General features: G+C 41.7%; 4 protein-coding genes and 2 long non-coding RNA genes across 20 annotated transcripts; 2 read left to right on the top strand and 4 right to left on the bottom strand.

The window, feature by feature from the left end:
- Positions 1-20,093: 20,093 nt before the first annotated feature.
- On the top strand, positions 20,094-21,441 carry LOC120443207. Of its 2 annotated transcripts, none has more exons than XR_005615232.1 (3): positions 20,094-20,103; positions 20,828-20,856; positions 21,288-21,441. It is a non-coding gene; the product is annotated as an uncharacterized LOC120443207 (long non-coding RNA). The 2 variants fall into 2 exon arrangements; XR_005615231.1 differs by lacking the exon at positions 20,094-20,103 and adding an exon at positions 20,433-20,659.
- A 9,473-nt stretch (positions 21,442-30,914) lies between these two features.
- On the top strand, positions 30,915-31,640 carry LOC120443242. Its single transcript, XR_005615268.1, has 4 exons — positions 30,915-30,996; positions 31,166-31,282; positions 31,398-31,501; positions 31,598-31,640. It is a non-coding gene; the product is annotated as an uncharacterized LOC120443242 (long non-coding RNA).
- Positions 31,641-38,607: 6,967 nt separating this feature from the next.
- Positions 38,608-39,638, bottom strand: LOC116329600 (zinc finger protein 771-like). The gene is made up of 2 exons (XM_031751643.2): positions 39,516-39,638; positions 38,608-39,432 (listed from the first exon to the last, which is right to left on the bottom strand). The coding sequence occupies exons 1-2, from the start codon at positions 39,589-39,591 to the stop codon at positions 38,690-38,692; spliced, it is 819 nt and encodes a 272-aa protein (XP_031607503.2). The 5' UTR covers positions 39,592-39,638; the 3' UTR covers positions 38,608-38,689.
- A 19,268-nt stretch (positions 39,639-58,906) lies between these two features.
- acss1 (acyl-CoA synthetase short chain family member 1) lies at positions 58,907-88,859 on the bottom strand. The gene is made up of 14 exons (XM_031751644.2): positions 88,362-88,859; positions 83,766-83,862; positions 80,355-80,554; positions 75,760-75,935; positions 75,531-75,683; positions 74,263-74,410; positions 64,748-64,885; positions 64,445-64,537; positions 63,187-63,299; positions 60,563-60,689; positions 60,357-60,484; positions 60,052-60,115; positions 59,665-59,786; positions 58,907-59,375 (listed from the first exon to the last, which is right to left on the bottom strand). Exons 1-14 carry the CDS (start codon positions 88,663-88,665, stop codon positions 59,190-59,192), a joined length of 2,049 nt encoding a protein of 682 aa, XP_031607504.1. The 5' UTR covers positions 88,666-88,859; the 3' UTR covers positions 58,907-59,189.
- A 2,075-nt stretch (positions 88,860-90,934) lies between these two features.
- LOC116329598 (zinc finger protein 45-like) lies at positions 90,935-128,811 on the bottom strand. 13 transcript variants are annotated; one of them, XM_039621357.1, is made up of 11 exons: positions 100,850-100,905; positions 99,151-99,183; positions 98,027-98,133; positions 97,497-97,547; positions 96,819-96,876; positions 96,668-96,739; positions 96,481-96,545; positions 93,466-93,610; positions 93,284-93,345; positions 93,154-93,208; positions 90,935-92,867 (listed from the first exon to the last, which is right to left on the bottom strand). In XM_039621357.1, the coding sequence occupies exons 4-11, from the start codon at positions 97,545-97,547 to the stop codon at positions 91,612-91,614; spliced, it is 1,764 nt and encodes a 587-aa protein (XP_039477291.1). In that variant the 5' UTR covers positions 98,027-98,133; positions 99,151-99,183; positions 100,850-100,905; the 3' UTR covers positions 90,935-91,611. The 13 variants fall into 13 exon arrangements, with proteins under 13 accessions (XP_039477291.1, XP_039477289.1, XP_039477292.1 ...); XM_039621355.1 differs by lacking the exon at positions 98,027-98,133 and having other exon boundaries at positions 100,850-100,917; XM_039621358.1 differs by lacking the exon at positions 98,027-98,133 and having other exon boundaries at positions 96,819-96,873; positions 100,850-100,917.
- Positions 128,812-130,020: 1,209 nt separating this feature from the next.
- Positions 130,021-133,788, bottom strand: vsx1 (visual system homeobox 1 homolog, chx10-like). Of its 2 annotated transcripts, none has more exons than XM_031730277.2 (5): positions 133,269-133,788; positions 132,961-133,036; positions 132,090-132,213; positions 131,492-131,687; positions 130,021-131,298 (listed from the first exon to the last, which is right to left on the bottom strand). In XM_031730277.2, exons 1-5 carry the CDS (start codon positions 133,672-133,674, stop codon positions 131,006-131,008), a joined length of 1,095 nt encoding a protein of 364 aa, XP_031586137.1. In that variant the 5' UTR covers positions 133,675-133,788; the 3' UTR covers positions 130,021-131,005. The 2 variants fall into 2 exon arrangements, with proteins under 2 accessions (XP_031586137.1, XP_039477955.1); XM_039622021.1 differs by having other exon boundaries at positions 131,507-131,687.
- Positions 133,789-144,179: the final 10,391 nt, after the last annotated feature.

Here is a 144,179-nt window from a genome sequence, read left to right as displayed (position 1 = left end):
TTTCAGTATTTGTGCTAAATACAGCATTTCTGCTAAATCATACTATGTCTGCTATTTTATGAGATTTGTGCTAAATACAGCATTTCTGCTAAATCATACTCTTTCTGCTATTTCATAAGATTTGTGCTAAATATAGTGTTTCTGCTATTTCTGCCAAATTTAGTATTTTTGATGAATTAGGGTTTTTCTACCAAATCATAGTACAGTTTTACTGCTTTTTATAGGATTTTTAGAGGATATTTATATTGCTTAATATAGTATTTCTGCTTTTTATACGATTTGTGCTAAAACATAGTATTTCTACTAAATGTAGTATTTATGCTTAATCATACTATTTGTATATATTTCTGCCAGGTCCCCAGGCAGCTAATCCTCTGTGAGGACTGATACATATAAAATTTACATATCAGGCAGTGTTGCCAACTTAGCGACTTTGTCGCTATATTTAGCGAGTTTTCAGACCCCCTAGCGACTTTTTTTCTATAAAAAGTCGCTAAAAAAAGACGTGAAAGTGCATATCGCTTTTACTCTCAACAAGCAGCGGGTGCTGTAACGCAGTCAGTTCTTCTTTTACTCTTTTACTCTTATGCTGTTTTGTGGATCACAAGGTTTAAAACTACTTATAAACACACACACACAAAGTAACGCCACCAGAGTGCCAATTTCGGGTCACTTTTGCCAGTCCAAGCCCGGGTGAAGGAGCAGGGTTGGAATTGTGACATTAAAAAAACAATAATTGCTAAAAGAAATTTAATTTGTAGTTCTAAATAAACTCTAAATGCACTTAGGACGTTTTTTACTCACTTTATGTCTCTTCCACGATGTTATTTCTCTCTACAACAACAATTACATTAGCGTGACCAATTATGCAAATTAGGTGATGACGTCATTTAGCGACTTCTAGCGACTTTTAGGACAGCCAATAGCGATTTTCCTTACTGAGGAGTTGGCAACACTGATATCAGGGCCTGCACGGCTTCCCAGCCAGCCAATCATATCTGGGGTCTGCCCTTTCTTCTCTCGTCATATCTCAGCGACAGATGTACAAAGAGCAATGCAAATCACAGTCAAAGTACACGAAAGTACGCTGATTCACCCAGTACAAAAATTATGCTTCTAGTCCACCTAGTTTTTGAGTTACACGACGTTTTGTAACTCCTAAAACGGCGTTTTTCGCCTCACCGCAATCTGATTCTGACTGCTCATCACCCTGTTTTCCAGGCGCCGCTCTCTTTCCCAGTGGCGCAGTTGGTAATGACACAGGTCTGCAACCCAAAGGTCATGGGTTCAATTACACCTTGGGCAACATGTGTTTTTTCCCTACAAATTAATACACTATCACAGACCACTAATTCATATTCATCATTTATTACAATTCTGCAACCTTTATGATTTTAGCAGCTTTTCTAATATGGACCTCAGATTCTTGTTAACACTCCATGGCACAAATACTGTTCCCTTTAGGGTGTGTGTGTGTGTGTGTGTGTGTGTGTGTGTGTGTGTGTGTGAGAGAGAGAGAGAGAGAGAGAGAGAGAGCCTTTTGATGGGAGCATCTTATTGTATGATTTAAATTCAATATATTTAGACTGGTTGACTGAATTTGGTCCTGTGTGTGTCTCTGTGCATGTGTGTTTCCATATGTGCCCATATTTGTGATTGTGTGACTGTTATACTTTTTTTTGCTGATTTTTTTTTTTTTTCAATTAACAATTAGATTTGAGGGACCCTTAGCATGTTCAGGATTTTTCCAGCTGTCCATTTTGCTTTTCCAATTTTTGTATAAGTTATTACTGTTGTGCTAAGTCATAGCATTTCTGCTGCTTTTCAGTATTTGTGCTAAATACAGCATTTCTGCTAAATCATACTATTTCTGCTATTTCATAAGATTTGTACTAAATATAGTGTTTTTGCCAAATATAGTATTTCTGCTTAATTATAGTATTTCTGCCATTTTATAGTATTTGTGCTAAAACATAGTATTTCTACTAAATGTAGTATTTATGCTTAATCATACTATTTGTATATATTTCTGCCAGGTCCCCAGGCAGCTAATCTTCTGTGAGGACTGATACATATAAAATTTACATATCAGGGCCTGCACGGCTTCCCAGCCAGCCAATCATATCTGAGGTCTGCCCTTTCTTCTCTCGTCATATCTCAGCGACAGATGTACAAAGAGCAATGCAAATCACAGTCAAAGTACACGAAAAGTACGCTGATTCACCGAGTACAAGAATTATGCTTCTAGTCCACCTAGTTTTTGAGTTACACGACGTTTTGTAACTCCAAAAACGGCGCTTATCGCCTCACACCGCAATCTAATTCTGACTGCTCATCACCCTGTTTTCCAGGCGCCGCTCTCTTTCCCAGTGGCGCAGTTGGTAATGACACAGGTCTGCAACCCAAAGGTCGTGGGTTCAATTACACCTTGGGCAACATGTTTTTTTTTTCCCTACAAATTAATACATTATCACAGACCACTAATTCATATTCATCATTTATTACAATTCTGCAAACTTTTATGATTTTAGCAGCTTTTCTAATATGGACCTCAGATTCTTGTTAACACTCCATGGCACAAATACTGTTCCCTTTAGGCTCTGTGTATGTGTGTGTGTATCAATATTTCTCCCATTTTAAAGTATTACTCCTCCATAATTGTATTTCTGTTAAATCAAAGTACTTTTACTACATCTTGGTACTTCTGCTCAATCATAGTATTTCTGCTAAATCATAGTATTTTGCCAAATTATGGTTTTTGTGCCAAATCATAACATTTGTTTTATGTTATAGGATTACTACTAAGTGGAGGAATTTCTGTCATGTTACAGTATATGTGCTGATTACAGTATTTCTGCTAAATCATAGTATTTCTACTATATTATATGTTTCTTTCTAAATATAGCATTTCTGCTATATAATTGTATTACTGCTATGTTATAATATTTGTGCTAAACCAGAGTATTTCTGCTGAAACATAGTATTTCTGCCGAATGATAGTATTTCTGTCAAATTACAGTATTTGTGCTAAAACATAGTATTTTTAAAAAAATTTCAATATTAATAGTAAATTACAGTGTCTCTGGTAAATCGCAGCATTTCTGCTATGTTGTACTGTTTTTCTAAATCATAGTATTTCTGTAATGTTTAAGAATGTTTGGCTAAATATATTCTTTCTGTTATCTTATACTATTTCTCCTAAATTCTTGTATTTTTGAGAAGTTATCGTGTTTCTGGTAAGTTACAATATTTCTGCTAAGTTCGGCTATGCTATTGTATTTCTGCCAAGTATTATGTTTCCTCTAAGATATTGCAATTCTGCTAAGTTACTACATTTTAGCAAAGTTCCTTTGCTTCTGCAAAGTTTTTACAAATTCTGCAACTTTTCAGCTTTTTCTGCTAGTTTCAGCAGACAGCTTCAGCATTAAAGCATCCACACTGCATTTTCGCAGGAAATGCAAATTTTTCTAGTTATTATTATTAGTGTGAATGCTTGTAAAAGCATTCACAGTATTGTTCTTCTAATTAGTATGAATGCTTGTAAAAGCATTCACAGTATTGTTCTTCTAATCTTTCTTATTAGTGTGAATGCTTGTAAAAGTATTCACAGTATTGTTCTTCTAATCTTTATTATTAGTGTGAATGCTTGTAAAAGCATTCACAGTATTGTTCTTCTAATCTTTATTATTATTATTATTATTATATTTTATTATATATTCCGTACGTTTTTTGTAGTCTATCTCCTTCAAAACCGTTCAACTTAGAAAAACCATTCAAACACCGTTAGATTCCTCTTCTTTTGGACATGACTGCGTCTATTTTTCTCATTTTTAACATTTATATTTTTAATTTTATTTAACTTTTTCAACAAAAATTCCCATGTATTTCAATGGGGAGACTCTTCAAATCCTCATTCAACTTACTCATTTTTTAAACTGTATCTACTTCCACATACGTTGACATAGAGCCACCATTCAAACTTTAAAACGAAGACAAAACATTCAACTATTCAATTTGTATTTATCTTTTCAATATCTATTATACTTTTCTTCAGTTCCAGTTTAGGTTTCATGATGTTTTTCACCCATTTCAGAGTTTATAATGGGTGTGTATGGGACGGATTGTTGGGGCTAGAGTGAGACAGCTCAACTGCTAGAGTGAGAGGAGCAAAAAATTAATCTTAAAATATTTTTTAAAACTGCTGCTGTGTCCACGGTGTTTGGTCTACAGGTATGATTTTACCCTCAAAACGTAGCCATCGCTGTCCTCTTTCATCCAATGTGTTTACTATTGTCCTAGGTGTTATGGTTCTTTCATAAATGTCACCAAAGCACAGCCTCCTCCTCCAACTCCTCCATAGACTCTAATGTTAAAATGGCTCAGAAGGTTCGTTTGAAAATCAGAAGAGCATGGTGTTTTTACACTGTCACCACCTCCATATAATAAACTCCTCAGGCATGAAAACTGAGAATTAGGTAGACTGGACATTGCTGCCGCTCACGGTGAAAGAATTTCGTCAATAGGACCTGTACTTTTCATTTGGGAAGGATTTGTTTGGGCCTGACTTTTCTGTTCATTTTAAGCAGCAAAAGTGAGGTGCATGTCTGTGCGTGTGTATGGAGCCATTGGGTGCAGTCACTATAGCAACCAGGCTCACACCTGCCTGCCTAATGAGCTCTCTCTCTCACTGTGCCAAGATTCATCTTAAACACTTCTCTTTCAACTGCTGCTGTGTCCACAGTGTTTGCTCTACAGCCATCATTTTACCCTCAAAACGTCGCCATCGTTCTTCTCTTTCCAACACTGTGTCTTTCAAAGCTCAGAGATGTAAAGCTTTAAAACTGTGTGGATCCAAGTGGAGGGATCACATTTTAGTCATTCAGTCATTCAAAGAATATGAACTTTTAATATTCATTCAGATGTTTTCTGACTCGAAATTTTCTTTTCTCATTACTTAGGTTTTTCTAATTTACATTTAAAACATTTTTAGCTATTTTCCAACTTCTTCTCTGTGCTTGTCAGCTTTTAGCAGTTCAGCACTTTTGTTTTCAGGTGAAAATTTCTGTATTTTTCATCTCATTCAACATTTTTAACTTAAAATTCAGCAATTAATTCTTTTCAGTGCATATATTCAGATTCAGGCATTCACACTGCAGTTTCTTCAGAAAATGCACTTTCTAGTTATTAGTGTGAATGCTTGTAAAAGCATTCACAGTATTGTTCTTCTAATCTTTATTATTAGTGTGAATGCTTGTAAAAGCATTCACAGTATTGTTCTTCTAATCTTTATTATTAGTGTGAATGCTTGTAAAAGCATTCACAGTATTGTTCTTCTAATCTTTATTATTAGTGTGAATGCTTGTAAAAGCATTCACAGTATTGTTCTTCTAATCTTTATTATTATTATTAGTGTGAATGCTTGTAAAAGCATTCACAGTATTGTTCTTCTAATCTTTATTATTATATATTCCATACGTTTTTTGGCATCTAACTCCTTCAAAACCGTTCAACTTAGAAAAACCATTCAAACACCGTTAGATTCCTCTTCTTTTGGACATGACTGCTTCTACTTTTCTCATTTTTAACATTTATATTTTTAATTTTATTCAACTTTTTTCAACAAAAATTTCCCATGTATTTCAATGGGGAGACCCTTCAAATCCTCATTCAACTTAGTCATTTTTAAACTGTATCTACTTCCACATACGTTAACATAGAACCACCATTCAAACTTTAAAACGAAGACAAGACATTCAATTATTCAACTTGTATTTATCTTTTCAATATCTGTTATACTTTTTCTTCAGTTCCAGTTTAAGTTTCATGATGTTTTTTCAGCCATTTCAGAGTTTATAATGGGTGTGTATGGGACGGAATGTTGGGGCTAGAGTGAGACAGCTGAACTGCTAGAGTGAGAGGAGCAAAAAATTAATCTTAAAATTTTTTTTTAAAACTGCTGCTGTGTCAGCGGTGTTTGATCTACAGGTATAATTTTACCCTCAAAACGTAGCCATCGCTGTCCTCTTTCATCCAATGTGTTTACTATTGTCCTAGGTGTTATGGTTCTTTCATAAATGTCACCAACGCACAGCCTCCCCTCCAACTCTTCCATAGACTCTAATGTTAAAATGTCTCAGAAGGTTCGTTTGAAAATCAGAAGAGCATGGTGTCTTTCAACTGTCACCACGTCCATATAATAAACTCCACAGGCATGAAAACTGAGAATTAGGTAGACTGGACATTGCTGCCGCTCACGGTGAAAGAATTTCATCAATAGGACCTGTACTGTTCATTTGGGAAGGATTTGTTTGGGCCTGACTTTTCTGTTCATTTTAAGCAGCAAAAGTGAGGTGCATGTCTGTGCGTGTGTATGGAGCCATTGGGTGCAGTCACTATAGCAACCAGGCTCACACCTGCCTGCCTAATGAGCTCTCTCTCTCTCACTGTGCCAAGATTCATCTTAAACACTTCTCTTTCAACTGCTGCTGTGTCCACAGTGTTTGCTCTACAGCCATCATTTTACCCTCAAAATGTTGCCATCGTTCTTCTCTTTCCAACACTGTGTCTTTCAAAGCTCAGAGATGTAAAGCTTTAAAACTGTGTGGATCCAAGTGGAGGGATCACATTTTAGTCATTCAGGGATTCAAAGAATATGAACTTTTAATATTCATTCAGATGTTTTCTGACTCTAAATTTTCTTTTCTCATTTCTTAGGTTTTTCTAATTTACATTTAAAACACTTTCAGCTATTTTCCAACTTCTTCTCTGTGGATGTCAGCTTTTAGCAGTTCAGCTTTTTGTTTTCAGGTGCAAATTTCTGTATTTTTCATCTCATTCAACATTTTACTAACTTAAAATTCAGCAATTAATTCATTTCAGTGCATACATTCAGATTCAAGCATTCACACTGCAGTTTCTTCAGAAAATGCACTTTCTAGTTATTATTATATTTTATTATATATTCCGTGACGTTTTTTGTACTGTATCTCCTTCAAAACCGTTCAACTTAGAAAACCATTCAAACACCGTTAGATTCCTCTTCTTTTGGACATGACTGCTTCTATTTTTCTCATTTTTAACATTTATATTTTTAATTTTATTCAACTTTTTCAACAAAAATTTCCCATGTATTTCAATGGGGAGACCCTTCAAATCCTCATTCAACTTACTCATTTTCAAACTGTATCTACTTCAACATAGGTTGACATAGAGCCACCATTCAAACTTTAAAACGAAGCCAAGACATTCAACTATTCAACTTGTATTTATCTTTTCAATATCTGTTATACTTTTCTTCAGTTCCAGTTTAAGTTTCATGATGTTTTTTCAGCCGTTTCAGAGTTTATAATGGGTGTGTATGGGACGAATGTTGGGGCTAGAGTGAGAAGGCTCAACTGCTAGAGTGAGAGGAGCAAAAAATTAATCTGAAAATATTTTTAAAACTGCTGCTGTGTCCACGGTGTTTGGTCTACAGGTATGATTTTACCCTCAAAACGTAGCCATCGCTGTCCTCTTTCATCCAATGTGTTTACTATTGTCCTAGGTGTTATGGTTCTTTCATAAATGTCACCAAAGCACAGCCTCCTCCCTCCAACTCCTCCATAGACTCTAATGTTAAAATGGCTCAGAAGGTTCGTTTGAAAATCAGAAGAGCATGGTGTTTTTACACTGTCACCACGTCCATATAATAAACTCCACAGGCATGAAAACTGAGAATTAGGTAGACTGGACATTGCTGCAGCTCACGGTGAAGGAATTTCGTCAATAGGACCTGTACTTTTCATTTGGGAGCGATTTGTTTCGGCCTGACTTTTCTGTTCATTTTAAGCAGCAAAAGTGAGGTGCATGTCTGTGTGCGTGTGTGTGTATGGAGCCCTGGCTCAGTCACTATAGCAACCAGGCTCACACCTGCCTGCCTAACGAGCTCTCTCTCTCACTCTGCCAAGATTAATCTTGAACACTTCTCTTTCAACAGCTGCTGTGTCCACAGTATTTGCCCTACAGCCATCATTTTACCCTCAAAATGAAGCCATCGTTCTTCTCTTTCCAACAGCGTGTCTTTCAAAGCTCAGAGATGTAAACCTTTAAAACTGTGTGGATCCAAGTGGAGTGATCATATTTTAGTCATTCAGTGATTCAAAGAATATGAACTTTTAATATTCATTCAGATGTTTTCTGACTCTAAATAGTCTTTTCTCATTACTTAGGTTTTTCTAATTTACATTTAAAACATTTTCAGCTCTTTTCCAACTTCTGTGTGGATTTCAGCTTTTAGCAGTTCAGCACTTTTGTTTTCAGGTGAAAATTTCTGTATTTTTCATCTCATTCAACATTTTTAACTTAAAATTCAGCAATTAATTCTTTTCAGTGCATATATTCAGATTCAAGCATTCACACTGCAGTTTCTTCAGAAAATGCACTTTCTAGTTATTATTATTATTATATTTTATTATATATTCCGTACGTTTTTTGTAGTCTATCTCCTTCAAAACCGTTCAACTTAGAAAAACCATTCAAACACCGTTAGATTCCTCTTCTTTTGGACATGACTGCTTCTATTTTTCTCATTTTTAACATTTATATTTTTAATTTTATTCAACTTTTTTCAACAAAAATTTCCCATGTATTTCAATGGGGAGACCCTTCAAATCCTCATTCAACTTACTCATTTTCAAACTGTATCTACTTCAACATAGGTTGACATAGAGCCACCATTCAAACTTTAAAACAAAGACAAGACATTCAACTATTCAACTTGTATTTATCTTTTCAATATCTGTTATACTTTTTCTTCAGTTCCAGTTTAAGTTTCATGATGTTTTTCAGCCGTTTCAGAGTTTATAATGGGTGTGTATGGGACGGAATGTTGGGGCTAGAGTGAGACAGCTCAACTGCTAGAGTGAGAGGAGCAAAAAAATTAATCTTAAAATCTTTTTTAAAACTGCTGCTGTGTCCGCAGCGTTTGCTCTACAGGTATGATTTTACCCTCAAAACGTAGCCATCGCTGTCCTCTTTCATCCAATGTGTTTACTATTGTCCTAGGTGTTATGGTTCTTTCATAAATGTCACCAAAGCACAGACTCCTCCTCCAAGTCCTCCATAGACTCCAATGTTAAAATGGCTCAGAAAGTTCCTTTGAAAATCAGAAGAGCAGGCTGTCTTTACACTGTCACCACGTCCATATAATAAACTCCACAGGCATGAAAACTGAGAATTAGGTAGACTAGATTGCTGCTGTCGCTCACGGTGAAAGAATTTTGTCAATACGACATGTACTTTTCATTTGGGAAGGATTTGTTTGGGGCTGACTTTTCTGTTCATTTTAAGCAGCAAAAGTGAGGTGCATGTCTGTGTGCGTGTGTATGGAGCCCCTGGCTCAGTCACTATAGCAACCAGGCTCATACCTGCCTGCCTAACGAGCTCTCTCTCTCACTCTGCCAAGATTCATCTTGAACACTTCTCTTTCAACTGCTGCTGTGTCCACAGTGTTTGCTCTACAGCCATCATTTTACCCTCAAAACGAAGCCATCGTTCTTCTCTTTCCAACAGCGTGTCTTTCAAAGCTCAGAAATGTAAACCTTTTAAACTGTGTGGATCCAAGTGGAGGGATCATATTTTAGTCATTCAGTGATTCAAAGAATATGAACTTTTAATATTCATTCAGATGTTTTCTGACTCTAAATAGTCTTTTCTCATTACTCAGGTTTTTCTAATTTACATTTAAAACATTTTCAGCTATTTTCCAACTTCTTCTCTGTGCTTGTCAGCTTTAAGCAGTTCAGCACTTTTGTTTTCAGGTGCAAATTTCTGTATTTTTCATCTCATTCAAATTTTTTAACTAAAATTCAGCAATTAATACATTTCAGTGCATACATTGAGATTCAAGCATTCACACTGCAGTTTCTTCAGAAAATGCACTTTCTAGTTATTATTATTATTATATTTTATTATATATTCCGTGACGCTTTTTGTAGTCTATCTCCTTCAAAACCGTTCAACTTAGAAAAACCATTCAAACACCGTTAGATTCCTCTTCTTTTGGACATGACTGCTTCTATTTTTCTCATTTTTAACATTTATATTTTTAATTTTATTCAACTTTTTTCAACAAAAATTTCCCATGTATTTCAATGGGGAGACCCTTCAAATTCTCCTTCAACTTACTCATTTTCAAACTGTATCTGCTTCCATATACGTTGACATAGAGCCACCATTCAAACTTTAAAACGAAGACAAAACATTCAACTATTCAATTTGTATTTATCTTTTCAATATCTGTTATACTTTTTCTTCAGTTCCAGTTTAAGTTTCATGATGTTTTTTCACCCATTTCAGAGTTTATAATGGGTGTGTATGGGACGGAATGTTGGGGCTAGAGTGAGACAGCTCAACTGCTAGAGTGAGAGGAGCAAAAAATTAATCTGAAAATATTTTTAAAACTGCTGCTGTGTCCACGGTGTTTGGTCTACAGGTATGATTTTACGCTCAAAACGTAGCCATCGCTGTCCTCTTTCATCCAATGTGTTTACTATTGTACTAGGTGTTATGGTTCTTTCATAAATGTCACCAAAGCACAGCCTCCTCCTCCAACTCCTCCATAGACTCTAATGTTAAAATGGCTCAGAAGGTTCGTTTGAAAATCAGAAGAGCATGGTGTTTTTACACTGTCACCACGTCCATATAATAAACTCCACAGGCATGAAAACTGAGAATTAGGTAGACTGGACATTGCTGCCGCTCACGGTGAAAGAATTTCGTCAATAGGACCTGTACTTTTCATTTGGGAAGGATTTGTTTGGGCCTGACTTTTCTGTTCATTTTAAGCAGCAAAAGTGAGGTGCATGTCTGTGCGTGTGTATGGAGCCCTGGCTCAGTCACTATAGCAACCAGGCTCACACCTGCCTGCCTAATGAGCTCTCTCTCTCTCACTGTGCCAAGATTCATCTTAAACACTTCTCTTTCAACTACTGCTGTGTCCACAGTGTTTGCTCTACAGACATCATTTTACCCTCAAAACGTCGCCATCGTTCTTCTCTTTCCAACACTGTGTCTTTCAAAGCTCAGAGATGTAAAGCTTTAAAACTGTGTGGATCCAAGTGGAGGGATCACATTTTAGTCATTCAGTCATTCAAAGAATATGAACTTTTAATATTCATTCAGATGTTTTCTGACTCTAAATTTTCTTTTCTCATTACTTAGGTTTTTCTAATTTACATTTAAAACATTTTCAGCTCTTTTCCAACTTCTTCCCTGTGCTTGTCAGCTTTTAGCAGTTCAGCACTTTTGTTTTCAGGTGCAAATTTCTGTATTTTTCATCTCATTCAACATTTTTAACTTAAAAAAATTCAGCAATTAATTCTTTTCAGTGCATATATTCAGATTCAAGCATTCACACTGCAGTTTCTTCAGAAAATGCACTTTCTAGTTATTATTATTATTATATTTTATTATATATTCCGTGACGTTTTTTGTACTGTATCTCCTTCAAAACCGTTCAACTTAGAAAACCATTCAAACACCGTTAGATTCCTCTTCTTTTGGACATGACTGCTTCTACTTTTCTCATTTATAACATTTATATTTTTAAAATTATTCAACTTTTTTCAACAAAATTTCCCATGTATTTCAATGGAGAGACCCTTCAAATCCTCATTGAACTTACTCATTTTCAAACTGTATCTACTTCAACATACGTTGACATAGAGCCACCATTCAAACTTTAAAACGAAGACAAGACATTCAACTATTCAACTTGTATTTATCTTTTCAATATCTATTATACTTTTCTTCAGTTCCAGTTTAAGTTTCATGATGTTTTTCAGCCGTTTCAGAGTTTATAATGGGTGTGTATGGGACGGAATGTTGGGGCTAGAGTGAGACAGCTCAACTGCTAGAGTGAGAGGAGCGAAAAAAATTAATCTTAAAATCTTTTTAAAACTGCTGCTGTGTCCGCAGCGTTTGCTCTACAGGTATGATTTTACCCTCAAAACGTAGCCATCGCTGTCCTCTTTGATCCAATGTGTTTACTATTGTCCTAGGTGTTATGGTTCTTTCATAAATGTCACCAAAGCACAGACTCCTCCTCCAACTCCTCCATAGACTCCAATGTTAAAATGGCTCAGAAGGTTCGTTTGAAAATCAGAAGAGCATGGTGTTTTTACACTGTCACCACGTCCATATAATAAACTCCTCAGGCATGAAAACTGAGAATTAGGTAGACTGGACATTGCTGCCGCTCACGGTGAAAGAATTTCGTCAATAGGACCTGTACTTTTCATTTGGGAAGGATTTGTTTGGGCCTGACTTTTCAGTTCATTTTAAGCAGCAAAAGTGAGGTGCATGTCTGTGCGTGTGTGTATGGAGCCCTGGCTCAGTCACTATAGCAACCAGGCTCACACCTGCCTGCCTAATGAGCTCTCTCTCTCTCTCTCTCACTGTGCCAAGATTCATCTTAAACACTTCTCTTTCAACTACTGCTGTGTCCACAGTGTTTGCTCTACAGCCATCATTTTACCCTCAAAACGTCGCCATCGTTCTTCTCTTTCCAACAGCATGTCTTTCAAAGCTCAGAGATGTAAAGCTTTAAAACTGTGTGGATCCAAGTGGAGGGATCACATTTTAGTCATTCAGTCATTCAAAGAATATGAACTTTTAATATTCATTCAGATGTTTTCTGACTCTAAATTTTCTTTTCTCATTACTTAGGTTTTTCTAATTTACATTTAAAACATTTTCAGGTATTTTCCAACTTCTTCTCTGTGCTTGTCAGCTTTTAGCAGTTCAGCACTTTACTTTTCATTTGGGAGCAATTTGTTTCGACCTGACTTTTCTGTTCATTTTAAGCAGCAAAAGTGAGGTGCATGTCTGTGTGCGTGTGTGGAGCCCCTGGCTCAGTCACTATAGCAACCAGGCTCACACCTGCCTGCCTAACGAGCTCTCTCTCTCTCACTGTGCCAAGATTCATCTTGAACACTTCTCTTTCAACAGCTGCTGTGTCCACAGTGTTTGCTCTACAGCCATCATTTTACCCTCAAAACGAAGCCATCGTTCTTCTCTTTCCAACAGCGTGTCTTTCAAAGCTCAGAGATGTAAACCTTTAAAACTGTGTGGATCCAAGTGGAGGGATCATATTTTAGTCATTCAGTGATTCAAAGAATATGAACTTTTAATATTCATTCAGATGTTTTCTGACTCTAAATAGTCTTTTCTCATTACTCAGGTTTTTCTAATTTACATTTAAAACATTTTCAGCTCTTTTCCAACTTCTTCTGTGTGGATGTTAGCTTTTAGCAGTTCAGCACTTTTGCTTTCAGGTGAAAATTTCTGTATTTTTCATATCATTCAACATTTTTAACTTAAAATTCAGCAATTAATTCATGTCAGTGCATACATTCAGAGTCAAGCATTCACACTGCAGTTTCTTCAGAAAATGCACTTTCTAGTTATTATTATTATATTTTATTATATATTCCGTACGTTTTTTGTAGTCTATCTCCTTCAAAACCGTTCAACTTAGAAAAACCATTCAAACACCGTTAGATTCCTCTTCTTTTGGACATGACTGCTTCTATTTTTCTCATTTTTAACATTTATATTTTTAATTTTATTCAACTTTTTTCAACAAAAATTTCCCATGTATTTCAATGGGGAGACCCTTCAAATCCTCATTCAACTTACTCATTTTCAAACTGTATCTACTTCAACATAGGTTGACATAGAGCCACCATTCAAACTTTAAAACAAAGACAAGACATTCAACTATTCAACTTGTATTTATCTTTTCAATATCTGTTATACTTTTTCTTCAGTTCCAGTTTAAGTTTCATGATGTTTTTCAGCCGTTTCAGAGTTTATAATGGGTGTGTATGGGACGGAATGTTGGGGCTAGAGTGAGACAGCTCAACTGCTAGAGTGAGAGGAGCAAAAAATTAATCTTAAAATCTTTTTAAAACTGCTGCTGTGTCCGCAGCGTTTGCTCTACAGGTATGATTTTACCCTCAAAACGTAGCCATCGCTGTCCTCTTTCATCCAATGTGTTTACTATTGTCCTAGGTGTTATGGTTCTTTCATAAATGTCACCAAAGCACAGACTCCTCCCTCCAAGTCCTCCATAGACTCCAATGTTAAAATGGCTCAGAAAGTTCCTTTGAAAATCAGAAGAGCAGGCTGTCTTTACACTGTCACCACGTCCATATAATAAACTCCACAGGCATGAAAACTGAGAATTAGGTAGACTAGACATTGCTGTCGCTCACGGTGAAAGAATTTTGTCAATACGACATGTACTTTTCATTTGGGAAGGATTTGTTTGGGGCTGACTTTTCTGTTCATTTTAAGCAGCAAAAGTGAGGTGCATGTCTGTGTGCGTGTGTATGGAGCCCCTGGCTCAGTCACTATAGCAACCAGGCTCATACCTGCCTGCCTAACGAGCTCTCTCTCTCTCTGCCAAGATTCATCTTGAACACTTCTCTTTCAACTGCTGCTGTGTCCACAGTGTTTGCTCTACAGCCATCATTTTACCCTCAAAACGAAGCCATCGTTCTTCTCTTTCCAACAGCGTGTCTTTCAAAGCTCAGAAATGTAAACCTTTTAAACTGTGTGGATCCAAGTGGAGGGATCATATTTTAGTCATTCAGTGATTCAAAGAATATGAACTTTTAATATTCATTCAGATGTTTTCTGACTCTAAATAGTCTTTTCTCATTACTCAGGTTTTTCTAATTTACATTTAAAACATTTTCAGCTATTTTCCAACTTCTTCTCTGTGCTTGTCAGCTTTAAGCAGTTCAGCACTTTTGTTTTCAGGTGCAAATTTCTGTATTTTTCATCTCATTCAAATTTTTAACTAAAAATTCAGCAATTAATACATTTCAGTGCATACATTGAGATTCAAGCATTCACACTGCAGTTTCTTCAGAAAATGCACTTTCTAGTTATTATTATTATTATATTTTATTATATATTCCGTGCGTTTTTGTAGTCTATCTCCTTCAAAACCGTTCAACTTAGAAAAACCATTCAAACACCGTTAGATTCCTCTTCTTTTGGACATGACTGCTTCTATTTTTCTCATTTTTAACATTTATATTTTTAATTTTATTCAACTTTTTTCAACAAAAATTTCCCATGTATTTCAATGGGGAGACCCTTCAAATTCTCCTTCAACTTACTCATTTTCAAACTGTATCTGCTTCCATATACGTTGACATAGAGCCACCATTCAAACTTTAAAACGAAGACAAAACATTCAACTATTCAATTTGTATTTATCTTTTCAATATCTGTTATACTTTTTCTTCAGTTCCAGTTTAAGTTTCATGATGTTTTTTCACCCATTTCAGAGTTTATAATGGGTGTGTATGGGACGGAATGTTGGGGCTAGAGTGAGACAGCTCAACTGCTAGAGTGAGAGGAGCAAAAAAATTAATCTGAAAATATTTTTTAAAACTGCTGCTGTGTCCACGGTGTTTGGTCTACAGGTATGATTTTACGCTCAAAACGTAGCCATCGCTGTCCTCTTTCATCCAATGTGTTTACTATTGTACTAGGTGTTATGGTTCTTTCATAAATGTCACCAAAGCACAGCCTCCTCCCTCCAACTCCTCCATAGACTCTAATGTTAAAATGGCTCAGAAGGTTCGTTTGAAAATCAGAAGAGCATGGTGTTTTTACACTGTCACCACGTCCATATAATAAACTCCACAGGCATGAAAACTGAGAATTAGGTAGACTGGACATTGCTGCCGCTCACGGTGAAAGAATTTCGTCAATAGGACCTGTACTTTTCATTTGGGAAGGATTTGTTTGGGCCTGACTTTTCTGTTCATTTTAAGCAGCAAAAGTGAGGTGCATGTCTGTGCGTGTGTGTATGGAGCCCTGGCTCAGTCACTATAGCAACCAGGCTCACACCTGCCTGCCTAATGAGCTCTCTCTCTCTCACTGTGCCAAGATTCATCTTAAACACTTCTCTTTCAACTACTGCTGTGTCCACAGTGTTTGCTCTACAGACATCATTTTACCCTCAAAACGTCGCCATCGTTCTTCTCTTTCCAACACTGTGTCTTTCAAAGCTCAGAGATGTAAAGCTTTAAAACTGTGTGGATCCAAGTGGAGGGATCACATTTTAGTCATTCAGTCATTCAAAGAATATGAACTTTTAATATTCATTCAGATGTTTTCTGACTCTAAATTTTCTTTTCTCATTACTTAGGTTTTTCTAATTTACATTTAAAACATTTTCAGCTCTTTTCCAACTTCTTCCCTGTGCTTGTCAGCTTTTAGCAGTTCAGCACTTTTGTTTTCAGGTGCAAATTTCTGTATTTTTCATCTCATTCAACATTTTTAACTTAAAATTCAGCAATTAATTCTTTTCAGTGCATATATTCAGATTCAAGCATTCACACTGCAGTTTCTTCAGAAAATGCACTTTCTAGTTATTATTATTATTATATTTTATTATATATTCCGTACGTTTTTTGTACTGTATCTCCTTCAAAACCGTTCAACTTAGAAAAACCATTCAAACACCGTTAGATTCCTCTTCTTTTGGACATGACTGCTTCTACTTTTCTCATTTATAACATTTATATTTTTAAAATTATTCAACTTTTTTCAACAAAAATTTCCCATGTATTTCAATGGAGAGACCCTTCAAATCCTCATTGAACTTACTCATTTTCAAACTGTATCTACTTCAACATACGTTGACATAGAGCCACCATTCAAACTTTAAAACGAAGACAAGACATTCAACTATTCAACTTGTATTTATCTTTTCAATATCTATTATACTTTTTCTTCAGTTCCAGTTTAAGTTTCATGATGTTTTTTCAGCCGTTTCAGAGTTTATAATGGGTGTGTATGGGACGGAATGTTGGGGCTAGAGTGAGACAGCTCAACTGCTAGAGTGAGAGGAGCGAAAAAATTAATCTTAAAATCTTTTTTAAAACTGCTGCTGTGTCCGCAGCGTTTGCTCTACAGGTATGATTTTACCCTCAAAACGTAGCCATCGCTGTCCTCTTTGATCCAATGTGTTTACTATTGTCCTAGGTGTTATGGTTCTTTCATAAATGTCACCAAAGCACAGACTCCTCCCTCCAACTCCTCCATAGACTCCAATGTTAAAATGGCTCAGAAGGTTCGTTTGAAAATCAGAAGAGCATGGTGTTTTTACACTGTCACCACGTCCATATAATAAACTCCTCAGGCATGAAAACTGAGAATTAGGTAGACTGGACATTGCTGCCGCTCACGGTGAAAGAATTTCGTCAATAGGACCTGTACTTTTCATTTGGGAAGGATTTGTTTGGGCCTGACTTTTCAGTTCATTTTAAGCAGCAAAAGTGAGGTGCATGTCTGTGCGTGTGTGTGGAGCCCTGGCTCAGTCACTATAGCAACCAGGCTCACACCTGCCTGCCTAATGAGCTCTCTCTCTCTCTCTCTCACTGTGCCAAGATTCATCTTAAACACTTCTCTTTCAACTACTGCTGTGTCCACAGTGTTTGCTCTACAGCCATCATTTTACCCTCAAAACGTCGCCATCGTTCTTCTCTTTCCAACAGCATGTCTTTCAAAGCTCAGAGATGTAAAGCTTTAAAACTGTGTGGATCCAAGTGGAGGGATCACATTTTAGTCATTCAGTCATTCAAAGAATATGAACTTTTAATATTCATTCAGATGTTTTCTGACTCTAAATTTTCTTTTCTCATTACTTAGGTTTTTCTAATTTACATTTAAAACATTTTCAGGTATTTTCCAACTTCTTCTCTGTGCTTGTCAGCTTTTAGCAGTTCAGCACTTTACTTTTCATTTGGGAGCAATTTGTTTCGACCTGACTTTTCTGTTCATTTTAAGCAGCAAAAGTGAGGTGCATGTCTGTGTGCGTGTGTATGGAGCCCTGGCTCAGTCACTATAGCAACCAGGCTCACACCTGCCTGCCTAACGAGCTCTCTCTCTCTCACTGTGCCAAGATTCATCTTGAACACTTCTCTTTCAACAGCTGCTGTGTCCACAGTGTTTGCTCTACAGCCATCATTTTACCCTCAAAACGAAGCCATCGTTCTTCTCTTTCCAACAGCGTGTCTTTCAAAGCTCAGAGATGTAAACCTTTAAAACTGTGTGGATCCAAGTGGAGGGATCATATTTTAGTCATTCAGTGATTCAAAGAATATGAACTTTTAATATTCATTCAGATGTTTTCTGACTCTAAATAGTCTTTTCTCATTACTCAGGTTTTTCTAATTTACATTTAAAACATTTTCAGCTCTTTTCCAACTTCTTCTGTGTGGATGTTAGCTTTTAGCAGTTCAGCACTTTTGCTTTCAGGGTGAAAATTTCTGTATTTTTCATATCATTCAACATTTTTAACTTAAAATTCAGCAATTAATTCATGTCAGTGCATACATTCAGAGTCAAGCATTCACACTGCAGTTTCTTCAGAAAATGCACTTTCTAGTTATTATTATTATATTTTATTATATATTCCGTGACGCTTTTTGTAGTCTATCTCCTTCAAAACCGTTCAACTTAGAAAAACCATTCAAACACCGTTAGATTCCTCTTCTTTTGGACATGACTGCTTCTATTTTTCTCATTTTTAACATTTATATTTTTAATTTTATTCAACTTTTTTCAACAAAAATTTCCCATGTATTTCAATGGGGAGACCCTTCAAATCCTCATTCAACTTACTCATTTTCAAACTGTATCTACTTCAACATAGGTTGACATAGAGCCACCATTCAAACTTTAAAACGAAGACAAGACATTCAACTATTCAACTTGTATTTATCTTTTCAATATCTGTTATACTTTTTCTTCAGTTCCAGTTTAAGTTTCATGATGTTTTTTCAGCCGTTTCAGAGTTTATAATGGGTGTGTATGGGACGGAATGTTGGGGCTAGAGTGAGACAGCTCAACTGCTAGAGTGAGAGGAGCAAAAAAATTAATCTTAAAATTTTTTTTAAAACTGCTGCTGTGTCCGCAGCGTTTGCTCTACAGCCATCATTTTACCCTCAAAACGTAGCCATCGCTGTCCTCTTTCATCCAATGTGTTTACTATTGTACTAGGTGTTATGGTTCTTTCATAAATGTCACCAATGCACAGCCTCGTCCCCTCCAACTCTTCCATAGACTCTAATGTTAAAATGGCTCAGAAGGTTCGTTTGAAAATCAGAAGAGCATGGTGTCTTTCCATTGTCACCACGTCCATATAATAAACTCCACAGGCATGAAAACTGAGAATTCAGTAGACTAGACATTGCTGGCGCTCACGGTGAAAGAATTTCGTCAATACGACGTGTACTTTTCATTTGGGAGCGATTTGTTTCAGACTGACTTTTCTGTTCATTTTAAGCAGCAAAAGTGAGGTGCATGTCTGTGTGCGTGCCATTGGTGCAGTCACTATAGCAACCAGGCTCACACCTGCCTGCTTAACGAGCTCTCTCTCACTCTGCCAAGGTTAAACCTAAAAATGTCTGCTGCATCTAAGCAGTTGTAGTAAGATTAACTTTTTCAATAGGTACAATAAGACAGTTTTGACAGGGGTCAGTAGTTAGTATATGCCAACTAAGTAGAGCATTGTGATTGGCACATAGGTTTTTCAGATCTGGGCAGTTGGAGTCAGTTGATGACTTTAAAATCATCCTTTCTGACTGGATAATTAAAGCTTACAGCATCTACCTGTCTGTAGTTGATTTTCCCACATTTTAACTAACGCTTAACTAATCTAATCTCCTTTATTGTCTGTGTTTATAGTCTGTATAGTTTATCTCCCCACTAACAAACTTAAAGTAGTCTTAAAATAAAACCCACAAAACAGTTCAAATGAAATACTTTTTATTTGCTCATGTAATGCCAGTTGCCATATTTTTCTGTATGTCACTCATTCGCTTATACAAAAAAAGTACCAATTTGTACACTAGTCTAGTGGATTTTTTCCTCTATCTCTATGTCTCTTACACACAGAGACTAACACAGACATGTATATGCTCATTATTGCTGTTCAAACTGATGTTCAAATTTCCAAGCACCACCTGAACGCCTCATTTATTTTTAACCCATCACTGGACCAACTGTCATCATTCCGCTTTGCTCTCTGTTGTGGTAAGTACAGTACACTCAGTACTGCACTGTTTTATTTTTATGATGATAAAAATACATGTTTGACATTTAAACTCACATATCAAGTCCAACAGAGTTCAAAGAATAAAAAAAGAAAGAAAAAGAATAACCTTCGCTATCATTTATATTTGTTTATGACGCTTTTGCTGTTAGCAGCAGTGCTAACGCTAGCTTCAATGCTAATGCTAGCAACGATGCTAATGCTGCTAGCAACAATGCTAACGCTAGCTATAGTGCTAACACTAGCACTAGCAGTTGTTAACTGACAAAAAGAATATTCCTGTGATATTCCTGTGATATTTCTTGGCGGTCAGTGAGACAAAAGTAACAAATGAGCTTTATTATTGCCATTGTGGCTCAGTTTTAACAGTAAGAGTGCTAGCGCTAGCAGCATTGCTAATGCTAGCTGCAATGCTAACGCTAGCTGCAGTGCTAACACTAACTGAAGTGCTAATGCTAGCCGGAATGCTAGCGCTAGCAGCAATGCTAAGGCTAGTAACAGTCGAACAGTAGCCTTACATAAGTGGAAATACTTCAGGTAATTAGTTTGAATTATAAAATGGTTGCTGTGTCTGTTGGTGTGCTATATTATTCCATAACCTGCTGACTATAAGTTCAGTGTATCATGTCATGTGGGCTTTGTATTTCTGTTAGTCTAATAATACTGTACAGACAACTAACATTATTTCTCGCCTTACACTTTCAGGAACTTGACTGACATCTGTGCTTTGCCTGGTAGGTGTGCACATACTGTAAGAGAAGTATACCAAAATAAAAAAATAATCTGACTTTTATAAGCTGTAAAGTGATGGGTTCAATCTTTCATTCAAACTAGACCTTTTAAACACAATTTTATAATAAATACACATAAGTGCAGCTTAACAATTGGGCTAAAATATTTTTTTCAGACATTTTTGTAGTCACACTACATGTGATTAGTTAATGATTCACTCAATCATATTTGTATTAAAAATATTATTGCTGAATTTAAATAAATATTCTTTTTTTAAAAGTGCCCAATTATGCAACTTTTTGCACATGGCAGCCAACAACAGTTTAGCTTCAATATTTGTTTTGTCCTTTTCAGTAGTCACAATTAGTTCATACAATTACCATGTGATATAATTTTAATAAAATTATTATTTTTTTTCTTTTTTTGTTCACAGTGTGCAGAAGAACAAGGACCAGATCTCCAGTCTTCTCTGTCACATCCCAACCCCCATCCCCTCTATCCTCTGTCCTGCTCCACCTGTTGTCTCTGCCTTCTTTCCATCTGTATTTCACCCTGTGGTTTGTGAGAAATTTTGCCAAACCAAGAATCTTATTATGCGGTTTGATTTCAAAACCGTGTCTCTCCTGCTCTGTCTGTTCTCTCTGCTAAATTTTCTCTCTACCTGTTTTTCACTCTTTGGCTTGCTGCTGAGAAATGCACAAGCCAATAAAGCAATAAAGAGTGCATATTTTGCCTCAACCTTTGAACAAACTGAACAAACAAAGAAAACTCTACGGTTTGATTTCAAAACCGTGTCTTTCCTGCTCTCTCTGTTCTCTCTGCTAAATTTTCTCTCTACCTGTTTTTTCACTCTTTGGCTTGCTGCTGAGAAATGCACAAGCCAATAAAGCAATAAAGAGTGCATATTTTGCCTCAACCTTTGAACAAACTGAACAAAGAAAACTCTGCGGTTTGATTTCCAAGCCGTGTCTCTCCTGCTCTGCCTGTTCTCTCTGCTAAATTTTCTCTCTACCTGTTTTTCACTCTTGGCTTGCTGCTGAAAAATGCCAAGCCATTAAAGCAATAAAGAGTGCATATTGCCTCTACCTGAGAACAAACTGAACAAATAAAGAAAACTCTAATTCACGGTTTGATTGTCATTTCCCAGCCGTGTCTCTCCTGCTCTGTCTATTCTCTCTTCTAAATTTTCTCTCTACCTGTTTTTCATTCTGGGCTTGCTGCTAAGTTGTGCCAAGCCAATAAAGAGAGTACATAATATTCTCTCGACTGACAAACTGTCAAACAAACAAAGACATTGTTTCTGAGAAATAAAAACTGAAATATAAAGACAAAGAAAACATCTCCTGCTGTGTGCCACTCTTGTTTTTTGAATACATTTTCTAAAGACTAACAGAAACACTTAAAGGTGTGTAAAATGCCAAAAAGCAGAAAAAGTCACAAGCTGCAAAACAACGCTGGAAGAAGTTCCATGAGTTTCACAAAGTACCAACATGTGAACAAACTGAGTGTGATTCTCCTCAGAGCTCTGCAGAAGACCGTGTGTCTGCAAAGACCAATGCTGATGGTGTCAAACAGGCAGGTCGACATGTTCCTGCACATGTAAAACAGGTATCCTATGCAGATGCTGTAAAGACTGGATTGCAGCATGCATTTAATGAACATCAGGTAAACCATAGAGACCAACCTGAGGTGTCAAGTGCCCCGCAGGTGGGTTATGCTGATATTGTGAAAAGAGGCCATCACAGTGATGTGGCAGGGCCATCTCATGCAGAAAGAGTGAACCTTGAAAACCAGCCCTCTGTAACACATGTCTGTGCATCTCACAGTCAGGCTCATCCCAAATATGGAGACTCCAGAAACAGTCAGTGCACATGTAACTCACTCACATTTCTTGCTTTCCTTCATGAGAATGAAAACATAACTACAGCTGACCTTAATCTGGTCTTGGATAAAGGTGATGTGATGTACAAAGAGGCCAAGAAAAGATTCCCCAAGAGTATTCATTTGGCAACCGATGAGCTGCCAGACAAAGTTGATGCTCGCAGGTCTATGTATCATGTCGACATGACACAGCCTTCCCGGTATGGGACATTTGAAGAACCTCCAGAGGAGGCAGTAGATACCTTTCTCAGCTTAGAAGCAGGACTGAGCTGCCTGTTGTCAGATGTGCAGTATGCCTTACTGATTATGAGTGGATTGTGTATCGCAGTGTTCAGATCCACATCAGGCAAATATGGTTTCTTTGATCCACACTCCAGAACAGCCAGTGGTCTTCCTCTACCACTACAGTCACGTAATCGTGGTACAGCTGTGATGCTGAAATTTACACCCTCAGTGACATGATTAAGAGGCTCCAGGATTCTTATGAAGGGATGGAGATATCACCCTCTTGTACCTATGAACTGAAGCCTGTGCAGTTCTACAGTATGAGCACAGTCAACCTGAGTGATACTATCACAGACACAGTCTGCAGATCAACAGCTGCCACTGCTGTGGCACCTACTCACTCTGATACAACTGTTGATGAAGCAAACTCCTCTACTCCAAGGAGAAACACAACCACTGGTCTGACTGAGAACATCTTTTGTCAAATGTCCATTTGTACGCCACTGGTGAAACAAAAAGAAGTCCACATGACTAATTTCACATCATATGAAGATCAGAATGAACCTCCTAATATACCAACTGAAGAACTATGCAGTGAATTAAATTTCTTTCCATCAAATGATGCTTTTTCATGTCAATCAAATGCTGCAATAACAAATGTTGCTGCCTGTGATCTTTCTGATATAGTTTTACAAAAACTGAAAAAGGTTAATAAACAACAAAGGCACAAAATGAAAAGAAGATTAATGGCATCAGAGAAACCCAGAAATCAGAGAAAAGAAAACCAAAAAAGGAAAGAACGACAAAAATATGCTTCAAATAAAGATTACAAAGAAAAGAAAAATCTTGCACAAGCGAGGCATATAAAAACAATCCTGAAGTCAGACAGAAACATCAACAGTATATTAAAAGACGTTATTTTGAGAATGATGAATTCAGACAGAAACAACAGCAATATATTACAAGATGTTACTGTGAAAATGATGAATTCAGAAACAAACAAAAAAACAATATGTTAAAAGACGTTTTTCTGAGAATGCTACAGTTAGAAAGAAACAACAACAATATATTAAAAGACGCTACTGTGAGAACGATGAATTCAGAAAGAAACAACAACAATATATTAAAAGGCGCTACTGTGAGAACGATGAATTCAGAAAGAAACAACAACAATATATTAAAAGGCGCTACTGTGAGAACAATGAATTTAGAAAGAAACAACAACAATATATTAAAAGGCGCTACTGTGAGAACAATGAATTTAGAAAGAAACAACAACAATATATTAAAAGACGCTACTGTGACAATGCTGAATTTAGACAAAAGCAAAAAAGCTATATCACTAAAAGGTATCAAGAGAGCCCAGAATTCAGAGAGAGACAGAGATCTCGAGTGACTCAGCGTTATGCACGTGACAACGCATTCAGAGTAAGACACAGACAACTAATGAAACAACTAATGCGAGACAGGTATCAAAGTAATCTTGCATTCAGGATTATGCACAATATGAGATGTGCCATGAAAATAAAAAGGAAATACAGATGGGTGAACATACAAACCCAAGAGAGCGACAACAGTGTGATCAACGAGGCCATATCTGTGTTCAAATCACAAATCAAAGCTGGACCATCTTACCCATGTACTGTCTGTTTCAAGGCTTCATTTCCAAACCAAGTGCGACCCTGCACAAGGTCAAATTATGTGAAAAATCCACATGTGGTTGCAACATGTTTGACAGGAAGGTTTGTTCATCTTTGTGATGAAAACTGCAGAAATGAGCAGTGCAATGTGCCTGATGAGAGAAAGAGAGTGGATTTGTCACACCTGCCACAGTCATCTTAAAAATGGATCCATGCCAGTACTTGCTGTTGCCAATAAACTGGATCTTGCTGATATTCCACCTGAACTGTCTGATCTCAACATACTGGAGAGACATCTCATAGCCAAGTGCATACCATTTGCCAAGATTATTCCTCTTCCCAAAGGCAGACAAAGAGCAATTAGAGGAAATGTGGTCTGTGTCCCATCAGAGGTACAGGAAACTGTTGAAGCATTGCCTCGATTAAGAATTAATTCTCAAGTCATGAGAGTTAAACTGAAGAGACGCTTGTCTTATAAAGGTCATCAGCTGTTTCAGACTGTAAGCTGGTCTAAACTTGTGCAAGCACTGCATAAACTCAAGCAGATTCATCCACAGTATAAGGATGTGAGCATCAGAGATGATGCTGAGCTGTGTGATCCAACACTTCCTGATGAAGATGAGGAGGACGATGATGATGATGATGAAAACATGAATGAGGACGATTACGATGAGGCTGATTTAATGGAAATTGACAGCTGTGAGAAAAATGCACTGAGTGAAGCACAAAAATAAAATGAACAGAATATCGACATGTTACCCTGTGATGGTGAACAACCATGTGAACAGATGAGAGATGATTCAGAGCAAGCAGATGGACTGACTAATGGTGGTTTTGCACTCGAGTCCTGTTTGCAGCCCCCTGATGTGGCTGAGGAGATATTATGTTTCAGTGAAGGAATCTACTCTGTTGCTCCTGCAGAGAGAAACAATCCAATAAGTTTTTTCAAAACACCTAAACTGGAGGCCATGGCCTTCCCTGTGCAGTTTCCTACAGGCCAAAACACACTTGATGAAAGAAGGCTGATCAAAGTATCCCCCAGTGGGTATTTCAAATCAAGACTTTTCTGCATTGATGACCGTTTTGCCAAAGACACAAACTATTTGTTCTTTGCACAGTTTGTGACTGAAATACACTTGGCTACTTCCAGCATGACGATACAGTTAAGGAAGGCAAAGCCTTTGACCAGAGATGGGAGAAAAATAACCTCAGGCATGTTACAAGATAAACATGAGGTGGAGAAACTGGTGAGAAATAAAGACGCAGTGAGATTCATGCAGCCTCTGAGAGGAACCCCAGCCTATTGGGAGAAAACAACAAGAGATCTTTTGCCATGATCAGACAGTTGGGAACTCCCACGTTCTTTTGCACATTCTCAGCTGCTGAAATGCGCTGGCCTGAAGTGATTGAAGCAATAACAAGGCAGCAAGGTGAACAAGTGAGTTTTGAAGGACTTGACTGGTCAGCAAAGTGTGACATCCTGAGAAGCAATCCTGTCACAACAATGCGCATGTTTGACAAGAGAGTTGAAGCATTATTCAGAGATTTACTCTTATCTCCTGCAGAGCCACTTGGCAAAGTCATTGACTACTTTTACAGAGTGGAGTTTCAGCACAGAGGAAGCCCACACATACACTGCCTCCTGTGGGTAGAAGGTGCTCCTGTGTTTGAGGATGATGATGATCAAACTGTTGTTGATTTTATAAACAAATACATCACAGCTCAGCTGCCTGATCCACATAAACAACCTGAACTGTACAAGAAAGTAACAGAAGTGCAAAACACAGTAAGAACCACACAAAGACGTGCTTTTAGGAGTTTAAGCTCTGGGTGCCGCTTTTGGTTTTCCCAAACCACCCTGCAATGAGACGATGATCACAAGACCCAGTGAGGATGATGAACTGGAGGTAGAAACTGCAAAGAACAAGCTCAGACCACTGAACCAGCTGCTGAATGAGCCTGAAACTGCTTCCATGAGTTTAGAGCAGCTCTTGGCAAGATGCAAGTTGACACATGCAGAATATGAGAGATACCTGAATAAAATGAACACAAGGAGTACGATCATACTAAAGCGTGATCCAAAAGACTCTTGGATAAACAGCTATAATCCACATCTGCTTGAAGCCTGGAACAGTAATATCGACATAAGCTTTGTTTTAGATGCTTTCGGCGCTGCAAATTATTTAATGAAATATATATCAAAAAAAGAGGGCGGGCTTTCTGAGTACCTGAAAACTGTCATTGAGAACTCCCATAAAGACAGTGTAAATGAGTGTGATGAAATGAGAGCCGTCATGCAGGCATATTCAAAGAAGCGAGAGATCAGTGCCCAGGAGTGTGTTGCTCGTGCATGTGGTCTTCACATGAAGCAATGTTCACGTGCTGTAATATTCATTCCAACTGATGATAATCCTGTGAAAATGAGTCGTCCCCTGTCAGTTCTGGACAACACAACACCTGAGTCTTCCAATGTTTGGATGACATCTTTGAATGACAAATACAAAGCCAGACCTGAAACACCAGAGTATGAGGAGATGTGCATGGCAGACTTTGCTGCTACTTGCAGGATTGTCTATGGCCAACAGACAAAAGGTAAAGATGTTTTGCCCCTTCTCAATGAGATGGGATTTGTGCAAAGGCGCAAAAACGATAAGCCTGCTATCATCAGATTTCACCGATGCTCACAAGAAAAAAATCCAGAGCAATATTATGGAAGACTGCTTAAACTGTACCTTCCTCATCGTTCAGACAACGAACTGAAAACGCCATCGTTGCCAACCTATCAGGCTTTCTATGGTGCTGGCTGTGTACACCTACCAGGTACTGACCGTCTTGAGTACGTGCAACACATTGTCAAAAGAAACAGAGAAAAATATGAGAAAAACAGTGAGGAGATCGAGAGCGCTGTTGAGGAATATGAGCAGAACAGAGGTGTGATTGACGAATGGTGTAATCTGGCACCTGAATCAGATCTTGTAAGGTTGCCACTTGTTGAACAAGAAAGAGAGCGAGACAATGAAAATGAACAGGAAGATGTGCCCGACTACAGCCGTCAGGCTGATGCTTCAACAGAAGTCAGAGCCATCAGGGAACCCCCTGCTATTGATCCCACATTGTTACGTCAGATGTTTCAGAATCTGAATAAGAAGCAAGCCTGCATATTTTATGCAGTTAGAGACTGGTGCATTAAAAGGGTCTGTTCTCTAAATCCAGAGCAGTTTTTCTTTTATATTAATGGTGGTGCTGGAACAGGAAAATCACATCTTATCAAATGCATCTACTCAGAAGCATCTAAGATACTGAGCAAAGTGCCCAGATATGCAGACGACGTTGACATATCAAAACCCACTGTCCTGTTAACTGCTTTCACTGGGACTGCAGCATTTAACATTTCTGGAACAACACTGCATTCTCTTCTCAAGCTCCCTAGAAGCTTAAAACCTCCCATTCAGGGACTTGGCAATCAGCTGGATGAAGTCAGATCAGAACTTTTGAATGCTGAAATAATCGTCATTGACGAAGTGTCTATGGTGTCAAGACATCTCTTTGCATATGTAGATGCAAGACTCAAACAGATCAAAGGGACTCGGAGACCCTTTGGAGGCATGTCAGTCATTGCTGTTGGAGACTTCTATCAGCTACCCCAGTGCGACAGTCAAAACCTCTCTGTGTGCACGACCCGTCCGAGATCGACCTGTGGCGGGAGCATTTTCAGATGATCACTCTGACTGAGATTATGCGTCAGAAAGATGATGTTGTCTTTGCTGAGATGCTGAACAGAACTGTGTGAAAGGAAAGTTGGATGTGCTTTGCGAAGCAGATAGAAATTTGTTGTCACAGGCCATAACTGAACCAGCCCTTTGTCCGACTGATGCGTTGCACATTTTTGCAACTAATAAAGAAGTGGATGCGCACAACTCTGCAACACTGGCTCTGCTCCATACTCATATCATTGACATCCATGCAGATGATTATAGAAAAGATCCTAGAACTGGCAGAATGGCACTACAAGACAGACCATTGAAAGGAGGTAAAACGAGTTACCAGATACACTGAAAGTTGCAGAAGGAGCTCGTGTCATGCTCACCAGAAACATTGACATACAAAATGGTTTGGTTAATGGAGCTTTTGGAAAACTACTTAGAGTAGTTTACTCTGAAAATGACCAACACATCATCAAGCTTGGACTTAAAATGGATAATGAGACATCTGAAAGAATAACCCAACACCAGCAGACGACATGGTGTACATTGAGAGAGCAGAAGAGAATCTAAAGCAGAAAGGAGTGGTACGAAGACAGTTCCCAGTGAAGCTGGCCTTTGCATGTACAATACATAAGGTACAGGGAATGACAACCACATCAGCTGTTGTCTCTCTTAAGAGCATTTTTGAGCCCGGCATGGCCTACGTAGCTGTCAGTAGAGTGACGCCTCTCAGTGGACTGTATCTTCTTGATATGGAGGAGAAAAAAATATTCACCAATCCAGAAATCACTGCAGCGCTTGAGAACATGAGACAAGCCAACCTTGATGACATGATGCCTCTTCTACACGTGATACAAACACTGAGCAGGTCAGAGGTTTTCACCATTGTTCATCATAATACAGAGGGACTGCCAGCTCACATTAATGACATCAAGAATCACCATGAATTGTGTCTAGCAGATGTTTTGTGCCTAACAGAAACACACCTGCGGGGCTCTTTTGTCGCAGAGAGTCTCCACTTGAAAATTACAATTTGTTCAAACGCAACAGACACCTGTCCTACACAAACTTTCCCCAGATGGCAAACAGAAGTGGTGGTGGAGTTGCTGTTTATGTGAAAAGTGACTTTCAAGTGCATGAAAAACAGTACATCCATAATGTAACTGACCTTGAATTTCTGGCTTTAAAGGTTGAAGCACCAGTCAGTGCTCTGATTGCAGTTGTGTACAGACCTCCAGACTACACTCTGAGGCCATTCCTGAAAAACCTGGTAAGCCTATTAGACTCATTAGAGATCATGGACTGTCATCCCATCATAGTGTGTGTGATTTTAATGAGAATGTTTTATCCAGTGCAAACAAACCAATCCTGGAGCTGTTTGAATCTAGGGATATACGCACAGGTCATCACTGCCCCTACCACAGAGAAGAACACACTGCTTGACCTAATTTTCATTTCTCAGCCAGAGCGATGTCTCCATTCTGGAGTCATGAAGACCTACCATAGTTACCATGACCCTGTATACTGTGTATTGTCCTGTGATGATTCATGAACTATATCTTTGAATACAGTAAGTAATTTCTATATTTTTGAATGACTTAAGAAAGTAGAGCGATATTTAAAAGTTGACTTAAGAAAAATGCCCTGCATTGCAGTATAATGTTTGAATTTTTTACATAAAATACAATTACATGAATTAAGTAATGATATCAGTAAAATATGACAATTATATTTATTACAGAAAATCTAAAAATCAGTAATCTATGAATGTCAGAAAAATCAAATATAGCAGTTTAAAACGAACCGTGCAGGCATATCCTCTCTTCAGCCAGGCTTCAAAATCCTGCCAGGCTGCCCCAGTCTCACTGTGGCTGGGAGGGAGGGAGGGTGGACCAGAGGATTGCCCACACAACACATAAATGTTCAACAGCTTCTTCATTGTTTCTGAATAAACAACAATGACTAAAGGTTGCTTTTTAAAAAAAAAAAAAAAAAAGAATAAGAAAAAAAAAAAAAGAAAACCTAATTACAGCAATAATGACAGTTAAGCCAGTTTATCTGTGCCTCTATTTTGAAATAATATTTACAAAATGTTATTGATTTCAGTTTATTATAATCTTTAAACTTTTTCAAAAGTATATGATTATATTTTTGGACAAATCTTTCGATGAAACATACATTTTATGAGCTTTTATCATGTTTCAGCCAGTGCATTTATCAGGGTGGGTCTGGGTCTGGGATGATAAATGCACTGGCTGATAACTGCACATTTCTGGCCAGAAATGTTTCAGCAGTGTTACATATGTACTACATATGTTTCACTTGCTTTTTGTTACCAGCTGATACCCTACATTTGTATAGACATTGGATGGTGTGAGGCTGGGGAGTTGAGTGGAGTGAGTAGGCGGGAGTTGAATGTGGGGGGGTACGTGTGGGAGGTTGTTAGGTTTCTTTTCTTCTTTTTTTTTTTTTGTTAAGAGAGACACAGTCCTCCTGTGTCTTCTCTCAAGCTTCACATGTAAAATCCAACAGTGTGAAGCACATAGCAGCCAGAAACTGTAATGCCACAGATCAGAGAGGCTTCATCATCACCATCTTCATCGCCAGACGATCAGAGCGTGAGACTTCACATCTGGAGCACAGGAGAGATTCTGTGATAAGTCCTCCTTCTAGCTTGTCCCACTAGCAGTCGGTGAGATTTACTCACAACAAAAAGGGGTTAATGACATTATTTTCATGGAAACATGTATTAATTCTTTGTAAAGTGTTTAAATTGTGTTTTCACTTGACCTTATGAGTGCTATTTTGAGTGTATTTTAATATCTGTACTTAGGTGTTTCCTCTGTGATCCATCCCTTCAGAGCTGAGACACTCAGGACTGAACAGACTGCACAGCTTCTGTGACTGAGCCTACAAAACACCTTCTTTGAAACCACACATGATAGAAGGGCTTTACGTTTGCAGCAGCACTACTAAAGGTATTCAGTTTATTACAGGATGTGTTTGTTTCTTAGGACCAGCTCTAAGTGCACACTACCTAACATATACACCTTTCTGTTTATTGCAAACCAACTACTTGGATCATATGGCCAGTCGGCAGGAATGTTGCTGCAGGAAAACATCCCTGCAGATCACCATCATTGTCAGACTGACTGTGCCTCCTTTGTGCAGTGTCAAGATCCTCCCTAAATGAGTGTGTAAGTTCATTATTTTATTCCCTTTGACAAGACAAGTATCACTGATATTTACATTTACAACTACATATGTTCCTGTTTTCTGCTCTTCTTTTAAAGTCCTCAGCTATCCTGCTTCTGTGCTGCTTGCCACACATCAAACACTGGCCGGATGACAGGGAGGATCCACTCTGAAGTCACTGGACATGATGAGGATCATATGGGACTTTATAGTTTCACAGAAATGTTGTGCTCTTTGATTACAGGTTTTAAATGGACATAATGACTGCCTCTCTCTGATCAACAGGCTAAAGGATTGTTTTCATTGTTAGTGCTCTGTACAATGTATGCTTATTTAACATTTCATCACAGAGCAAACCTTTATTTATTTAACATATTTTTATTTTGTTTTAATGTTGAATTAACTGTGGGGATTTTTTTAAGTGGGCACTCAGGATGTCATATGACCAGAAATGTGGTAACTGGAATTCAACAGTATGTAAAGAAAGAATCTGCTAAGAACAAAACACACACAAAAACCCCCCAAGAGAACTCAAATTCATTCCATGTAATCCAGTCTAAAACATTTTAAACTGCTGAACAGCAACACAAACAGTGTTAAAGAAACAGTGTTAACAGAATAATTATGATGAGTTTGTACCAAAGTTTCAGGTCACATGGCACACCTAGTGTGTAGTGTGGGGTATCAGCTGGTAAGTATAGGTTTTTTCATATTTGTGTCCTTAGAGTTCAGATAGATTAAGCCTTGTGTATAATAATTAGTCATAACCACAACTCAAAGTCAGGGACTAACTAAATTTGTGACTTTGTGTCTGAGCCCAGGTTAAAACACTGTGTAAAAAAGCATTTAGTGGCATGGCTGAACAATGCTGTAAACTAATGATACTTATTTATCCACAAAAAGGACTAATGTGTTTATTTGATTATTTGTATGTGTTAAACTGTGTCACCACCTTAGGCTTTCGTTTGAGTTCACTCAAAAATCTCTATACAGTTCTCTTTTACCACTGTGTGGACACTGTTTACAATAAAACATAAAAAAGAATGAGTAATAAAAAGATGTGTAGACAGATCAGTAGACCGATAGAAACAGCTGTTCAGCCATGTTCTAAGAAACCAACACAATTTAAAGGTTCAGGATTGTGGTTTTAAAAGTTGAATTTTCATGTATTTCATATGTTGCTTATTATTTTTATTTGCTTATTTAATTTTGTTATTTTTATTTATTCTCCTGTGAAGTGTTTAACAAAAAAAGCTACTTTAATTTCAATTTTATTTGTTTATTATTTGGTAATTTGTTCTTTAAGAATCGAGTCTGTGCCAAAAACTAAAGTTGAACAGACACATGACAGGATCAGATTATTAACACCTTAAAACATTGCAAACGTCTCTTTTTAAAATGATTTTTATTGTATTTCGAAAAAAACATTTGTTGAATTAATTTAAGTTCTTTTCAGAAAGAAGCTGTACAATATGACTTAAGATTTTTATGTTATTTTCTATGACATACAAAACAAATTGATGTATGTAATACCATTAAACATGATATACACATGTGTATATGCCTGAAAAACATTATCCTGGATATTAAAGCTTGTATTTTCTCCAGAATGTTTGTTCATCTTTTCAGTTCAATTCAACAAATTTGTTTTTACAATTATTTTTATTATTTTTTTATGAATTAGAGATTTATAATACATAATTCCACTCTTTAAGTGATTAGAAGAATATGAACTTTTGTTTTTCATTCAGAGGTTTTCTGACTAAATTTTCTTTTGTCATTACTCATCTTTTTCTAATTTATATTTTAAACATGTTCAGCTATTTTCCAACTTCTTCTGTGTGAAAATCAGCTTTCAAAAGTTCTGCACTTTTGTTTTCAGGTTACAAATTCTGTATTTTCCAGCTAATTCAGCATTTTTAGCTTAATATTCAGTATTTAATTCATTTCAGTGCATACATTCAGATTCAAGCATTCACACTGCAGTTTCTTCAGAAAATGCACTTTCTAGTTATTATTATTAGTGTGAATGCTTGTAAAAGCATTCACAGTATTGTTCTTCTAATCTTTATTATTATTATTATTATTATATTTTATTATATATTCCGTACGCTTTTTGTACTGTATCTCCTTCAAAACCGTTCAACTTAGAAAACCATTCAAACACCGTTAGATTCCTCTTCTTTTGGACATGACTGCTTCTACTTTTCTCATTTATAACATTTATATTTTTAAAATTATTCAACTTTTTTCAACAAAATTTCCCATGTATTTCAATGGAGAGACCCTTCAAATCCTCATTGAACTTACTCATTTTCAAACTGTATCTACTTCAACATACGTTGACATAGAGCTACCATTCAAACTTTAAAACGAAGACAAGACATTCAACTATTCAACTTGTATTTATCTTTGCAATATCTGTTATACTTTTTCTTCAGTTCCAGTTTAAGTTTCATGATGTTTTTTCAGCCGTTTCAGAGTTTATAATGGGTGTGTATGGGACGGAATGTTGGGGCTAGAGTGAGACAGCTGAACTGCTAGAGTGAGAGGAGCGAAAAAAATTAATCTTAAAATCTTTTTAAAACTGCTGCTGTGTCCACAGCGTTTGATCTACAGGTATGATTTTACCCTCAAAACGTAGCCATCGCTGTCCTCTTTCATCCAATGTGTTTACTATTGTACTAGGTGTTATGGTTCTTTCATAAATGTCACCAAAGCACAGCCTCCTCCCTCCAACTCCTCCATAGACTCCAATGTTAAAGTGGCTCAGAAAGTTCCTTTGAAAATCAGAAGAGCAGGCTGTCTTTACACTGTCACCACGTCCATATAATAAACTCCACAGGCATGAAAACTGAGAATTAGGTAGACTAGACATTGCTGCCGCTCACGGTGAAAGAATTTTGTCAATACGACATGTACTTTTCATTTGGGAAGGATTTGTTTGGGGCTGACTTTTCTGTTCATTTTAAGCAGCAAAAGTGAGGTGCATGTCTGTGTGCGTGTGTATGGAGCCCTGGCTCAGTCACTATAGCAACCAGGCTCACACCTGCCTGCCTAACGAGCTCTCTCTCACACTGCCAAGATTCATCTTGAACACTTCTCTTTCAACAGCTGCTGTGTCCACAGTGTTTGCTCTACAGCCATCATTTTACCCTCAAAATGAAGCCATCGTTCTTCTCTTTCCAACAGCGTGTCTTTCAAAGCTCAGAGATGTAAACCTTTAAAACTGTGTGGATCCAAGTGAAGGGACCGTATTTTAGTCATTCAGTGATTCAAAGAATATGAACTTTTAATATTCATTCAGATGTTTTCTGACTCTAAATAGTCTTTTCTCATATTTTTAGGTTTTTCTAATTTACATTTAAAACATTTTCAGCTGTTTTCTAACTTCTTCTCTGTGGATGGCAGCTTTTAGCAGTTCAGCTTTTTGTTTTCAGGTGAAAATTTCTGTATTTTCATCTCATTCAACATTTTTAACTTAAAATTCAGCAATTAATTCATTTCAGCGCATATATTCAGATTCAAGCATTCACACTGCAGTTTCTTCAGAAAATGCACTTTCTAGTTATATTTTATTATATATTCCGTACGTTTTTTGTAGTCTATCTCCTTCAAAACCGTTCAACTTAGAAAAACCATTCAAACACCGTTAGATTCCTCTTCATTAGGACATGACTGCTTCTACTTTTCTCATTTTTAACATTTATATTTTTAATTTTATTCAACTTTTTTCAACAAAAATTTCCCATGTATTTCAATGGGGAGACCCTTCAAATCCTCATTCAACTTACTCATTTTCAAACTGTATCTACTTCAACATACGTTGACATAGAGCCACCATTCAAACTTTAAAACGAAGACAAGACATTCAACTATTCAACTTGTATTTATCTTTTCAATATCTATTATACTTTTTCTTCAGTTCCAGTTTAAGTTTCATGATGTTTTTTCAGCCGTTTCAGAGTTTATAATGGGTGTGTATGGGACGGAATGTTGGGGCTAGAGTGAGACAGCTCAACTGCTAGAGTGAGAGGAGCAAAAAATTAATCTTAAAATATTTTTAAAACTGCTGCTGTGTCCACGGTGTTTGGTCTACAGGTATGATTTTACCCTCAAAACGTAGCCATCGCTGTCCTCTTTCATCCAATGTGTTTACTATTGTACTAGGTGTTATGGTTCTTTCATAAATGTCACCAATGCACAGCCTCCTCCTCCAACTCCTCCATAGACTCTAATGTTAAAATGGCTCAGAAGGTTCGTTTGAAAACCAGAAGTACAGGCTGTCTTTACACTGTCACCATGTCCATATAATAAACTCCACAAGCATGAAAACTGAGAATTAGGTAGACTGGACATTGCTGTCGCTCACGGTGAAAGAATTTTGTCAATAGGACCTGTACTTTTCATTTGGGAGCGATTTGTTTTGACCTGACTTTTCTGTTCATTTTAAGCAGCAAAAGTGAGGTGCATGTCTGTGCGCGTGTGTATGGAGCCAGTGGGTGCAGTCACTATAGCAACCAGGCTCACACCTGCCTGCCTGCCTAACGAGCTCTCTCTCTCACTCTGCCAATATTCATCTTAAACACTTCTCTTTCAACTGCTGCTGTGTCCACAGTGTTTGCTCTACAGCCATCATTTTACCCTCAAAACGAAGCCATCGTTGTTCTCTTTCCAACAGCATGTCTTTCAAAGCTCAGAGATGTAAACCTTTAAAAGTGTGTGGATCCAAGTGGAGGGATTACACTTTAGTCATTCAGTGATTCAAAGAATATGAACTTTTAATATTCATTCAGATGTTTTCTGACTCTAAATTTTCTGTTCTCATTTCTTAGGTTTTCCAAATTTTAATTTAAAACTTTTTCAGCTATTTTCCAACTTCTTTTGTGAACATCAGCTTTCAAAAGTTCTGCACTTTTGTTTTCAGGTTAAAAACTCTGTATTTTCCAGCTCATTCAACATTTTTATTTTTAACTTAAAATTCTGCAATTAATTCATTTCAGTGCATACATTCAGATTCAAGCATTCACACTGCAGTTTCTTCAGAAAATGCACTTTCTAGTTACTATATCATCATATTCGTGACGTTTTTGTGCATCTATCTCCTTCAAAACCGTTCAACTTAGAAAACCATTCAAACACCGTTAGATTCCTCTTCTTTTGGACATGACTGCTTGTATTTTTCTCATTTATAACATTTATATTTTTAAAATTATTCAACTTTTTTCAACAAAAATTTCCCATGTATTTCAATGGGGAGACCCTTCAAATTCTCCTTCAACTTACTCCTCTTTAAACTGTATCTACTTCCACATACGTTGACATAGAGCCACCATTCAAACTTTAAAACGAAGACAAGACATTCAGCTGTTCAACTTGTATTTATCTTTTCAATATCTATTATACTTTTTCTTCAGTTCCAGTTTAAGTTTCATGATGTTTTTTCACCCATTTCAGAGTTTATAATGGGTGTGTATGGGACGGAATGTTGGGGCTAGAGTGAGACAGCTCAACTGCTAGAGTGAGAGGAGCGCGAAAAAATTAATCTTAAAATATTTTTAAAACTGCTGCTGTGTCCGCAGCGTTTGCTCTACAGGTCTGATTTTACCCTCAAAACGTAGCCATCGCTGTCCTCTTTCATCCAATGTGTTTACTATTGTACTAGGTGTTATGGTTCTTTCATAAATGTCACCAAAGCACAGCCTCCTCCCTCCAACTCCTCCATAGACTCTAATGTTAAAATGGCTCAGAAGGTTCGTTTGAAAATCAGAAGAGCATGGTGTTTTACACTGTCACCACGTCCATATAATAAACTCCTCAGGCATGAAAACTGAGAATTAGGTAGACTGGACATTGCTGCAGCTCACGGTGAAAGAATTTCGTCAATAGGACCTGTACTTTTCATTTGGGAAGGATTTGTTTGGGCCTGACTTTTCTGTTCATTTTAAGCAGCAAAAGTGAGGTGCATGTCTGTGTGCGTGTGTATGGAGCCATTGGGTGCAGTCACTATAGCAACCAGGCTCACACCTGCCTGCCTAACGAGCTCTGTCTCTCACTGTGCCAAGATTCATCTTAAACACTTCTCTTTCAACTGCTGCTGTGTCCACAGTGTTTGCTCTACAGCGATCATTTTACCCTCAAAACGAAGCCATCGTTGTTCTCTTTACAACACAGTGTCTTTCAAAGCTCAGAGATGTAAACTTTTTAAACTGTTTTTGGTGAAGTGGAGGGATCACATTCTAGTCATTCAGTGATTCAAAGAATATGAACTTTTAATATTCATTTGGATATTTTCTGACTCTAATTTTCTTTTCTCATTACTTAGGTTTTTCTAATTTACATTTAAAACATTTTCAGCTATTTTCCAACTTCTTCTGTGTGAACATAAGCTTTCAAAAGTTCTGCACTTTTGTTTTCAGGTTAAAAACTCTGTATTTTTCAGCTCATTCAACATTTTTGGCTTAATATTCAGCAATTAATTCATTTCAGTGCATACATTCAGATTCAAGCATTCACACTGCAGTTTCTTCAGAAAATGCACTTTCTAGTTCACACTGAATTTTGTTGTTCTGGTAAAAACAAATATAAAGTTTGAATTTCTTTCATTTCCTCTGTACACACGTCCTCTGAGGTGTGACGTTAACTGAGCGTGTGCGAGGTCTTGGTCAGCTGACACACCTGTGCTCGCGGAGGCTCCTCATGGTGGTGAAGCAGCGGCCGCAGGCTGAGCAACTGAAAGGTTTCCTTCCTGTGTGGACGAGCTCGTGGCTCTTCAGGTTTCCCTTCTGGCTGAACTTTTTCAGGCACACGGCGCACTCGAACGGCTTCTCGCCGCTGTGGACGCGTTTGTGCCTGACGAGGTTCTGGGACACGCTGAAGCTCCGCCCACAAAACTCACAGATGAATGGCTTCTCGCCACTATGCATGCGCAGATGCAGAATGACGCCTGCCTGAGTGGCGAAGGTTTTCCCACACTGCGAGCAGCTGAACGGTTTCCCCTCCGAGTGGCTGCGGCGGTGGGTCTTCAGGTGAGCAGCCTGTGTGAAGCTGCGGCCACACACACCGCAGCTGAACGGACGGCGGCCCGAGTGTATGAGGCAGTGGCGCCGTAGGTTGGCCGACACGCTGAAGCTCCTCCCGCAGATGTCGCAGGTGAAGGCCTTCTCGCCGGTGTGCACGCGATGGTGCACCTACAGTCCGCTGCTGCTGGAGAAGTGGCGGCCACACCACTCACAGACGTGAGGCCGCTCGCCGCTGTGTGTCCGCTGCTGGGCCGTTAGGCCGCTCTGCTGGCTGAATGCCTTCCCGCACACTCTGCAGCTGAATGGCTTCAGACCAGCGTGGACAGTGAGCAGGTGCACGCGCACGCTGCGGGGTGCTGTGAAGCCTTTGCCGCAGGTGGGACAGGTGAAGGGTTTGTGCTGCAGGTGCACGCGGCGGTGAGCGGACAGGTCAGCGCGTCTGGAGAACGTTTGGCCGGCGCTCTGACACGTCAGTCTGTGCTTCTTCAGGCCGCACACCGTCGCGAGCATCTCTCTGCAGGCTGAGCACATGAGCGGCCACCGCCCCGCCGCCTGGTGTACCCTGAGGTGGCCGCGCGTGCCGAAAGCCTTCCCGCAGTGACTGCAGGCGTATGGGCGCTGGTGCCCGTGGACAGTGAGATGGTGGATGCGTTTGCTGCTGTGGGCGGAGAAACAGCGGCCGCACACGGAACAGCTGAATGGGCGCTCCCCACTGTGCACGCGCACGTGAGCACGCAGGTTGGAGCGTTTGGAGAAGTCTCTGCTACAGACATTGCAGCTGAAGCTCCGCCCACTGCCTGCTCCTGGAGCCTGCTCTGATCGGTCACTTGTAATAACATCTGATTGGCTGCTCAGCTTCTGCTGGACCCCAACCTCTGAGGCTGGATGGGCGGAGTCTGGCTGAGGGTTAACTGCAAAGAGAGAAAGAAAAGGAAGGGTCAAAAGATGAAGCTGAAGGTCACATGACCTTATTGCTGTTGTTCCTCCGCCTCACCGGGCTCTTTCAACTCCGCCTCCTCCTCCAGCAGCCTCCCCAGCTCCTCCAGCAGACGCTCGCAGAGGGTTGTCATGACAGTGAGAAGCTCTGGTCTGGAGGCCTGGAGCCTGGGGCTCGCTCGGGCCACTTCGGAGGCGGGGTGTCCTCGGCCTCTCGGCCCGGGGCTCGGTCACTCAGGCACAGCTGGCTGCCGGCGGAGCTCACGGGCACGCCACTGCAACCCCCGGCTTCTGCTCCGCTGGCTGCTGAGTGACCCCTCATCTGGGACTCTCCTCAGCTCTTTCTGGGATAGTGACGCTGCTGCCCTCTGTTGGTCTTCCTTGGTCTCTGTGTTCTGGGGGCCTCTGGATGTCTGGAGTTTTGATCTCCTCCATACCTGCTTCATGCCCTGGAGGACGGGGCAGTGGCCCCCACACCCTCTAGCAGATCATTACATGAAGGAACCTTTTAAAAACAAGCGCGTTCATGCTCACAGGTGTACACACAGGTGATCACACACAAACTACACCCTTTTGGCTCTTACCTCAAAGCACACTGTGCGCTGTCGATCTTACGTGCTGCACAATAATGTCTAACATTTAGTATTTACTGTCATATTCCCATAGATCATTGTGATGTTGTTTATTACTCTCATTTTCTTCTGCTTGCTTTCTCTTTCTTTCTCAACAGGTGAACCAGATGATCGATATATGTATTTTTTGTCTGCTTATTTTGTTGGTTTTGGTTTTTGCCCTTTTCCCCGTCCCTCTTCCCCGCTGTTTTTCTTTTCCTCTTTCTTTCTCCCCTTTCTTTCCCCAGTTAAGTCTGTCCCGTATTCAGCAAGTGAAAATAAAATAAACAATAAAGGTGAATCAAATGGACCATTACGGCAAGGCTGGGATGGTCAATTTAGTAAAAGTAAATCATTTGGGCATCTTTCTTCGCCTTTAGACAATAATTCTGATGGCAAAAGAACCAAACGGGACAGGTTAAAAAAAAGAAAAAAAAAAAAAGAAAAAAAAAAAAAAAGACAGTGAGAAGCTCCGCCTACAATGCAAACACAAACAAAACGATCGACTGACGATGACATCAGCAGAGATTTTAAAAAGCTTTACAAAAACAGAATCGTGAATTAAAACAAATAAATAAAACAAATTAAAATATCACAATCAATAAGTATAACTGTAACATCAGAGCGCCTCCTGCTGGTCACTGCTACATCTGCACGGTGGTTCTATACTGAACCCTGCTGTGTGAATAAAATACTTTTTAAAATAAATGTTGTGAAAGAACAAAAATACTAAATGTAATTCATTTTGTTTATTTAATATTTTAATATATTTTAATATTATTTGTTAAGATTAAAAAATGAATATAAAAAATTATATTCAATAACATTTGTCGCTGTTTTTTTGTGTGCCTCTTCTGTGACTCCGCCCCTGTGCATGTCCTCCTTCATCCACGACGCTCCTCTGAGCTCCTCCTCTGAGCTCCTCCTGCCTTCCAAAGGGATTTGGGCTGTAGCTCATTTTATGGATGAGAATGAGGTTTTCTTAAAACATGAGACGCTCTGTGAGAAGTTTGAGGTAAGATGCTGCTGACAGTCTGTCAATGGAAAATTGTACTTAGTAGTCAGTATAAGCTTTTAATGATATAAGTTTGCATATGATAGAATACTGTATGTTGACCTTTTGATGACTTAGACTGTTGTCCACTAAAATAGAGCTCGTCTAAGGACTGGCAGCTCCCCCGCAGGGGGTAGAAAACTGGGCTCGCCCGAAGGGGCTGGTAGCATTTTAAACTAAAATAGAGCTCGCTCACGGACTGGCAGCTCCCCGTGAGGGGGTAAAGGTAGTGCGCATAAATGTACTGTACTGTTTTGTTTATGTTGGTGGAATAAGTTGATTTTTTTTTTACAGCACAATAAGGAGGCTGAACTATTCCACTAATTTGTTTACTGTTGGTCGCTGAAGTACTGGTGAACTGAGAGGAAGGTCGTGTTTCATCACGTAAAGGTGACACCGCTTTCAAGAATAGCTTGAAAGTAGAAGGGCGTGTCAGCTACCTCTCTCTGTTCTCGTGCCAGTGAAAGCGCCGCAGGTGTGTGTGTGTGTGTTACTAAGCGCTAAAAGAAGCATAAACTAATAATGGGTAATAAGGCAACAAAACTCACTGCTGACGAGCAGTGGCTAGAAAAGAAATGTCCAGGTGCCGGACAAATTAGTGCATATAGATAGAGAAATCCAAAGAAAACTAAATGTCCCACGTGGGAGGAAAATGCATTAACTAAATTATAAGAAACCCTCCAAGCAGAAATAAATACTGAAAAGGATGCTAAAAAGAAATCAAAGCATACACAAGAGTTGTAATATTTTAAAGCATGGAAAGAGGAATGAAGTGGAATAAACAAAAGGTTAAATTAAGGTTAACTTAAATTAAAGCAATGAAACAAAATTGGGAAGACAACCAAGCTGAATGAATAGAATGCGTGAAATCAGATAATTCACACAAAATATATCAAATAAAAAAGAGAGATGCATAAGGCATATTAAGGCTGTGTCATTGTTCAGCCAAGGAAAATGTCTCCAGCTTGGGAAGGTGTGAAGCTGCAGGTTCACACAGACCCGTGATGGATACATAATAAAATATAAACTAATATACTATTGTATATTAGTAGTAAAGTAGTGTATTGTAATATACTGTTGCTGTTATAAAAAGGAAAAACAATACAATGATAACATTAATAATGACATACTATTAATAAGAAGAGGCACCTCAGTCAGTTATGATGTGAGGTGAATGATTGTTAAAAGTAGTCTGAGTCAAGCTCAAGGTTTGCTCAAACTCAGTACAATGATATAGGAGATGAAGAAAATAAGGAAATAACTACACTAATCAGGTGCATAGAGACACTTGACCTGCTTGTAAACCTGTCATCTTAGATGAGACTTTGTTAAGATGAAGAGCAAACCTATACTAACAACTAATGAGCCAAACCCTGTATACAACAGCTAAAGCTACAAGATTGAGAAGCTGAATTAAATATGTGGACACTACCAAGCTAATGAGGAGCGGTGACGCATGGAGATGCTGGTTTTGCTCACTACAATTGTATAAATAGAGTTTGAATTCATTACTGTGGATGTACAGTGAGTGACCTCTATATATCTTGAAAAGCATGTCTGAAATACTCGTATGAAAGCATATTTTGAGTGATTTTAACTGTGTGAATGCTGTGAGTAGTAGGTTTTGAGTGATTGGGTGTGATTTGTACAAAAATAATAAAACATAAGTAATAATAACACTACACAGGTTCATAGTAGAGTGTGTGAACAAGTGGAAGTTTGAGAGAAAAGGCAGTGTGTGTGATGATTCCTGATGTCTGAAAGAGCTCAATTTAAAAGTGTGTGTGAAATAAAGGTGTATCGTTTTTAGATCAAGGGATTTAGATTGTTTTTAGTAGAATTAAAGAGGGTTTTTAGACTATAAATACAATGAAAGACAGAGTCTGCAGAAACAGGAAATGTGTGCCTGTCGGTGACAGGAAACCGTGTGTGTGTGAGGAGATAGGTTGAATTTAGAACTCTGTGATAAGATGCATGAATTAAACCGTATTGTAATAAATACTTGCAATGAAGAAAGCAGCTTACACTCAATTAATATGAACGCAAAGCCTTGATGATGCCATAGGCAATTTGTTTTTTGTTTTTGTTTGTTTGTTTTGTTGGGTTGAAAAATAAATAAATTTGTGATCATACTTGTGGATCACAGTGGCACATAATGATTAGGCATATGATTTACTAATGCAGATGTAATAACTTTATTCTAAAATTCAAGGAGAACAAACAAGAACAACACCTTCAGTTGTGTCTTGTTGTTGTTCTGTCATGGCTGTGTGCAGGCAGGCACGGGGAAAGGACCCAAAATGCAGGACTCAGAGGTAGATGTGAACTCAAAAACACACAGCTTTATTGCTGGGCAGAAAAAGGTGCATGAACTTAACTAAACTGAGAATACAGAAATAAACTACGCAGGCAGGCAGGCTAGCAGACGGAACACACAGATAACTAGAGGGCAGGAGACGTTAACGACATGACAGAGAACAAAGGAAACACAGGGCTAATATACACACGGCAGTAATCAAGGGATGAGAGACAGGAGGGGAACACACCTGGGAGAAATCACAGCTGACAAGACAGGGGAAACGTAAACTGAGCACACTCACATAAGACACAGACCTCCACAATAAAACAGGAAACTCAGACACAGGGAACCAGACAAGACGCTGAACTAAACAGGCTGACTAACAAACAGACAGTGTGACACCATAGACAGACAGAACACAGAAGTGGGACCAGGGCAAGCAAAGAACAGAAACCTAACAAATGGCAAATCATAACAGGATATATACTCAGAATAAACAAAAGCATAAGGAAACACAAAACGCTGAGTCGGCAGACTCAGGATCATGACATGTTCTCTGTGTAGTGTGCTGAGTTTTGTTTTTTGTTCCTTTTTTAAATGTTGCTTGAGTGATGAGCACTGTAACTTCTGAAGTAGCTCTCACCATGTGTCCTTGATGATGATAAGTCCAGAGCCAGCTGAGAGCTGGGTTGTCTGTTTTGTTTTATGTGACAAGGCTGAAAAATTAAAACTTAGTTTCTTGTTTTGAAAAAAAAAGAGAGGTTTTGTGTTTCTCAGCCAAGAACAACTACAATTTCATTTTCTGTTTTGAGACAGGATAATAATAATAATAATAATAATAATAATAATAATAATAAAACAAAGAGTGATGTTTTGCTTAAGTGTTGAAGCAGGCTAATACTGCAACATATCGTCTAGTGCATGATCTGCGAGCAATATATGAAATCATCTTATTTATCTTTAAATAACCTCCAATTATGGAGACCTGAAGTCACATGCTTGGGGCACACCCTCAGGTGAAGGCAGAAAGCTCTGACTCTTTGTGAGCCTGAGTTGCGACCTTGGCTCCCTGTTTTTCTGCTTCCACCAAAGGTGGGGGTGACGCCCCGTGGCATGTGCTCTGTTCTTTTACTATCACAAAGAAAAAAAAAGAGAGAGAGCCCTGCTCTCTGAATACAATATTCTTTTCATAACTCGGCAGTATGAAATGTCATGAAACAGTGTAACTCACTCACAGTAAATCAGCAGTATAGCACAACAAACCTATCTAATAAATCTAATGATTTTCACATTCTTTTAACTCAGAAGTATGATGTGGCCTACAGCAGTATCATGATTCACTCATTTTGATTATAGGTATAATGTAATATATAACAGCATAATAATCTCACAACTGCTACAAGCACATTTGCCTTTCTTAACACACGCGAAAGAAAGGCAACTGTTGAGAAAATGCTCTTTGGGTGAGACAGTCCCAGAGGCCTTGCATGCAAGCTACTAATACACATACATGCAATGAAGAACAGCTTACACTACAGCACACACTATACATGCGCCTATATCCCTCATTAGTGTTAAAACAGGGAAAACTTAATAGTTTTGTTATCAAATGCTGAAGTTTATCCACTACTAACAAATAAACTCTCTGGGTTGCAGGACAACAACTTCAAAAAGAACGACACTGGTATGACCAACCAGTGATGAAACAACAAATTTAGTGGTTAAGAGTCAAATTGTGAGATGTTTTCTGCTGATTGAATCATACAAGTGATTACTGAAGGAAGGAAAATTCCTTTTTTGTGCTTTTAAACATGATCTTACGAATTTTACCATGTACCTGTGTTGTCCTGTCAACTTGGTGGGTTATGAGTTGATTATATGGTGAGAAAAAACACAAAAAAAGGGGGGAGAGAAGGCTGACACAGGGCCTGGCCCGGTGTTTCTCCCCTCTCTGAATAACACAGCCAAAACAACATCATTTTCCTGTTCCACTGTTTTTGTTTTGTTTTTGTTTTTTCTCTTTATGTTTAATTACAGGCTGCTTTGCCGGTCCTGAAAGCCAAAGCTGACCTGGACTCCTGCTCTCCCCTCTACCATCTCTGACCTTGACCCTGACCAAATGCTGCAGCAGCTGGACCCATAACAACAATCTAAAAATGTCAACAGTGCTACAGGAAAGCGATCTCATGCAGCAGAGACGGAGAGCGTTAAATCCAAGGCTCGTTTCACTACACGGAGGAGATTTCCAGACAGCTTCAGCTGACAGAGCTGTGACGAGACGCCCATTAAGCCCGAATGAAAAGTAAGGCCGAGCAAAAGAATGCTGACCTTGATAACTCTGCATTAACACTGTACAGGACAGTGATGGACCAACACGGATGATCGGGCAGCAGAAGAAAGGGCGTGCCAGAGACAGGAGGAGCAACTGAGGTCAAAAGGCACCTCAGAATGGACAAAACACAGAAGAAGATGCAGGTTTCACCTGCGGTGAGCATGGACACTGGAGAAAGGACTGCCCCAATTGGGGCCAGGACCAGGACAGACTGAACTATGAGCAGCAGCAGCAATGGTCGCAACCGGACTGAAAAGGAGGAGGACAGGACCCCAGGGCACGCTTCAGGCCGTGGTTTACCCAAAACACCAGAACAGGAAAGTGATAAACACGCCAACATACACAAACATACACATCTACACACACTGACTCAGAATGAAGAGAAACACACACCTGAACAGACGTGCACTTGTTGATTGAGTGAGAAATGACACACACACACACATCAGACAATGTACACTCATCAAACATGACTGATGCCCTGAACGCCTTGAGACAGATCCAGCAGGCCCAAACTCAGGACTATGTAAATAATACAAGTGACTGCTAAAAAGACTACTACTGCCTTTTCACTGTGCAATACTTTTTGTTAAAAACCAACGGTGCAATAGACTTCAATACTTGAAATACTTGAAATACTTGCAATTCCTTTGTGTTCTTATTCTTATTTATTCTATTTATCCCTTTTTGTATTTTCACTTTTATTTTGTGTTTTGTAACATGTATCCTGCCATGTCTAAAACTCATGATTAACCGTATAATTGTTTCCACTGTTGCTGCATACATAGCCGTGACAAATGATGATGATGATGACTCTGACCTGTTGGAACATGAAAACTTTGTGTGATTAATGATGGTGTGATAGAAACTGTACAACAAGATGTTACATACTGATATCTCACTTGAAAGTTATACTGACAACAGGAGGGAATGTCAATGGAAAATTGTACTTAGTAGTCAGTATAAGCTTTTAATGATATAAGTTTGCATATGATAGAATACTGTGTGTTGACCTTTTGATGACTTAGACTGTTGTCCACTACAAGACTGTTTTATAAATTCTTTCTCACAGCAATAATAGCTGAACAAGCAGGAAGAGGAGAGCTGGACACTTTTATCTGCGCTCTCTAACAAGAAGAAGGGCTGCGTCCTTCTGAATCTCACAACACACACACATACACCTCAACCACTCTTATCTTCACTCCCTACGCACTAACATTCCGGAACGGAACGTTCCAGTAAGATAGCCACATACTGTTGTATAGTCATTTTTCTTAGAAGAGCGAAAATACGCCGCCCTGTTGTGTGGGCACCAGTGACTATAAATGCACGAATAAAGAAGTACACTGTGTGACTCTCTTCTGAGACGCTCACCCATGTACATGTGATTTATTACGCTGTCTCATTGTGTTTCTGTTTATATTTGCAGTTTGCCATTTGGGATTTTCCCTTAACACAGTCATAAACCACTAACCAAAGCCGGCCCCGCCCCTCTGAGGCCACTGATTAAAGAACACACTGTGCACTCTAACATCCCTCCTGGACTGAGACAGCTCTGCAGAGTCAGAGTTCACTTTGGTGACAACAGGTTTACAAACAAGGACATCAGAAATACTGTGATAAATCCTAACCAGGTTAAAGACTGGCCATGGAGGATAAGGCCGTACAAACAAAGTATATTTCACTTTCCCCTAACGTAAAGAGGTTAACTTTAAAGTCATAAATGAGATTTACCCAACCAACGAATTCCTCAGACTGAGATTTAACCCAGATGTGAACACCTGTGGAGTCTGTGAAAATGACACAGAGAGTTTGTTTCACTTGTTTTTCTGTTGTGGATCAGTGCACTCCTCCTGGACTGACGTGTGGACCGGCCAACAGTCGTGTTCAGTTACCACGTCTGACGCTGACTGTAGTTAAATCTGAGATGCTCGCTGAGAGCCCAGATTTAGACTTTAGGACTGTCTGTTTTATTCACACATGCAGACACTTTAGAGGTAAACATGTAGAAACACATGGCTGAATGATCTTAAACTCCTGAGTAAGTCTCAGAAACATGTCAATGACAAGAAAGCCATAAACTATAGTTCTATTCAACAAGTTCAGTTTATGATGAGAAGAAGCCTCCTCGCTATCCGACATCTGTGTCATATATATCAACCAACCTTTCTTGCGCCACGGACCGCTTTATGTCCAGCAATACTGGACTGGCCTTTAAGGTGTCGTGGGTGAATACAACAAAATGAAACCAGTAGGCCTACCGTTACCCCAAAAAAGATTTATTCATAACACACGGGAAAAGACCCAGGGAAACAGAGTTAACGATAAAAACGATTAAAAAAAAAATAACGATGAAAACCGATAAAAACCCTGAAAACCATACATTTCACACCCGAGCCTCAAATCTCGCGGCCCGGTACCAAACGACTCACGGACTGGTACCGGTCCATGGCCCGGGGGTTGGGGACCGCTGATATATATGTATGTACTGGACGACTAAAGGTACCTTATTTGTTTATACTGTTGTTGATAAATAAAGCTCAGTTATAAACAAATCCTCGTGCCTGCAGCTCCATCTTCACCCTCCCTCCTCTGCACATGCTCAGATCACCTCGGCCTGAGTGTGTGTGTGTGTGTGTGTGTGTGTGTGTGTGTGTGTGTGTGTGTGTGTGAGTGAGTGTGGTCTGAGCTGTGAAGTTGTGATTGTAACTCTGTGTTTTGATAACTGTTATAAATAAAGTTATTATTCTGTCACACGACTCTTCTTCGGTGGTTTTTAAAGGGTTAAACTCTTCCTGACCTCCATGTGTCGGAGCTCGGGGTCAGAGGTCACCTTCAGCCGGCCGCACAGCTCTGTCACCGCGGTCTCTTTGAAGCGCTGCAGCGCGGAGCTCACGCGCTGATGCGCGCGCATCTTCTTTGACTTTTTATTAAGAGTCCGAAAAGCAGCAGAACCGGAAACAGAACGTCTTCATCCCGCACACGCGGGACCGGATCAGGCCGTGTCACTACCCCCAAAGGTCGCTACCCAATTTATTGACTCTGTAAACAATGTTGAAATGATTAAAAGTGCTGATAGGCTTTTTTGTGATAGTCCAATTACTGAAAAAGAGATATTGACATCTATTGAATTTCTTAAAAACAACAAATCTCCAGGCACAGATGGGCTGGTGGCTGAATTCTATAAATCATTTTCTTCTCAGCTTGCCCCTTTTTGTTGCAGGTTTATAATGAAAGTATTGAAAGGGGCACTCTTCCTCCCAGCCTTACTCAAGGACTTATTACTTTAATTCCCAAACCTAAGAAGGACCTACTTTTTATAGACAACTGGAGACCAATAAGCCTCCTAAATAATGATTATAAAATATTAGCTCTATTGCTAGCTAGAAGAATTAAATATATTTTGGACGATATTGTAGACGAGACACAGTCTGGTTTTATGACAAACAGGCACATCTCCAATAATATTAGACTCGTCTTGGATATTCTGGACTACTCAGCATTAATATCCGATGACTCATTTATCCTTCTCCTGGACTTCTATAAAGCCTTTGACTCAATTGAGCATGAATTTATATTTCTTACACTTCAGAAATTTGGTTTTGGTGATATCTTCTGCAGAGCTATAAAACCTCTGTATTCCAATGCTAATAGTTCTATTAGAATGAAAAATGGCACCACTTCTCGTTTTAGTCTTAATCGAGGGGTACGCCAGGGTTGCCTGATTAGCCCTTATCTTTTTTTACTTTGCACCCAAATTCTTGCCTCTCATATTTCGAATAGCCCTGTGAAAGGTATAAACATAGCAGACAGAGAGATTGTCATCAGTCAATTGGCAGATGATACCACAATTTTTCTTAAAAATGCCAGCCAAGTGCCAATTGCTTTACATGTAATAGAGGATTTCTCAAAAGGGTCTGGATTGGTCCTAAACTTAAATAAATGTCAATTATTACCTGTCAAAGAGTGTAATGTTCAGAGTATTTGTAATATAACAGTTAAAAATGAAGCAACATATTTAGGTCTGATTATCTGAAAAGATCCAAAAGACAGAATTTTACTAAATTTTCCCCCAATTATTAAAAAAATCTCAAACCAAATTAAATCAATGGTTGCAGAGAGATTTAAGTTTAAGAGGAAGGGTATTGCTCTCGAAAGCAGAAGGTCTGTCTCGACTGACTTATGCAGCAATTTCTCTGCATGTGGACGGCAAAACTTGTAAGGATATTGACCGAATGCTCTTCAACTTCCTCTGGAAAAACGGGACGCATTACATCAGAAAAAGTGTATTGATGAATGACTATGAACACGGTGGTCTCAATGTTTTGGATTTTACTACTCTAAACAATACATTTAAGATTAATTGGGCTAAACATTTTCTTAAAAATCCAGTATCCATTTGGAATTTTATTCCTCACTACATTTTCTCTAAGTTTGGTGGTCTAAGTTTTATCTTAGGTTGTGATTATAATATAGATAAGCTTCCAGAAAACCTTTCGATGTTTCACAAACAAGTTCTATTAGCTTGGTCCCTTATATATAAACACAACTTTACACCCCATACGTATTCAATTTGGAATAATAGGAACATAGTGTATAAAAATAAATCTTTATTTTTTTCTAGGTGGGTTGAGAAACGGATTGTTTTAGTAAATCAGCTGTTTAATCCTAATGGGCAGCTTATGTCCTATTCTGTCATGAAACGCTATGTGGCAGGCAGGAATTGGACCCAAAATGCAGGCTCGTAGACACAAGGGATGAACTCAAAACCACAGCTTTATTCACAGGCTGGGAAAGCATACAAAGTAAACTAAACTGGGGAATAACACACTAAACTTACAGGGAGACACCAGGAGATCCACACAGCATGAGGGACGACGCGACACTGACTCAGAGAAACACAGGGTTTAAATACACTGGGAAGTAACGAGGGAATGAGACACAGAAGGAGAGCACAGCTGGGAGAAATCAGGACTGACGAGACAAGGGAGCAAAGCAGGACACATTTACATAAGACACGGACCTTCAAAGTAAAACAGGAAGTATGACACAGAGACATGAACTTGGCACAGTGGAGACAGCAACTAAGAAACACAGAGACATAAACCATAAGACAGAGGACTCTAAGAACCGAAAGACACAGAGGGAAACTCAACATGCAGACAGACTACACAGAACAGAGGGGACACAGAGAAACACGAAGGGCAACGGATCGAAACTAGAAACGATACAACTCACAAGCACAATACTACAAAATCATAAAGAATTAAACATGCTGGGTCAGGGGACCCAGGACCCTGACAGTACCCCTCTTAAGGGCTGGCACCAGACAGCCCAAACAGAAAACAAAACCAAACAGAAAACAACCCAGGGCGGGCGGCGGGGGTCCAGGACGGAGGGCACGGAACAGAAAACAAAAGCAGGGCACAGGAAACACCGGAGCCCAAGCAAGCAGTCCAAACACAGGTCAGTTCAGGGGCCGCCACGTGAGAAGTGGCGGCAGAACGGGTCCGGAGGCCGGCCGCGGGGGAAGGCGGCGGCGGCGGCAGAACGGGTCTGGAGGCCGGCCGCGTGGAAGACGGCGGCGGCTCTCAAGCGTTGGGCGTACTGGTCGAGGCTTGGTGGGCGTAGGACTAGACGAGGCAGGACCAGACGGTGGCGTGGCAGCCACAGGACCAGGCAACGTTGAAGCCGAAGCAGAGGCCGGACCAGGCGTGGCGGCGGTCAAGCAGAGGCTGGACCAGGCGAAGATGAGGCCGAGGCAGAGGCTGGACCAGGCGAAGATGAGGCTGAAGGCTCAAGGCTGGACCAGATGAGAATGGCGCTGCAGGCGGCGGCGAGGAAGCCGGAGACGGTGGCGCTGCCGGAGACGGCGTGGGTGAAACAGCTGCAGGCGCCGGGCGTGGGTGATGCAGCTGATGAGGAGGCTGCTGTAGGCGACGCTGAGGCCCGAGCTGGACCAGGCGACGCTGAAGACTCGGAGGCTGCAGCTGGCGAGGATGGAGACGGAGCGGAGGCTGGACCAGACGAGGTGGAGGCTGAGGCCGAAGCTGGACCAGGCGAAGCTGATGACGCTGAAGAGGCTGCAGCTGGTGTGGTAGCCGGAGGCGGCGGTGCTGCAGGCCGGAGCGGTCCCTCGGACCCTCCAGCGGAGACGGGTTGCTGAACGGGCCCCTCGGACCTCCAGCGGAGACATGAGACGGCGCCGGAGCGGTCCTCGGACCCTCCAGCGGAGACGGGTTGCTGAACGGGCCCCTCGGACCCTCCAGCGGAGACGGGTTGCTGAACGGGCCCCTCGGACCCTCCAGCGGAGACATGAGACGAAACGCCGAGCGGTCCTCGGACCCTCCAGCGGAGACGGGTTGCTGAACGGGCCCCTCGGACCCTCCAGCGGAGACATGAGACGGCGGGCGGAGCGGTCCCTCGGACCCTCCAGCGGAGACGGGTTGCTGAACGGGCCCCTCGGACCCTCCAGCGGAGACGGGTTGCTGAACGGGCCCCTCGGACCCTCCAGCGGAGACATGAGACGGCGCCGGAGCGGTCCTCGGACCTCCAGCGGAGACATGAGACGGCGGCCGGAGCGGTCCCTCGGACCCTCCAGCGGAGACATGAGACGGCAAGGCGGAGCGGTCCTCGGACCTCCAGCGGAGACGGGTTGCTGAACGGGCCCCTCGGACCCTCCAGCGGAGACGGGTTGCTGAACGGGCCCTCGGACCCTCCAGCGGAGACGGGTTGCTGAACGGGCCCCGGACCCTCCAGCGGAGACATGAGACGAAGGCCGGAGCGGTCCTCGGACCCTCCAGCGGAGACATGAGACGAAGGCCGGAGCGGTCCTCGGACCCTCCAGCGGAGACAGGTGGCTGAACGGGCCCCGGACCCTCCAGCGGAGAAGGCAGGTGGCGGCGTGGGAGCCGCGGGAGTGCTGGATGAACTCATCTGAGCTTCCAGCAAGTGTTGCTGTAGAGCCAGAGGGTATAGGGACCCCTGGCTGAATGTGTAGAGGACCAGGTGAGCTAATGTGTCGCTGACTAGGGACTGAGCGGCTAATGGTTCAGGTGGGAGCTTGGCTGCTAACGGTGGTGAAGTAGGTGACTGCACTGGGAAGGCCGAACCGCAGGAGACTGCACTGGGAAGGCCGAACCGCAGGAGACTGCACTGGGAAGGCCCGAACCGCAGGAGACTGCACTGGGAAGGCCGAACCGCAGGAGACTGCACTGGGAAGGCCGAACCGCAGGAGACTGCACTGGGAAGGCCGAACCGCAGGAGACTGCACTGGGAAGGCCGAACCGCAGGAGACTGCACTGGGAAGGCCGAACCGCAGGAGACTGCACTGGGAAGGCCGAACCGCAGGAGACTGCACTGGGAAGGCCGAACCGCAGGAGACTGCACTGGGAAGGCCGAACCGCAGGAGACTGCACTGGGAAGGCCGAACCGCAGGAGACTGCACTGGGAAGGCCGAACCGCAGGAGACTGCACTGGGAAGGCCGAACCGCAGGAGACTGCACTGGGAAGGCCGAACCGCAGGAGACTGCACTGGGAAGGCCGAACCGCAGGTGACTGCACTGGGAAGGCCGAACCGCAGGTGACTGCACTGGGAAGGCCGAACTGCAGGTGATGGTTGTGGTGGAGGTGTAACGGTGGAGAAGTGGCGGAATCGGCTGCGGGCCGGGCGGCTAATGGCTCAGCTACAGAGTGCCTTAATGGGAGGGCAATAGGTTGAATGATTGACTGAGTAGCAGCCTGAATGGCTGAGTGTAGTAATGGTTGAGGTGGAAGAGAAACAGGTGGTAGTGTGGATAATGGCGCTAAGGGCAGCTGAGTGGCAGACCGAACTGATGACTGAAGCGATGGTAGGGGTGAAAATGGAGCTTCTGGAGGCTGGGCAGCTAAGTGAGCTTCTGGAGGCTGGGCAGCTAAGTGAGCTTCTGGAGGCTGGGCAGCTAAGTGAGCTTCTGGAGGCTGGGCAGCTAAGTGAGCTTCTGGAGGCTGGGCAGCTAAGTGAGCTTCTGGAGGCTGGGCAGCTAAGTGAGCTTCTGGAGGCTGGGCAGCTAAGTGAGCTTCTGGAGGCTGGGCAGCTAAGTGAGCTTCAGGAGGCTGGAGTGATAGCTGAGGTGAGAATGTAGCCAGCAGGGACACAGGAGACGGAGCTTCTGGCTGGGCAGCTTTTGAAAAACAGTCTCAGAATTAATCATCTCTGACTTAACATCCTCTGAGCTAGCAGACACGGAGTTAATTAGTCCAGGCTCAAACGAACAGAATTACCACAGTTCTTTGCATGTGTATGGCTAGGGGGGGCAGCATGAGGAGAACAGTCTTTTAGGTTACCCAAATGGGAAATCTTTGTTTCAAGGAAGCAGTCTTTTTCTTCTCAGCCATAACATAATCAGACCTTGGGCCTTCAGACCCAGTAAACTGTTCAGTAGCACTTACACTCACCAAAGGCGTTTGCAATGGCGAGGTCCTGGGTTCTGGCGGTGGCACCTTTCGCTGCCTGTGCAGCCGCTTCCCCCTGGAAATGGGAGCGGAGATATTGGCGGTTGTCGGTAATGACGGAGAGGTCGAATCTGACTCCTCCTCCTCTGCCCACATCGCTGCGAGGAAAGAGGCAGGCGAGCAGTAGTCAGAGCTGGACGTGGAGAGTGAAGAATTCCGCGGCCGTGGCGTGGAAACCCCCCTCCGCTTTAATGGCCGCTGCTGCGTTGCAGAGAGCTCCATCTGATGCTGCAGCGGTGGTGGCTTCGGCACTGAATACAGGGAGCGGGCGAAAATGCCTATCTCCCGGGCTTGCAGTACCTCCCGGGCCTCACGTATCATGTTTAGTGAGTCCATAAATCCTCTGAGTTGACCAAAGTGGGGGTTATTCTCGAGGATGGCTTCAATGGCTTTGATTCCCACAGTCATGGCCCGAACATCATCGGTGTGGGAAATCCGGTCCACCAGACCTTGGATGCGAGCAAAATCAACTTCCCGGGCGGAGCCTGCTGAGTCCATGTTTGGTCGCGTCGTTCTGTCATGAAACGCTATGTGGCAGGCAGGAATTGGACCCAAAATGCAGGCTCGTGACACAAGGGATGAACTCAAAACCACAGCTTTATTCACAGGCTGGGAAAGCATACAAAGTAAACTAAACTGGGGAATAACACACTAAACTTACAGGGAGACACCAGGAGATCCACACAGCATGAGGGACGACGCGACACTGACTCAGAGAAACACAGGGTTTAAATACACTGGGAAGTAACGAGGGGAATGAGACACAGAAGGAGAGCACAGCTGGGAGAAATCAGGACTGACGAGACAAGGGAGCAAAGCAGGACACATTTACATAAGACACGGACCTTCAAAGTAAAACAGGAAGTATGACACAGAGACATGAACTTGGCACAGTGGAGACAGCAACTAAGAAACACAGAGACATAAACCATAAGACAGAGGACTCTAAGAACCGAAAGACACAGAGGGAAACTCAACATGCAGACAGACTACACAGAACAGAGGGGACACAGAGAAACACGAAGGGCAACGGATCGAAACTAGAAACGATACAACTCACAAGCACAATACTACAAAAATCATAAAGAATTAAACATGCTGGGTCAGGGGACCCAGGACCCTGACATATTCAGAATTCTTAAACACCTATAAATTTCCAGCCACACCCAAAGAATATGCCATATTATTTGGTGCAATACCTACGGGTATTATAATGCTTTTTAAAGGTATTCAACCTTGCATATCATCTGTTTCTCTCCCCAACCCTTTAGATTCACACATAGGAAGAATCTGTCTAACAAACCATAGTAAAAGTAATAAGAATATTCGTGCTTTGTTCCAGACAGAATCTCTAACTATTCCACATGTGGTCTCTTATTGGAATTTCTTTGTCAGTGACATTAACTGGAAAAGAGTATGGACAATTCCTAACAAGTATCTGGTAACGAATAAAGTGAAGGAAGTCTCATTCAAAATACTGCATAAATTTTATCCTGCTAATCATTATATGACAAAGTTCAAAAGGGACATAAATGTGAACTGTGGATTTTGTGGAAGCCATCCTGAGACTGTACAACACCTCTTCTGGATCTGTTCATACGCTAGAACATTTTGGAAAGACTTCAGTAGATTCATTGCTGGACATCTCTACAAAGACTTTACTGTGAAATGGGAAAATGTTGTATTTTGTTTCTTTCGAAGGCAAAAAAAAGAAGATGTTTACTTTATAATAAACTTGTTAGTTATCTTAGCTAAATTTTATTTTCACAAATGCAAATACAGTAACAAAAAGCCTCATTTTAAACATTACTATAATGATGTTTTATGTTACATAAAATTGATTAGTGGGTCACTTAACAAAAAGGCTATGAAAACTATTACTATTTGTAGTAATTACAAATTATTTGAATGTTTGTAATTCTTTGTATACCACCCCCTGGCATATGTTAATTTTGTTCTGGTTGTATACATGTTCTGTATACTGTTTCTTAATAAAATTTAATATTTAAAAAAAAAAAAAAAAAAAAAAAAAAAAAAAGCGTGTCACTACCCAATCCGTACCGGAAACCCGATCGGTACCCCGCATGCGCGAAAAGTGTCTACTTCCGGTCGTAGCGTTTTACGATAGTTACGGGTCAGAGTATCTGTTAAGATGTTAAGAATAATAAGTATCTCTTAAAATGTTTCCAATGATGAAGCATTTCAGTACAATGTAGACAAAAACGAAAAATAAAAAGATAGTTACGGATCAGGACTCCCCGATCCCTACTGCGCATGTGCAAAGTCAGACCATGGGCGTTTATCAATATGCGTACTTGTGCGTACTTGCGTTCTCGTGTACTCGTGATACGTCATCAGTCGGAGACCAAGTACTGTTCCAATTTGAAGTACGCATCACGCCGAGAACGCGAAAAAGTCCCGGATGTGTTCTCGATCCGCCCATTTTATCGAGCATGCATCGGTGTAGACTTGGGACAGCTATATATCCCAGAATGCATTTCGTCCAAAACTCAACAGCGGACTCCCGGCACATCGCCCCCCGCTCATGGTCTTCTCACTACTCAGGTTAAAGAAACCCCAGCAGCTGTCTATAGTATTGAGTGTCCACTAGAATAGAAATAAAAGCGTTCTAACATCTCACCTGCTTGTTTTATTAAGGTATGTACACGTATGTACATGTACACTATTTTTATTAATAGAGGTTTCACTACTGAGGTTAAAAATGATATATAAGTCACTTAGATCACTTCTAAATGTTAATGTTTGGTTTATTTCAGTGTTTTATTTGTTCCTGAGTAAACCGGTTTGGCTGTGATTACAGTTAAGCTTCATAACATGTTACTCACAGTTAAATTAGGAGGGGACGGCAGTAAAACTCCGGACCTGTGACATCATCACGCACGCTGGTGTTCCGACTGTACAAATCATGAGTCCGTGCTCGCGTGCTTGAGAATTGAGAAACGGCCCACGAGTCCGTGTCGCGTTCTCGGTGGGTACGTACTCCCGTGCGTTCTCGGCGAGTACGTACTCACCGAGCACGTGAGTACGTACTCGCGTACTTGGGCATTGATAAACGGCCCATGTGTCCCAGAACGTCGGCTGCATCCTTCCGAGGACCCGGCCTTCGCGGTCTACGTGGGCCGGGTCCTTCGAAGACCAAGAAGGCCGGAAGTGCGAGGCTGTGAAATGGGACGGTCTAGCCTTCAGATTTGCGTCACCGCTGTCTCGGTGGAGTTTAATAAACTCGGCTGTTTGCTCCTTGCTATCTAAAATATAACAGGACACTGGCGTAAATTCTCGACCGTCTCACACTTCTGTTTAATCAGTTTTCTGTTTGACGTTTATTCAGCTGTGTGAAAATCCCGGAGAAACCCACCCGATGGATTAATAAAGTTTTATTTAATCTAATAATCTAATAACTTTGATCTCAGCCAACCCGATTTACTCCAGAACAAATAAAACACCGAAAAAAGCCAAACAATTACATTTTTAGTTATCCGAGTGACTTGTATATCATGTTTAACCTGAGTAGCGAAAGAGCGGGGTCTGAAAACGATGAAGCCGGGAGTCCGCTGCTCTCGCCGGGCTGGAGTGACCATTGAACCCCGGCTTGCTATCGAGCTGGTGGGTAACAGACGTCTCCAGCGTCGCCGGCGCGCACTTTTGCAAATATGCGATGTCTTGATAAACCAAGCAGATATTTGTAATTTACACACCTACTTTCTCGCTTGAAAATATGTTAGAAGTTTATTTTGTGACCCAGAAAGATTAATAAAACTAATTTTAAAACTTAGTAGCGGCCGCCATTGTTGGCAGCTGAAATTTGGCTGGGCCGCGCTATGAATTCTGGGATATGGTGGGCCACAAAGGACACACCGACCCATCCTTCAAATTCGGGAAATGAAGGACGATTTGTCGGCCGCATTTGAAGGAGTCGACGAATTGGGACAGCCTTCGTCGCCTGGCTGTGACGTAATCGGCCTTCAAATGCGGCCTCCGGAGGATGCAGCCGACGTTTTGGGACACAGCTACAGGCAAACAGAGGAAGTGACGTAAGATTTGCGCATGCGGGGTACCGATCGGGTTTCCGGTACGGATCGGGTAGCGACAGGCCGTGTTGTTGTTCCTGAAGGCAGGGGTCAGTGAAACGGGCCGGAGGCTGACTGCGCCCCCTGCTGAGCGGAGGCCGCCAGCACAGCAACAAAGAGCCGGAAATTATGTCAAAGAAATTAAATGACAGCAAATAAAAACAACGTTAACTAACAGTCTGTTAAATACCTTTTTTTTTTAAAAACGACAAATTATGTTACATATTTTTGCATTTCTTATTGCATTATATTGCATTTTGAAATGCAAAGATGTATATCTAAAATCTTGTAACTAATAATAATAAAACAATGTTGTTAATGTTGGATTTTCATTTCACATGATTTTTTAAGCTTTATTTATTTCTAAAAAAGACAAGAAAAATCTTCCCCTTACCCCCTCAGAAAGCTGAGAATTCTTATTTTTGATCACATATTTCGACTTTATAGATATTTTTATTTACAAAGTCAAATTTACAGAATCTGAAACAGATTTAAGATCTTTACTGTTTCATGGTTAAAACTAATTTGATGTTGTTCCAGCCTAAAATAAATAAAAGCACATAGATGGTTTGTGACTGTTTACTGTTTATTTCTGATGATGTTTGTTTACATCATCATTGCTTAATTGCACAGTTTGATGATTTCAGACTACAAATGTGATGAATTTAAGATCACATGAAGAAGAAATAAAATCATTTAAAAGTTGGATCCATTGGTAACGAGAGAAAACCGCCCTCAGTGTCTCGGCATCTTTCTTCCTCCAATCAGCAGCGGCACTGACTGCCGCACTGCTCCTGTTTGGAGCAGAGCCTTCACCTGTACGTCACGCCCCGCCCACCTCCCCTCCTAATTCTTCTACTTCTTCTTCTCCTCCTCTCTCTGCTTCCTGTACTCTTCGTGGGCCTCTATGATCTCCTTGACAACGGACGGGTCATCCAAAGTCGACACGTCGCCCAGATCCTCAGTTGTTTCCATGGCAACCTTCCTCAGGATCCGCCTCATGATCTTACCTGAGCGGGTCTTCGGCAGCCGCGTCACCACCTGACAGACAAGAGTGGCACACTGAGCTCTGATTGGACGACACAGCCGAACGCCAGCAAATAATATGATCAATAATATGATCAACTGACAAATTACAAATGAAGAAGAAGAAAAACGTTTTGGTTTTGTAAAACGGACCGAAGCAGGAAACAATCAGAATATATGAATGTAAATATTCCAGATCACAGGTAAATATTTATGTAAATCTTCCTGTTTCTGTTTGTTGTTGTTTCTGGTACTTCCTGTTTCCTGCTGAGGGGTGTGGAGGCGAGTTCAGACACACACTGACCAGGAAGTGCTCGGGGACGGCGTATTTGGCGATCTTGGTGGCGACGAGGTCTCTGAGCTGCTGCAGGACAGCGGGAGCGTCATCACTGAGGTCCTCCTTCAAAACCACGAAAGCAAAAGGCACTGAGGGCACACACACACACACACACACACACACTGTCAGTGTAAGCTCCGACAAACATCTGGAATCTAAATCTTCTGATTGGACAGTTGGACTGCCCGTCAGCACTCTGCCTTGTTTCTTTACACGTTTCTGACTCTGCCTGCAGCCTGCAAACAGCCCAGCAGGGGGCAGCAGAGTCTCATGAGCTTGATGTCATCATCACTAACAAAACCAATCAGACTTTTTCATCTCTCCCCTTCTTTTCTTCCTTCATTGTGTCCTTACCTTCTCCCTTGATGTCATGTGGGATTCCTATGACAGCTGTTTCTGGAACAGCTGGATGTTCGTCCTGCAGGGAAGAGCACATGTGTGTCAGCCGCTCGAAATCACAAATATTGAAGACGCACCTGTGGTATCCATTTAAATCTCCTACGTCGCCTCGTTCTCGACTGAGGGCTTTCACGCGATTTTCAGAAAACTTGACCTGTGACCTTGACCTCGGGGTCAGATCCTTCAAAATCCTTCAAACGTGCTCAAATGTTTAAAGAGAATAATACTCGGCACGTTTCTGAGGCCTGTGTGCGTCTCACCAGAGCGTCCTCAATCTCAGCCGTGCCGAGGCGGTGACCGCTCACGTTGATGACATCATCCATGCGGCCCGTTATCTGGTAGAAACCGTCCTCTGAGCGGTAGGCTCCATCGCCGCTAAAGTAAAAACCTGAAAGAAAAACACACGACTTTTAGACGGCGACTCTACAAAACTACAGACTGTCAGGGTTTACGCTGTAACACTGACCAGGATACGGTTTGAAATACGCATCGACGAATCTCTGGTGGTCGCCGTAGATGCTCCGAGCAATCCCCGGCCATGGCTGACTGATGCACAGAGCTCCGGTGATGTCGTTACCTGACAGTGGCTCGCCCTGGTCAACAACAACACAACAGCAGGACACACAAACTGATCACAGAGGCCAGTTTATAAGCTTAGCAGCTGATAACATGTGCTTCTATGCAGTTTTATTTCTCACAGCCAAAGAAGAAGAAAGTAAAGTAAAATTTTATTTGTATAGGACCTTTCAAGACAAAAATCACAAAGTGCTTCACAGAAAAGCTAAAGCATAAAAACAGAAATCAACCAGAAGCAAGTTTAAAAAGATGGGTTTTTAGCTGTTTTTTCAATGAAACCACTGAGTCCACAGATCTCAGGCTCAAAGGAAGGGAATTCCAGAGTCTGGGGGCCACAGTTACAAACGCTCTATCGCCTTTCGTTTTCAGCCTCGTATGTTGGACGACCAGCAAGCCCTGATCCCATGACCTGGGATCCCATGACTTTGGGAGTCAAATCTCAGCTCACCCTCAAAACTGAAAGGATCCACACTTAAAAAAACTAAAAACAACAAACATGTCATCACAACAAGCAGCTTGGTCATTCTACAAGCTCTTGACATCGTTCAAAGGAGGTTAACAGACCGAAGACCACCACTCAAGTTATTTTTATTTGAATTATTTCCATTCATCAACCTCGTAAACCTGCAGTTTCTCTAACATCCAGCAGAGGCAGGAGTGAGTGAGTCCCCACAGACTCCCATGGTTACAGCCTGATACAAAAACTGTTTCATAAACTTGTTTTTACTGTATGAAGGACTAAAGCTTGGATTATTAGGGGCGTGGCCTCTCTGACTGACAGGTGGATGCAGCTGCTAGCTCCACCTGAACTGGACCTGTGGACCGTGTTTGTGCTGCTGGAGCCTTTTTAATGACATCATCTGAAAATATTATGGCTGCTATGATGTCACTGTACTAAAAGACCCTCTGCAAGGCTGAGCTCCAGGTTTAGGATTTTGATTGGATGTCACTGATCAGCAGATATCTGAGTCTGTGTGATGCAGACGGACGACACCTGAGCGCTCCACCCTGAGAATAAATCCAGAATCCAGTGTGACATGCTCGCTGTGGGTGCAGGTACCCGATAAAGAGACTCGAAGGCATCGTGACAGCAGCTGTCGCTGAAGCTGTTTCCTGTGAGCTCGCCTTCATTCATTATTTTGTTTGAATAAAGATCTCGTTTCTGGACTTACTGAGGCAATGTGGGCGCTCAAAGGCTGCATGATGCATAAAGTTTGCATTAAATGAAAGCGTGCTGTCAGAGACTCCCGCAGCAGGAGTACTTTTACTCATATACAGTTCTTTTGCTTCTGAAGTCTGAAACTTTTTCTGAATATTTGAAAGAGCACAGTTATTGAACAAAACTATTTCCAGTAAACAGCTCAGAGACTCAGAAAATAGGAAACAGGTCCCCTCCAGTTCATTCTGCTCTCTAACGTCTCACGTCTCCACCCTGACAGCGACGCCACTGTAAGTGGTCCGAGTTCAATCAGCGGCTAAATTGCGTTAACCCTGAGAGGATTGGAGTGAAAGTGACCTCGAGCTCCTCCCAGGATGAGGAGCTGAAGGAGGTCTAATCTAATTGAGTCCTCTCTGATGAAAAACCCTCAACGCCCGCAGATTACGCTTCTTTAACGAGCGGATAATTAATTTGGGGATGTGGTGATCGGAGTCCGAAAGTCTGTTAATCAAAGCAAACAGATGCTGCGGCGCCGTCTTAATGGAGAGATTAAAGAGAGGGTGTCACTGGGAGGCTCGTCCATCTGAAGGTCTGAGCGCGGTTAATGAGACGCAGGATTGATGTGAGGCTGCAAACAGCTTCATCAGCAGGTCCGTCTCTGAACAGCTGCTTCATTCAGTACGTAATGATGCTTGCTGCTCCTCTCTGACTCTGACGGGACCATTAGCTCCAACATGGACTTCCTGTTTCATCATTAAAACGTTTGCTGAGGTCAGAGGTCACTCACAGGATGCTCACAGATGACCAGACCTGCAGAGCTGCCCCCTGCTGCTCATTAGAAACAGTTTTATCGTCACGCTTCATCAAAATCGATTCTGTTCTTTGTATGATGCTTCGTGTTCTGAAGGTCAAACCAGGGTCACAGGTCACAGGTTCATGGGGCTGACGATGAGCCCACCTTAACTTCTTTATACCTTCAGGTATTTAACCTTTAGTGATGTCACCTCAGAGGTGGTCCTGAGACCCCCTCCCAGGTGACTGAGCCCCGACTCACACCTGGACCCATATGACCCTAACAGCTCCTCCTAGGCTTCAGCTCGACTTAAAACTAGAACGACTGAAGTGTTTGTGGTTTATTTATCTGCCACGTGACCCTTCAGCAGGTCACGCATGCTCGTCTGATCACAGCCACGCTGATCGTTTCATTATAAGTGAGAGTTTCATGATAATCACCTGTTTGAACTGTATTAGGCTGAATGTTAGCATGACTGGGGGTGTGGCCTCTTTGACTGACAGGTGCATGGTAAGGTTAAGTCAACACAGGTTCAATATAAAGAGCAGAGGTGGCAGCTCACCTTCTCTCCCATCAGGACCGGCTGGATGCCAAAAAACGGCCTCATGGCCATCGCTGGAACGATGGGCGCTCCTTCATCGGCCGGGCGCGGGGCGATGCAGACTCCGCCGGTCTCTGCGGGGGACAGAAACATCACGCCGCTGTGAGGTTATCAGAGAGGACGGTGCTGAGGCATTCCATGCTTTCTACCCCCCGCCACCACGAGAGGGCCTCAGAGGTCGCCTCTGACTGCAGCTTTAATTTCCTTTAATTTCTTAATTTATTGGGATTTTCCTCCTTTTAAGAGTCGGAAGCAGCTGGCAGAGAGTTTAAAGTCCGATTTAAAAACACACTCTTGGTGTCGTGATTGTCGAGGAATTAGGTCACACGCCCTGCTGTCGGTGATCCTGCACCGTCTCGTCCTGGGGGGCTTTCTGTGAGGCTGCAGGGGGGTCGGGGCGTAAGAGTGTGCAGGATTTGATCTTAATTCATTTTCTGCAGAGCTGCAGATGTTCTGCTGCTAATCGTTCAAATTAGGGTAAAGGCTTCACTAAAGAGAGAATCAGATGGACTTAGAGTTGGATCAACGCCACAAACAAAGAGACCAGAAAACTTCCAGGAATTAAACCCGACCGCCGACTCCACAGCAAACACTCAGGCACGGTGTTTTTAATTGAATTTGGTAACGTTTCAGTGAAATCAGCGGTTGTGGAGCCGTCAGTGAAACGGTCAGCGAACTTCGTCCTCGTAAACCGAGCTGAAGGAATCAGGTTCAGACGCTCTACAAATGACTTTCTGAGTTTTTGGAAATTAAACTTAATAATAAAACTATTACATGTTTTTTAAATGTGTGAGCAACGATGCAATCAAGAATATTTCCAGTGTTTGTTGTCATAACTTCAGGACCTGCAGACGCCGCTCACACCTGCAAATCGAAACTGTAAATAAACAACATGCTGTTTCCCTCCAAACCCTCGTGCAGCGAACGCCTCGGCTGTGACCAGGAACGCCCACTCGGCACACCTGTGTGTGTGACCTGGCCAGTCAGTCAGACTTTGGCCCTGCCTCTGGGCCGTGAAGAGACACACCTGAGCAACCCATCGTTCTGCTGCTTCTCACAGCTGAGCTTAGGTAAGACTGAAGACTTTATTTTTGCTACTGATCATTTTTATGAACCAACCAAAGGCCTGGAAACCCCGGCGCTATCGTTCATCAATGATTAGAAATCATACAAAAGTCAGGTGAGCACTCCCTGATAACAGTGTGTGGCTGAGTCTCACCTGTCTGCCACCAGGTGTCCACTAAAGGGCACCGCCCCTCTCCCACCACACTGTGAAACCAGTGCCAGGCCTCGTGGTTAATGGGCTCTCCCACTGTAAACACACACACACATACACACACACACACACACACACACACGTTATTTTAATGTAATTCAATTAATTTGAACTTATTTTATTTTGTAAGTTTAATGATCAAACTCAGGTTATATAACTAACTTTGTTGACATGTAGTGTGTACATATTTCTCCCCAGAACACTCAGATCTGATATTTTGGCTGAAATCTGATAAAACTGTCCAACCTGATCCGAGCGTCCTCAGAGACGAGCGGTCATACTTCTTCACCCAGCTCTCGCCGTACTTTAGCAGCAGTCGCAGAGCTGTCGGAGCGCCGTAAAACTGGCTGATTCTCAGACGCTCGACGGTCTCCCAGTACCTGCCTGAAGGAGCCGCAAAGAAACAAACATGTGGAAATATGAATGAAATAAAATACACGACATGTTTTCAGCTCAGTCACATGACATGTTTCAGTCACATCACTGAGCTGAAAACAAGTCGAGTACGAAAACTTTTTGAAACTGTTTGAAACAGAGACACCAAACACCTGCAGTCAAAACCCAGCGGTAAAAAATCCACAGTAGTCTAACATCCATCACTCCATTATCATCCATCCATCCATCCATCATCGTCCATCATCAGTGAGACCCACCACATGTCTTTTAGATCCAATCCCCTCTCCACTTTTTAAAACACTTTATGGATTTTTTGAAGCGGAGCTTTTATACATGATGAATTGCTCTCTTCAGTCGGTGTCTTCCCTGCTGCCTTTAAAACGGCGGTGGTGAGGCCCCTTCTGAAGAAGAGCAATTTGGATTGCAATGATTTTAATAACTACAGACCTGTATCCAACTTACCATTTTTAAGTAAAATTTTAGAAAAACTTGTTTTTACTCAGATTAATGATTTTCTGAATGATAAACAGATCCTAGAAATATTTCAGTCTGGATTTCGGTGAACCACAGCACAGAGACCGCTCTCCCTAAAGGTTTTAAATGATCTTAGATGTAACTGGGACTCCCAAAAGCTCTCAGTCCTGGTGCTACTGGATCTAAGCGCAGCCTTTGATACAGTAGACCACGCTATTCTTTTAAACAGACTGAAACACATGGTGGGCCTCTCTGGTGCTGTACACAACTGGTTCACTTCCTATCTCTCAGACAGAACTTTTATGGTGTGTATGGATACATGCTCCTCTAAGATCCATAAAATGACATGTGGTGTGCCCCAAGGGTCGGTTTTAGGCCCTGTACTTTTTAATTTTTTATATGCTCCCTCTTGGCGGTGTCATCAGGAGGCATGGAGTGAACTTCCACAGTTACGCTGATGACACTCAGCTGTACATCTCCGTGTCTCCTGATGACACCAGACCAATGGATGCCCTTTTTAACTGTATTCTAGATATAAAATCTTGGATGGCAGAAAACTTTTTACAGCTTAACCAGGACAAAACTGAAGTTTTAATCATCGGTCCTGAGGCTCAGAGAGAGAAACTCTTGTCTAAATTACAGGCATTTTCACTATGTCCTTCACTACAAGTGAAAAACTTGGGTGTTATTTTTGACTCTGAGCTTGGTTTTATCCCACATATTAAACATGTAACCAAAATTGGATTTTATCATCTAAAAAATATAGCCAGAGTCCGCCCTATTCTCTCTCGGGCCAACACGGAGATGCTGATGCATGCTTTTATTACCAGTCGCATTGATTACTGTAATGCCCTGCTCTCTGGTCTCCCCAAAAAGAATATCTCACCTTTGCAACTTTTGCAAAACTCTGCAGCTCGTGTGCTGACGAAGACCAGAGGGCGGGCCCACATTACACCGGTTTTACAATCGCTGCATTGGCTCCCCGTGTGTTTCAGGATCGAGTTTAAAGTTCTTTATTGGTTTTAAATGTCTTAATGGTCTTGGGCCTTCTTATCTTTCAGATCTGCTTTTACCATATGAACCCTGGCGGACCCTGAGGTCCCTCTGGTACTGGCCTTTTGATTGTCCCTAAAGTCAGGACACATACTCACGGAGAGGCAGCTTTTCAGTGGTATGGTCCTCGACTGTGGAACAGCCTGCCGGAGGAGCTCAGGGCCGCAGAGAACGCTCATGTTTTTTTAAGAACAGGCTCAAGACCCACCTTTTTAATTTAGCTTTTAACTAACGTTTATTTATTTTATGCTTATTTATTCTAACCTGTTATTCTATTTATATTATTAATTTAGTTTTACCTAATATTTATTGATTTTATTCTTATTCATTTTTTATCTTCTTACTCTGTTTATACTTATATTTATATTGTATCCCACTCTTATTTATTTTATCTCTTTATCCTGTTTATATTCTTATTAGGTTATATCTGAGAGTGTGGGGAATGAGTGGGAGGGTGGGGTGGGGTGGGCTGCTTTTAACCATGTAAAGCACTTTGTGCTACAGTTTTTTTTGTATGAAAAGTGCTTTATAAATAAAGATTGATTGATTGATTGATTGATTGATCATCCGTCCACCCATCCACCATCCATCCATCCATTCATCCATCCACCCGTCAACCATCCATCCACAATCCATCCATCTGCCCATCATCCATCAATCCATCCATTCATCATCATCCATCCATGCATCCATCCACCCATCTACCATCCATTCATCCATCCACCCATCAACCATCCATCCACAATCCATCCATCCTCCTTCCATCCATCCACCCACCAACTACCCACCATCCATCCATCCATCCATCCATCCATCCATCCATCCATCCACATCATCATCCATCCATCCATCCATGGGCCCGTCATCCATAGATCATCCACCATCCAACCATGGTCGTCCATAATCCATCCATCTGCCCGTCATCCATCAATCCATCCATTCATCATCATCCATCCATGCATCCATCCACCCATCTACCATCCATCCATCCATTCATCCATCCACCCATCAACATCCATCTGCAATCCATCCATCCATACATCCTCCTTCCATCCATCCACCCACCAACTACCCACCATCCATCCATCCATCCATCCATCCACATCATCATCCATCCATCCATCCATGGGCCCGTCATCCATAGATCATCCACCAACCAACCATGGTCGTCCATAATCCATCCATCTGCCCGTCATCCATCAAGCCATCCATCCATCATCATCCATCCATCCATCCATCCACATCATCATCCATCCATCGATGGGGGATCGCTCATCCATCCATCATCCACCATCCAACCATGGTCGGTCCCATAATCCATCCATCTGCCCGTCTTCCATCAATCCATCCATCCATCATCATCATCCATCCATCCATCCATCCATCCATCCATCCATCCATCCATCCATCCACCATCCAACCATGGTCATCCATAATCCATCCATCTGCCCGTCATCCATCAGTCCATCCATCCATCATGATCCATCCATCCATCATCTATCCATCCATGCATCCATCCACCCATCAACATCCATCTGCAATCCATCCATCCATACATCCTCCTTCCATCCATCCACCCACCAACTACCCACCATCCATCCATCCATCCATCCATCCACATCATCATCCATCCATCCATCCATGGGCCCGTCATCCATAGATCATCCACCAACCAACCATGGTCGTCCATAATCCATCCATCTGCCCGTCATCCATCAAGCCATCCATCCATCATCATCCATCCATCCATCCATCCACATCATCATCCATCCATCGATGGGCCCGTCATCCATCCATCATCCACCATCCAACCATGGTCGTCCATAATCCATCCATCTGCCCGTCTTCCATCAATCCATCCATCCATCATCATCATCATCCATCCATCCATCCATCCATCCATCCATCCATCCATCCATCCATCCACCATCCAACCATGGTCGTCCATAATCCATCCATCTGCCCGTCATCCATCAGTCCATCCATCCATCATGATCCATCCATCCATCATCTATCCATCCATGCATCCATCCACCCGTCAACATCCATCCACAATCCATACATACATACATCCTCCTTCCATCCATCCATTCACCCACCAACTACCCACCATCCATCCATCCATCATCCACCATCCAACCATGGTCGTCCATAATCCATCCATCTGCCTGTCATCCATCAATCCATCCATTCATCATGATCCATCCATCCATCATCCATCCATCCATCCATCCATCTGCCCGTCATCCATCCATCATCCACCATCCATTCATCCAACCACCCATCATCCATCCATCCATCCATCCATCCATCCACCCACTAACTATCCATGGTCGTCCATCATCCATCCTTCTGCCCGTCATCCATCAATCCATCCATTCATCATGATCCATCCACCCGTCATCCATCCATCCATCCATCCATCCATACATCAACTATCCATGCATGTATCCATCCATCCATCCATCCATGCATACATCCATATTCCAAATGTTCTTCTCCCCAGAAGCTCCTCCTCAGAGATCCTGTTGTGTTCCCGGGCCAGATGAGAGCTAAAATCTTCAGGTAGTTCTGTCTTGGTGTGTCCTTCACACTGAATGTGTAAATTATCTGGTGAGGGCCGATGCCTGAACCACCTCAGCTGACAACCAAAGAGACCAGTACAGAGGAGTAGTGGTTCTACTCCAAGGCTCTCCCTGTTCATCATCTGACCAGGACGCCTCCTCGCTGATTTCCAATGGCAGTTTTCTGGGCATCCCCAACAGGAATTAAAACTACAGGAATACCCTGAAAGATTACGTATCTCACCTGGAAATTGGAGCACCTCAGGGTCTTTACCTTACAACATGAAACACCTTCAGGTGACTGTTGTGATTTTATGCTATATAAATTAAATAAAATGTATTTAAAATAATCCAGAGGAATATAAACCGCAGTTGGGGATTAAATGTCTGGAGTACGTACTAACACTCACACTGACTGTGAACTAGAGCTGGGCGATATGACCCAAAATTCATATCTCGATATTTTTTAGCTGGATGGCGATATAAGATATATATCTCGATATTTTTTTTTTAGCCATAAAGTAAGAACAAAAAGAGAGTTCTTAGTCAAAGCTGTGTCCCAGATGTCACACAGGCACTTTTATTAACATACAGCATAGATGTACATGAAAAAAACTACTCAAAAATAAATTATGAGCATTTATTAAATAATGATGCTCTATAAATAAAATAAAACTATGTTGTTTTGTGCATAACAAAGAGCTCACAATTGTGCAGTCAAAATGTAAACTAACAGACGCTGAGCATAATAACAAAGACAGATTTCACAGCTGCTCTGTTCCCAACTTCTACTGCGTGACTGACAGCCTGGAGTTTGAAATCCGCTTCGTAACCATGTGTCAGGGGTTTGTGTCGTGGAGGCGTGGATGAGAGGAGGAGGACCCAAACGCTGGACTCAGGTAGGTAGGTGAAGGTGGGTGTTTATTGTCGATGGAGTGAACAAACAGAATAGAAGTAGGAAACGGCTGGCTGGACGACTGACTGAATGAACGAATGAAGGACTGACTGACTGAAGGACTGAATGGCTGGCTGGCTGAATGCAGGCGGAACCGACAACATAACATCACAATAACATCAATGACACGACAGAGAAGTGGTAAAACTGAGGAACTTAAATACACAGACTGGATGATGACAATAATTGGACACAGGCGAATACACAGCTGAACATAATGAAACAGGAAATGGTAGGAGTGGTGAAAACAGAACATGAACTGAAAACGCAGGGTCAACGACCCAGGAATCCTGACACCATGTCTCTGAACAGGAGCCATTTATGGTCCTTATACACACACAATACGGTAATATTACGTTGAAGCACAGTACGTATCACTCCGCGAGGCTCCTCGGTAGCCGTAATGCTCCGATAATCCATCAAGCGGTGCAGCTCCGTAGCTTAGCAAAGTCGAACTAAAACATTTATTGACAGATTGCTGAGCGCTGTGTATCACATAAAATCGGTTCGTGGTCATCAAGCACAACCAGAATTCACACAAAAGGCGCGCAGTCAACTTTTGAGAAAATGAAAGGATTTCAGGCTGTGCATGGCGTTAGCGTGGCTAGCTCGTTAGCGTGGCTAGCTCGTTAGCGTGGCTAGCTCGTTAACACGTTGATGCCGTCCAGCCCCACGCACGGGGCGATGCGCAGTAACTCATTAACGGAGATTTGCCGTGTCCATCTTGTCGCTGCCTGCAGGTGAAGCGATGGGGGAGGAGGGGGAGTTGTGTTCAGTGAAGGAGAGGCGAGGTCGAGTAACGTTGCGTAAAGACTAGAGATGGACCGATCCGATATTACGTATCGGTATCGGTCCGATACTGACCTAAATTACTGGATCGGATATCGGCGAAAAATAAAAAATGTAATCCGATCCATTAAGTATCAAAAAAAGCATCTCACAAAACTTGCAACACGGCGTAACTCGGCTCATAACCGTAGCACGTCGGAGCAGTGTGCTCACGTGATAGAGCGGCTGTGTGTATTTGTAGCCGCTACCAAACCAGCATTTCATCTCCGAGGAAGTTATCCCAGAGAGAAGTAAAGCAAGTGTGTAAGTTCATCTCTGAATGTTTGTAAAGCGCCCCGTGTTAAGCTTAACAACCGATATATGGAGCGACTGCTTCTCTCTCTCACCTTCCTGCCGCTACTTCAATCGTGAAACTGCTTAACGATCAGCTGATCGGCTTTTCTGTCGCGAGTCCGTCTCTCTTCTTTGTTTTGGCCCACTTTGCACCAGAAAGAGGAAACCAGCGGTGAACAACAGCAGCACCTTTAAGCTTGATAAGCTGTTGTTAGAATTTATTTAATATTACTTTCTACACCAGGATCCTTTTCTACGTAGCTGACGGCTGGTAACTGTGCAGGGGCGGATCTAGCAAAGTGCAGCCAGGGGGCCGATAGGGCATGAACCAGGGAAAAGGGGCACAAAGACATACTTTTCTTTCTTATTCTCATTTAAAATATGTAGCTTTTAATAAATAATTATCTGAATCTTACACCCAAAGTTTTAATCTGATGTAAAATGTATAGAAGTCCATTACTATATATAGTAACTCGTAAGTCTATATACCCTAGTAAGCTATAGTACTTTTTCCTTTGGGAAGGTACCGTCTGTGAATTCTGCAATTCTGTTGAAGAAAGATGTTGAATCTATTTAATTATTCTTGAAAAATAATTTGTTTCTGTGCATTTTTTTCCACCCTGCATCAAATTAAAGTTGATTACGCCGATTAAGCATCATGAGGTGGAGGGTGGGTGGTTCCTCTTTTTTTTTTTTTTTTTTGTTGGGAGTTTGCAACCCTATTAGTTAGGTTGCTTAATATTTCTGCTAAGTACTCTTTAAAATACCAGAATAGGGAGGATGGAGTAGGTTTAAGTTAGGTTTTAAGTTAGGTAAGGTTTATTAGATTGATCAGTGTTGCTGAACTATGAAATATTTTGGGTGCAGTGTATTTTTACACACAGGTATAACAGAATAGCTTTAGTGTTGTTGTTTATTTAAACTTGAGTATGAACTTATACAAAATGCAGCAAGATATTAAAAAAACAGTTTTATTGATTAAAAACACAATATCGGATTCATATCGGTATCGGCAGATTTCCAAATTTATGATATCGGTATCGGTATCGGACATAAAAAAGTGGTATCGTGCCATCTCTAGTAAAGACAAAAGTGGACGAAAGAGAGGCAAACTTGCGGCTCCGCAACTATAATTATAACATAACATAGACTACAGGGAGTGCAGAATTATTAGGCAAGTTGTATTTTTGAGGAATAATTTTATTATTGAACAACAACCATGTTCTCAATGAACCCAAAAAACTCATTAATATCAAAGCTGAATGTTTTTGGAAGTAGTTTTTAGTTTGTTTTTAGTTTTAGCTATTTTAGGGGGATATCTGTGTGTGCAGGTGACTATTACTGTGCATAATTATTAGGCAACTTAACAACAAACAAATATATACCCATTTCAATTATTTATTTTTACCAGTGAAACCAATATAACATCTCCACATTCACAAATATACATTTCTGACATTCAAAAACAAAACAAAAACAAATCAGCGACCAATATAGCCACCTTTCTTTGCAAGGACACTCAAAAGCCTGCCATCCATGGATTCTGTCAGTGTTTTGATCTGTTCACCATCAACATTGCGTGCAGCAGCAACCACAGCCTCCCAGACACTGTTCAGAGAGGTGTACTGTTTTCCTCCTTGTAAATCTCACATTTGATGATGGACCACAGGTTCTCAATGGGGTTCAGATCAGGTGAACAATGAGGCCATGTCATTAGTTTTTCTTCTTTTATACCCTTTCTTGCCAGCCACGCTGTGGAGTACTTGGACGCGTGTGATGGAGCATTGTCCTGCATGAAAATCATGTTTTTCTTGAAGGATGCAGACTTCTTCCTGTACCACTGCTTGAAGAAGGTGTCTTCCAGAAACTGGCAGTAGGACTGGGAGTTCAGCTTGACTCCATCCTCAACCCGAAAAGGCCCCACAAGCTCATCTTTGATGATACCAGCCCAAACCAGTACTCCACCTCCACCTTGCTGGCGTCTGAGTGGGACTGGAGCTCTCTGCCCTTTACCAATCCAGCCACGGGCCCATCCATCTGGCCCATCAAGACTCACTCTCATTTCATCAGTCCATAAAACCTTAGGAAAATCAGTCTTGAGATATTTCTTGGCCCAGTCTTGACATTTCAGCTTGTGTGTCTTGTTCAGTGGTGGTCGCCTTTCAGCCTTTCTTACCTTGGCCATGTCTCTGAGTATTGCACACCTTGTGCTTTTGGGCACTCCAGTGATGTTGCAGCTCTGAAATATGGCCAAACTGGTGGCAAGTGGCATCTTGGCAGCTGCACGCTTGACTTTTCTCAGTTCATGGGCAGTTATTTTGCGCCTTGGTTTTTCCACACGCTTCTTGCGACCCTGTTGACTATTTTGAATGAAACGCTTGATTGTTCGATGATCACGCTTCAGAAGCTTTGCAATTTTAAGACTGCTGCATCCCTCTGCAAGATATCTCACTATTTTTGACTTTTCTGAGCCTGTCAAGTCCTTCTTTTGACCCATTTTGCCAAAGGAAAGGAAGTTGCCTAATATTTATGCACACCTGATATAGGGTGTTGATGTCATTAGACCACACCCCTTCTCATTACAGAGATGCACATCACCTAATATGCTTAATTGGTAGTAGGCTTTCGAGCCTATACAGCTTGGAGTAAGACAACATGCATGAAGAGGATGATGTGGACAAAATACTCATTTGCCTAATAATTCTGCACTCTCTGTATATCGATATAAAGGATATTGTCACATCTTATATCTCGTATAAAAATATATCGATATTTTTAAAAAACTCGATATATCGCCCAGCTCTACTGTGAACCCCTTAATCTGATTTCAGGTGTTTCTACAGCTGACCTCGTGACCCTGTAAAAGTCCAGAGAATCACAGCGTAACTGTTCATAACTGGAAACATTATAGAAACTTTTATTTTTACAGTTACTTCCTGTTTACTTCTGCACCTATCAAACAAGACCACAACATGACTATAAAATCACATTCACCTTGTTGCGCCTCTTTGAGGTCACAGCTGTTTGAGAAAACAGAGGAAGTACGATAATAAAACAATGGAGGTGTGATAAGCTGCCTGTGTAGGTAATAAAACACCTTTAATGAGTCACTAAAACCTAGAACACCTGGTTCTACTTCCTTGAGGTCACCTGTGAGGAGAGGGCGGAGCTTCATGAGCTTCAGGTGTTACTCTTACCTGGGTTCGGATAAACAGGTGTGCTCTCAAACAGGACGGTGGTGGCGCCGTTGCACAGCGGACCATACACCACGTAGCTGTGTCCCGTAATCCAGCCGACGTCTGCCACGCAGCCGAACACGTCGCCATCCCGGTAATCAAACACGTACTGTAACAACGACATCAGTGTGGGGTCACAGTTGCTACTGTACTCTGTAAAAGTAATCTATTACTGCAGGAGAGGCCCTGAACACAGAAACACCCTCGAGATATGCTACAAATAAGAATAAAGAAAAAAGGATAATAGACACATTGTTCTGTCATTTATGAATAAATTTGGCACTTTTGGTGCTCCACATATAAACTGAGTGTGACACATTAAAGGAAAAGTCACAGCGGGCTGAAGTAAAGTGGACCGAACCCGGACTTCCTCTCAGGATCATCAGGTGTTTGTAGCTGAGCGGCTGAAGCAGCTGATCTGAAGCGTTTCAACCACAAACACTCCCCCCACACACACATACACAGACACGCACAGTAGTGCTCATCGCTCTTTTTTCACATAAATCAGCTTTTGTTCTGTTTCACATCCAAACAACCAGCGAGCCAAAAACTCTGAGCCGCTAAGCAGCTTTAGAAATTAGCACTGATAAATATTTGGCAGACATGGTGGTGGTGGTGGTGGTGGGGGGGGGGGGGTGGGGGTTGTTATGTTTTGATTCAATTATGAACAACAACATCAGGTCATCATGTGACACATGCAGAGGAAGCAGATGTCTCGATAAAGGCTAATTTAAAGCTTTCAGAGGCAGCATCTCCTCGCTCTTCATCATCACCCTCCTCTTCCTCCTCGCTCTGAGGACGGCGGCGGTGAGGTCATTGTTGTGCGGCCTGTTATGTAATTGCTCTGCTTTGTCTTCACGGACACAAACAGCCCATTCAAAAACACGAAACTTTATCAAACGTCATGCCAGAGGAGGGTGAGGGAGGAGGTGATGGAGGGAGGAGGTGGTGGAGGGAGGAGGACCCCCCCTGCCTCCCCCACTGAGAACAGCGTCTCAGTTATTCACAACTCTGCAAGCATCGTTAGAACAGGTTTCAGGTCGCTGACATAGAAATCATGCCTGCAGCCAATCAAAAGTCAGCACCTGACGCCAGAGAGGAGAACCTGCACTGACCTCTGCACCTGAACTCTGCCCTAAAGATTTCTGCCCTGGAAACATCAAATATCGTTCTCCTGCTGACGTTCCGCAGAAGCTCCACACAGAAAGTTTTAGGAAGAGGACGAGTACCTGGTGTGTCAGGGATGCGTACAGCAGGTATCCAGCCTGTGTGTGGACAACGCCCTTCGGTTTGCCCGTGCTGCCTGACGTGTAGAGCAGGAAGAGGAGGTCCTCGCTGTCCAGAGGCTCGGGGGCACAGACGGCCGGCTGAGACGACATCGCCTGCAACACGACACGGAGCTCAAACGCTGATCAACGATTCAATATTCAGATTGTATCAATAAACTATCGATCTCACTTCCTCCAGCCGGACGTCCCTCTCTCCCATCACCGCCGGCGTCTCAGTCCTCTGACAGACGAAGACGTGCTGAACGGAGGGACAGGTCTTCACCGCGGCGTCTACCATGGCTTTGAGCTGGATGACCCGGCCTCCTCTCACACCTTCATTAAAGGTGATCACGGCTTTACAACCAGCTGGAGAGCAGCAGAGGGACAGTTTGTCATGATTTAATGATGAAGTGGAGTTCCTCAGGGCTCAACCCTGGGTCCTCTTTCATTTCACTTTATTGCTTCTTTATAAAAGTTTCCCCTGCGGTCACACTCAGGAGAATCAGTAAAGTCAGAGATCACGCCCAGGTGTTTGACATGTGACATCACCTGATCTGTTACCTGAGGAGCACACACTGAGCACTTCTTCTTCTCTTGTATGACTTTACAACTCAGTCTTTACTCGTCGAACGCCGTTACTTATTAACAGACGTTCCTCTGAGAGGTTATTACAGTTAATCTGCTTTATGAATGGACAGTGAGTGTGTGTGTCACAGACACTGTTTGTGTGTCTGATGTTGTGAGCTGCCTCATTTTGTTTTTTTGTTGTGGAATTTGATCTCATTTGAAAGTTCTACAGTTGAATCCGAGTCCTGAGCGGCATCACAGATGTTGGTTTTAAAGAAAGTTTGATCCTGTCAGCTTTAAAATATTAATTATTGTCATGATTACTAATATCATAATTCTCTGAATGTGTACATTTAAATGTGTTTTTGTGTCTGACAGTGAAAATCTGTCAACAGGAAGTCAAACTGTGGCTGAAAACAGATCCAGAGTCAACCTTTGAACTGGATAGAAATTTAAGAGTCTGGTGATAAAACGTCGCTGCGTCTGTGCCAGAGGTCAGAGGTCAGTGTCAGGGTTGGCTCTGACTAAAGCGAGTGTGTGTCTGCTGCTGGTTTTGGTTCATGTGAAGAAATTGTTGAACTTCAGACAAACTTCAGCTCCCAGCTCATAATCTGCAGATAATCCCAGATTTAATGCAAATAAGCATCAAATATGCAATAACACAAAGGTGCACTGCCCTGTATGTGCTTTTTCAGCCATCAGCCACAGAGGACGCTGGAAGGAGGCAGGGATTGGCTGAAAAAATATGTTTTGGTAAATTTATCATCAGCATGAGTCTGATGAGGATTTGCTTCTTAAATCTGCACCAAGAAAAAAGAAAAAAACTGAGAAATAACTGCAGAAACTCAGAGAAACCCTAAAAAGATTCAGAGGACAGAAGAATCGCTGGTTTCCTCGTTTCCTGCTGCTGTTGGTTCAAACGACCGCTGGGTATTTATTGCTGCTCCTGAAATGCCGCGCTTCACTGATTTGTTTCCAAAACACAGAAACGTCCCCGAACGGTGAGGCTGACCTCCACGGACCTGAACCCTCCCCCTGCTGTCAGACCAGACGTACCAAAAGCTAAAAATGACTCTGTGTGATTCTGCGGAAATCGAACAGTCAGAGCTTTAAATGTTCAGTCTTTGTGAGAGATTAGACCGCACAGAGAGCGTGGGGGACTGACATGCAGGAAATGGTCCGGCGCGGACAGCAAACAGGTCACCTGTTCAGCCAGGTGAGGTGCAGCAGCAGCCCACAGGGTAAATGTTTAACATGTCACAGACTCCATGTGTGAAATACAGCAGTGGATCCAGGATGCCCTCGGGAGCTTTGAATTAGTGTCTCACACTGTTTAAAAGCATAAATATTAATACTCTTTTGATTAAAATACTAATTTCATAATGGTAATAAATATTGATAAAAAGAAGTTAAATATAATAAATACTGATAAAAAGCATGTAAACATAAGTTTAATTAATATGTATGTATGTATATGTAATATATAAATGGTGTGGGGGCAGGACTTTGTCCTTTAGAGTGTGTTTGTTAGATCCACTGGGCAACCAATCATTGGCTGGTCTGACCCTCCCCCAGTTTGTGTGCGCTGCTCAGACACCTGTGTGTGCCTACTGCCTTCGTGTGCCAGGCAGTGTTGCCAACTTAGCGACTTTGTCGCTATATTTAGCGAGTTTTCAGACCCCCTAGCGACTTTTTTTCTTAAAAAAGTCGCTAAAAAAAGACGTGAAAGCACGTATCGCTTTTACTCTCAACAAGCAGCGGGTGCTGTAACACAGTCAGTTCTTCTTTTACTCTTTTACTCTTATGCTGTTTTGTGGATCACAAGGTTTAAAACTACTTATAAACACACACACACAAAGTAACTCCACCAGAGTGCCTATTTCGGGTCACTTTTGCCGGTCCAAGCCCGGGTAAAGGAGCAGGGTTGGAATTGTGACATTAAAAAAAAATAATAATTGCTAAAAGAAATTTAATTTGTAGTTCTAAATAAACTCTAAATGCATTTAGGACGTTTTTACTCACTTTATGTCTCTTCCACGATGTTATTTCTCTCTCCAACAACATAGGTTACAATTATATTAGCATGACCAATTATGCAAATTAGGTGATGACGTCATTTAGCGACTTCTAGCGACTTTTAGGACAACCAATAGCGATTTTCCTTACTGAGGAGTTGGCAACACTGGTGCCAGGCAGATATGCCAGAGACACAGACGGTGAAAGATCCGTTTACCCGTGCGGTGAAGAAGCTAGCTGGATAGTAAAAGTCCTTTTTTCGGTGAAAATAATAAGAGTGATACTGTATTCCAGAGGCCGTGAGCCAGCGTGAGCACTGTGAAGCCCCGTGTAGCATTTGTTGCTTCACATGTTACGTCCCAGGCAGTGCGTGTGCGCTAGCATAGCATGCTACTTGCCGCTAGCTCCGATGCTAACTTCCGCTAGCCATTTTGCAATGAAAGTGCCATTTCCGAGGCTAAAGCAATTAGCACTGAGTCTGCACTTTATACGAAATGTTCTTTAAAGGTTCATGTCACATTACTGTGGTATTGATGTATAATGTATGGTTTTGTGTGAGGTTATGTTAGCACATGTTCACTTTTCTCATGGTGCTAATTATAGTTCTGCAACGTGAAATTAAGTGCCTTCACCTGCACTTTACTTAGCTGAAACTTGATAAGTCTCAAGCCAATGTGTGTTTTAATGCACTGCTGAGCTATTTTGTATTATTTTAAATGTGTGTTTCCTATGCACCTTTTCCCTTTGAAATTGGAATAAATTGTTGTACAACATAGAATATTTTGAAAGAAATTTAGAAACACTACAAGCAACTAGTAGTAATAATAAGTTACAGACATCATAGCTTAAATGTTGAACTACTGTGTTCTGGCCTGGTCCCCAGGTCAGGTTTTTTCCCTTTGCTTATTTGGATTGGTTTTGAGGACCTGAGAAGAATCGAGGATCCCTTTTCCAGTAACGGATGGCGAGCCCAGCCCAAAGAGCCGGATGAACTGGTAGATTGTAACCCGACTGGTTACGAACACACTGAGTGACTATTGAACATTGACAGACTGAAATTGACTTTAAAAAGGACACAAAAGACTATATATCCTTGGGTCGACCATTTGTGGGGTTTATTTGATTTTATTTTGTTTTCAAGAAGCGCGCTCTACTTTTGTTAAATGTGCACAAGCTGCTAAACTTTAATAATTGCTAATAAATGCAATTTTGTTTTCTACACCTACTGTGTACAAGTCAAATGGTAAATGGACTGATTCTTATATAGCGCTTTTCTACTCTCCCGGAGTACTCAAAGCGCTCTATACAACATGTCTCATTCACCCATTCACACCCATTCATACTCCGATGAACGCATCGGAGGGCAACTTGGGGTTAGTATCTCACCCAAGGATATTTGGCATGCAGACTGGAGAAGCCAAGGATCGAACCACCAACCTTCTCATCAGTAGCTGATCTGCTCTACCACCTGAGCCACAGCCACCCCACAGTCCTCTGTTGTCATACACCCTTGGCTCCTACGAATCTAGAACCTGTCTGATCTGGCCCATATTTCCCTTCTGTCCTCGCACTGTGGTTAAAGGTAACTATACTGCCTGTACTACATACAAAGAAGGCAAGAAGTAGCACTAACAGGTCTTACATGCCCACTACTAGTATTGCAGCACCAGTGTTACACATACATGACTCGTTTCTAATAATGAGGCATTTGAGATTTTCCTCGAGTGGCTGAGGAATGGTCACGATCCGGCCATTCAAGCTGTGCTCCACATGTGTGCAGGTCAGTGTCATCTATCAGGTTTCCTCTGGTCTGTAGAACAGGTAAGGACTGCTGAATCTGTAAGTTTGCTCACAGTAATTGTGCAGTGTGTTTTTGGTTCATGTTGTGTCTCTCTCCATTAAAATTAAACTACCATGAAAATGGATCAAATCATTACTCCCTCAGTGTGTCAGCGTTCCTAGCATGAATGAATGAAGCACCTTTACATGTGTGTTTGTTGGTGATCTGCACCTGCTGAAACAACTTTAACATCAATTCTCACCGCACCTCTCACAGCTCATCTTTCCTTAGAGACCCAAAGAATTCATCATAATGAAAATAACAACAATCACTTCTGTGTGTTTCATCTCTTTGGTGGGAATGAATTTTATGAGGGGCTGACATCAGAGGGATGATGATGATGATGAGAGAGGTGTACTCACCGTCTTGGATCCTTCCTGCTAGAGCATCAGAGCTGAATCCGGCGAACACTACGGTGTGCACCGCGCCGATACGGGCACACGCCAACATGGCTGCCACCGCCAGCGGAGACACGGACATATAAATGGCAACTCGGTCACCTTTGTTGATCCCGTGGCTCTTCAGGGCGTTGGCGAGGCGGCAAGTTGTCTCCAGCAACTCCCTGTGGGTCAGACAGAGTGAGGATGATCAAGGTGGCTGATCATTTCCAGCTTTGAGTATTCATTCTCAAAGGGAAGAGCAGCTTTGCATGACTCGTAGTTTGAAATAATCCTTCTTTATCTGAGTTCATCATCCATCTAAAACCAGCTGCTTTAGCTCCTCCCCTTAAAGAAAACAGGACTGATCAGACAGCAGGACATGGGAGGAAACGATTAACAGCTGGTCAGAACCATCACCTGACGAGAGCTGAACCTGCATCGCGGTTGATGGCGCCGCTCCGTACATACCTGTGCTTGGTGTGGCTGTGTCAATGTCACCACCGAAACACTAGTTGGCAGTGGAGTTCCTGTCTTCAGAAAGGATATCAGAAGGAGAGGCTGGAAACGGGAGATAACTAATGTGGAGGCACCTAACCAAAGGCCAATCATAGTCACCGCAGGCTATTACATTTGCAGACAGGTGTAGGTAGGTTAGGGTGGTGCAGGTTCAGGTGTGGCTACGACATAACACAGGAGTATGACTCCCACCGTGACCCTTCTGAAAGCTGAACCTGTAAGTTCGAGTGCAGCACCCTAAAAATATCCGGTCTTTAAGTGATGACGTATGAACCCTGGGCCCAAACTGCTCTGTTTATTAAGGCTGTTGTGTTTTTAACATGTTTTCTATCTTGTTACATTTAATCTGAACAAGCCCCTAAAAACAGTCAGTGATCACTGTCGTCCTCTCTCGGTTTTTATCACCACTGTTCATTTTAAAGCTCAGTTTTTAAACCTTCCGATGTAACTACAGCCCAGCCCATGCAGCAGTATATTAATGACTAACCTGGTATTGTGGATGGATTATCTCAGTTGTTCTCCTGACTGAAGTTTGGTCCGTTTACAGCATCCTGCCATGCGATTGCATTTGTCCCTAACCATCGGGAACCCTCACGTTAACTTTTATCCAGTGGGAAAAAGTTAGCGTTCATCCTCCAGCTTCACTGTGTGTATGCTATGCTAACATAGCTGTGTCACTAGCGATCACGTAGCACATCATTATATACCAGCTAGCCCAACTTCAGTAACCCTACAAACGTCACTGCTGTTTAGGATGTTAAACTTAATTGTTGTACCTGGTAAAGCAGCAACGCTGATCATTTTATTAAAGATGAAAGAATTTAAATAGTTTGTAAATCTCAGTGATGTCGCAGTGTTCATTTGACTTTGGGACCTCAAGCGGAGTTTGGACCCGGAAACAGCTGATGACGTCAGACTTAAAGACCGGATAACTACACCTCCAGTTCTGCACCATCATTTCCTCCCTATGCATTTTCAGGCTCCTTCCTCTTCGCCACAGTTTTCTCTAAGAGAGAAACTCAGACACACCTCACAGCTAGCGTGCTGGGACTGCATTGGGCATTTACTGCATTGAAGATCACAGCTGCTTCTTCACAGAGGATCTCCTCCCTGATCTGCCCGGTGCTGGACCTTGTGGAGGTCACGGAGACTGGCTGGCTCTAGTGACCATTGACCTTCTGGTCAGCTATCGAGCTGGTGGGTAACAGACGTCTCTGAAAACGTCAGAGCGCTTTTGCAAATATGTGATGTCTTGATAAACCAAGCAGATATTTGAAGTTTACACAGCTACATTCTCGCCTGAAAATATGTTAAAAGTTTATTTTGTGTCACAGAAAGAGGAATAAGAGTAATATTTAAACTAAGTAGCGGCCGCCATTGTTGAAAACTGGAATTGGCTGGGCCACGCTATGAATTTTGGGATATGGTGGGCCACGAAGGATACACTCGACCCATCCTTCAAATCTGGGGAAAAGGAGGACGCATTTGTCGGCCGGATTCGGAGGAGTCTACAAATTTGGACAGCCTTCGTCGCGTTGCTGTGACGTAATTGGTCTACAAATGCGGCCTCAGGAGGATGCAGCCTACATTTTGGGACACAGCTCTAGTGTCACGATCCTGGGTCTTTTGACCCGGCGTTTTGAGTTTTAGTTTATTTTGATGTTTATGGTATGTTTAAGTTCTTTAGGTTATCTAAGTTCATTTGCTTATTAGTTTCCCCTTGTGTTTTCAACCCCTGTTAAGTCTCCCTTGCCCTTCATGTGTTTCATGTCTGCGTCTTATGTTTCTTGTTTTATTTTGAAGAGGTCTTGTGTTTCTATGTTCACTATATTTAGTTTTACTCTTTCCCTGCGAGTTCATTATGTTCATGTGGGTTGTGCTGTTTTGATCTTTATAGTTATCATTTCCCTAGGTTTCAGTTATGGTTATCATGGGTTTAGTTCTTAGGTTTTGTAATATGGCTTCACTGTGTTCCATGTTGTGTCTACTGTGCCTTTCTGTACCATGTTTCAGGTTCCTATGTTCTGTCTCCCCAGTTGCTGTTAAGTTTACATGTCTAGAGTTCAGTCAGTGTGTTTCCCGTTTTACTTTGAAGGTCCGTGTCTCATGTCAGTGTTTCTAGTTTTGCTTCCCTTGTCTCGTCCAGCCTGATTACTCCCAGCTGTGCTCTCCTTCTGTGTCTCATTCCCTCGTTATCCCTCTGTGTATTTAAGCCCTGTGTTTCTCTTTGTCAGTGTCGTAGTCTCCCTCATGGCTGTGTTTCCCTGTGTGTCGGTTTATCCATGTCCCAGTTTAGTTTAGTTATATTTTTCGTGCCATCCTGCAATAAAGCAGCTTTTTTTTTAGTTTAATTCCTACGTGGTGAGTTGTGCGTTTGGGTCCTTGTTCCTGCCTACACACAGCTGAAACATGATATCTAGAGTCATTTGTGGTTACGTCCTGTTTTACTTTGAAGGTTAATCTTCTGTTGTGTGTCCTTCTAGTTCTACATCCTGCCTGGTGTTTCTTGCTGTGTAATCTTTGTTTGTTCTCTTCGAGATGATGTTGTTCCAGTTGGACTTTGCTGTGTTTGGATTTGGTTATCTCCTCCTAAGCTTTCATACTGTTGGCAGAGAGACTCTCAGCTGAATATATCAATCAGACCATCACAGCTGTAACTGAAACCGTGCAAAGTGAAGCTGCTAACAGCTGAAGTTTCTGGAGCCAGGTGAAGATGCACAGCACATCTGAAACACCTGCTCCACATTTACGTTGCTCTAACAACTTTGTGGCTTAGCTGTGTGCTGATAGGATAAAGAGCGGTGTCATCTGCATAGAGGGAGATCATGGCTGGATTTCTACCAGTAGAGCTGATTAGATGATAACAGGTGTTCTTACCTGTAGGTGACCTTCACCTCAGTGCCGGGTTCATCTCGCTCCCAGATCAGAGCCACTCGGTCCGGATGTTTTTCCACGTGGACGTCCAGGCAGTTCACTGACAGACAGACAGACGGCGACTCAAACTGAAGCTTCAACAAACTAAACTTTATATCAAACAATAAAAACCAGATTCAGATCGCACAGTGCTCACTCACACAGATTTAGACAGATTTGTGAACGATATCTGAGAGTCATGGGTCTTTGTGTTTGTAGAACATGTTTCAGAGCTTGCTCAAAGGGGGTCATATGATTGTTGGGTTTTTCCTCCGTATCTGCTGTACAATAGAAAGGGCCTTCAGGTGACTGCTGTTGTGATTTGGCGCTATATAAATAAAATTGAATTGAAAAAAATTGAATCTTTGAGTTCAGCTCATGAAAAATGGGAGCAAAAACAAAAGTGTTGAGTTTTTGTTCAGTGTAATATCAGTTTGTTTTCCTACACAGCAGCACCAGGAGAATAAGCTTTAAACATTTCATGAACTGTCCCAGTATCTCCCATCATTTCCAGGATCCTTGGCATCTTTTAGCAGACTGGTGACTCCAAACGTGAGCAGAAACAGCACAAAGTGAACCTTTTAAAGCCAAAAATACAAATGTGTCACAGACAAGGCAGCTGCATAAACTCGAGGCAGGACACAAACGAGGACGGCAAACAGACACAACGGCACGGGCAGACTGAGCCTATTTATACAAAGTGACCCAAACACAAAACAGGACGGCACTGACCAGAGACCAAAAACCCCCACAAGGGAAGGCTGGGAACTACAGGGAATAAACCCTGACCACAACACGACTGGAAATACGCGGAGCTAAAGAGCACTGACGAATGTGGAAATCAAACTAAACTAAAACCAGAGCAGAACGCAAGTTCACAACCTCAGAAATCTGTACGCTCTACAACCTGAGGCACCTGTTAGTCAAAGAGGCCACACCCCTAATAATGCTTTAAGCCTCAGTCCTACATGCTACACCTGTAGAAGTGTTATGGGGGTAAATTATCTACAGACACCAGAAATGTTTGTGTATCAGGCTGTCAATATGTTGACTCACTGCTGCCTCTGCTGGACACGAGAGAAACTGCAGGTTTGAGGCTTTCTTTTTCAGCCCTGGATGGCTTAATGCAGCTTGTTAACTTCCTCAGAGCTGCACAGATGGTCTCCCCCTGAATGAGATCCTGCTGCATCATCTGAGGCTGTTTAATCAGGACATCCAGACTTTTCAAAAAGCAGAATCCAGAATTCCTCCTCACGGCTGCTGAGTCCTGTCAGCAGCTACAGGAACGTCTGGTGGAGGTCTGAAAGTTATGCACTGATAGATTCACAGACCGGCCTGACTCTGAGTGCTCGCAGAGTCTCAGTGATGGTGTTTGTGGTGAAAATCACACCGCCAATATTTCACTTTACTCACTTTGCTTCTGGATTTTCAGCCTCGGAGGTGGATTTCATGCAGAAACTCTGACTGACTAAAACATGATCAGTTCTACTAAGCAAACCTTTGAAGCTGAGGAAACAAATGTTTCTCTTCATTGTTTAATAATCTTTGAGAAGACATGATTCAAGCCAGTGTGACAAACATCATCACACTCCTATACTTACTCGTTTTATCTCATCAGGTTTCAGTTCATCGTGAAACCTTAAAGACCTGCAGCTGCAGCTGTGTCCTCTATCTCTCGTGTTTTGTGGCGTCAGCATCTCTCAGATCCTCTAATGATTAATTCTGTATCTGATGCAAAGTGCTGCAAACACATCGTGTGATGCAGAGCATCTTCATTTATGTTCTGATTGAACATTAATCTAAAAATGGGCTTAAATCTGCAGATCCTGTCACGCAGCAGCTTTACAAAGTCATTTATGTAACAAAGAGCAGGAACAGAAAAGAAAAGCATCCAATCAGATTGGAGAGAAATCCTCCAGCCGGCGTGATTGGAATATTATTGGAATATTATTGGATTATTATTGGATTATCATGTGAGAGAGAAAAACAACAGAGGAGGATAAAGAGAGAAACGCAGTCAGGTCACACCCTGCAGAGAGGCAGATACTCAGTAAACCATTAGTAGTATTATTACTCATAGCACTGTCTACACAGTAACATGCACACAGTATGCTAATATATGAAACTTCCAGTCTGATCACTGACTCTTATTTAACCCAATAAACAATCAGTCCGCTGACTTTAATTCTTGATTTCTATCAAATCACATCAATAAAGATCAACGAGCACAGCAGCGGCAGCAACAATAACCTCTGCTGCAAACACTGAAGCAGAAACATTCAACTTCAGCACACAGATCAGAACGTCACATAAAAATGTCCCAACAGGACGCCAGCTCCTCCCCTGTCTCAGGTAAAGAGCTGCAGGTGTATGTTACTGATCAGGTGAAGTGGCTTTATTGTCATTTCGACCGTGTGCAGTGGTTCAATACACAGTAAACTGAGACAGCGTTCCTCCAACACCCTGCTGCAGACAATCAGCACAAAAACACAACAAAAACAGTGCAACATTAGACACAACTGTGCAATAGAAATGTGCAAAAGACTGAGCAAAATGTAACTGGTCAGTCCAGTCACCGAGTGTTCAGGAGTCTGACGGTTTGGGGGAAGAAGCTGTTCCTCAGTCGGGACGGGACGTCTTTCCAGAAGGCAGCAGGGTGAAGAGTGTGTGTGGGGTCCTCCACGATGCTGGTGGCTTTGCAGATGGAGCGGGTGAGATAGGTGTCTATGATGGAGGGAAGAGAGGCTCCAATGATCTTCTCAGCTGCTCTCACTATCAGTTGTAGGGTCTTGCAATCCGATACAGTGCAGTTACCGTACCAGACAGTGATGCAGCTGCTCAGGACGCTCTCGATAGTCCCTCTGTAGAAGGTGGTGAGAATGGATGGAGGGAGATGGCCCAGCTTCCACAGGAAGCAGAAACGCTGCTGGGCCTTCGTAGTTATGGAACTATTGTTGAGGGACCAGGAGAGGTTCTCCACCAGGTGGACACCAAGGAACCTGGTGCTCTTGACAACCTCCACAGAGGATCCATCGATGTTCAGTGGACAGTGATCTCTCCGTGCTCTCCTGAAGTCAACAATCAGGAGAAGTCTATCAAACATGTGTTGATAGACTTCAGTGCTGAAGTCTATCAACAGCATTCATCAGGTGTCTTATTGACAGGTGTGTTACTGACATGTGGGCTTGAGCTGAGCTTCAGGGGTCACCAGTTTCTGCAGTCATGGTCTGAAACATAATCATGTGACAGTAAAGGTGACCTTTGACCTGTTGGATATAAAACAGTATAAAATGGTTTGGATGAAGTCCAGGTGAGTGTGTGCAGAATCAGAGGCCGAACTGAGAGCTCTCACCCTGTTATCAGCCGAGCACATTCCTCCAGAGCACGCCTCCTCCTTGTGCCAACAGCTCATTATCAGCTCAGTCAGCAGCGGTGGCTCCGCCCAGCAACATGAAAGTAACGGGTGTGGTAAAAAACGGAAACAAACGACCACACAGGGAGCTGTGCGTATTCATAAAAAGGTGATGAGAGAAGCCTGCGGCACAGGACTGAACTTTACCTTCATTTTATGATCATTATATGTACTCACATGCATTAACACAGAAACAGACACGCCCACATGATCGATAACATGCGTTTGTTTAAAAGGATTCATTCATGTGCAAAAACACATGACTGTCTGCATGAATAAAGCTTGGTCTGAAAGCAGAACCATTATTAACCTTTACATGTGCTTCAGTCCGAGCCACAGAACAAACTGTGAAACAAACACATTTCTGACGTCTGGTGAGTCGTCCTTTTTCTGCCCTCATTAGGAGCCGCCATACAAACACTCAGACGGGCCAGAGCTTCAAACTGTGACTGATCAGCAACAAAAGAACACCCCCACCACTATTACACCAGCAGCTCTGACTGTAAGCAGGTTTTAAACTGAGCTCAGGCCTCAATGATCAAACTGTGTGACAACAACACCTTCATTTAGCCTCTTCATCAGAGCTGCAGACCCAGAGAGTCCCTTACACTTCCTACAGGCTTTATTTTTTCATTAAACACGCATTAAAGCATCAAACACACTCCAGAGAAAATCAAGGTACAAAACTACTTAATCAGATAAAACACATCAGTAAGTGTAATTAAAGTAGGGCTGCTAGCTGCAGCAGCACTGTTGTTACTGATTGATGGGAGATTAGATTAGTGTGGAAACAGCTGACGAAGTGAAAATGAAGTGAAAATCTGACTGAAGTCTGGCTCCGTTCGGCTTTTTATCAACTTTTTCTGCATTACAAACTTTGACTGAAGCGCACAAACAGCCGCACACACAGGCGAGTAAAATCAGGCACATTTTGAATGAAGTCTGGTGCAGACACTGGCTCCCCGCACAGAGGAGTTCAGGGCTCCTGCGGTCAGTATCGATCACTGATTAATAACAGAGTTATTAGCGTGTTATTGATTGGCTCGCGCAGGAAACGTGACCGACTCTCCGACACCGGGAAGATTGACTGAGCACGACGGAGGAACTCGGATTAAATCGGTCAGGTTATTGATCGGCGGAAAACTCACCGGACACGTTGAGCTTTCCTCCCAGGAACCAGCCGATCCTCCCGCTGCTCAGGTCGCAGTCCCGGACCCGGTGGAACGGTTCCGCCCAGCGGAGCCTGTCGGCGGCGGCAGACCCCCAGAACCGATCTGGGTCCGTAACGGAGAGCCGGTACAGGTCCCCGTGGGAGAGCCGGGACAGCTCGGTGCTCCAGGTCCCGGGGGCAGGAGGGTGAGGCTGGTAGGACAGGCACCTGCCGGGTCCCGGAGCCCTGCGGCGGCTCAGCACGGCCCAGAAGAGCCCGGGCCACCTGCTGCGCGCGGCCATGTCGATCCTGAGCGGTCAGCTGTGAGACTGGAACACCTCCGCTCCTCAGAGCCAGTCCCTCGGCCCTCCCACCCCTCAGGTGTGTCCAGGTGCAGCAGGTATGGAGGAACAGTAGTGCCGAGTTTCTGTGCTCCTGCATCCTCAGCATTATGAACAGAATTAGACCTGAAGTCTGAGTTTTGGATTGAAGAGTTAAAATGAAATTCTGAACTTTATTTATGAAATAAACTCTTTTTTTTGTAAAATAATAATAATAATAATAATTAAAAAACAATGAATTCACTCACTACTACTGATTATTTTCGAGAATTTATTTCATATTTATTCAGAAACATGTAATAAAAACATGTTTACATTTTTAATCCCATAATGATGTTTTTTATATTACATTTAAATTAAAGTCAGAATGTCAACTTTTATCTGCTCATGTTCACTTTTTATTGTCACATTTATTCATTAGAACTACACACAATTTCCTTTCTCGTCTTCTTATTGGTGGAAACCTGTTACATCACTTCCTTTGTAAACATAAAGAAACCATTTAAATTTGAACTAAGGTGTCCCAGGCTGAGCGTCCTCATGAAGCCGCCCGCTCACATTAAAACCTGCAGATATTTAAAAGTGATGGCACACCTGTGCGAGCAGTTTGGGTGTTTTGCATTTCTAAAGGAGGCTCTGTTAGCCGAGTGTCCACAGATGTGGAAAAACCTGCGGCACAGAAACAAGCAAAGCGTGCGAAACACGAGTTCCTCTCTGCGTGTTTTATTAAAATGTCAGCGCGAGGTCTGAAGATCGCACACAAGACCAAACGAGTCAAACAGGAAGGCCGTTTGTCATCGAGTGCGTGAGGTCGTACTTCAGACTCAGTTTTAGCTAAAACAAGGAGGTGATTTGTCTTCCAGCCAGCGATGAGCACGAGGACGCTGAAGAGAAGCTGCTGGATTTGTACAAAATGAAATGTATGCAGTGGACAGATATCCATGGTTACAGCCTCGACCAATAAAGAGGACGGATGCCCAAACTACTGTAATCTGCACATTTCCACTTTTTTTATTCTCAGAATTTTCTTTATGTCTTTATGTTTATAAAGAGACGAGCTGAAATACGAGGCTTTCAAAGATTAGAGACAGGAAGTTACCGCCGAGTGTTTCCTGTGTGGATAACAACAGTAAAACATGACAAAAGACACGATTAATCTGACATAAACAGCTGATCCCCGCTGTCAGCAACGCTTCAGCTTTAACCCTGTGAGAGTTTGACCACCTCGCCGACGTCCACGTCAAATCTGCAGCTCCTCGCATGCCTGCCAGCCAATAAGCTGTCACAATTATTAGCCCTCATCGAAACTGGGATTAACAGCTGCAGCTCTGACACAGGGACATGGAAAACATGGCGGACTTAACAGGTAAACAGAGGTCGTGTCCAAATTCATGGGCTGCATCCTCCTGAGGCCGCATTTGTAGACCGATTACGTCACAGCGACGCGCCGAAGGCTGTCCAAATTCGTGGACTCCTCCGAATGCAGCCGACAAATGCGTCCTCCTTTTCCCCGAATTTGAAGGATGGGTCGGGTGTGTCCTTTGTGGCCCACCATATCCCAGAATTCATAGCGCAGCCCAGCCAAACTCCAGTTTCCAACAATGGCGGCCGCTACTAAGTTTTAAAATTACTCTTATTAATCTTTCTGGGTCACAAAATACACTTTTAACATATTTTCAGGCGAGAAAGTAGCTGTGTAAACATCAAATATCTGCTCGGTTTATCAAGACATCGCATATTTGCAAAAATGCTTCAACGTTTTCGGAGACGTCTGTTACCCACCAGCTCGATAGCTAGCTGGGAGCTCGAGGGCCACTGAAGCCGCCGAGAACGGCACAACTCCAGGCACATCATTTTCAGATCACCGCGGACTTTCGCTACTCTGGTTAAACGTAATATATAAGTCACTTAGACAACCTAAAAAGGATATTGTTTGGCTTTTTTCAGTGTTTTATTTGTTCGTGAGTAAATCGGTTTGGCTGAGATTAAAGATATTAGATTAGATTAGATAAAATAAAACTTTATTAATCCCCCGGGTGGGTTCCTCCTTGGTTTTCACACAGCTGACTAAACATCAAACAGAAAACTGATTAAACAGAAGTATGAGACGGTCGAGAATTTACGCCAGTGTCCTGTTATATTTTAGATAGCAAGGAGCAGACGGCCGAGTTTATTAAACTCCACCGAGACAGCGGTGACGTTAATCAGAAGGCTAGACCGTCCCATTTCACAGCCATTTACTTCCGGCCTACCCGACCTTCTGAGGACCCGGCCCACGTAGACCGCGAAGGCCGGGTCCTCAGGAGGATGCAGCCCATGAATTTGGACACGACCACAGACAACAGTAGCAATCAGCCGTCGCCACGGTGATTAAACTGTTCAAACACAAAGGGTCAGGATTATCTGCTGATTGGATCCTTTAATCTCACCTCTGTTCAGATGAAAAACAGCTGGATTACATCAGCAGCTATCACAGAGGGGCACGGCCGACACAACAGAGGTCAAAGGTCACAAAGCAGGACAACTGGTCAAAATTCCAGGTGCTCTATTCTGAAAGTGCAGTGGAGGAACTGTGTGTATGTGTGGGCTGGAATCAGACTGTATATAAAGAACGGTCATTCACCTGTCAAAGAGGCCACGCCCCAAATAATACAAACGTCATTCTTCATTTTTCGGCGTGGCGATCATTTCTGATCTGAGTTTGTTTTCAAAATTAAAAGACGTCATAGGACACATCAGTAATAACTAATTTATTACCAAACAGATACGAGTTTAACGACCACGCGGCGCCACGCCTCACAGCTTTGGTGCAGAGTGCGACCGTGGCCACTGAGTTCTTAAACACTGTAAACACAAACGGGGAGTTCTTCCACTCCCCGTTTGTGTTTACGGTTTCATCGTTTTGCTTTAAAGACTCGACACCAGCTGGGCAGCGATTATGGATCCGCCTCGGACCGCCTCCTGTTCGATGCTGCTGACTGGTGGGAGGGCGTTTCCCTGCGCTGCTGTCTGCTGCGTCTGCTTCAGGTGAGCTTTGGTCTGCAGATGAGCCTTGAGAAAGGTCAGCAGGCGGAAGTGTTTGCCACAGTCGCGGCAGCTGTACGGCGTCTCGCCGCTGTGGATGCTGCGGTGCCTCATGAAGCTTGTGGCGAGGTTGAAGGTCTTGGGGCATAGCGAGCAGCGGTATGGTTTCTCTCCGGTGTGTGTGTAGCGGTGGTCGCGCAGCAGCTCCTTCAGACGGTAGCTTTTCCCACAGATGTCGCAGTGGAAAGGTTTCTCCCCGGTGTGGCTCCGCTGGTGTGCGCGGTACTGCGACGGGTTCGGGAACTTCTTGCCGCAGACCTCACAGCTAACGATGGCGTCGACAGCGGGCAGCTCATCGGCGGGCAGCTCGTGTGAGTGTTTGCTGATGACGTGGTTTTTCAGGCAGCGGAAGCTCTTGCCACAGACAGAGCAGAGCTGCCGCTCGCCGGTGTGTGTCGCCTGGTGGCTGCGCAGGTTGGCGGCCTGCGTGAAGCCCTTCCCACAGGTGGCGCAGCGGAACGGCCGCACTTCCTGGTGCACCAGCTTGTGGCGCGTCAGGTGGCAGGCGTGGTAGAAGCCCTTCCCGCAGATGTCACAGATGAACGACTTGTCGAAATGCGTGATGCGGTGCGTCTTCAACACGCTCGCGCAGGCGTAGCCCTTCCCGCAGATGTCGCAGTGGCAGCTCTTCTCGCCGGTGTGCCGCGCCTTCACGTGCAGGTCGCGGTGCGCCTTGTGGTTGAACCTCTTCGGGCAGAAGTCGCAGGTGTATGGCAGCAGCCCGTGATTTTTCAACTCGTGTTCACGCAGTTTCAGGATGCCAGTGAACCGCACGCCACACACCGAGCATGCCGGGTGAGCCTTCTTCTCGTGGTCGGCGATCCGCTCGCTGTTTGGAAACAACATGGCGCAGTGCGAGCACTGTTGGTGAGTTTCTGTTGCCTCACCAGACGCCACAAGTGGTGCTCCCTTCCTGCGGCCGCGAGGCCTCTTCCTGACCCCGCCCACTGCCACTGAGGCACTGCTGGATGGAGGCGACGTCAAGCGAGCGTACTCATGGTCATCGGCCTGAGGCACAGGTGAGGAGGGGGACAGCTCAGTCCCCTGACCTGTTACATCGCGCGTGCTTTCATTTCCACCTGCAACAGAGCAACAGGAAGTCTGTGAGCGGGACGTTACTCGTAGACGGGACAGTCGGATAGTTCTGGCACACCTTAACAAACTATCGGGTAACCTTAGAAAATATGATGTCACAGCCAATTGTGATGCTGTGATGTCACGCTACAGACAACACCTTCACCAAACACGTGCCTGTTTGGGGGCGTGGCCTGCTGCGTAACACCCACACTGTGTATAAGAACCTCGTGTTTTTCAGGTTTAATGAGTGACAAATCAAAGGAGCAACTGATGGCGGGGGTTTCTCACCATTAGCGTGGCTCTGCAGTGACACCAGCACACACTGTGAGTCGGCGGCAGCGTTCTGAAAGACAGAGGACAGGTGTCAGTGTTCGCTTAGTGCTCATTCTCTGGCGGTTTGCTGGACTCACTCACTGACCTCGTAAACCAAGATGTAGGTCTGCTCTAAGGGGGGGAGGGGAGCGCCACCGCCACCTTCGCCTGCAAAACAGGAAACAGTAAGTATACAATCTGAGACGTTTAGGTGGTGATGTAATCATTCTTTCAGAGACCCCGTCCCAGCTGTTCAATCTGCAGCCAATCAGAGCTCAGAGTACTGACCTCTGGCTGTCTCTGAAGCATCCTCGCTCCCATCATGCATCTGGCCCACGGTCTCGCCGCTCTTCATAACGCTCAGATCGACCAGCTTCAGGATTTTCTCCACAGCTTCAAAACACAGACGCTCAACGAGAGCACAGAGTTTCTCCTGTGAGGAAAACACACACACACAGAAATGGTAAATGGCCTGTATTTGTATAGCGTTTTTACTAGCCCCGCCTAAGGACCCCAAAGCGCTTTACATACCCAGTCATCCACCCATTCACACACACATTCACACACTGGTGGAGGCAAGCTACAGTTGTAGCCACAGCTGCCCTGGGGCAGACTGAAAGACACACACACACACACACACACAGAAAGACACACACACACACACACACACACACATTCCTGTCTTGCATGCCGACCGAGGACCAGGTAAATGCACTATCAAAGTGAGGACCACCATTTCTGGTACACTTGCAGTCAAATCTTTGCCATTTTTGAACACTGGGTGGCTCTCTGACACCAAAAATCACCTCAAAATCTTAAAACACTCAAGTAGAAAAAAACTTATTTTACTATTAGAATGAGGACATGGCCATAGGGTGCTATTCGGGTGATTTTTCACCAGGGGTGCTTTTGAGTTTGTTTCTGTCTCTACAATTTTTTTTTTTTTTTCCAGTTACTCTCTTCTATTTTCTATTTTAGTGCAACCAAATAATGTGTAAGTTGAACAATTTGAAATTTACACATAAACAGAATACCAAATAACTTCCCAGAAAGCTGCAACAAAAGCAAACTCCATTTATTACACAATGGAACATCAATTCCAGAAGGGTAACGGTTGTTAGGTCAGCAATTGTTAAGTCTCATGACTTACACCAACAAAGTGATCATTAAGTACTTGATTTGTTTGTATGCCTGCCAAAACGACAAATCAGAAAAGCTGATAACCGTCTTTGTACTGCTGTTTTCTCCACTCCACTCCACGGCCTCTTGACCTTCACAGAGGGTTTCTCTACAAATAACACAAAACACAATGTGGACGGTTAACTTTACAACATATATGAAACTGTAGATTTTATTAGAAACTGGGTTCTGCTTGTATATATTTACAGGAAATGCCTAACCCAACTGTAGGCTAAACGGTTTACTCAAAAATTTGTACCCAAGATATGTAGTAAGCACTTTAAAATTTAGTATTTTAAAGATTACAGAAACATGGGATCAATTATTGAGTAATGTACTTACAAAATGAAACAACAGCCAATTGAGTCTGATCCATTTTGTTTTCACAGCTACTTATTGCATTTAGGCAAATCAGATACTAACTAGTTACTGCTGGTAAAATAATTCACCATAAAACTATTTTTGTGAAAAAAAATAAAAAAACAAACTGTCAGACTTTAATAATTTGCAATTGTCTTAAATAAGGCAAATATTATAATATCTGATCAATCATGATTATTGAGAAGTGTACTGAAACAGGCTGGTTTTTCAAAAGAAGATAAAACTATAATATTGAAAAAATATGAAGTATCTAAAGTATTTGAAGCCTAATCCTGAAAGTAGAGATAGTATCTGTCTCCTGAATCCAAACTAAGCTGGTTCCACAGAAGAGGGGCCTGAAAACTGAAGGCTCTCCCTCCCATTATACTTACTCTAGGAACAACAAGTAAGCCTGAAGTGCGAGAGTGAAGTGCTTTAATAGGGTGATATGGTACTACAAGGTCATTGAGGTCATTGATTATTTAAGACCTTGTATGTGAGGAGCAGGATTTTGAATTCAATTCTGGATTTAACAGGAAGCCAATGAAGGGAAGCCAATACAGGAGAAATCTGCTCTCTCTTTCTAGTCCCTGTCAGTACTCTTGCTGCAGCATTTTGGATTAACTGAAGACTTTCCAGGGAGTTTTTAGGACTTCCTGATAATAATGAATTACAGTAGTCCAGCCTGGAAGTAATAAATGCATGAACTAGTTTTTCAGCATCACTCCGAGACAGGATATTTCTAATTTTAGAGATATTACACAAATGGAAGAAAGCAGTCTTACATATTTGTTTAATATGTGCTTTGAAGAACATATCCTGGTCAAAATGACTCAAGGTTCCTCACAGTGTTACTGGAGGCCAAGGTAATGCCATCCAGAGTAAGAATCTGGTTAGATAGCATATTTCTAAGATTTTCAGGGCCGAGTAAAATAACCTCAGTTTTATCTGAATTAAGAAGCAGAAAATAAGAGGCCATCCAGGTCTTTGTGTCTTCAAGGCATTCCTATAGTTTATCTAACCATGAAACAGGAAGCGATACCATACCGCTGAGCCAACACCAAATGAGGTAAATCATGGGACCTTTAACGGAAATTTTCTTTCACAATATTATAAGACATTTTCAGACTGTATTTTCCTTTGTTTTCATTTCAGACGTTTTAAATGACCTGCAGAACGCTGCCATGTGTATTGTAGTGTTGTTCTTGCAACACAGCAGGTTAAATTAGTCCCTTACCAGAATAGGTAGCCTAACTAATCATAGATGTAACAATGAATGTGAAGCATTAATTCTTTCAGCTGCACCCTTTAGGGGTCGCCACAGCGGATCATCTGCCTCCATCTCACCCTATCCTGGTCACTCCCAATGAAAACCTGCAGCTCAGCCTCCTGTCTTTTGTTAGAGCCATTATCTCCAAATCATACATCATAGCTTGCCTCACTACCGCCTTGTAAAGCTTACCTTTCGCTCTTGCTGCTTTATTCTGTCACACACCACCCCTGACACCCATCTCCACCCACTCCACCTTGCCTGCATTCTCCTCTTCAACTCAATGTGAAGCGATATTTAAATATTTTTATTAATTTATGTCTACTTGCCAATGAAATAATTCTGGATCAATATTATCAAGAGTTTTGTCTTTGTGTAGGCATATATTCTGCCACAGAGGACAAAACTATAAGGAAATAAAGTCATGTCTACAACCTGATTCATATACTGCAAACAGAAAATTTTAAATACATTTAAAGCTTAAAACATCTCACCCTTTGCTTTGGCCACTTTGGTTTTTCCCTTTTCCTCAGAGCCAGTCTTGCTTCCTTGCTCTCTTCTAAAACAGAAACAGACAAACAATGGTAGCTGTTATTGTACAAAGCAGATTGTACAGGAATAGAATTTGAGTAGAATACACACAACAGTGTCACTACATGTCAGACAAATGCTTAAACTCACCATCTACATCTGAACTCTCTTCGCTGGTGTGCTCCGGTCTCTTTTGATAGGAGAAATGCTGAGAACTTCCACCTGAAAAGAGAAACATTCATATGCCACATCTTCCTAATTCACTGAGTTTTTGTACTGAATGACTCTGTAAAAACCTGACCTTCATCCATCTCAGTGCCTCCTCCTTTTTCATTTCTCTGGGGGACACGGAGTAGCTGCTATGTCAAATATTAGCCATCAGGAGTCACAAAAAACTTCAAACACAAACAGTATTGTTGACAAATATGACAAACAAAAAAAAAAAGATGCAACGACAACGTGCAAAGGAGCTATCTCAACTTCTCCAAGTGTCACTATGTCATCCTAGAAATGAAATTACTCTTCTTTTAGTTAAGATAATTAAAAAAAAAATGCAGCACAGCCATTCAAAGGTGGCATTTGTGTAAACATGCACTGGACAAATGTAACAGTTTTTAATTTAGAATCTGGGTCGTGGTGATAAAACCGCAGATCTCTGAGATGTCCTTTTTTTCATGTGTTGTGAGTCTAGTTCTTGCTGTAATAAAAGAGCTCACTATAGAGTGAGTGTACATGATCAAGTGTTATCTGTTGTATAGATTACTGAGCACTGAACTAGGCCAACAGTGTGTTTCTTTGGCTGTAACATGCCACCCAGTTCATTTTACCATTAGGAACCCAAGCTAACAGGTTAACGTCACTCTCTAATATTAGTCAATGTCACATACATAACTTGCAGTTGCATAGCAGATTATCACAAACGCAGCTTATTCATGAGGCAGTATACCAACAGCTGTACTAGTGAGCAGGTAACACTTACCACCACTATCAGAACAGCCGTCATCGCTGCATGCGAGGGCCACATTATCATCTGCAATGTAAATATTGAAAGGATACAATTATATGTGGACATTTTTTATGAAGAGAGAAGTCTATAACATGACATTACTGTAAAATGTATAACCTAAGCTAATTGCTATTGTCATGAGCTTTAACCTCCTATGACCTGAACTCTTTCATGGCATTTTTAATTTCTCTTTGCTATTTGGGCTGACTGGAACCTGATGTAAAAACAAAGAATTATCTGAATTTTTTTTACCTCTCTTGTTTCTGAGAACAATGAGATCCACATATGTGGGCATTTGTTTTAAATTTTGATAGAACAGTGGCAGTATAATGTCCTCGTAACTGGATATCCCTCCCTTGTAGAGCAAAGTTTAGTATTTTGGTCGAGACAACCCAAAATGTGATGTCCACATATGTGGACCCCAGGTCCTAGGAGGTTAAAATACACAACACTAACAATGCACCATAAAACAACAAGCAGGAGATCATGAATAGAAGACTAACCTTATTTTAAAACCCGTGTCCATTTAAATTTAAGATGATGCCAGTCAGGATTCAGTTTCAGGTCCTCTAGTAAGGAATTCTACATGTTCTCTCCTGAACCAGAAAAGCTGTTTCTCCAAACAGGGATTTAAGTGACATCAGCTTCCAGCTGGAAGCTAATGAAGCCAAAAACTAAATACGACCATAAGATCACTGAGCATGTGGGAAACCTGATTAATAAGCATTTTTTAAATTTGTTTAGGAAAAATACATTTATTAAAATAATCAACCAAAAATTTCTTTAAAACATACCACTGCTGTGATGCTGACTTTGTCCTATTGCTTGATTATATACCATGAGATGGTGCTTGTAAACACACGTTATACATGAAATTAAATGTAAAATAAATTCTCAGTGGATAAAACTACCTGTTGCATAAATAAATTGAATAAATCCAAATAAATTTGTCATTTGAAAATCTGCTCACCATTTCAACCTGCTTAATAACATAATGTTTCACATGTGAAAAGATACATTTTAAAGTTATAAGACTTCATTGAGCTCGTGTATTGCAGGCTGTAAGTAAAATAAGATGTTATGGCATGACCGTGGTATCAGACTGCAGAGGACTGCACAGGTCTGCAATGTGGACACAGGCTGCAAACAAAAGTTACGTTCAACAACTTTCTGTCTTTATTCAAACCTTCATATTCATCCACCTCTGTCCTGTTTCTTTTGTCTGTTTGGGATTGTTTCTCATATCTGGCTTACATCATTTATATTATAAAATGCTGAGTTTCAACCATGTGTTGTCCTTGTGCCATTTTCAGGTACAGAGACTTCAAATGATTTTCTGATCAATGCCTATTTTATTTACATTTTATGCAGAACATGGGGCTGATGTGACACACATGAGTATTGTTCTAGCAGCAGTTGTTCGTATTAAGAGCAACAAAGAATCACATTTAGAAAACAATGACATCTGATCTAGGAATCACCTGTTCCCACCTTAACTGATAATGATTCTTAATGCATATTATAGTTTGTAGTATGTGTTGTTTGGTCTGTTGTTTGACACTCTTACGCATTTATTCAGTAAAGATTAAAGACTACATGTTCAAATATTCGATAAGAAGGCACATACCTGTGTTTGGCTTGCTGCCGTGGCTTCCTTGACCTAATACCAAAGAAAAAGTCAAAGTTACTTCTCAGTTACATTTAAATAATCCAGTTACAGTCAATAATGACTTGAGGTGATACAGTACAACTGCACCAACAGTTTTGATGCAGCCCATTACCCATGTGTAACACATAACTGGACTACACTGTGCTCCCCACCGTTTCCACCTCATTTTTCTTTTCATTCATTTACAGTAGCTCACCTCAATAAATCTACAGGTGTCTTAGCAGTGAGCGCTCATGCTGGTGAACCTGCTTTACAAACTGTGACCTACAACTCTATCAAATTTAACGTAAAACAAAACGAAAAAAAACATGGAGCATCACAACGTTTCACCCGTTTTAGATATAGTAGTATTAGGCATTTAAAAAACAGTGTGTCATATAGGAAAGCTTATATGCCTTCTGATGGCTACACTGTTAGAGTGACATCATTTCCTTTTTAACATACTTTTATTAATAACTCTCTGTACATAAAACAATATTAGGACAGAATGTTATTGTTGCCTCCAAGGTGAGTCTTATTATAACACTAAAACATAGCAGCCAAAGAGACAACACATAAACACACTTTCAATTGTTGGTAGGCACAATTATAACACACTATACAAAGGCTTACATTTTGTATAAGCATATACATTATTTGCTTTGAATAGCCAAATTAATACTACATGACAGCCTTGATGTTCCACAGAAAAACACTGTCTGAAGCCCACTTTAGCAGCAGAGCGCCAGGCCTTCTGTCCAGTTATGTTTGACAGTGAAAATCAAATGTGAGGAATAAGACAAACGAGGCTAAACAGAGCACGCTGCTCAGCTGGGTCATGCTGATGTGCGGCTAGCCAGTAGATATACTGGACGGACAGACGCCGCTCACTGAAACGTCGACACCACCATAAAACTCCATGTTGGCGTAAACACGTGGGAACGTTTATATATGACGGATAAAGGAGGACAATGATTTCAGTCATTTTGGATTGTAAACACTAAGACAACGAAAGTTGAAGCATTGCTACATGCATGCGCCACACTTCAGTCATTTCCTTTACATATTTTGAAATGCTAACTTGATAGATGTTATAGCTGGGCGACTGAGGTTGGGTTTTAACAAAGGATGAAAGCGCTCGAATAAAAGTGCCTTTTGACTAACTGTAGGCTAAAATTGTGACTTAAAAAGAAGGGGAAAACCCAGTCAAGCTATAAAATGCCTTAAAGAGATACCCTAAATAAAATGGTACAAACCACAGTTTGGCCGCTTGTTTTTTTAAGCGTACATTTTTCCCTTTTAAACTGAAACCAGATCCAATAATAATTTCTTACGTTAATTTTATATTTCTAAGAGCGAGACTGAAGAGAAATACAGATAGAAAATGCCAGGAATTGAGGGGAGGGGACGGTAGGTTTGGCATAAAAGTTAGTGTTAAATATATCACGAAGGAATCGTATTTTGTTCCTATGTTCAATTATAAGAAAAATTATGCATAGTTAATTGTAATCAAATATAGATTGAGACGAACTTTATGCATTGTTCAATTAAAAAGTATATTTATTGGCGTGTCATTAAGTTTAAAAAAAATTAAACTTAATGTAAGATACCTTTTCTTTTGTTTCTTAGAAAAACAGCATTTGCACAGTTTTCATATAGCAAAAATGTGAAATCTTACCTGCAGAAAGCTTGCTTTGCAGTCTTCAGAGCTCCACTTAAACGGCTACTCCGACTGTGGACTGAATGACGCCACATGCCCTGCAAAAGTTTGCAAGCTGCAGTGCAGGTGCGCTGGGGAGGGGAGGGTCACTGATGGAGCACCAGAGAGAGCCAAAGTTTTCTCCTCAGCTCTGACTCTCAAACCTGATTTACAGGCTACAATATATGAAATAAAGGAAGCGTGACATTTATTTTAACTACAGTTTAGTACACATTATGAAATAACAAAAGAAAATTTATCTAAAGTAAGACTTAGTTTTACAGTCTAATTTAAATTTATATATATCAGTAGTGGAAAGAGCCATTACCATATTATTTATTTATTTTACACACATACACTAAACAGCTATATTAGGTACATCTTGCTAGTCCTGGTTTGGACTCTCTTTTGCCTTCAGACCTGCCAAAGTGTTGAAATATTCGCCGCCCCTCCCCACTGCAGCAGCTATGGGGAGGTGCAGGGCATCAGTTAAGTTGGGAGCAGAGTGAGCTACAATTCTCTGCTCAGCTCTGGCTCAGGCTTATTATACAGGCCTGAACACATGAAACAAAGGAACCCTGACATGTTTTACTACAATTTAGTACACATTATAAAAGCACATACTAAGATTTATCTAAAGTAAGATTTAAATTTACAGCCTAATTTTACTTTATATACATCAGTAGTGGAAAAGTACTTAGTATTTATCTAAAAGTATTATTACCACATGGAAAAAAAAATACATATATACACACACAATGGACTCATTATGAGCCCTTGAGGAGGTGAAATGATGCAATTTAATGCAAAATACGTATTTCATCTGTTATGATGGAAAGCCAGATATTTCATAGATGAAACTTTGAAATATCTGGCTTTTGATGATGATCAAACATAATTTTTCTGTATAAGCATTTTTATAGTAGCTTAGTGTAACTAGTTTAAAAATAATGACAGAAGGCTGTGGACAGTTATGTTCTTTCTGAATGGAAAACAGAAATACGCATAAGATGCTGAGCACTTGTTGGCCCTTTTGCCTTTGCTCTGTGCTCCGCCTCATCCCAAAACATCTCCAATGGGATTGGGTTAGGTGACTGTGGAGGCCATCTGGTAGGCACTCCATCACTCTCCTTCTGGGCCACAGAGCCCTTACATAGTCTGGAGGTGTGTTTGGGGTCATTGTCCCGTTGAAAAATAAATGATGGTCCAACTAAACACAGACCAGACAGGATGGCATGTCACTGCAGGATGCTGTGGCAGCCATGCTGGTACAGTGAGCTTTCAGTTTTGAATGACTCACAGCCCAGCAAAGCCCCCCACACCATCACACCAACTCCTCGATGCTTCACAGTGGGGACCACGCATGCCGAGACCATCCATTCACCTTTTCTGTGTCGCACAAAGACATGGCAGGTAGAACCAAAGTTGGACTCATCAGACCAAAGCACAGATGTCCACTGGTCTAATGTCCATTCCTTGTGATTCTGGTGACTCGGATGAATGTATCCTCAGCAGCAGAGGGAACTCTTGCTCTTCCTTTCCTGGGGCGGGCCTCATGTGAGACAGTTTTGTTGTAGTGCTTGATGTTTTGTGCGACTGCACTTGGGGACACATTCAAAGTTTTACCATTTTTCCAGATTGACTGACCTTCAGTTCTTAAAGTAATGATGGACTGTAGTTTCTCTTTACTTAGCTGATTGGTTGTTGCCATAATATGAATTTTAACAGTAGTCAAATAGGGCTGTCAGCTGTGCACCAACCTGACTTCTGGACAACACAACTGATGGCCCAAACCCCATAAAGACAGAAAGAAATTCCACAAATGAACCCTGACAAGGTACACCTGTGAGGTTACACCATTTCAGGTAACTACATCATGAAGCTCAGTGAGAGAAGGCCAAAGGTTTGCAGCGCTGTCAACAAAGCAAAGGGTGGAATCTAAAATATAAAACATATTTAGAGTTACATATCAGCTATCTCTTTGCTATATAATTCCATATATATTGCTTCATATATTTGATGTCTTCAGTTTGTATGTACAATGTAGAAAGTAGTAAAAAACAAACAAACATTAAGTCAAAAGGTGTCCAAATTTTTGACTGATAGTGTATGGGGGGTGGAGTTGGGAGTGTACTCCAAAGCCCAGATAAACAGAGAGGGCTGTTTCAGGAATGACATCTGGTGTATTTCTATATCAGATCAGTCGGAACCTGGGTTAACAATTACTGCCTCCTGTGCTATTGGCCAACAGAGAGCCGATGGAAACTGTGCTACTATTCAAGACAAAGGAAGAGGAAAGGGAGAAGCGTGTTAGGAATCGAAGAGAAGGACAGGCAGGAGTGTGGAGGTACTATGACTGGCAAAGGGAGAGAGCTGGCTGATATGAATGGAGAGAAGGAAGGTAGATTTACTGTGTGTGCAGGAGACCAGGTTGAAGGTTGGATGTCAGTTAGAAGAGAAAGAGGAATTCTGCAGTTGGTTTGATAAAGTGGTAGAGAGTGTTGATTGGAGCAGACTTCAGTAGCCATGTAGGTGAAGGAAAGAGAGATAATGAGGAGGTGTTAGATAGATATGGTGTTAAGCAGAGAAATGCAGAAGGTCAAAATTAGGGAAGATAGAAATGGCTGGGGTGAACTCATACTTAAAGAAGAAGGAGGAACATAAGGTGACGTAGAAGAGTGGAAGAAAGTGTACACAGGTGGCTTACATCCTAAACAAAAGGGTCAGTCTGAAAGAGATAGGAAACTGCAAGGTGGTGTCAGGAGAGAATGTAGCCATGCAGCATTGGACACTAGTCTGTAGGATGACTTTGGACGTCAACAAGAGGAAGAGAGTGACGGCAGAGACAAGAACTAAATGGTGGAAGCTGAAGAAGGAAGACTGTTGTGCAGTTGTTAGTTCAGGGAGGAGTAGAGACATTCTCTGGGTGGAAGGGAAGAGTTACCAGATGACTGGAAAAATACAACTGAAATGGTGAGAGAAAGGCAAAGAAGGTGTTTGGTGTATCTTTTGAGAGAGAAAAGAGGACAAGGAGACTTGGTGGTGGATTGGACACTTTCCTGTAGTTCCTCAAAGGAATAGCTAAGAGAAAGTGCGATAGTCAGGGAGATGGAGAAAGTAGACAGGAATACTGGGAGGCCAGGCCTACTGCAAAGATAGAGGTGGCAAAGGAAAAAGCTTATACTGAGATGTATGTGAGGCTGGGCACTAAGGAAGGAGAACAGTACTTGTATCAATTAGCTAGACAGAGATTGAGCTGAAAAGGATGTGCAGCAGGTTAGAGTGACTAAGGATAAAGATGGTGAAGAGAGTGTGTTGAGAAGATGGAAGTATTCTCTCATTGTCTTCATTAATGAAGACAATAATGAAGACAGAAAATGAGGACAGATGGAGGAAAGTTGGTGAATCAGGAAGTGCAGGGGATTAGTAAGGAGGAAGTGAAGGCAGCTATGAAGAGAGGAAAGGCAGTTGGTCCACATGACATATCTGTGGCAGTATGGAGATGTTGAGGAGAGAGGACTTTTTAACCAGATTGTTTAACACAAGTTTGGAGAGTGAGGAATGAATAAGTGTACTGGTACCAGTTTTCAAGACCAAGGGTGATATGCAGAGCTGTAGTAACTACAGAGGGATAAAGCTGATGAGACACACCAAGAAAGAGTTGTTGAAGCTAGGTTAAGAAGAGAGGTGATGATCAATGAGCAGCAGTATGGCTTCTCACTGAAAAAGAGCAGTGCAGATGTGATGTTTGCTTTGAGTGTGTTGATGCAGAAGTATAGTGAAGGTCAGAAAGAGTTGCACTGTGTCTTTGTGGATCTGGCAAAAGAATATGATGGGATGCTAAGAGAGGAACTGTGGTACTGCATGAGGTAAGTCAGGATGTGAGGGTGGTGCAGGACATGTATGAGGACGGTGAGGCAGTGGTGAGGTTGCAATAGGAGGGACAGATGTGTTCAAGGTGAGGGTGGGATTACATCAGGGATCTGGAGTCAGCAGGAGGGACAGGAAACAGAAATGAGTATACAAGAAGGACAGCTCATGCTGAATGGTATGGTGTTCCTTCTTCCTGATATTGCTGTCAGTCGGAACCGCTACATCGATCACTACAGCCGTCTTCTTCTGTTTGTCTACCACCACTATGTCCGGTTGGTTAGCCACCACCATTTTGTCCGTCTGTCTCTGGAAGTCCCACAGGATCTTAGCTTGGTCATTCTCCATCACCCTTGGGGAATCCCCATTTTGACCTCGGGACTTCCAGGTTATACTCGCACAGATGTTCCTGTACACTATGCCGCCACTTGGTTATGGCGTTCCATGTATGCCTTGCCTGCTAGCATTTTGCACCCTGCTGTTATGTGCTGGATTGTCTCAGGGGCATCTTTACACAGCCTGCACCTGGGGTCTTGCCTGGTGTGATAGACCCCAGCCTCGATGGATCTTGTGCTCAGTGCTTGTTCCTGTGCTGCCATGATTAGTGCCTCCGTGCTGTCTTTCAGTCCAGCTTTGTCCAGCCACTGGTAGGATTTTTGGATATCAACCACCTCCTCTATCTGCCGGTGGTACATACCGTGCAGGGGCCTGTCCTTCCATGATGGTTCCTCGCCTTCCTCCTCTTTCTTGGGTTTCTGCTGCCTGAGGTATTCACTGAGCACGCTGTCAGTTGGGGCCATCTTCGTGATGTATTCGTGGATGTTTCTTGTCTCATCCTGGACTGTGGTGCTGACACTCACCAGTCCCCGGCCCCCTTCCTTGCGCTTAGCGGGTCAGGACTGTTTGGGTTTGTTTGACAGCTACGTAATGTTGTTCCAGGCGGCAGCGATACGGTTGCCATGGTTACAGGGTGACGCGCTCTCTCTGCGTGTTTCCTGGGTGAGAGAGGCGCTTTTTGTTGTTGTGCTAAGCTAAAAGGCAGAATGCTACAGGCATGGCCCTAAAGAATGTAGCCTCATGGGCAGTGTAGTCCGTGCTGCAGCGAGAATGGACTACCATACACGTTATGTGTCTGTGAGCGAGGGAGGGAGAGAAAGGAAAAGTCCGAGCTGTCACGGAGCAAAAACGGGAGCTGGAAGCATGTAAATATAATAATAACCACTGCAGCCAAGAAGAGTGCCTGACGAGCCCAGCTGTAAGTAAGCTATTAAGACTCAACTGTACACTGTGTTCGTGTTTTCCTCCGGAAAAATAAGTTCCGTTGGAGCAGTCTTTCAACGCCTCTCTGTCTCTGGCAAGCAAAGTTGACCCAGACAACAAAGTAAAGCTAGTTTTCGGCTACCAGCCCAACACGGAACCCACCGTATTAGCCAGAGGTCCCTTTACTACGGTTCGGAGCCTCGGACCTTCGGTAACAGTAATAAATCACAGCAATAGTACATTCACGTAGTTGTAAACAGCACGATAATATATTAAGTAATCCAAAGTATTCAGAATACATTACTCTCATTGAGTAACGTAACGGAATACGTTACAGAATACATTTTGGGGCATGTATTCAGTATTCTGTAATGGAATACATTTTAAAAGTAACCTTCCCAACACTGTATATATATATCTCTATATCTCTCTATATCTCTATATCTCTCTCTCTCTATATATATATATCTCTATATCTCTCTCTCTATATATATCTCTATATATCTCTATATCTCTATATATCTCTATATCTCTATATATCTCTAATCTCTATATCTCTATATATCTCTAATCTCTATATATCTCTATATATCTCTATATATATCTATATCTCTATATATATCTCTCTATATATCTATATCTATATATATCTATATCTATATATATCTCTAAATATCTCTATCTCTCTATATATATCTATATATATCTATATCTATATATCTATATATATCTATATATATGATGGATCAGGTGATCACATAATATGTAATGTGATCACCTGGTCCACCATAGAGATCATAGAGGTCCTCTTTTGGATTGAGATCTGATGACTGTAGAGGCCATTTGAGTACAGTGAACTGAACTGTTATGTTTAAGAGTGCAATTTGACATCATTTGAGCTTCTTGACACTGGTTATTATCCTCCTGGAAGCAGCCATAATGAAATGGGCACTTCTGATGGATGGGACATATTTAATTTTTACAAAGTATTAAAGAACACATAAGTCAATATTATATTGCATTACAGATTATATATTAATGGTAGATTTTCACTAATAGAAGCTTACAGTAGAGGAACCAGCTTTTAATATAAAAGGGAACACAGGAATATATGTATCCTTTGTACAGAAGCCCATCCTTTCATATAATCTATCAAAATTCACCAGTATGATTTATAATAGTTTGAAAAATACTTGAAACAAAACTACAGTTTCTTGCACATTGTCTATACAGTGTGTTATGTAGACACAATTTGTAGCTCACTACTAAAGCAGGGTCAAGGTAGTTTTCAGATTCAGTCTCCTATTTGTGGAGATAATTTGGTAAAATATGCTGGTAACACTAAATGGAAAGCAGCCCTCAAGACCTTAAATGATTTTTTTTTAACTGAATAGTCTAAAAAGTTACTGATATGCCATTTCTATAGGAGAGATACAAGTATGGTTTAAAAAGAGAAGCCTAAAATGAGAACCAGAAGGCAGAAATGATGAGCTGCATTAATAATTTCTAAACCTGTCTGACATTAACTGATGAAACCCATGTTAACTAGCACACTGTTTAGTTTACATTGAAAATCCAGTCGTAATTTTTCAGGAACTGAAGCACTGTCTCATAGCCCAGTTTAGGCCAGTACATATTCAATATTTCTATTTCAGCATTTAATTTCAAAAAACTGTATTGGTGTGCTTTTCGAATTTGGGTAGACCAAGACCAGATATTAAAAGTAAGACATAATAATATGTTTAACTTACCTTGTAGGGTCTTTACCCTAAAGTATAAAGTGCCCTCAGGTGACCTTTGTTGTGATTTGGTGCTATATAAATAAAATTGAATTGAACTTGAAGGCGATAGAGCACTATTTATTTCTCCTTCATTAGATAAACTGTCATTATCTTCATTTGTAGTTATAGTAGCTTGGGGGCAGTGAATGGGCAAAGACAGTAGTTGGCAGTAGAGTGCAAAAAAGTGCTTGGGTGCAGTGACTGTCCAAAAGCAGTAGGGGCAGTAGAGAGCAAAAAGGACTTGGGTGCAGTGACTATCCACAACCAAAAGGGGCAGAAGGGCAGTAGAGAGCAAAAAGGCTCAGGAGCAGTGATTTTCATAACCACTAGTAGCCAGTAGAGAGCAAAAGTGTGTGTATGAAAGAATAGCAGTGTGTATAGAAGTGTGTATTTTTCTCGTATTTCTATTTTTCGAGGACCTCGCTCAAACTTTGAGAGAAGCATAAAATGGCCTCTAGAAGGCATTACAGTGAAAAACAAGTGAGGACCATATTAAATGTCCTCACTTTCGCAAAAGGTCCTCACTCGTAAGGTCTTAAACCCACGATGGTCCTCGCAAGTATAGAAGAACAGACACACACACAGACGTACACACACACACACACACACACACACAGAAAGACACACACACACAAAGACGTACACACACACACACACACACACAAAGAAAGACACACACAAAGACGTACACACACACACACATACACAGAGAGACACACACACACACAAAGATGTACACACACACACACATACACAGAGAGACACACACACACAGAAAGATGTACACACACACACAAAGACGTACACACACACACACACACACAGAGAGACACACACACACAAAGACGTACACACACACACACACACACAGAGAGACACACACACACACAAAGACGTACACACACACACACACACACACACACACAGAAAGACACACACACACACACACACACACACACACAGACGTACACACACACACACACACACACACACACACACAGAAAGACACACACACACAAAGACGTACACACACACACACACACACACACACAAAGAAAGACACACACAAAGACGTACACACACACACAGAAAGATGTACACACACACACAAAGACGTACACACACACACACACACAGAGAGAGACACACACACACAAAGACGTACACACACACACACACACACACACACACACAGAAAGACACACACACACACAGAAAGACGTACACACACACACACACAGAAAGACACACACACACAGAAAGACGTACACACACACACACACACACACAGAAAGACACACACACACAGAAAGACGTACACACACACACACACACACACAGAAAGACGTACACACACACACACACACACAGAAAGACGTACACACACACACACACACACACACAGAAAGACGTACACACACACACACACACACACACAGAAAGACGTAAACACACACACACACACACAGAAAGACACACACACACAGAAAGAGGTACACACACACACACACACACACAGAAAGACGTAAACACACACACACACACACACACACAGAAAGACGTACACACACACACACACACACATACGTGTTTTCGTGAAATATCAGGACCTATGACAAAAATGTGACAAATGGGAACGTGCCTTTCTGAAGGTCCTAGAGGCATGGGAATCACACAAAGTTTGACCCATGCTTCCAGGAACACGCCCATCTGTTGAGATTTTGGCTAGGGTGAAATTTTGGTCAAACCTGAATTTAATGCTACTTGTGAGGACACTGTCAGGTTTATGTGACTTATGAGTACCATAAGGTCACACACTGATATTTCATGTTTAGGTGAATTGTGAAGCCCATGGAAACACATAATTTTCAAGTATATATGACTTATAAGGACCAGGTAAGGGTAGGTTCTGTATTTTTAAGCTTGGCTCCTTTTGAGATTACAATATAATAGGCATGGATGCACAATAGTAATGCTCACCAGTCGGGTAACTTCTGACAGAAATATCAGACATTTATGTGTTAATAAAACAGTAAATATGAGCTGTGTAGAGACTTAAAAAAGACATAGGTCAAATGTGGTCAGTCTACTTTTTAAGTCTTAATATTGTAATGCATTAATTCATTTTGTAGTGAATGTTCATGTCAATAAAAACGTGGAACATTATCTGCCTTTCTTATCATTTAATTGAAAAAAGCACCCAGCATAAACCACAGATTTATGAGTAAGAACAATGCAATACAGAAAACTACAATATTGACATAACTGTGGAAGCAACAAAGTATCTCTCTTGGTTGTTTCTTTTTTCCCTTGCATCTTTCTTTTAATGCAATGATCCTGTTGTGGATGTAGTACTTTATGGCAACCCAGTCTCTGCCTTTACGAGCTGCCGGCTCTGCTTGGAAGCAGCAGTCACATTCCTTTTACCTGGTACTTTGCAGCAACCTTTACTTCATCATTTGTCCACTTGCTTCTCACCTTCCCAGCTGTCATAAATGGAAACAAAAGAAAATATCTTAATGTGAATGCAAGAAAAGATAGAAAATATTCTAGTTTATAGTTTATAATGTGAATACAAAATGTTCTTAAACCTTGCTTTCTACTGGAGCACTTTAAAGGAGCAATGTAACACAAACTAGAGTTGTTGGTTCTACCAATTGAGAAAGGCTACAAAAACACATTCATGTCCTTCACAGCTTAAAACAATATGAGGACAATGTAACACAAAAACACACAAAAATATCAAATTTAGTAGGAATAAATATCAAGCTGATGCTTTAAAGGGAAAGTTAGAACTAACAAATGGTACGCCAATTTCTTTCTCCTAAGATCTTCACAAAGAAGTAAAGCTAATGTTGATTTTGGGAAACTTTGACTCAAACTGATTGTTTTAATACAATCAAAGTGCATTTAATTTATGCACTAGGCCCAACTGACACATAAACTTGATTACTAAATACAAAAACATGATGTGTAACCTGTTGGAAGAATGAAGTGGGTATGTCACTCACCAATTGGTCTGTATGAGGCTGAGACAGGACCTCAGCACTTGGTGTCTGCAACAAAAGACAACAATATAACGTCAGAAACATTCTCTAGTATAAATCCCGACTAGATGATCAACTACAGATCATATTTGTAGCAGTGAACATTATTCACAGAAGGATCCGACTTCCTTATACAAGATTCTATAGAAACTTAACACTGTACAGTTCTGCTACCAACAATATGAGGACAGTGTAACACACACTAGAGTTGTTGGTCCAACCACATGAGGAAGGCAACTGAAACACACTCATGTCCTTCACAGCTTAAAACAATATGAGGACATTGTAACACACACTACAATCACTGGTCCTACCATATGAGGACTTCTTCTTAAACACACTCATGTCCTTCACAGCTTAAAACAATATGAGGACAGTGTAACACACACACTACAATCACTGGTCCTACCACATGAGGACTTCTACTTAAACACACTCATGTCCTTCACAGCTTAAAACAATATGAGGACATGACGACTGAACACATGTAGAGTTCATGTTCCTGACTTCTAACTTCTCCTGCTGTTGTCAATAAAAGCTCTAAACCCAACACTGATGTAAAGCCATCTATTTCCCCAGAAATTAAATCATGTAAACTGATCAGCGGGAGGTTAAATGGACAAAAACATGTGTAAAGGACAAAAATATCAAATGTAGTCAGAATAAAGATCACGCTGATGCTTAAAGGAAAGTTTGGACTAACAAATGGTATAGACAATTACTTTCTCCTAATGCTAATGTTGATTTTGGTTAACTTTGACTGAAACTGATTGTTTTAATACAATTAAAGTGCATTTAATTTATGCACTAGGCCCATCTGACACATATACTTGATACCAAATACAAAAACATGATGTGTAACCTGTTGGAAGAATGAAGTGGGTAAGTCACTCACCGATTGGTCTGTATGAGGCTGAGACAGGACCTCAGCACTTGGTGTCTGCAACAAAAGACAACAATATAACGTCAGAAACATTCTCTAGTATAAATCCCGACTAGATGATCAACTACAGATCATATTTGTAGCAGTGAACATTATTACAGAAGGATCCGACTTCCTTATACCAGATTCTAAAGAAACTTAACACTGTACAGTTCTGCTACCAACAATATGAGGACAGTGTAACACACACTAGAGTTGTTGGTCCAACCACATGAGGAAGGCAACTGAAACACACTCATGTCCTTCACAGCTTAAAACAATATGAGGACAGTGTAACACACACTACAATCACTGGTCCTACCATATGAGGACTTCTTCTTAAACACACTCATGTCCTTCACAGCTTAAAACAATATGAGGACATGACGACTGAACACATGTAGAGTTCATGTTCCTGACTTCTAACTTCTTCTGCTGTTGTCAATAAAAGCTCCAAACCCAACACTGATTTAAAGGCATCTATTTCCCCAGAAATTAAATCATGTAAACTGATCAGCGGAGGTTAAATGGACAAAAACATGTGTAAAAGGACAAAAATATCAAATGTAGTCAGAATAAAGATCACGCTGATGCTTTAAGGGAAAGTTTGGACTAACAATGGTATAGACCAGGGTGCCCAATCCCAGTCCTCGAGAGCTACTGCCCTGCAGCTTTTAGATGCGTCCTTGTTCGAGCACACCTGAATCAAATGAATGGCTCGTTATCAGGCCTTTGCCAGACTTGATGGCATGCCGAATTGGTAATCCAACTATTTGATTCAGCTGTGTTGGAGTAGGGATGCATCTAAAAGCTGCAGGACAGTAGCTCTCGAGGACTGGGATTGGGCACCCCTGGTATAGACAATTACTTTCTCCTAATGCTAATGTTGATTTTGGTTAACTTTGACTGAAACTGATTGTTTTAATACAATTAAAGTACATTTCATTTATGCACTAGGCCCATCTGACACATATACTTGATACCAAATACAAAAATATGATGTGTAACCTGTTGGAAGAATGAAGTGGGTAAGTCACTCACCGATTGGTCTGTATGAGGCTGAGACAGGACCTCAGCACTTGGTGTCTGCAACAAAAGACAACAATATAACGTCAGAAACATTCTCTAGTATAAATCCCGACTAGATGATCAACTACAGATCATATTTGTAGCAGTGAACATTATTACAGAAGGATCCGACTTCCTTATACCAGATTCTAAAGAAACTTAACACTGTACAGTTCTGCTACCAACAATATGAGGACAGTGTAACACACACTAGAGTTGTTGGTCCAACCACATGAAGAAGGCAACTGAAACACACTCATGTCCTTCACAGCTTAAAACAATATGAGGACAGTGTAACACACACTACAATCACTGGTCCTACCATATGAGGACTTCTACTTAAACACACTCATGTCCTTCACAGCTTAAAACAATATGAGGACATTGTAACACACACTACAATCACTGGTCCTACCATATGAGGACTTCTTCTTAAACACACTCATGTCCTTCACAGCTTAAAACAATATGAGGACATGACGACTGAACACATGTAGAGTTCATGTTCCTGACTTCTAACTTCTCCTGCTGTTGTCAATAAAAGCTCTAAACCCAACACTGATGTAAAGCCATCTATTTCCCAGAAATTAAATCATGTAAACTGATCGGCGGGAGGTTAAATGGACAAAAACGTGTAAAGGACAAAAATATCAAATGTAGTCAGAATAAAGATCAAGCTGATGCTTTAAGGAAAGTTTGGACTAACAAATGGTATAGACAATTGCTTTCTCCTAATACTAATGTTGATTTTGGGAAACTTTTCCTCAAACTGATTGTATTAAAACAATCAAAGTGCATTTCATTTATGCACTAGGCCCAACTGGCACATATACTTGATACCAAATACAAAAACATGATGTGTAACCTGTTGGAAGAATGAAGTGGGTATGTCACTCACCGATTGGTCTGTATGAGGCTGAGACAGGACCTCAGCACTTGGTGTCTGCAACAAAAGACAACAATATAACGTCAGAAACATTCTCTAGGATAAATCCCGACTAGATAATTAACTACAGATCATATTTGTAGCAGTGAACATTATTACAGAAGGATCTGACTTCCTTATACCAGATTCTAAAGAAACTTAACACTGTACAGTTCTGCTACCAACAATATGAGGACAGTGTAACACACACACTACAATCACTGGTCCTACCATATGAGGACTTCTACTTAAACACACTCATGTCCTTCACAGCTTAAAACAATATGAGGACATGACGACTGAACACATGTAGAGTTCATGTTCCTGACTTCTAACTTCTCCTGCTGTTGTCAATAAAAGCTCTAAACCCAACACTGATGTAAAGCCATCTATTTCCCCAGAAATTAAATCATGTAAACTGATCAGCGGGAGGTTAAATGGACAAAAACGTGTAAAAGGACAAAAATATCAAATGTAGTCAGAATAAAGATCAAGCTGATGCTTAAAGGAAAGTTTGGACTAACAAATGGTATAGACAATTACTTTCTCCTAATGCTAATGTTGATTTTGGTTAACTTTGACTGAAACTGATTGTTTTAATACAATTAAAGTGCATTTCATTTATGCACTAGGCCCATCTGACACATATACTTGATACCAAATACAAAAATATGATGTGTAACCTGTTGGAAGAATGAAGTGGGTAAGTCACTCACCGATTGGTCTGTATGAGGCTGAGACAGGACCTCAGCACTTGGTGTCTGCAACAAAAGACAACAATATAACGTCAGAAACATTCTCTAGTATAAATCCCAACTAGATGATCAACTACAGATCATATTTGTAGCAGTGAACATTATTACAGAAGGATCCGACTTCCTTATACCAGATTCTAAAGAAACTTAACACTGTACAGTTCTGCTACCAACAATATGAGGACAGTGTAACACACACTAGAGTTGTTGGTCCAACCACATGAAGAAGGCAACTGAAACACACTCATGTCCTTCACAGCTTAAAACAATATGAGGACAGTGTAACACACACTACAATCACTGGTCCTACCATATGAGGACTTCTACTTAAACACACTCATGTCCTTCACAGCTTAAAACAATATGAGGACATGACGACTGAACACATGTAGAGTTCATGTTCCTGACTTCTAACTTCTCCTGCTGTTGTCAATAAAAGCTCTAAACCCAACACTGATGTAAAGCCATCTATTTCCCCAGAAATTAAATCATGTAAACTGATCAGCGGGAGGTTAAATGGACAAAAACATGTGTAAAAGGACAAAATATCAAATGTAGTCAGAATAAAGATCACGCTGATGCTTTAAGGAAAGTTTGGACTAACAAATGGTATAGACAATTACTTTCTCCTAATGCTAATGTTGATTTTGGTTAACTTTGACTGAAACTGATTGTTTTAATACAATCAAAGTGCATTTCATTTATGCACTAGGCCCAACTGGCACATATACTTGATACCAAATACAAAAACATGATGTGTAACCTGTTGGAAGAATGAAGTGGGTATGTCACTCACCAATTGGTCTGTATGAGGCTGAGACAGGACCTCAGCACTTGGTGTCTGCAACAAAAGACAACAATATAACGTCAGAAACATTCTCTAGGATAAATCCCGACTAGATAATTAACTACAGATCATATTTGTAGCAGTGAACATTATTACAGAAGGATCCGACTTCCTTATACCAGATTCTAAAGAAACTTAACACTGTACAGTTCTGCTACCAACAATATGAGGACAGTGTAACACACACTAGAGTTGTTGGTCCAACCACATGAAGAAGGCAACTGAAACACACTCATGTCCTTCACAGCTTAAAACAATATGAGGACATGACGACTGAACACATGTAGAGTTCATGTTCCTGACTTCTAACTTCTCCTGCTGTTGTCAATAAAAGCTCTAAACCCAACACTGATGTAAAGCCATCTATTTCCCCAGAAATTAAATCATGTAAACTGATCAGCAGGAGGTTAAATGGACAAAAACATGTGTAAAAGGACAAAAATATCAAATGTAGTCAGAATAAAGATCACGCTGATGCTTAAAGGGAAAGTTTGGACTAACAAATGGTATAGACAATTACTTTCTCCTAATGCTAATGTTGATTTTGGTTAACTTTGACTGAAACTGATTGTTTTAATACAATTAAAGTGCATTTCATTTATGCACTAGGCCCATCTGACACATATACTTGATACCAAATACAAAAACATGATGTGTAACCTGTTGGAAGAATGAAGTGGGTAAGTCACTCACCGATTGGTCTGTATGAGGCTGAGACAGGACCTCAGCACTTGGTGTCTGCAACAAAAGACAATATAACGTCAGAAACATTCTCTAGTATAAATCCCGACTAGATGATCAACTACAGATCATATTTGTAGCAGTGAACATTATTCACAGAAGGATCTGACTTCCTTATACCAGATTCTATAGAAACTTAACACTGTACAGTTCTGCTACACACAATATGAGGACAGTGTAACACACACTAGAGTTGTTGGTCCAACCACATGAAGAAGGCAACTGAAACACACTCATGTCCTTCACAGCTTAAAACAATATGAGGACATGACGACTGAACACATGTAGAGTTCATGTTCCTGACTTCTAACTTCTCCTGCTGTTGTCAATAAAAGCTCTAAACCCAACACTGATGTAAAGCCATCTATTTCCCCAGAAATTAAATCATGTAAACTGATCAGCGGGAGGTTAAATGGACAAAAACATGTGTAAAAGGACAAAAATATCAAATGTAGTCAGAATAAAGATCACGCTGATGCTTAAAGGGAAAGTTTGGACTAACAAATGGTATAGACAATTACTTTCTCCTAATGCTAATGTTGATTTTGGTTAACTTTGACTGAAACTGATTGTTTTAATACAATTAAAGTGCATTTAATTTATGCACTAGGCCCATCTGACACATATACTTGATACCAAATACAAAAACATGATGTGTAACCTGTTGGAAGAATGAAGTGGGTAAGTCACTCACCGATTGGTCTGTATGAGGCTGAGACAGGACCTCAGCACTTGGTGTCTGCAACAAAAGACAACAATATAACGTCAGAAACATTCTCTAGTATAAATCCCGACTAGATGATCAACTACAGATCATATTTGTAGCAGTGAACATTATTACAGAAGGATCCGACTTCCTTATACCAGATTCTAAAGAAACTTAACACTGTACAGTTCTGCTACCAACAATATGAGGACAGTGTAACACACACTAGAGTTGTTGGTCCAACCACATGAGGAAGGCAACTGAAACACACTCATGTCCTTCACAGCTTAAAACAATATGAGGACAGTGTAACACACACTACAATCACTGGTCCTACCATATGAGGACTTCTTCTTAAACACACTCATGTCCTTCACAGCTTAAAACAATATGAGGACATGACGACTGAACACATGTAGAGTTCATGTTCCTGACTTCTAACTTCTTCTGCTGTTGTCAATAAAAGCTCCAAACCCAACACTGATTTAAAGGCATCTATTTCCCCAGAAATTAAATCATGTAAACTGATCAGCGGGAGGTTAAATGGACAAAAACATGTGTAAAAGGACAAAATATCAAATGTAGTCAGAATAAAGATCACGCTGATGCTTTAAGGGAAAGTTTGGACTAACAAATGGTATAGACAATTACTTTCTCCTAATGCTAATGTTGATTTTGGTTAACTTTGACTGAAACTGATTGTTTTAATACAATTAAAGTGCATTTCATTTATGCACTAGGCCCATCTGACACATATACTTGATACCAAATACAAAAATATGATGTGTAACCTGTTGGAAGAATGAAGTGGGTAAGTCACTCACCGATTGGTCTGTATGAGGCTGAGACAGGACCTCAGCACTTGGTGTCTGCAACAAAAGACAACAATATAACGTCAGAAACATTCTCTAGGATAAATCCCGACTAGATAATTAACTACAGATCATATTTGTAGCAGTGAACATTATTACAGAAGGATCCGACTTCCTTATACCAGATTCTAAAGAAACTTAACACTGTACAGTTCTGCTACCAACAATATGAGGACAGTGTAACACACACTAGAGTTGTTGGTCCAACCACATGAAGAAGGCAACTGAAACACACTCATGTCCTTCACAGCTTAAAACAATATGAGGACATGACGACTGAACACATGTAGAGTTCATGTTCCTGACTTCTAACTTCTCCTGCTGTTGTCAATAAAAGCTCTAAACCCAACACTGATGTAAAGCCATCTATTTCCCCAGAAATTAAATCATGTAAACTGATCAGCAGGAGGTTAAATGGACAAAACATGTGTAAAAGGACAAAAATATCAAATGTAGTCAGAATAAAGATCAAGCTGATGCTTAAAGGAAAGTTTGGACTAACAAATGGTATAGACAATTACTTTCTCCTAATGCTAATGTTGATTTTGGTTAACTTTGACTGAAACTGATTGTTTTAATACAATTAAAGTGCATTTCATTTATGCACTAGGCCCATCTGACACATATACTTGATACCAAATACAAAAACATGATGTGTAACCTGTTGGAAGAATGAAGTGGGTAAGTCACTCACCGATTGGTCTGTATGAGGCTGAGACAGGACCTCAGCACTTGGTGTCTGCAACAAAAGACAATATAACGTCAGAAACATTCTCTAGTATAAATCCCGACTAGATGATCAACTACAGATCATATTTGTAGCAGTGAACATTATTCACAGAAGGATCTGACTTCCTTATACCAGATTCTATAGAAACTTAACACTGTACAGTTCTGCTACACACAATATGAGGACAGTGTAACACACACTAGAGTTGTTGGTCCAACCACATGAAGAAGGCAACTGAAACACACTCATGTCCTTCACAGCTTAAAACAATATGAGGACATGACGACTGAACACATGTAGAGTTCATGTTCCTGACTTCTAACTTCTCCTGCTGTTGTCAATAAAAGCTCTAAACCCAACACTGATGTAAAGCCATCTATTTCCCCAGAAATTAAATCATGTAAACTGATCAGCGGGAGGTTAAATGGACAAAAACATGTGTAAAAGGACAAAAATATCAAATGTAGTCAGAATAAAGATCAAGCTGATGCTTAAAGGAAAGTTTGACTAACAAATGGTATAGACAATTACTTTCTCCTAATGCTAATGTTGATTTTGGTTAACTTTGACTGAAACTGATTGTTTTAATACAATTAAAGTGCATTTCATTTATGCACTAGGCCCATCTGACACATATACTTGATACCAAATACAAAAACATGATGTGTAACCTGTTGGAAGAATGAAGTGGGTATGTCACTCACCGATTGGTCTGTATGAGGCTGAGACAGGACCTCAGCACTTGGTGTCTGCAACAAAAGACAACAATATAACGTCAGAAACATTCTCTAGTATAAATCCCGACTAGATGATCAACTACAGATCATATTTGTAGCAGTGAACATTATTACAGAAGGATCCGACTTCCTTATACCAGATTCTAAAGAAACTTAACACTGTACAGTTCTGCTACCAACAATATGAGGACAGTGTAACACACACTAGAGTTGTTGGTCCAACCACATGAGGAAGGCAACTGAAACACACTCATGTCCTTCACAGCTTAAAACAATATGAGGACAGTGTAACACACACTACAATCACTGGTCCTACCATATGAGGACTTCTTCTTAAACACACTCATGTCCTTCACAGCTTAAAACAATATGAGGACATGACGACTGAACACATGTAGAGTTCATGTTCCTGACTTCTAACTTCTTCTGCTGTTGTCAATAAAAGCTCCAAACCCAACACTGATTTAAAGGCATCTATTTCCCCAGAAATTAAATCATGTAAACTGATCAGCGGGAGGTTAAATGGACAAAAACATGTGTAAAAGGACAAAAATATCAAATGTAGTCAGAATAAAGATCACGCTGATGCTTTACGGAAAGTTTGGACTAACAAATGGTATAGACAATTACTTTCTCCTAATGCTAATGTTGATTTTGGTTAACTTTGACTGAAACTGATTGTTTTAATACAATTAAAGTGCATTTCATTTATGCACTAGGCCCATCTGACACATATACTTGATACCAAATACAAAAATATGATGTGTAACCTGTTGGAAGAATGAAGTGGTAAGTATGAGGCTGAGACAGGACCTCAGCACTTGGTGTCTGCAACAAAAGACAACAATATAACGTCAGAAACATTCTCTAGTATAAATCCCGACTAGATAATTAACTACAGATCATATTTGTATCAGTGAACATTATTACAGAAGGATCCGACTTCCTTATACCAGATTCTAAAGAAACTTAACACTGTACAGTTCTGCTACCCACAATATGAGGACAGTGTAACACACACTAGAGTTGTTGATCCAACCACATGAGGAAGGCAACTGAAACACACTCATGTCCTTCACAGCTTAAAACAATATGAGGACAGTGTAACACACACACTACAATCACTGGTCCTACCATATGAGGACTTCTACTTTCCTGTTGGAGGTTGAGACAGGATGGAAGGAGAGCAGGGAAGTAGCTGGCACAAATGATTCTATTGACACAACAGGTCAGTGAGATTAATGAACTGAACACAACAGACTCTTTCAAAATAAAACAGGAAAAATGGCATGAAAATACAAACGTTGTAATATACAACCCTAACATAAACTCCTTAAAACAATGTTAATAACGTTAAGCCAAACTCAACTAACCCGCCACTAAACATAAGAAACTCAAAACCTTAGAATAACGTCAGAAACGCTGGGCCAGAGACCCAGACCCTATTGGTTTGTGCTAAATACGAAAACATTATTATTAACATTTAAATCCCCCAAACATATCTTGTGTTGAAAAAAAATGTGTGTTGCAGTTAGCTACACTTAAAAAGAGCTTAGACTGACTGTCTGTGCAGTTGAAGATGCAGAGCACGTGCAAGGCCACAGGTCCCTTTAACTCCAGTGGAATTTAAAAACAGTTAAATTAAACTTCTAATATCTATTGTTGAAGATAAATCTTAAGTAATTTTTAGCATTTATCATCATTCATCACACAGTTTGTTCAAATCGATTGTGTATTGTTTTAGTTCCGTTTAACTAGCGTTAATTAGCTTGTTAAACATACAACTTTACCTTGCTAAATGTGCGTCCGAGTCATGGATATCAAAGGTAAATACATACGTCAAGACAAATCTCTGCTGAGTGCTGAAGGTCCCGGATGTGCAGTTCACTCAGAGCTCCGGCGAAGTTTGTATCTTGCCGTGACCAGCAGCTCTTTGGTTGAGGCTTTCGAACAATCAGATGCAGCGTTACTCACTTGTTGTCCAATCACAGACGTCGTTCTATGCTCCACTGACGAAATGCCGCATCCTCTCACCAGCCACGGGCTCTCCTCGTCCATTTAACAACAAAAACACAGCAACACTCGCTGTATTTGAGGTAGGAACACTTGAGAAGTGTCACAGTGTTTTGCAAACTGCTGTTACAGTTAATTTCGTTCCGTTAATTTGTTTGGTTCCTATTCTTAAGTAACACTTAAATACACATGTGGTTAGCTTGCTGGTCTAGTTTAAGTTAGCATGGGCATGCTGTTCACTGATGGAGTAATGCCAAAATTGGCCTGATATTGTCAGTGTGTTATCATAAACATGTCCTAATTTGTCATGAAAAGAAGAGCAGTACCCCTAGACCCTCAAGTGAAAATACAGATAATAGATAAGCAAGCAATTTAAGAAAATAAGTATAATGTGTATAATAAATGATTTTACTGTCACTTTCCTGGGTTTGTTGACCCAGCATTTTAAGTTTTAGTTTGTTTGGATGTCGATGTTTATTTATAAGTTCTTTAGGTTAGCTAAGTTCATTTGTTTATTAGATTACCCTTGTGATGTCTGTTTTATTGTGAAAGTCCTTGTCCTATATGCAGTGAGTCTAGTTTTGTTTCCCTTGTCTTGTTAGGTCTGATTTGTCCCAGCTGTTCCTCATCCCCTCATTGTCTCTCTGTGTACTTACAAGGGCTTGCAAAAGTATTAGTCCCCCTTTTCCACATTTTGTCACATTACTGCCACAAACATGAATCAATTTTAATGGAATCCAATTTCAGCAAAAGGTGGTTCTACAAAGTATTGACTCAGGGGCTGAATAATTACGCACACCCCCTTTTCAGTTATTTATTTGTAAAAATGTTTGGAATCATGTATGATTTTCATTCCACTTCTCACGTGTAGACCACTTTGTATTGGTCTTTCATGTGCGAGTCCAATAAAATTGATTCATGTTTGTGGCAGTAATGTGACAAAATGTGGAAAAGTTCAAGGGGCGAATACTTTTGCAAGCCACTGTAAGTCCTGTCCTCATTTGTTCAGTGTCAGGTCATCTGTTGTCTTTGGTGCCACGTTTCCATGTTCCAGGTATGTTTGTATCCATGTCAGGTTTCATGGTTTGTCCCCAGGTTAGGTTATTGTTTAGCTTCACTTCTGCCTTTTGTTTTGTAATCTTTTAATTCAATTAAATTCAATTTTATTTATATAGCACCAAATCACAACAACAATCGCCTCAAGGCGCTTTATATTGTACAGTAGATCGCACAATAATAGATACAGAGGAAAACCCAACAATCATACGACCACCTATGAGCAAGAACTTTGGCGACAGTGCGAAGGAAAAACTCCTTTAACAGGAAGAAACCTCCAGCAGAACCAGGCTCAGGGAGGGGCGGGGCCATCTGCTGTGATTGGTTGGGGTGAGAGAAGGAAGACAGGATAAAGACATGCTGTGGATTAATAACAAGTATGATTCAGTGCAGAGGGTCTATTAACACATAGTGAGTGAGAAAGGTGACTGGAAAGGAAAAACTCAGTGCATCATGGGAATCCCCGGCAGCCTCACGCTCACTGCAGCACAACTAAGGGAGGATTCAGGGTCACCTGATCCTGCCCTAACTATATGCTTTAGCAAAAAGGAAAGTTTGAAGCCTAATCTTAAAAGTAGAGATAGTGTCTGTCTCCCGAATCCAAACTGGAAGCTGGTTCTGCCTATTTTACCAGCCTTAATAAACAGCTTGCTTTCTGTTAATATTAAAATTTTCTTTCACGTTCCTTTGTGTCTGCATTTTGGGTCCATTCCTCAAATTCATACATGTGTCTAACTGCTTTTTCCCCACTCGGCGACACACCCGTCGGGGTCAAACTCTGGTAATTGGTGATTCTGTTCTCAGACATGTGAAGCTAGAGACACCGGCAACCATAGTTAATTGTCTTCCAGGGGCCAGAGCAGGCGACATTGAAGGAAATTTAAAACTGCTGGCTAAGTGTAGTGAAGTAGATTCTGGGGTAGGATTTTACATGATGTCCACAAACGCACCACTAACATCCACACCTTCCCAGTTGACAATTAGCAGGCTTATAAGAAACAGCTGCGCTTCACTACCAGAAGGAGTCATTTGGTAGTCTTGTCCATCCAAGGTGGCTGCGAGCATTAGGCAGTTAAGCGCTGCAGATCTCTCCAGGAAAGTTACTCAGTTTAGTATTGCCCTTTAGAGAGTGGTAAGTGGGACTCTTGTGTTCATCATAACGTGGCATAGTAGGGTGGACTTTGACAACTGTTTCCCTCTTTTGTTGCAGGCTTGCACTATACTACTGCTGTCTTGTCATATGCTGTTTTGTTTGTTACGCAATGCTTTTATAACAAACAGTAATTTGGGGTGTATTTGTTTTATGTAGATCTTTTACTAATCTGTTTAATGTTTTATGCTTTCTTTTATTGCTTTAGTGGAGGTGTGGCTGCTTGTTGAGGGGCTAGGCACGTGAGGTGGAATCCTCCCGATGCATGCGAGTGTACACACCGGCATAGGTAGATTGCACCGCTTAGTGTGAGTGAGGTCTGCAGTGAAATCACATGGGTGAGTAATTGGTGGCACCCTTGGGCACTCCTCCCTGTAGGTTGCCTCCTCAAGTGGCCGGTCTCCACCATTTTGTTTAGTTGCTCTTTTATCATGTTGTGATTGTTTTAGGGTAGCATCGTGGTAGGGAGTCTGGTCGTTTTAATTAACTATTTTGCCGTCTCAACCCTGCTACCTTAGGTGCCTCTTTGATTTTATAATTCTATGTTTTTAGTAGTTCTTCTTAATAAACCTTGATTTGTAAAATTCACCTGCCTCACCTTTGCCGTTAATAACAAGTCTGTGGGCTTTGGTTGCCAGTGTAACACTTACATTGGCTAGAGATATCTTTCCTGGGGTGTAACTCCCTCCCCAGGTGGCGTTGTCAACATCTTAGTTACCGTCCCCGGTTATTCCTCATTCGCGCCACCACATAAGGGTAAACGTAAATTCAGTAAAATCATAATTCACATCGGCAGTAATGACACCCAGTTACGCCAATCGGAGGTCACTGAAATCAATATCGAATCAGTGTGTAACTTTGCCAAAACAATGTTGACTCTGTAGTTTTCTCTGGTCCCCTCCCAATCAGACCAGGAGTGACCTGTTTAGCTGCATTTCTCCTTAAATTGCTGTCTGTGTTGTCCCAGAAATGATGTCGGCTTCATAGATAATTGGCAAAGCTTCTGGAGGAAACCTGGTCTTGTTAGGAGAGACGGCATCCATCCCACTTTGGATGGAGCAGCTCTCATTTCTAGAAATATGGACAAATTTATTAAAGCCCCAAAATATGACTATCCAGAGTTGGGACCAAGAAGCAGAGTTGCAGTCTTACACGCCTCTCTGCAGCTTCTCTCCTCCTGCTACCCCCAAAACCCATCTCCACTGAGACCGTGTCAGCTCCCAAACAGACAAAAACAAACTAAAACCAGCAAAAACAATTTAAACATAAAAAAAAAAAAAAAGAAAGAACAATACAGTATCCACATCTGAACCAAAGAGTAAAACATTGTGGATTATTAAATATTAGGGCGCTCTCCTCCAAGTCTGTTAGTACATGACTTAATAATTGATCAACAAATCGATTTACTCTGCCTTACAGAAACCTGGTTGCAGTCGGATGATTATGTTAGTTAAAATGAATCAACACCCCGAGTAATTCTAACTACCAGAAATCGCAGCACAGGCGGAGGGGCGGTGTGGCAGCAATTTTTCACACCAGCCTATTAATTAACGAAAGACCAAGACAGACTTTTAATTCATTTGAAAGCCTGATGCTTAGCCTCGTCCCACCCCAGCTGTAAAACTCAGAAACCAGTCTTACTTGTTATCATCTATCGTCCACCTGGGCCTTACAGAGTTTCTGTCTGATTTCTCAGACTTTTTATCTGATTTAGTGCTCAGCTCAGATAAAATAATTATTGTGGGTGATTTTAACATCCATGTAGATGCTAAAAATGACAGCCTCAACATGGCATTTAATCTGTTATTAGACTCAATTGGCTTCTCTCAAAATGTAAAAGAACCCACCCACCACTTTTATCACACTCTAGATCTTGTTTTAACATATGAAATAGAAACTGAACATTTAACAGTGTTTCCTGAAAACCCTCTGCCGTCCTGATCATTTCCTGATAACATGTACATTTACAGTAATTGATTACACAGCAGTAAAGGCCCTGGTGTGGTGCCTATGGGTCTAGCTAGGCCCTGGTGCGGTGCAGATGGCCTCAGAAAACAGCACAGGCCCTGGTTGAGGCTCAGTTGGTTTATGCTAGCAGCACAGGCCCTGGTGTGGTGCAGACAACTTCTGGTAGTAGCAGAGGAGAAAAAACCAAAACAAAAAAAACAACCCAAAATTCAAAGCAGACATTCAACAAGGAGACATGCTGCTGCCCTCTTGGAATTCAGAGTCGAGACTGAGCCTGATGATCATACTGAATCACATGACAGCGGCAGGAATCTCTAAGTTCAACTGCAGATTGCAGATGCAATTATATTAATGCAGATTAATATAAACTCTTCAAGGGTCAAAATCTGCACACACATCATTCTGCTTAGTGAAGGTCAGACAATTTGTGCATTGATTTTGAGAAGTAAGACTCATTAAATAACAGTAATATAATTACACAAATGTTGAAACTTTATATTTTGAGACATTTTGTCAACAACAAAAAACCCCAAGATGTGCAGGCACTAATAACTGAATCTAAAGACCTTCATTTTTGTCAAGATTTGCCTGATTTAACTGTTGTTACCCTTGCTTAAGCCCCAAGAAGGGTATAACCTGGGTCAAATGTGTTATTGTGTCTGACACACCTACAAAATGAGGACTCGCAGAGTGACGCCACTATAACCTGGGTCAAATGTGTTATTGTGTCTGACACACCTACAAAATGAGGACTCACAGAGTGACGTCACTGAAAGTGTGTTAAAAGTGTGTTTTGTTCCAAAACTGGCCAGTAGGCGGCGAAACTGAAAGTGAACAAAAACGCTAAACACACTTAAACACACTTTTTCATAAAATTGTGATATTTCAGGACATTCGAGATTTTTGGTTTGGGAGCATGTTGGGGCCTCTAGAACACTTTAGAAGGCTCGGAAAAATGAGGACCTCAAAATGTCCTCATTTTTCCGAAGCGTCTCATTTTGTGAGTGTGTTATCATAAAATTGTCCTCAGATGTCACGAAAACAAGTACACACAGAAAGACGTACACACACACACACACACACAGAAAGACGTACACAGACACACACACAGAAAGACACACACACACACAGAAAGACGTACACACACACACACACACAGAAAGACACACACACACACACACAGAAAGAAAGTACACACACACACACACACACACAGAAAGACGTACACACACACACACACACACACACAAAGACGTACACACACACACACACACACACAGAAAGACGTACACACACACACACACACAGAAAGACGTACACACACACACACACACAGAGAAGACGTACACACACACACACACACACAGAAAGACGTACACACACACACACACACACAGAAAGACACACACACACAGAAAGACGTACACACACACACACACACAGAAAGACGTACACACACACACACACACACACACACACACACAGAAAGACGTACACACACACACACACACACAGAAAGACACACACAAAGACACACACACAGAAAGACACACACACACACACACACACAGAAAGACGTACACACACACACAGAAAGACACACACACACACAGAAAGACGTACACACACACACACACACAGAGAAAGACGTACACACACACACACACACACACAAAGACGTACACACACACACACACACAGAAAGACACACACACAGAAAGACGTACACACACACACACACACAAAGACGTACACACACACACACACACACACACACACACACAGAAAGACGTACACACACACACACACACACACACACACACAGAAAGACACACACACAAAGACACACACACACAGAAAGACACACACACACACACACACACAGAAAGACGTACACACACACACACACACACAGAAAGACGTACACACACACACACACACACACAGAAAGACACACACACACAGAAAGACGTACACACACACACACACACACAGAGACAGACACACACACACAGAAAGACACACACACACAGAAAGACGTACACATACACACACAGAAAGACACACACACAAAGACACACACACACACAGAAAGACACATACACACACACACACACACACACACACACACACCGTTTCATGACTCATGTTTTCTGATGATGGTCCTGCTGTAGATCTTCATTGGAAATGTTCTTGTTTTTAGGTTTTCTTCACTGTCACTCCAACTCAACAAAACTCTGCACATAATCACACATATGGGGAAAAAGCATCGTTTCATATTTGATTCGGGACATTTCCCAAAAACAACCCTGAACGCTAAACCATACTTGGAATCTGTGAGGCAGCAGAAAAACTGCTTCTGCTGCAGGTGAACGTCTTTACCTGTGTGTTAAAGTGAAACTTTTCTCTTTCCAACTTAAAACAAGCCGAAATGTAGCGGCTTAGATTTCAGTCACAGGTAAGAGGGAGGAGCCAATTTTCAGGCTTTAGGTCTAAGTAGTTTAGGTTGTAATGATTTGTGTCACTGAGTTAATAAATGATTGACGAACTAAAATTAGAGGATTTTTAAATGGAGCTCGGGATGATGACATTGGGACTTTGGGAGTGAGTAAACCACTTCAACACCTCGCGCTTCTTCTTCGTCTTCTCCCGCACGCACACCGTGAGCACGTGAAACCGGAAGAGCTGGAGTTGAGCTAGCTGTTAGCAACAGTTAGCTGGGTTGGCTTACCTCGGCTTCGGGGCTTTGTCTGTTTAAAGAAGCTTCCTCCGCCGCGCTGAAAATCTCCGTCACCACCGCCCTGGCCAGGCTGTTGACGACGAGCGCCACTTCATTCCTGAAAGTGCTTAAATCAGCCATTTTTTACGAGTTCACGCTCTCAGTGGCCAGCTAGCTTAGCAACCAAACCGCTAATGTGGATAGAGGAAATGACGTAATTGGCTTATCCCGCAGGCACTGTTTGGGAAAAGGAAGCAGAAAGTGAATAAAAGCACATTTATTGATTTTCTGCTGAATCTACTGAAGGCGTCGCGCGTTGGATAATAAACGTTATGAAAAATCCTTTAATTACATGACTGTAAAATAGAGTTTGGTTTACTTCAGTGTGGAATATGAACGTAAATGAGAATGTCTTTAATAGAATAGAATAGAAATATCCTTTATTGTCCCTCACTGGGACAGACGGAGCGTGCAGATTCACACAAAAGTAAAGAATATGAAATAAAAAAGACAACAATTAAGAGACTGTAGAGGCGGATTTCCAACATTAAAAAAGCAGGACTCACAGAAATGTGCAGCTGAGTAGGATCATTGGTGCACAAAGTGCTGTATATTTGTGCTTAAAAACCAACAACGACAGACTATTTAGAGAAAATGGAAAAACTGTGCAAATACCAGCAGGGTGTAAATACTTTATTGAGTTTGTTGGGAGCAGTGATGGAAGTCCAGCAGCTGCTGGGAGGAGGCCCTGCGACACTCCTTTGTGCACAGTGGATGCAGCAGGGTGAGACTGAAGGAGCTCTCCAGTTCTGCCACAGCTTCATGCGTGGGGTGGAGACACCGTCCAAGGATTCTTCTGTCTCCTACCACCTGCACTGGGTCGAGGGGGCATCCTAGCACAGAGCTGGCCTTTCTGAGCTGGTCCAACTGCTTCCTCTCAGCTGTCGATAAGCTGCCGTTCTAACAGACAACATCATGATGGTTGATGATACACGTGTAATTTAATTCAGATAACACAGAAAAAACAGTATTAATGGTATAAAAATATTTTTATTTTAAAAGGTGCCTGATTTTCTTCTAATACTGGCAGCAACGCCTAAAGCTGGAATGAAATCATATTTTACAATTCATCCTTCAGTTTCATTAAATTTGTTTTATAACAGAAATATGAAGATGAGTGAATCTCATTGGACTTTTATGAATTTAATTTGTATTTTTTCACCTATCTGGTTAATTTGAGGTTCTGTGTATATGGAAGTCAGTGGGTGGCAAAAGTGATAGAAACAATTCAGAAACCATTTGAATTAAACTGTTAATGGAAAATTGTATGTTTTAGTCAGTATAAGCTTTTAATGATATAAGTTTGCTTGTGATAGAATGCTGCATGATGATCATTTCCTTGCTTAGAGCTGGTTGTTCTTTATAAAACATGTTCTGATATTTGTATCTGAGTCTTCTCACAGCGATAGCAAGAAGACAAGCAAGCAGTTCTGACCTCGAACACACACACACACACAATCACATACGCACATGCTCACGTCAAATGTATTCATTTTTCTTATGTATAAATAAAGACAAGTGCAAGAACAGAGCGCGCATCGCAGGGCCCCCACTCTGGTCTGAGCGTTCTGTGATCGCCCTTGTATACAAGTAAATGCTGCAGCGTCTGTGTGTGTTTCTCCTCTTAGACTCTCAGCTGAAGAAGTGTCTTTAGAATAAATCTCTTGACATAAACATTTATGGTACTCAAAGTTTCCTGTGAAAACTGAATATAGAATTTGGAAACTTTATGGAATTATGCTCTTTTAAAACGAGTAGTAAATATGTGCCTCTTTTTTTTCAGCTGATGTGTAAAATTAAGTTTTAATCAGTGTTTGTGTTAATAAATCACAACAAAGCTCAGCTGATTCCAAAAATACTTCTTTATTTTCCACCCTGCTGACTCTCCACCTGTACAAGCATATAACAATAACAATAATAATAATAATAATGATAAAATGTTTGAAATCTTACATTTAAATTACATTCACAGAGTTTCAGTCAAGCAGGTCCAACTATAAAACACAAAAACCAACAGGAAGAAAATATTAGATATTCTCAGACTCCCAAAAACCATGGATATAAAACATGAACACACACACACACACACACACACACACACACACACACACACACACACGTCTTTCACGGTCTTTTAGAAAAGACCCCTCGAGGCTGATCTGAACGTCACGGCGTTGGTGTTCATCTTCACGATGAACATTAGTTTCCCAGGAGCACGGCGAGCACAGCCAATCACTATTTTGTTGTTTCAGAACGTAAGTTAGCATACATCAGTATGCTAGTACAGATTAGCATGCTTAATGCTAGTGCTCTGTTAGTATCAGGCTATTTTAGCACACTAACAATTAAAGCATGCACTTTGTTGCATAGTGCAGGAAATACCACCGTAGCGTGCCACTAGTTCAATGTTCAAATATTAATAAAAACATTTAATAGTACTGATTAAAGTTTTTTTGAAGTGCTAAAGTTTGCTAGCTGATCCTTACAGTATTACACTGGGTTTACATATATTAGCATGTTAGCTAAAAATAGCTTTTAATAATAGTATTTTCTATCAAAATATGTTATCGTGACTAATCATATTTTCCCATTATTTGTTTCACTGTTAACACTTATTGACACCTGAAACTTTTAAAATCATTGTTTTTCATCTAAAATCAGAACTGGTTTTTTGTCGCCAACACTGAGAAAATAAAGTCAGCTACAAAATGCTTACATGATAGATCCTGCTGTATTAGCTCTTAGCTTTGTTAGCAAACCAGCAGCTAGCGTTTAAACACAATAACTTTGCATAGTAACAAGTGAAGTTTTGGCTGTTTGTTTTAATTGGCTGCGCTCCCTGAAAGAGCCAATCCCATGACAGCGCTGCCTGAACAGAACACCTTCTTCCTCTTTGGTCAGATCGCCTTCAGCTATGTTCGTCTGATTCGCTGCAGCTTTGTTGTCGTGGTGAAGAGGCGGTTCTTATTGAGGCTCCGCCCTCCTCCTGCTGCTGCTGTTTAGATGAGCTGGACAGGTCAATAGCCACCTCCTCCTCCACCTCGTCCTCTTCCTCCTCCATCAGCTCGTCCTCCTCTGGCTCCCGGGCCTCGCCAGAACCTTGTCGTTCCGAGGCGTTGCAGAACGAATCGGAGCGCGTCGAGTCGGACGCCGGAGGGCTGGAACACTTTTTGGACATTTCCAAAGACTTCTTGTGCATCCCTGTGGGGGCGGAGTCAGATTCAGGTTCAGTCCAGTGCGAACTGCAGTGTTGTTTACATGTTTGTTCACTGCTATGGTAACGTGAAAACATTCAGGCCCGTGTTACACGCAGCGCTTCATTGTTTACTCTAAAGGCTTATTGATTACTGATCGGTGTGTATTGATGCTGCTGTGGTGCACGTGTGGCACTGACGTGCATGCGGCTCACCGAGCAGCCAGGGGGCGCACGATCCCATCATGCCGTTCTTGGCGGAGTTGAGGATGGACTCGGGCAGCGGGATGGAGTGTCGCACCATGGCGCCGTACAAACCATACTCCGCCATGACGCTGCTGCGACCCCAGCACTTCTCACGCTTACGCCACTTGGCCCGCCGGTTCTGAAACCACACCTGGAAAAACCCAGGAAGTACAGAGGTCAGAGGTCGTGCCCAACACCTGAGCAGGTAAACGAATAAATAAAAACAACACGATTTCACATGTTCACAGCATTTCTCAATAAAATCAACAAAACAAAAGAAAGTTCAGACCTTCAAATTAAAGCCCAAATATTAAAAACCAAACAGCCTCTTCAAATAAATTCATTAAATCAATAATAAAAACAATTTGAAAAAATACTTCTTTTTTTTTAAATTGTGAAAACTTGTCCTGTTTTTACGGTGATGTTTCCCCCTCAGAGGAAATCTGTCTCTGATTTGAATGATTCGGGTTTTTCTCATTACAGATGTTCCTCGGATCAGTTCTCCTTCACTCTGCTGATCGGTCAGATTGATCTCACCTGACCGGACCCTCACCTGTATCCTGTCCTCGGGCAGCTCCGTCTTCATGGCCAGCATCTCCCGGGCGTACACGTCAGGGTAATGAGCCTCCTGGAAGGCCTTCTCCAGCTCCTCCAGCTGGTGGGAGGTGAACACCGTCCTGAACACAGCAGCAGACCTGATCATGTTTCATTCTTCATCACGTTTGATCTTCTTCTTTACTGACATCACTGATATATTATTTACACTTCCAAGAATTGCTAATGACTGAAAATTAAAAAGAAATCAGGTTAAAATATTAAATCTTTTTATTTTATTATTATCATCTGTCTTCTCTCCTGAATTAATGGAACCTGATTATTGATTATTACTTATTGAATCCAGTAAAGCAGCCACGGATTGGTTGTTCCTCCAGTTTTTTTCCCTGTGATTTGACTGAATACGTTTTCTGCTTTTCACTAATGAAACAATCACGATTCATCATCAACATTATAATATTTACGACACAAAGCTTTCAATAATAAAATAATAATAAATGCTTTTAATAATCACGATGAATCAAAGTTCTTTTTTCTGCTAAAAACGAAATTAATTCGTAATTTTAACTTAATTAAAATATATTTAAGCCTTGCTTAAAGCTGAAATGTGTCTTTAAAAATCATTTTTTCGTTTCTTCTTTTTTATTGTTTCCAGAATAAAAATCTGAATGTGTGTTTGTTTGTTTGTTTTTTCAACATTTTTTCTCTTATAAATTTGTATTTTTGTCAGAATTCAACGGAAACACTGAACAAACATGCAAAGAACACAGAATTAGAATTTTAAAAAGCGCAAATGTTTCAAAAATGACCCTGAATTATTTCTTCGTTTTAAAAACATTCGGTTCGTTGAGTTCTGCAGTTTTCCTCACCGGTGTCTCCTCTTCTTCCTCTTCTGAGAGTTTCCGCAGGTTTTGGAGTCGTTTCGGTCCGACAGACACTCTTCATCTGCGACAGCAAAGAAAAAAAATCAAATCTGAACGAAAAATCATCAGAAACAAACTAAAGTTGAGATAAAGGAGCCAATAAGCTCGGGTCGGTGATGACGCTGAAGGCCTCGTGACTAAATCCAGATTAAAAGAAGGCAAAAAATATTTTAGGGCCGCGTCAGCACAGAACCCGAGCCGACCCGGAGCGAAGGGCTCGGATCAGGGACCCCTCCTCCAGCCCGTCCCCGTACCGGAGTAGGCCTCCCGCTGGGCCTCCAGGTTCTGCAGGTAGTGGCTGTCGGGCCGGGCCTGCAGCAGCGGCAGGTGTCCGGGCAGGAAGCACGGCGCCCCGGCGGGCTGCTGCGCCGCCAGGCTGCATAGGAAGCCGAGGCCAAGGGGCAGCGACCCCCCCGGGAAGGAGAACCCGCCGAGGCCGGGTCCGGCCCCGTGCTGCTCCGCCCCGGGCCCCGAGGCGCCTGGGGCCCCGCCGGTCTGCTGCCGGGCCTGCAGGTCCGTCTCCAGGCCCAGCAGGTCGGTGATGGCGAAGCCTTTGGAGCGGAGCCCGGGGCCGTGCAGGCGGCTCTTGTCGATGCCGAAACCCGGGGACAGCAGCTTCACCCGCGGCTTCTCCTCGCTGAGCTCCTCCCGCCCGGTCATCTTGGAGCAGAGGAGGTGATGATGCAGAGGAGGTGATGAAGGTGGAGAACAGAGCTGCACCGGGCGGCGGGCGGCTTTATCAGCCCCGGGATCCCAGCGGCGGCCAATCAGGGCACAGAGCACAGAGCGGGAGGGGGTGGGGGGGGGGCTCAATCCCAGAGGATTAATTGCCACCAATTTCCCTCCAATCCGATCAGGATTTCAGAGGAAGAGGAGGAAGAGGAGGAGAAAGACTGTTTATCTTTGATGCAGCCAAACATCACAGAGCATCCACCAATCGGCTGCTGCCATCAGCACCAGCCCTCATCACCCTCAGATTTCACAAACCTAATCTACCATCAGGACTGCTCAAACTGTGGGGCGCGGCCCACGGGGGGCGTGCTGACAGCAGGATGAGTCTAAGGGAGCCGCAGACTGACCGATGACACTGTGAAGGCTGGGGTCACGTGACCCTCGTGCAGTTCTGTTTGTGCTCTTTTCATGACCCTAAAAATGACCTCTGACCTCTCTTCACAGGTGTTTGATGCTTTGGATTTGCTGTAATCTGACTTCAGCTGCTGTTAAATGTACAAAATAAAGAAAACTGGATTTTAAAAGTGCTGAAAAATCAGTTTTAATGATCGATGAATTTTATTTACAAACAGAAAAATCAAAACTCAGCAAAAAAACTATTAAATCAAGGAAGTGAGTAAAGAATCAAATGCTCAGTTCCTACTTTATCCGTTGGATTTATTTCCTGGATTTGGTGCCATTTTATTTCATTTCTTTTTTTAAACATTGATTTATTCATTTTCCTTTCTGAGGTTTTGAACCTCCACACACTTCATGTTCATGTTTTAAATTTAATTTATTGTCATTATTTTGCAGGTTCAGTCAAAAGTGACGTCTGCAGACAAAGCAGCTAGAAGAATGGAATAAAAGTGAAAATAAAGACAATAAAGACGATGATCTGTGGGTGGAGCGGGTGGAGCTGATGAGGATAAACAGAGAAAATCAGCTGTTTGTCTCTTTGGGCAGAAAATGAAGCTCCTGCTGATGAAAGTCAGGCTGGAAATTAGGGCCAAGTTGGCGGTTAATCCCTCAGGATTGACTGCAGGCTTGCAGGCAGTGTGCGTGTGTGTGTGTGTGTGTGTGTGTGTGTGTGTAAGAAGGTAAAAATGGTCAACTGGTTTTAAAAGCAATTAGAGGAATCTGCTTATCAGAGATAATTAAAGCAAATTTGGGCTGTTTTTAAATCCTCTCTGTTCTCCTGCTTCTCTTTTTTATTGTGGGCGTCACAGTTTGAGCAGATTACAGATTAAATCATCCGACGCGTTCATGCGCTCGTTAATGTGCTCGTGTTAAATTAGAGCAAAGAAGCTCATCGCTCTCACTTCATCGGGACGCCCGAGTCACCGACATTCGAGCGCCAAACAAAGTCAAAGTCATTCCTGATCAGTCAGCTGGAGGTCAAAGGTCAGCACACCTGCTGCTTTACTCTGAGCTCATTTACCAATAAAACCTTATTGATCGTCAGTGTGATGTAGCTGTTATCGCCCAGAAATCATTTTTAAAAAGTCAAACAAGAAACTAGAGAAACACGAAAGGCGTGCTGGAGCAGAGCATCTGCATACCTGCACAGGTAAGTCCTGCAGCTCCACAGGTGAACCTTCAGGTGCATGCCAAGAAGAGGAGGAGGAAGCTGACTGGATGAGTGGTGGAATTACTCAACCTCAGCTGAACGTCTGCAGCTCATTACTGACGAGAGCTGAAACATCTGTGCACATCTGTGTCCAGGAGGAAACGGGGAGAGCCTGAACGCACCGCGGCGGCCTGCAGAGCCCACGAAACGTTCACAGACATCAGAGAGTTTATCTGCGTCTGTCTTCACTGTATTTGAGCTGACATGTGTTTGATTTTTACAAAACTTCACCAAATTAGAATTTATTAGTTTTTGCGTTGTTTTTTTATTTTATTCATTCAGTTATATTTAATAATTTTTTATCCTTTAGCGTTTTGCTTTTTATTGGATTTTTTTTTACAATTTTATGATATATATGTATTTTTAAATACTTCTGGTTATTTGCTTTTACACCTCCAGTGTAATTATTTTTTTCTGTCTTAGTGTTTAAATCTGGTTTTAACCTTTAACCTTTGTTGTTGTTTTAATGTTTATGTTTTGTTCATCATTTTATTTTGAGGTTAAATGGTTTTATTTGCTGAAACATCACGTTTGAAATCTGAGACGGTTGAATAAAAATCTGATGTTCTTCTTCTCTGCCGCTTTAATCGGCCGCTCAGATTTGCAGGAAGATGAAAACAGAGCTCAGACGGTTCATCAGGAGACGCCCATCTCGTCCCGCCGCTCACAAACAAGATGATACCAACATCGAGCAGAGGCGACACGGCTCGTTATCTTCTTTAATCTGAGGGCGCTCTTTGTTATCTCACTGATAACAAAACTGCAAACACGGCCGAGCGTTCATGCGGCGGCCCTCAGTGTGCTGCAGCAGCGCCCGCTCTGACTCAGTGGATCTCTGTGGATCAGTGTGTCCTGAACCAGCTCAGACACAGACTGTATATAAAAGACGGACAGCGCTTCTGTGAAACGTGAACTTAAATCTGAGTTTGTTCTGATAGATGTGCAGCGCTGCAAACGTTTCTTATCAGAGCTTTTAAATATCGATGACTTGTAGCAGACCTGAACGTTTACCGAGGAAACAAATGGGGAGGAGCTTCAGGAAGCGCAGCAGAGCGGCTCGTGCTGGGATATCCGTGTAGCAGGTGGTTTCTCCGTCTTCACCACGTTAAACCAAACTTTCATGACTTCTGCTCGTGACAGCGGTGGGCGGGTTCGTTGATTATTTTGGCGCCAAGCCCCTCTGAGTGAAAGGAGGAGGCGGATTTCCCCTGAGAGTGTGGACACACCCACATAAAGGAGCAGCAGGAGCATCCATTCGTCAGGCTGCCGTCACGTCCACACACCGGCCTGACCTCTGACCTCTGCATCAACAGCAGCTAAACGCAGACTGTGAGAGGCACAGCCCTGCAGAGCAGTCATCAAATTTTACTTTTGCATCATGCTTATCAGCCGGTGTGATGGAGAGGTCAGAGGTCAAAGCTGACCGTTTTCTACTCTGTGGTGTCGGCGGCGCTCACAACGTGCTGACACGTGAGCGTCTGCGACTTCATGAAGACTCAGTTCTCGCTTCATCGTAAAGAAATAAACCAACAAAGAAACAATCTGATAACAACGCTTTCTAACTGTAAACAGAGCGCTCCATTCTGAGGAACAAAAACAGCTGAACCTCTGAAGACAGCACGTGGCGGCGTGGCCTACGACCGCACCACCTGAGGCCTGGGGCTGAGAGCATGCCATAATTCTGTCTGCAGGAGGCAGCAGGATGGTGAGGTTAGCCAGGCTGAAGCACTGCGAGGAGGAAACCTGAATGTGCTGGACCAAAGAGCTGAGGCAGCTTTAGTCAGGAATGCAACGTAGGGGAGGAGCTTCATGTCGAGCTGGGAGGAGCCCCAGCACACTGCCACGAACACCGGCACCGCCTCTTCTGAGAAATGTTCTTGATGCAACTGAACACACTTCCTGGACTCGCAGTGATGTCAGTAAGCCCAAGAGCTTCACAGCTGACCTCTGATCAGCGGTGACGCCGGCCAGAGCTGCACGTTAATTACAGAAAGAACAAAATGATGAGGGATGGAGATAAAGTGATGAGAAGCTCAGAGAAAGAGAAATATTCAGACCTTAATCTGAAGATTATTCAGCGCTCGTAATCAATCAGTCTCCTCCTGCAAATCTTGGTAATCCACGCTGTTTGAACAGTGAACATAAGTTTGTGCGGTGATGTTTAATCCAGCATCAAACTGATGTTCTGCTTCAGTTTATAATCTGCACACAAAAAAGAAAGAGCGGGACAGAAAGCAGAGGAAGAAGAAGATGAGGATGAAGAGGCGATTGAGGCTAAAATGGAAAAGATTAAATTATCTCATAATTCAGAGAAAACCTTCCACAGCCGTCACTAAAACCTCAGTTATGTTAACAATAAATCACAACGAGGTGATTAAAACCTGCACGCTCTCTAACATCCAGCAGGGGGCGACTCCTCTGACTGGATAGAAGGAAAGGAAACGATCGCCCCACTCAGATGACCTCTGACCTCAGTAAACTCTGTCCTGATTGGTTTCTGCTCCAGCGTGCCCTCTGCTTCTCGTCTCTGCACTCGAGGGCTGTGTCCCAATTCAGGGGCTGTGTCCGAATTCAGGGGAAGGATGCTTAAAATGCCATATTTGGAGGCAATGACGTCACAGCGACGCGACGAGGACTGTCCGAATTCAAAGAGCACTCAAAATGTGGCGACAAATGCGTCCTACTTTTCTGCGAATTTGAGGCTTAGCTGTGTCCGAATTCAGAGGAAGGATGCTTCGATGCCATATTTGGAGGCAATGACGTCACGGCGACGCGACGAAGGGTGTCCGAATTCAAAGAGTGCTCAAAATGTGGCGACAAATGCGTCCTACTTTGCCCTGAATTCTAAGGATGGTCCGATGTATCCTTCATGTCCTACTATATCCCAGGATTCATTGCGGGTCATAGAGGAGATTTGTTTCTGATAACGATGGTGGTCGAAGCAGGAGAGGAAAACACTTTCAAATGTAAGTATATGAAAATCTGGTTGTACAAAAGTTAAATTGTTATATCGGTCGTTTTGTTAAGCTTTGGGCATCTGCATAGACATGTTTCTTTTATTTAAAATAACCGTAAACCAGCTTGTATCGGGGGTCCCGCGATTTTTCATGTATTGCCGCTTACATACAGCTAATTTTGATTTTTCAAATTGGTGATATGTTGTGGGAACAAAGACCAAACAGCTTAATTTATTACAACGAGGAGAAAACGATCACCTCTTCACTGGGGTGAAGAATTGGGCCGCTCTGGCGTGGATGTACAAGAATAAATCAATGTACACATCGTATTCATATGAGTACGGTCCTATTAACCCTCATGCTGTACAGCAGCGGTCCCCAACCTTTTGCGCCACAGACCGGTTTATGTCAGACACGGAGCCTTTAAGGTATCGCGGATAAATACAACCACATAAAATGATCCGACCAAGACAAAAACTGTGGTATTTTGTAAATATAATAATAAACGTGAATGTACTGTGTAATTGTGTAACTTTATTAGCAGCGTCCTCCTGAAAATGCGCCAATATTGACAGTAACATCCTCCTCTCTGCCGCTTAATGCTCTCTGGTCGCTATGGTAACGTGTAAATATTTCTTTCAAAATAAGACACACAACTACAACAAGGGAAAGACTCAGGGAAACCGAGTTAACGATAAAACCCTGAAAACCATAAATTTCACACGAGCCTTAACTCTGTGACCCGGTACCAAACGACTCACGGACCGCTGCTGTACAGAAGCTGTGATGTCCAGACGGTGTTCCTCTGGTGTTCTGCTGTGAAAACCTTTGGGCTTAGGGATTAACATAGTTGCCATGGTGTCCTTTCTTCTCTTATTTGTTGTGTGTGATCAGGACAATTCTGGAGAAGATGGGCCTGCAGGGAAAGTCACCCCTTGCAGGCCAGAAGACATGAGATAACTTTAAAGAATACAAAATACGTATGTGTGTTATCAAGAAGATAATTCTTAAGAACACAAGTTAATAAATGTGCAATTACTAAGAGTTGTTGTGGTGTTTTTATTTGCCTGCTGTCATTTTGGATTTCCTCTGCCTTTAGGATTGCAAGTATCCAGGCTCAGGAGAGGGGGTCAGTGGGAAGCCCACTGCTGCTACTTGGCCCTGGTTTGCCCTCATGGATGAGGTGATAGGATAGATGCCTTCCATTACGCCTTCTGTCCTAATTTCCTCTCTCCCTGAGGACACTCCAGGGCCAAGCACAGCAGTGGGTGACCAAAACGACAGCGATGACGAAGCAGCTCAGCCACCTACGACAGGGAGAAAGAGGAAAAGAGACGGGGATGATGAGCTGCTAGACCTCATCAGAGAGGACATGAGGCAGCAAAGAGAGGCTGAGGAGAGGAGAGCAGGGAGAGGACGGACAGACTGTTTTCACTTCTAGAAAGATTAGTTCCAAAATGAGTTATGTATTGAGAAATTTATTTATTTGAATAAATTTGTTACATTGTTATATGTGTTGCATTAGTTTAAAGGTTTTATGTTATTAATAAATTGATTCAAACAAACAGTAATTGTCACTGAACTCAATTTGATTTACAGGCATTTGTAACACGTATGAACATAACGCTAACTTTGAACAATATTACTTGGATATTTATTTGATAGCAATAAAGTAAATAACAATAACAATTAAACAAGAATATTTCAAATACACAGTATGTAAAGATGAAAAACAATATTTACAGTTGTTCACACAGGATTAACCTGAGTGACTTGTTCCTGGACCGTTTCTTTAACAACTGTAATAGATTACAGGAAGTCTCTGGCAGTGTTGCTGAATCTGCCCGAGCAAGATCAGACGTGGATGAGCTGCTGCAACTGAGACCTGCGGTTTGTCTTTTCTGGTGGGCGAGTGGAGAATCACACAGGGTGGTCTGCAAAGAGAGCTTCAGGATGCTTCCTCCCACTGTCCACTGCATCCTCCATCCACAGGGTTTGCAGGGCTCACTCGTGGCTGCCACACCACTAAGATGTTTTCAGAGATATGCAAGCAGGAGATGGTGGATGCTATATTATTAGTATAATACTTGTAACTCTGTAGCAGACAACAGTTTGATAAAGTGCTATGTAAAAAAAAAACAAACAAAAGATTAGATTCTATACGTTTCAAAGATATTTAGTTTATATATTTTATATGATACAGTACATGTGTGAGAATGACCGATGTTGTGGCAAAAATGATCGTCTGCCAAAAACTGATTTCGGTTTTTGCCCTAAACTGATTGCTCGTATTTAACCTGCTATGAATAACTTGTTGGTCTATAATACGTGAAACATGTCAAATGTGTCCCTCATTAGTGATATCAAGTCACCTGCCACCAGCAACATTCCTGTAACAAGGTAGAAGCTGCAATCAGTTTTTGGCAGTGACTTTTATATATCCTTTATTCATCCAGTTTAAAAAAAATCTTATTGACATTAGAAATTTATTTTTAAGAGTAATCTGGCCAAGAGGACAGCAGACAGCGCAACAAATATATCAATTGTACCTACATTATAACCAGAGTTATAAAGATACTTGAACAACAGGTACTTATTGTATATATAAAACCCCTTAGTAAACCATGTTCATCGAAGTCTATTTACCAACATACATAAAGATATTACACATATTACACTCGGAAACATTGGAAATCAGTTTTGGCAGGCGAACACTTTTTTGGCATCCGTGTAATTAGCTAAGTAATTCCTAAATGCGTGTAGATTAAAGGAAATTATTTTACCTGGATATGATTGTCTCTGATGAGCCTAAGGTACAAAACGTGCGGGCGACGACGATAAGGTTTTTCTAGCTCCTCGAGAAATAAAATTGTCCAAACAACGGAGCGACATTTCTGGGTCCATTTTAAAGTTTTCGCGCTGTGGCACTAGCGATCGGGAAAAACACGCAAGTAAGGGCGGAGTTGAAGGCTAGGAGGCTGTCCACAGCCCATCTGTTATGTTGGATACTCATTGTTTGTTCAATAAAGTTTCTATGGAGAAAAAAAGGGGGCTGTCCAAGCCGCTCACTTCCTGACTACCCGTCCGTCTAAGGACACTACCTTGTGACGTAGGTAGGTAGTGTCCTTATGAGCATCCTTCCCCTGAATTCGGACACAGCCAGGGTCTGCACGCTTGAAGTACGCACACTACGCGTACTACGTACGGTGCGTACTATAAGTACGAGAAGTGCGGAAGTGAGAGGCTTGTGAAATGGGACGGTCTAGCCTTCGTCGTGCTGCTCAGGTTGCCTAGCAACCATGATACTAACCGCGAGAAACGTTACATACAGCTTTGTGTGACAGAAATGAAGGAGAAAGAATGTTTTGTTGGTCATTCATTTTTGTCATGACATCACTTTGATTAGTTGAGACCACAGGACTGTAAAACATGATAGTTGGGCTTCATTTCTGTACTGAACAGTCATTTCAAGATTAGTTAGTAAATAATAATTAGCTAATGTTGTTCATGAGACTAAAGTCATCTCACTGTGGTAATGTTAATATAATATGGACAATATTATATGTATTGTCAGATTATTATGATATATATGTATATGCGTGTATATCTATATACGTATATATATATAAAAAAAAACAAAAAAAAACACCCAGCACGCCCCTGCGGGCGGTTTATCCTTCAAGCTCGGGTCCTCTACCAGAGGCCTGGGAGCTTGAGGGTCCTGCGCAGTATCTTAGCTGTTCCCAGGACTGCGCTCTTCTGGACAGAGATCTCCGATGTTGTTCCCGGGATCTGCTGGAGCCACTCGCCTAGCTTGGGAGTCACCGCACCTAGTGCTCCGATTACCACGGGGACCACCGTTACCTTCACCCTCCACATCCTCTCGAGCTCTTCTCTGAGCCCTTGGTATTTCTCCAGCTTCTCGTGTTCCTCCTTCCTGATGTTGCTGTCATTGGGAACCGCTACATCGATCACTACGGCCGTCTTCTCCTGTTTGTCTACCACCACTATGTCCGGTTGGTTAGCCACCACCATTTTGTCCGTCTGCATCTGGAAGTCCCACAGGATCTTAGCTCGGTCATTCTCCATCACCCTTGGGGGCATCTCCCATTTTGACCTCGGGACTTCCAGGTTATACTCGGCACAGATGTTCCTGTACACTATGCCGGCCACTTGGTTATGGCGTTCCATGTATGCCCTGCCTGCTAGCATCTTGCACCCTGCTGTTATGTGCTGGATTGTCTCTGGGGCATCTTTACACAGCCTGCACCTGGGGTCTTGCCTGGTGTGATAGACCCCAGCCTCTATGGATCTTGTGCTCAGAGCTTGTTCTTGTGCTGCCATGATTAGTACAAGAATATATATATATATTACAGCAGTGAGCTTGAACTCTGGGTCAAAGATGCAAGTTGCAGTTATTTATATTTCCTATCACCTTAAATCTTCACTCAAAGACAAGTATCTCTGACAGTGTATATACAGATGTATTATATATAAGAGACAAACATTGTTCTTTCAATATGTTGGCATTACTAAATTTGGCTCAATGCTTACATATATGTGTAAAAAGCAAATGTACGAGCTGTGATAACTGTTTCTGATAGAATGAAGATCAGACTGATATATGAAATATTCCTTTATTGGGTGAGAAAATCAGACCATGTCATAACTGCTTTAAGTCATACAGAATAGATATCAGAGCCTTAAACAGGCCGACTTCTGCTAAATGGGTCAAACTGGACAGAAAGTCTACAAACACATAACATCCTTATAGAATATGATGTAACACTATAGATCAACTTAGCTCAGAATATATAAAGCATATAAACAATTACAGCAATATGATGCAACAAACACAGCAGTGCTACTAATCCAAAATACTCAAAGCTTCATAGAACTGAAACAAACATTTATTTTTAGCTCCATTCTGCTGCTGATACATACTTTAGGTTTCTGAATATTAAACTTGTTGCTGCCTTTCATAGTGTGTAACTTGAAGGCCCTGAGTACTTTCTCCCACACTGAAAACACTGGGATGATAACATTATTTGAACATTACCTAATAAGACTGATTCAGGACAGACAATTAGTTATGTTAAACTTTCCTAGCAGTCCTTCACAAACAGGGAACAGTCTGTCTATTCTCTCCATCTGTCAGCTGCTGCTGGCTCTTCCTCCTCTTCCTCACACACTGCTGAGTTTGTCCTGGTGGATCATCAGGGTGCAAAGCCCCTCACAGATGATGTGCAGCAGTGGGTCCCTCAGTCTGTCCTCACTCTGGACACTTGCAGTTGTCACACATGGAAATCAAATGTGTGATAAGCTGCAGGATTCAAACACAAGTGTAACTTATAAATACATGTTCATACTTTTATTCCACAATCAGAGAGAAAGAAACAGAGAGAGAGTGCAGGACAGACAGACAGGTGACAGTCTCAGGTGTACACACTGCTACAAAACAGCACAAGAGAAGGAGGATTTAGTGTTTGTGTTATTACGAGTGCTAAACAAGAAGAGTTCCAGATGGTCCAGTGGACACATGTGTGACTCCTGTGATTAAAGCATCTTTCTTTCAGCTTAACGAGTGAACCGTCAGCTCGTTCAAACACACGTTAAAGTCCGTTTGGCTCGACACCACCGAACAGAGGCAGCAATATAACATAGCTAACATTAACAGTGCAGTGAATCCTGCTTGTGCCGTCATATTCAGGACTGCAAACCGAGCAGCATCATCACTGACTTTCAGCTTGTTGTGTTTGTGGATATATGACTGACTTTAATTATCCATAAAATCATCGCATTCTCTGTAAGATTAAGGTCGACTATTGAACGACGTATATTTTAAAGTAAAGGCTTTAAAACCAAGT

This window comes from Oreochromis aureus, linkage group 13, assembly GCF_013358895.1.
Source record: "Oreochromis aureus strain Israel breed Guangdong linkage group 13, ZZ_aureus, whole genome shotgun sequence".
Taxonomy (NCBI): Eukaryota; Metazoa; Chordata; class Actinopteri; order Cichliformes; family Cichlidae; genus Oreochromis; species Oreochromis aureus.
The sequence above is the reverse complement of the archived record's forward strand: the minus strand, read 5'-3'. Positions and strand labels throughout refer to the sequence as shown.

Bases quoted from the DNA above. Each gene is read 5' to 3' on its own strand.
- LOC116329598 (XM_039621352.1), bottom strand. From the start codon at position 97,589: ATGTCCACATATAATTGTATCCTTTCAATATTTACATTGCAGATGATA. The intron at 93,611-96,480 runs GTGAGATGTTTT...TTTTCCTCACAG, and splicing joins CAAAGTGGCCAAAGCAAAGG to GAGAAACTCTGTGCTCTCGT. The intron at 93,346-93,465 runs GTCAGTACTCTG...CCTGTTTTGCAG, and splicing joins TGCTTCAGAGACAGCCAGAG to GCGAAGGTGGCGGTGGCGCT.
- acss1 (XM_031751644.2), bottom strand. From the start codon at position 88,665: ATGGCCGCGCGCAGCAGGTGGCCCGGGCTCTTCTGGGCCGTGCTGAGC. The intron at 60,690-63,186 runs GTGAGCTGCCAC...GTTGTTGACCAG, and splicing joins CGGTCCTGATGGGAGAGAAG to GGCGAGCCACTGTCAGGTAA. The intron at 60,485-60,562 runs GTCAGTGTTACA...TTTTTCTTTCAG, and splicing joins GTATTTCAAACCGTATCCTG to GTTTTTACTTTAGCGGCGAT.
- vsx1 (XM_031730277.2), bottom strand. From the start codon at position 133,674: ATGACCGGGCGGGAGGAGCTCAGCGAGGAGAAGCCGCGGGTGAAGCTG. The intron at 132,214-132,960 runs GTGAGGAAAACT...TGCTGTGTTCAG, and splicing joins AGGAAGAAGAGGAGACACCG to GACGGTGTTCACCTCCCACC. The intron at 131,688-132,089 runs GTGAGGGTCCGG...GGGTTTTTCCAG, and splicing joins TGCCCGAGGACAGGATACAG to GTGTGGTTTCAGAACCGGCG.
- LOC116329600 (XM_031751643.2), bottom strand. From the start codon at position 39,591: ATGACAACCCTCTGCGAGCGTCTGCTGGAGGAGCTGGGGAGGCTGCTG. The intron at 39,433-39,515 runs GTGAGGCGGAGG...CTCTCTTTGCAG, and splicing joins GGCGGAGTTGAAAGAGCCCG to TTAACCCTCAGCCAGACTCC.